Source organism: Cottoperca gobio, chromosome 16 (genome assembly GCF_900634415.1).
Source record: "Cottoperca gobio chromosome 16, fCotGob3.1, whole genome shotgun sequence".
Taxonomy (NCBI): domain Eukaryota; kingdom Metazoa; phylum Chordata; class Actinopteri; order Perciformes; family Bovichtidae; genus Cottoperca; species Cottoperca gobio.
In genome coordinates, this window is record NC_041370.1 from 8096693 (window position 1) to 8240871 (window position 144179).

The following is a 144179-nucleotide window of genomic DNA, read 5'->3' on the forward strand; positions in this document are numbered from 1 at the left end:
GTCATTTGCTATAAGACACCCTATCTGTCTCTCGAAATGTGTCAGGAATTACCGCCAATTCCAAAAACATGCATTAGCCCCCACCTAAGGTGCAATAGTTCTTTTTACAGCGGGCAAATATCGCAGCGAAACACGGCTGTGCGAGGCTGCTAACCTGGCAGCTGGCGGAGAATAACCCTGCACAGGAAGAAAGCAACCATGTTATCATGCACACACATGTGGCCTGGGTAAAGATTAAGCTGTATTCATCCCTGGCTGCTTCGCTCTCTCCTGCCTCAGTCCATCACAAGATATGGCAGCCGTTCAGCCAGGAAGCCAGGAGAGGTGCCATGGATTTCACGGCGTTCCCAAATCAGGCCGTCTGGAGACTCGGGCGAGGTGCTCCACTCCGCAACTCGCCTCGGCTTTCCCACAGATCATAAGCTCTGTACTGATGCCGGGGGTTTGGAATTTTGTTGGATGGGAACGTTGGAGCTAACAGAGGCTCCCCTTCACCCACCCTAACACACACACACACACACACACACACACGCACACACTCACAGCCTCAATACAATCCCCTGTTGTGTGCATGGAATTGTGAATCATTTGCTGATTCATGCTTTCTGAGGACTATTGTTCGACGGCATGTTAATATTTTCTGGGAGGTTTTTTTTAGGGGAGTGGATTTACTTGAATGAAAGACAGAGTGTAAGAAAGAAAATGATCATTTAGCATGGAGAAGTGAGGGATCATTGCATGTCCCTGCTGACATGTACATTATCACTGAATGGGGCCGGGGCTCAGAGTGCTGTTGGCCTTGACTTGGGAGAGGGGCTTACACCCCGAGAGCTACTTAGGGGCCTCTCGGTGCTAAGCCGCTAATAATTCCTGCTGTTCCCTTAAAAAAGAAGAAACACAAAGGGGAAACAAAGTGATGAATGTAGGGTGTATGGTAATACATCAGGCCGTGTTCGCCATGAACTGGAGCCTTTCACAGTGGAGGTGCGAGTGCTGGAGCAGCGAGACGGGTCAACATTAATATTAATGAAAAACATATTCAGCAGCGATTTGCTGAACAAGGTACAAGTACTGCCAAACAGGACGGGACGCAAACAAGCAAAAGTAAGACTTCCATCAACAGTTTAGGAATATTTTCATTATCAGCTAACCTGCTGATTGTTGTGCGTTACTCGCTGGTTATATAAAGGTCAGAAAATCATTTCCCAGATTCTTAGATGATGTTTTCTAATCATTAGTATTGTCCGACCAACGTTTCAAAACCCAAAAATGATCAGTTAACCTTCATATGTGACAAAGACAATTAGAATTCTTACTTTTGAGAGACTGAAACCCAAGAATATTTCACTGAAACAATTATTGGATTAGAACGATAATTGCTGATAAATGTTATGTTGATGAGAAATTCAACAAATCAACAAATGAGTTGAGCCCTAATGAACATTAGAGCCTGTATTAACTACTTTAAATCATCTGGGTTTTTTTTGTTAAAAGTATTTGTATTACTTTGTTAGTATACATTCTCAAAATTGACATAAGGATGAGCATAGCAGAGATGAAACTATGTCTATAAAAACATTAAAAAAAAAGGCCAAAAGGATATGATGAAGATGTATGTATGTATATTTTGACTAAGATGTTTTATGTGTTGTGTAGGACAGAAATCAAAGAGCCCTGTACTCATAGTAACAAGCACAAAGTGACAGCGTTGGTGTAAAAGCCATTGCAATTTTGCTCATTTGCACCAGCTGTTAGGTGTTAAAATCATCTTTCTCTTTTGTCATTCGAGACGCACTTCTCATTGAAGGCGTTTGCGTTTGCACAGTATTCATAGGTTGTTAAAGCAAAAATAAATAACATTTATCGGTCTAAAATGTATGTTGTGAACTTCAGTGGTAGAGTCTCTCAATGTGTGGTCTAAACTTTTTAATGGAACTACATGAAAACAAAAGGCACTCTGCATCGCCTTGAGAGAACTCACAAGTGATGTCAAAGGAGCCAGGTAATCACAATGGTGTATCCAGGCATAAACGATTAGCTTACCCATCTGAATATTCAAGGTGATGCCCGAGCCATTTGTGTTGTGCTTCCTACATCCTCGCTTCAGCACACACAGATGAGGAGGGCCGCGTCGCTGCGGCGGCGGATCCAAAGTGGTTTCCCTGTGTCAGTGATTTTTTATTTTCGAAAAAGCCACTGGTGCAGTGTATTAATCATAATTTATGTTTATCATCGCTTGTACCTCGACTGACTTCAACAAACCGTTTAACGCTCCGAGCATATGTGCATATGTGCATATGGCTGCTTTAATAGCTATTCTGCATGGAGGAGCACTTTAAAGACTCTAAATAATTTCTTTGGACAAACACTAATGAATTATGTCACCACAAGTGCAATTCAAAAGTACAGGGGAAACAGTTGTAATTATTGGGAGGCTTGGAGGTTTTAATTATGAGGAGGGGGCTCCTTTAAAGTGTAACTAACAGGATTCAGAGGGCGGGCGACGGTGGGACACGTCAGTCATCAGATCCTCAGATGGGGAGAAAGAATAGGACGAGACAAGGACGAGGTTAAAAAAAGAATACAGAGTTTATGGTAAATTGTTTCTTTTCATCAATTAATCAAATGTTTTGTTTGATTCTTGCATGCGTCAAGGCCTTGTGTCTCAGGGTGAACAATAGTTTAAGCTTCCTCTTGTATGTCGTCTTTTAATAAAACATTGCCTTTGCTCACACTGCCCTCCGTTACAAAAACTTTTTGGATTTACTTTTAAAATGTGAGAAAAAACCTCCACAGCATAGAAATGTTAAGAGTTCTGTTAATGCATGTGGACACATTTTAAGCACTTTTCGCTTGACTGTCTGGAAATAGTAACTTGTCGGGAGCAGCGCCTGATTCTTTTGTTTAATGCATTACATTTTGCAATAATTTCTTCCGCTCATTTTTTTAAATCATATTTACAGACATTTCATGAAGTTTTGTTTATGAAGCCGGTGACAGCTCTGAAGGCTCTTCTCGCCACACGATCTGTATTTATGTCTGAATATGGAAGCAGGACCATTATGGATGTCCTGAAATAAGATTTATTCAAGTAAAAATATTCTCATTCCAAATCATTAAAAAATGGCAACAAGCTGTGTTTTTTTTTTTTTTTGTGTCTGAAATATGGCATGTGAGAAATGTGCAAGGTGGCCGTCTTACAGAAGGTGTAGAGGTGGGATAAATTTAATTACAGCTTCAAATATTCATTTGGCAAATATATCAAGGTTGGAAACACAGGCCCAGAAATGGAAAGCCAGTCTGGCAGGCGCTCACAATAGCGGATGGCAAATGACAGTAATCCATGAAAAGAGACCAGACATTTATAGAATTTATAGAGCAGGACTCGCCATCCCAGATCTCTGATGTTTGTGGGATTTGCTCATTTAAATGTCGGGAAATGTATACAATAATCCCAACCTGTTTTTCTTTCCACTACTTTAGCTGCAAAATTTCCAAATTCATTTAATTCATTGAGCCACATGTGTGAACAACTTACCTGACTTTTTTACCCACACATTCACAGTGTTTGAATGTTACTTAGCTCTTTCGAGGTGTTGTTTGAGAAGGATATTCTAAGTAAGGCAGCATGTAAATTACAGTTTTAGATTCACTACTGTAAGTGTTATTTCGCAGTAGTGAACAAAGAATCAGACTCATAAAGAGCGGTTAGTGATTTCAGCTGAGACAGAAATGAGCCACCCTCTCTGTGTCTCTTTTGTTCTGAGGCCTCAGACGGTCACTCGTCGCAGTAGCAGGAAACGCAACACGTGAGCCTCGCTGCTCTCTGATCTAACACGCTCGCTGTCTCGTCTCCAGCTGTGCAACGGGGTGTAGCGGCAGCACCAGCGAGGCACCCGGCACAGGTGAAGGTACACCAGGGCACTTCCTCTTCCTGTGACAGCGAGTGAAGGCGGCCTACTTTGCCTCTCTTATCGCGCTTTGCCCTGAGTGGGGTTGATTTAATCAGCAGGCTTGGAGGGGGGGGAGGGGGGTTAAGGAGGGAGAGAGCCTGCATCACCTTTCTCCGAGCCTGGAACTGGAGGAGAGCACGGGGGCGGTAAGTGGTTCTCCGAAGACCACACAGTCACAGAGAGTCCCGGTACCGATGCCAAACAACTCCCCAACATCCCCTCCTCCCACCTACAATCAGATTAGAGTAAATCAAACCTCACCCACCTCACTTCCACCTCCAGGGGGCTCCCTCTCCGATGCTGTTGTGGCTCCGAGCAGGAATCACTCTCAGGAGAACACTGGGCGTCAGCCGGTGATCAGCTGCTGCTTTGGATGAGCTCTAATAACAAGCGGGCGCAAAACAGTTAAGTCAAAGGTGGAAACCGACACTGACCTACATTGCCAAAGCCACAAGCCATCTTCAGTTTGCGTCTTTCCTGCATGCATGATTGTAATTTCATATTTTGGGCACACAGTGACTGTTGAGTACAGCAGTGTGAAGTCTGATTAAAGTAAACTGAAGCATGTTTGATTTTAAAGTTACAAACAGACTTCTTCATACAGAAAACGGTTTGTTTTGTTGCTCTTCTTCACTGACCAATGTGGGACGATGGCAAGCAAACCTTCATGTTGTGTAAAAACTCAACATATGCTCGAGGTGGATGAATGGGGTCAACAAAACATCAGACTTTAACACTTTAACCATGCGTTTATTAATGGAACCATGACAACACAACTCCCCTAACCTTAACAAAGTCATAATTCTGTCGTTCTAGAGAGCCAAACAACGGAGGCCTTCTTTATCTATTAATGGGAGGCCTTGCTGCGTGACACTCCCCTAGCAACTTAAAAACATTGAGGAATCAACTTGCGGGTGGTGAAACTGCTGCTTTACTCGAGCTTTATGGCGAACATCTATCTGTACGTCACCTCTGCGTACACATCTGCTCACCATAATTCTAAATCAAAGACACGTAAGAACTGAACAACAAAAAATGTCCGCAAACAGGAGCCAAAACATCAAACGGCCCTCCACCCTCCTGCTGAATGAGAAGGGTCCGTGTGGAGGTATGGGAGACGCTGGCGGCAGGAGCGAGACGGGCGGGGTAGAGGTGGTGGGGTACTAATCGGGGAGGGAAGGAGGGATGGATGGATGGATGTAGGAGGAGGAGGAAGGGAGGGTTGATAAAGCCTGATCTGTGCCACGGGGCATTTATGGCTGTTGGGGAGGCAGGGGGACGGGGATAGGGGGGGAAACGGGTGGGAGGAGGCATTGTCTGCTGTGTCCGTGCATTTATAGGATTGAGCTCAAGTTTCCTTTGTGTTTCCATTTTGTTGAGGGATTATGTTCTTTGAGAGAGTTGTGCAAGCAGGCAGGCATACAGAGTGGAGGCGGAGAGAGAGAGAGAGAGAGAGAGAGAGAGAGAGAGAGAGAGAGAGAGAGAGAGAGAGAGAGAGAGAGAGAGAGAGAGAGAAGATGGGTGAGGGGGGCACGAGGAGGGAGGGAGGATGTCTTTGTTCAGAGCGTTGATCATGAACAAGACAGATAGCAGAGGTTGTGTATATGTGTACAAGTGAGTGTATCTGTGTGTGTGTGTTTTTAATGCCAGGCAGTGTGTCTGTATGTGTGTGTGTGTGTGTGTGTGTGTGTGTGTGTGTGTGTGTGTGTGTGAGTGTGTGCAGTGTGTGTGTGTGTGTGAGAGCAAAGCAAGATGTCAGGACATGTAACCAGCCATGTAACAATTTAAAATCAATTTGCCTCCCAAGAAGGAATTGCTCTGCAAGACATATTTTCCCTCCGAGCGCTTACAGGACTTTCATTCTATCTAAATAGATATCAATTACATAATCGCTTTTCTTCTCTCCGCCCGGCCGCAGACTGCAAAGTTTGTCACGCCGAGCTGAGGCGTAATTGTCCCCCGCGCATAATGTTTTGTGATTGCTTGTGACATTTGCAGTGCCATTGATCAAACAGAGCACAGTTGTAATGAAGACACAAAAAGCCCTGACTGACTCGAGGAGGGGCGGAGGTGGAGGTGGTCTGATACTTCCTGTGAATTGTGTCAACTGAAGCAACAGTTTCATGTTGGAAAACGCCCACCCCAAGTCACATCCAAAACAGTTTTCTCTCATTAATTGATTGGTGATGGATGAAAGTCTGTGCCTCTCCACAGAAATTCAAAAAGAAAAAAAGGAACTGGAAGTGTTCACTGGAGATAATCTGAGCGCTGAAAGTTTTCCAACTCCACTCATTTAAAAAAAAAAAAAAAAAAAAAATACACCATGGTGTCTTTACCTTGTTCCAACCCCACTGGGTAACCACGCACCCATTGTGTTTTCATCAACTTGTTAAAACACCACATGGTACATTTGCATAGGATAACCAACATATAGCGAATCATTTGCATGCCTGAAAGTGCACTTGAGTAACCGTAATTACACGTGACACCAATTACTCTGTTACTTTGTATTAAATTATAATGGGAAATTCCACTAGAGAATTGGAGCCTAATTGCATCTTAATTTGCATAATTTAGCATATTAATCACATCTCAGTTGAATAATAAATTTCAGCAGATTTTTTAATTTATGCATAGATCCAAAAACAAGTTGAAAAATAATTTGTGAGTGAAAAAAATCAGGAACTATTACTTAGAGCATTTGTGCTAATTTCTCTCATTACTCCACGCTCAAGTCAAAGATATCTGTACTCTTGATCTTGAAGCGTTGCATTTTGAAGTCGAGAGTTAGAAAAAGCTTCAGCAGAAGAAAAAAAAAAAGATTTGTGGAGAAACATACATTTTGTAAATATCCATGCATCAATTTGACATAAAACTTTGTGGCTTTATTTAAAGCTCTTTTCATTGCAGAGATGCCAAATGCATTCTACAATGATAATTCAAATCACTTTCTGCCTTTTCTCTATTCTTTTTTTTTTTTTTGGTCAACACCTGTGCCTGCTTTTGTGTGTGGCTCTCTGCCAGCAGACACAGAAATCCAATACCTGTAGCCCAGATTAAATTCAAATTTACAAAAACAACATATTTTCAGATTTAACATTCCATCCTTTCCAGCGGAAAGTTATTTTTATAAACCTGATGATGAAGAAAGACAAAAGCTAAAACTAAAATCTGCTTTTCTTTTGAGTCTATTATCGCGTCACTTTGGAACATTTAAAAAACAAATATGTAAAGTTGGAATCAAAACAAACAAACAAAAAGACATAAAATACATGAATTAGTTGTATATTATGTATATTCAACAAGACATACTATGTTACCACAATGTTTCCCAATACAATAATGACTACTTGTGACCTTGTGACACAGGTTGCCCATGTCTTCGTTGCACAAGATTATATTTCCAGAGACAACCTTTCCAATAATGTACGTGAAAAAACAAAGATTAGGCACAAATTAAAAAACAACAACATTACATTCACTAATTGAGACTCAAATGGTTACTTTAAAGAGAGCAGCAAATTGAGATTTCGTACACTTTGACATGTGTAGTGTCACATAACTGTTAATTAAATGCATTGATTTCTCGCCCATAATTCACACTCAAATAGAATAATGGACAGTAAACATTTTAGATTACTTTGTGTTTCATTCTTTTCCTGTTAATTGTCTTGAGACCCTTCAGATTTAATTTGCAACCCCCTTTTGAAGTGTCCCAAGCCCCCACCATGTTAACATGTGAGAAGTTTCATGCGATATTCCCCCCTGAACACAAAAGCTAGAATGTGACATGTGTGTATATATATATATATATATATATATATTAAATCTCCGTACATCCAAATCGCGTTTTCAGAATTTCTTTATAATCTGTGATTTTTATCCAGAAAACATAAAAAGCAGCTATTTCAGAGCAACATATCTTATTGATGAAGTTGTCTCATCAATGTTGATAAACCCGTCTCCATATTTAACCTACGCTCCTGCCAGTGACCTGCCTTCGAACACTCGGGAGATTTGTTTCGACACGACATCTTCATCATGTTACGCAGGAGTTCAGATGTGGGCAACAGTGCCTTTCAGTGGCACAACAGAGGAAAGAGCTAATTGAAGACACAGGCTGCGATGTTCCAGCTCACACACCATCTCCATGACAGTGAATCACATCTATAAGACACTCTCAGCAGGGGTCTCCTGCAGTGGGTGCAGCAGGTAAAGCTTCACAGCCTGAGGGCGTCTACATTACAAGCTTAAGAAATCCATTTCAGAAAGTGGAGAAATAACACTGACATTCAAGGCCATATTTATGAATCCAATTTTTGTATTTATAAAATTAAGTGTTCAGTTGTATTTTCAGTAACCTTTATCTCTAGATAACTGCTGGTCTGACTGCTAGGCCTATACTTCAAGGCCTTGTCCACACTGCTTGGAATATAATTGGGATAATTGGCATTTTATCTAATTTTAAGTCATTTAAGTGTTTTGCCTCCATAAAGTCACATTAAAGATATTAACACAAAGGAATACCAGAATCAGTCCCAAAAGGTTTGTACTTGTCGAATGTAAACTCCTCCTCAGGTTGGTAAAATGTCCAATTTCCCAGGAACAGTACAGAGCACATGACCTCAGTGTCCTGTAGCTGCAGCCCTACTGGAAGTAATTGACCTGGCAAGCTGGTTCTGAACTGGTTAAGCGGTTTAACTGGTGTTTGTGGTATATATTTAATTCCAGATTCAAACTTGAGGGCACAAATATTTTTTCTGTCTTGCTTGCTTCTTCTTTTTCTGAATTGCAGAAATCTAGACGAATGCAGATATGTCTCTTTTCTGACAGTTGGTATGTGACAATCTAATTTCATGAAACAGATCACATGTTAATTATTCACATCATGTGAATGCATTTGGAAGTTTTAAGAGAATAAAGCCCATTTTGTTACTTTTCTTTCGCTGTCTCTTTTCCTCGCTCTATCTTGCTTTGTGTGTCTTTCCTTCTCTCTATCTTCTCCCCTCCAACCTTTCGTCCTTCTTTAATTATTTCCCTTAAGTCCTCCTCCTCACTCTATCCTGGGTAAATGTATTGATTATGGTGTAATAAACAGCAGCCTGGACTCTGACTCTTCTTTATCTGCAGATTCCACAACAATTAATCTCATCCAGTGTGGAAGTCGTTAATATTCTGCTCCATTCCACTCGCAGATGTAAAAAGCATTCTCAACTGACACACATAATTACTATGATACATCCCGGAAAGGTTCCCGTGTCTGAGCGCAATTTCAAATAACCAAGTGCTGCGCTGCTAATTATTGATAAATAAAATTAGTTTGGAGAACTTCAGGTGGGCGGCGCCGCGCGCAGGTGTCTGCCTCGTGCGTGCGAGCGCGCGCTGAAAAGGGAGAGAGCGACGAGGAAACGGCGCTGACCTGTAATCACCGAGAACAGCGGGGACTTAATGATGTTTTGGTCTGCTGATCAAATTTCACATTTTTGCACAATCATTTTGGGCACCTGCGCAGAAAACAAAGACTAGTTAAAAAACTGCAAAAACTGCTGGCCCGTAGGAACAACTGGTGTGTGTGTGTGTGTGTGTGTGTGTGTGTGTGTGTGTGTGTGTAGACACTTTCTTTGGCTTTTTTTCCCCTTATTTCTTTGTGTTAATAATACTTGCACGCTCAGACACACTTAGTTTTTTTTCTAGTTTCCTCATACTTTGCAACACACACACACACACACACACACACACACACACACACACACACACACACACACACACACACACACACACACGACTTGAGACAGATAAATGGACATGTATCTCCCTCTACTGGATTCTGTCAGTAAAGGCACTTTGCTGCCTTTAAGTGCTCCTTGTAAGTTTTGACTTACTCGATCATAAAGAGAGAAAAAACTTAATCAGTACAAATATTGTCCTTTGAAAGCTTTTGTTTGATTTCAGTATATGCAGCAGCGGAATGAATGGGAGACAACACATGAAGCATGTAACTGATTTAACTGCAAACGAGTGAGCACATAAAATAAAGTATGAATATGTACGTGTTCTAGAAAATATTTTGCATGGCTTTGCTGCCCATGGTAAATCATATGTTGAAGAATGCGAGTCATCCTGTCGGAGCTGACAGCCCCAACATACTGAACACAATCTGTGTGTGCTTAAATATGATGTCAAATACCCAATGTACATTTTAACATTTGACCTCCATACTTCCACTTCCTGCCATCATCTAATTTTGACCGGTTCCAGCAACAACTTTTTTACTATCCCGAAGGAAATAACTGTTGGTGATGATTGTCGGCTTAACATTGTTTTGTAATAATTGCCTGCTTTTTTTTTTACATGTCCTACTTTGCTTGATGCTTGGCTTACTCCTCTGAGCTTTTTATCCTGTTCAGCTGTTCATGTTTAGATTTCTCTGGTTCTAATCTTATATGTTGTGTATTTTATTTGTTGTTTTATTGGCCAATTTAGCATCAGGCTGAGGGACAACAGTTGAAAATTAGCCTGCTGGCTAACACTGGCATATTTACGGCGATGTTGATCAATGTGCATTGTCCCTGAGAATAAATGAATAAAATACAAATAAATGGTTGATTGGTTGGTATGACAACAGGGCACACAATTAGCACCATTTACCAGCCAAATGCTGGTAAAATATTCAAGTGGCTAATAGATTTGTATCAATCACGAGCCAAAAAAACAAGAGTAATCTATTGTGTGGCTGGTAAAATTTGAACATTCACTAGCCATTTGGCCGGTCGACAAAAAAGGTAATTTTGCACCCTACATGATAATGAGCAGCAGCAATATATTAGTAAAAATAACATAAAATATGTATTAAACGTATTAATATTTTAAAAATAAACCATCCTGAGAAGTGGAAAAACTAAAAGAATGCAATTTCTGCATTTCCAACAGTACCTGAAGGCAGCAGTCATGTGTGTTAAAGTCATGTACACGATAAGGATTATGGGTAAAGCATGGGGTGAGTTGCGTAAGGTGACCAAAGGCAACTGTTACAATGGAGGCCCCGGTCCGCGGTTCGAACGCCGCCGGTAACGCTGCGAACTCCTCGCTCTGATGCAGCGGATCACCGGCCTCGCTGCATGCCGGGAGCTCGGTGGCCTCGCAGTGTGCTCACCCGGGATCTGCGCCTGGAAGAGGGTCCCGATCTGCTGCAAGAAGCCGGCCGTGCACCGGCAGTGGGCGGGGATGTGTGAGCATCCTGCGCGTCCTTTCACAGCTCAAGGCCGGAGCCTGTGCTGGCGGAGGTTCGTGTTCGCGGGTCAGAAACACAGACTGTTCAGTTCCCAGCGGGGAGCCGACGGGCAGCCCGCTATCTCGGTAGTCGGCATCCCGGACACGATCACATGGATCCGGTGCAAAATCATCACGTATTTCATCTATCTGCAATTTGACTTAGACATAAACTCTGTGGAGTTTGAAAGAGGAGTAAAGCAGGTAACTTCTGACCGAAGTAGGCCACCAACAGGTATTCTGACCGCTACTGCATCAGTAATAAACAGCTGCGGAACTTTTCTGCATTATTGGCCTCGCAACTCCAAAAACATTAGGCTACTGTTTGTTTTCACAGTTTATGTGGCAAATAGTTTGAAAGTTTTCCGCAATCATTCGGATTTAAATTAAACATAAAAACTGAGGAATGTAATTTGAAACCTCTACAAGTGCATGGCAACTGAGCAAACGATCTGCTGATAAATATTCAGCAATATGATTGTAAGATCCAGAACAATCTACTAAATGGATCTATGTCTGACTGTCAGGCATATTTTATTTTGTCAGACTATTACTATTACTATTCTTAAGACATAGACAAGCGTTATCTGTCTGGTCTGTGCAGAATCACATAAGACACAACACATTTGTGTTGGTATAAATACGAGGAATGACATAAGCCACTAACACCATGAACCATAAAGCATGTGGATAAATCACCTTGTTGTTCCTCATCCGTCCCAGGCTTTGGTCCACGTCTCCGACATGATGTCCAGTGGCAAATACCACAAGCTAGTGGGAATGGTGTCCAATGAGGTAACAAATCATGAATATTGTACCTATAAAACCTACTACTAAGACTTTTGTTCATCCTTTTTGGGCATTGTGGTCATTACAGAGTACAGTATAATGCAATAAATCCTCCAAAAATGTTGGTCCAAATTCATCGCAAAGGGTCTAACGATCAAAAGCAGTCGATTTGTGGGGATAAGGATTAATTATCCCTGTCAGTTTTTTTGTTTTGATGATCTCCTTTGTCATTTCAGATGATAGATTATGTTAAAACAAGGTGCAGGTCTCTCACCGATGCTCAGAGACAGAAGCTCGCCGTCTCAATGGATGATATCATTTTTATGCTGCCGGAAGACGTGTCTGTCGTCTTTGATCAATATGGTGAGTTTGGTGCAATCGGTCTTCCTACGTTACGCGCACAGGTTGAGAACACTGAATGACTAAAGTGACTTCAGGACACTTGAGTTGCACGAGTATTCCATCAGGCTCCCCTTGAACTGCTCTACTGCCAAGTCAGACTGTGCTTCTTGAAATAGATGCTATTCGTCAAAAGGTCATAAAACTGTCTATGCTTTCCTGTCAAGGACTCGTAATCTCAGTTCCCGAGCGGGAGCCTCATTCTCTATTCATTTCAACTTCTTTTTGCTTCTTTCGTTTTCACTTTCAACAGTGTTATTTATTTAGTTTGCTCTTTGATCACAATGTAACAGTAGTAGATCAGGTCAGAGGATTGTCGATATAGCTGCCAGCTGTCAGGTGTGATTGTGAAGTATGGTGCTTTAAAGACTTGATATGTCTTTTAAGAAGTGTTTATTAACATCTCTATTGCTAACTCATCTGTTTGATGGTCGCTGTCTTTTTCATTGCAGATAGAACGTTCTGCTTCATCGTCATGAGGTTTTGGTTCCTGTCAACACACGAAGGCCCCGATGACCCCGAGGGTACAAAGATCTTCAACGTGGCCTCTAGTGAAGATGGCGGCCCACAGAAGAGAATAGTGACAGCAGTATATGAGTAAGCGCTCCGCTTGTCCTCTGCACATATATGCCATGCGTCAAAAAGTATTACTTAAAATCAAATCTTCTGTCATTCAGCTTTCTCATGTTTGAATCCTTTTCATGCAGTGTGTGCAGACTATTTGATCATTATTTTGCACAATGTTATGTGCCAAAATCTCTTGTTTGCTTCACAAAAAAACTAGAACAAAAAAAAGTACCAATATTTACTTAGAGACTTAATTATATGTTGGCAAAAGCTCAAAGTTACCTGCAAGCCTTCCATATGGCTGCTCTGTTTTTGTTGGGCGGGTAACAGAGCCGCAGAGCTGATGGTTGCGAGTCAAATGTTTTTCAAATATATATTGAAAGGATCATTTTTGGAGAAATGTTCCAAAGTGTCATGTGTGGTTGGATGAGAGTTCATCTAATATTTAAGGCCACACTTGGGGAAACGCGGTGAAAGTGACATTTATTTCACTGGAGGAATGCCACCGATACACTTTAAAAGTAGGAAGAAAAATATTAAAAGAAGCACAAAGTAAATAAAAGCCAGGCCAGAGACAATCCTATGATCCCATCTGTATTTACTGTAATACTTCTGTAAGTTCACAGTGAGGCATAGTGGCACACTTTCCAAATATTAACAGACACACAGGCCGTCTGTGAAACTCAACTGAGGAAAAGATGATCTCTTACAAGCACAATAATAATCAGACAAGCTGTCTCCCTCTTTATTTTTTACATTTTTCAATCGCTCCAACTGGATGAATAAAATTCGGAGTATCCAGCAAAACGCTTTACATACAGCATGTGAGCAAAGACGAGTCCCATAATAACGTCTCGTCTTTCTCCGTGCTTGATCGCTGTCTGACATTGGGAAACAGGCTCTCAGCCTGCGAGAGAACTAAAACACTCGTGCACCAGGTGCCAAATATGGAGCATTATTGTGGCTCTTCACTGCAATGTCCTGTCATGTCTGAAGGAAGCGGCGAGGAAACTTAACGTAATTGCTCGTCTAAAATGTACTATTCTGTTAGTGCGTCACTTTAGTTGTTCTTAAGAACCACTGATATGATTTGCCACTGTAGCAGAAAGGGGAAATAATTTCACTCCCAGTATAACAGTCAAAGCCTCTTTCCATTTCCAATCAGTAATCCGGTTAGTTGCTGGAGCACATGGTGTGGCTATTCTACCTAATGCCCACCTATCTAGTTAGCCAGATTCTCTTTCCTATTGTTTCAGGTCTTGAAATCCCCTCTGAGAAAGCCTGTTACACTTCAAATGTTATCCCAAAGGCTAGCAAACAGACAGTTTGGCAGGATAAGGAAGCTATTTTCAGAATCCTGACCTCATTGTTTTTCAAGGTGAGACAAGAACTTAGTTGGAGTTGAGAGAGGTCGTTTTAAGACCTACATTTGGTTTGCTTCTCCGTTAAGGAGCACCAGCAGCGTGTATTACTGATTGTTTTCATTGTGTTTGTGGTTAATATATCAGTGTTCATTAAGTGAACAAAATATCCAGCTCCAGCGAACATCTAGATTGCGACTACAAAACAAAAAGGTCCCTGATGCATCCGATTAGTTTGCCGTCGAAGATTAGCTCTTATGGGTGCATACCGCCACACACTCGCAAGACAGATGTTCTTCAGCCGGCACATGAGGTAAAGTTGATTAGATTATAAGCCTAGTTGTTTCGGATGGTAGGGTCGATTGCGTTCTGACTGCAAACAAACCGCTCCAGAGTTCAAGTAGAGGCGATATACACTTCTACTAATGAGAAGAGCTTTAGATGCTCTTCTGAATGTTCATCAGTCTGGGGAGCTGTTCATACTTAGAGAGTAAAGCGTGTCTGTCCCTTTCCTTCCAGGTTCAAACGAGAGCTGACAAGTGGAGCCTATCCTGACTGGAGTGTCACGACTGTTTGGCACTGGCACTGGAAAGTGGACGAGTGATTTGATTGACCATTTGGCCATTTGTCAGTAACCAGGACACAACAGGGGAGTGAATGGCTGAATGTACCTCTCCATAAAGACAACTTTAAACTGGACAACTGCGAGCAGCAGATTGAAGAACTGTGTATCAGGATCACATGAAACAGGACCCAGAGCCATTACACTGAAGCTGTGCAGACACATGAATACCTCAGAACTGTCTAAATCAGGGGTCGGCAACCTTTACTATCCAAAGAGCCATTTTGCCCCTCTTCCACCAAATAAGATTTGTCTGGAGCCGCAAACACAGCTTATAGATTTAATATATAGTTATACTACATTTGTTGCATTTATGAAATTGCAGAATGACAATAAAATAAACACACACTGGTAAGCCAGCATTGTATCTGTCCACGCAGAATTAAACCATTTTCATCCGAAACTTATCTTTCTTTGGTTTTATCCATGGTTAGCACACCGAGTTAGGCGGGGGTCTGCAACTCAAGATAAGCCACCTGCAGGGAAAAGCACTGCGCCCGTAGACGCAGTAGAATGTGACACATTTTTTAGTTGACGAAATATTTAAACAAATATTATATTTCAGTGTCACAATATCACCTCGAACTCCAAGATAAGAGGCGTTCCCTTTGAAAGATTGTCCACTGTGCAACAAAAAATACATGTTCCATGTTTTCTTTTGTCAAAGCTACAGGGCGCCACTACAGAGGGGTTAAAGAGCCGCATGTGGCTCCTGAGCCGCAGGTTGCCGACCCCTGGTCTAAATGAATACACCTCACTACTTGAAAGTTGTCCTTAGACCCTCAAATGCTTTAAATGCCTTAAATGCCCCCCCTCCAGTGGTTTTATATATTAAGAAACATTTGCGAGCAGTCTATTCTAGTAGGTCACAGTCCTGGACCTACTGTACAACTCTTCTAAATCACCTGTAGATAGTTTTTAGCTTTGATACAGTATATGCACAGAGTAAGGAATACAATCTTCTTTTTAAATGTGTCTTGCTAAAACAATAGCTGCTGAATGTATTGCCAAAGAAATGAAAACCTCACTCCAGGTCCATGTACCAGTTTTCAACCACATTGCTAAGTCTTCCTCCATCAATGGGGTTTGCTCCATTATCATCACAAGACCTAAACCGAGTGTGAGCCATCTCCATGACAATACGAGAAAAGTATCCACTGAGGAAGACCATGAAATGCAGCTAAAAAGCTCCAGAAAAAAGTGATCTCTGTAGTTTGTTAAACCAATATGTTGGATAAATAAATTGCTTGATAACAACCTCAAACTACCCATGACCCTTTATTTTACACATGAAATCCGCCCCACCATCTACTCACGATCACTATGTATGAGATAAAGTAAAGGACTGTACAACAATGATTGGGGTGGTGAGGCGGGCTCAACCTTATGTTTCACTTTGTGTAAAAGCAAGACCCCCAGCGTTCTGAATGTTTTCTTCAATCCCTCCCTTGAAAAGCTACAACATCCTCTCCACAATATTTCAGAATTACACTAGAACAAGGTGTTTGATCATGTGCAGAGACACAACTGTTGTTCCCTGCATAGGGCAAAGTGCACCTTTTGGGAACTTTGGCACAAATGAAAGTTCTCTTTTTGATGTAACCATTTAAATAACTCAACCATATTAGCAGGAACTAAATAAACAATTCAGTGTGAGAGAAGAAATACGATCCTGTGCGCTCCCCTGATAAGTTACAGACGGTCCATAACTTTGTATTATAAAACGGGGAGGCTCAAATCAAGCAATCTGATTGATTCCATAGCCGTGTTATAATAACCACAAACCACGGCTATGAAGGCGTATGAAGATAATGTTAGACTAACAAACTGATAATGTAGAATAGCAGTGAAATGCTTTGAAGACTAATGGATTTTCATTACATATTATTATTATTATTATTATTATTATTATTATTATTATTATTATGCTAGTGCTATTGTAAATTCTATAGCAACCGCCTCAGTATGGGCAGCCAGCCCAGGAGGGCTCATTTCATTGTGAGCATTATTATTTATTAATAAAGAAACTATCATTTGTGTATAACTCTCATATTGCCATACTTGATTACAGTTTTATAAAAGCAATAGCTCGCATCAGGCCGTTATATATTGCAATTATATGACAGCTAATTGTTGTTATAATTAATGTATAATGTAGTTGTAGCACACAGCACACTCAACAGTTTCTGACCTCAGCAGGCGGATTTAACAGTTGACTCTGCATTAGCATTAAAAGGTTATTCTCCACATGTGATATATAAAACATAAGGTACCAAACAGATTAGTGTTGTGGTACCAATAAGCAACCGGCAACAAGATTATCCCTTTTCCATAGTAAGCAGGGGGGGGGGGGGGGGGCGTATTTTGTGGTACGAGGTTTTTGGCGACGCAGTCAACTGTTCAAGCAAGTACTTTATGGGTCGACAAGAGATCGCAACACAAGTCTTATACCAAGTCAAATTGTTGTATTGCGGTGCTGCAAGCAAGAGTGACAAATTCTAGCAGAAAATCCCCCCCCCCCCCGTTTAACTAACTCAAACGCAGCCTTGTGTCTGAGCACACGGCCATTGCCAGAAACGTGTCAATTGTCAAAAACATCACGTCTGACAGGCTCGTGAATACTGCGTGTCATCCCATTCTGTTAAAGCTTGCTGCAATATTATTAATGTTGACAACATATCTGACAAACAGAGAGGATTCTGTCATTAGCGACCCTTAATTCATGCATAATGAAACACGCTGAGGATTATTCTAATTTTCCCGCATCGTAATATGTGGTCTGTGGAAGTTTGCGTGGGGGTTTTTTGGTTCCAGTGGAGCATCTCTCAGAGTCATAATGAGATTAAATGAGTGGGGTTAGTTTAGCACATGTCAATATGCTCATGGATATGGTGAGAGCACATTAAACAATTTACCTTGCATGTGCATCAATCAGTTTAATGGAAATTAAGAAAACAAAAACAAGTGATTAATATACAAAAAGCTAATGGTTTTTTTATTAGTTATTTTACCGTTTTGTAATCTTCAGACGTGTGCATCAGTCGAGGCTGCGTGCCAACCCGTTTCATTAATCTGGTTAGCGAAACAGATTGCAAACAATTCCTCGCACCTCTTTGAAAGTCTGTGTGTCTGTTTGTATTACTGCACGCGTCTCAGCTCCAAGACGCTTAAATGATGGTGTTATCTCTATGAGACTCACATTTCAAGGTTGATTAATAGAATTACAAAATAAATATGCTTGGGAAATCAAATCTAATACTCCGACAGAACAAGTGATAAGGTGCAGAGGTCCTATATCCCAGTATGTACTGTTATTGTTAAGTGCAGAGCAATTAATAAAGATTCAACACTGTTTCACAGAAGCTTAGGTGAATGAACAAAAGACGACATGTTACTTCCAACAAAAGAAAGATGATAAGTTGACAAAGGAGCGGTTTCTGTGCATGAAATGATATTTTTATTAGGAGTCATTGATTCTCAATAAAAAATACATATAATAGGGAAAACATTTATTTTGTTTGCTGACATGTTTACGTCTGAATTTGTTGCGGTATTAAATATTTGTCTGGTGACTTATGAATAGTTGGACAGCAACACAGAGGCCTCGTCGCTTTGTGTATATTGTTCCTTGTGCAGGGAGATACAATTAAACCAAAATTCAAAAAAGCCCTTTAACTGCCCTCTAAGGGCTAAGTATTTTTGATTAGCTTTAGTCCATTTGCTTATTTATTACGTTGTATTCTATTCAGTGTCATGTGTGTTCATAGTTTTTTTATTTGTTATTTGGAAACTGGTGTAAATATTCAGGCCAGAACAAAAGATAGCTTAATAAATCAAAACAAGTCAAGACTGAGATTACTTTAACACAATCTGTGATTTCAAAAACTAAGACTCAACCTTGATTCAATCACAATGAATATTAATGATACACACATTCTGCTTTGTTCCACCAATATGTGTGTTTTTGTCATTTCCCTACATGCTGCTGGGCCCCCTCCTGAGGCAGAAGATATGAACCGTATCAGTATCAGAAGAAGGTTGGTTTGTATTCAAGATGAAAACCCACCCATACACCTGAATTAAAGTTTATTTATTGGTAGAAAAGTTGCTCCATGATGCATTAATGCCTACTTTGAATACTGCATCAAACAAGTTGTTGTGATGAGGAAACACTGTGCTGGTAAAAACCTCTGGAGTATTACATTGCTTTTATTTCCTTGAGTACGTTACGGAACACCTCGACACAAACCTCCCCGGCCGGATGCTTCATGGACGCCAGCTTCCAGGCCTCGTCGAACGTCTCCTCAGAAACATTAACGCCCACATTCTTGAAGATCTCTGCAATCTGTGAAGAGGAGGACGAGAGTGTTGCTTTCAAAAAACTATTTAACTAAAATAGAAAAAGCGATTTTCATGACCGTACGAACCCTGGATAACAATTGCCATGGTGGCCTCTCCTTTGGGTCCATCCCCTTTACTAAAGCTTATTTTGTTATTTAGTTGCACTGATCTTGTGCATGATGCCTACCTCCTTCCTGGTGCGAGGACAGAAGAAGTGCTCCTCATGAACACCCCGAAGGACATGAACTGATGGATACAGAAGATCTGCGGCAGTCGATGTATCACCATAGTTGTTCATGTCGCTGACTCTCTTTATGCGTGGAGCTGGAAGGTCGGAGCGCACAGACGGGACCCCATAGGTGCGGCTGTCTATGTAACGAGAGACCACAGGATGAGTAAGGATTGAGAGTATATGGAAGTGGATGAAATATAAAATACATTATATTTGCATTTCAGTAAAATGTCCTTAAAACAGGCCTGTGCACCAGGAGACATTTAAGGAGGTTTAAGTTAATATGAGTACGAAGAATTAATGGTTGTAATAAGTTCACTTTTTCCAGGTCTTCTAAAATGTGAGTTCAAACGTGTATGTAAGGGAGAGTGCCTGCATATTGCAGTTCTTGGTTACTTCAGCCTTGACCTCCCCCGTTACTGTACTATACACAGTCTGGCTCCCAACATACATCAACAGGCAAACAAAAAGTAAAATTGTGACACTACAATAAGTTTGTCTTCTATTTTCTTCAGTCTACACTCCACACGTAGCACTGTGGGATCATGTGTCTTTTTAGCTACCTATCATGCACTATACATGTCATTTCTGACTTACTTGATGAGGCCTGATCCCTGACAGACCCAATGAGGGTGGAGGAGGTCATGAAGTGGTCTGGGGCCTCCCTGGGTCGCCTCAGGGTCCTGACGGTCTTCAGTGAGCTGCCGGGCTTAATGGGCTCCAGGTCCTCTGGCTTAATTAAGGCCTGAGAGGCAGGAAGCTGTGCAGATTCTGACAAAGGCTCCGTCTCTATGTTGGCTGGAGGGGTGCTGGTCTGACACTCTGCACGAGACAAAAATAAACAGAAAATATTCCAGAAAATGAGCCTCCAAATGTAACCTCTGCATTATCCATCAATCCATTATCTGTAAACTCTCATCCTATTCAAGGTTGCGGGGGGGGGGGGGGCTATCCCAGCTGACATTGGGCTAAAGCAGGGGGAGACAGATAACCATTCCCGCTCACACCTGCAGGAAATTTAGAGTGCACAATTAATCTAAGCTGCATGTATTTGGACTGTAGGAGGAAACCGGAGAGCCCAGAGGAAACCCACGCTGACATGGAGAGAGCATGAAAGCTCCACACAGAAGGGCCCAAGCCAGCTAGCGGGTTTGAATCTAGAACCCTCTTTCTGTAGGACGACAATGCTAATCAATGCGCATCTGCATCATCCTGATACAAAATCATTAAATCTTAACTGAGTCGTTTTTACTGTCATGCTTTAAGGTTACCATAATTGCTTAGCATCTTAGTAAAAAAATTGATACATTACAATGCACTGACCATTCGTCATAATGCACTGATCACGACTGTTGATAGGCATCTTGTCTTTCCAGTTGAGGAAGTTGGAGAACTCCAGGAAGTTGATTAGTCCGTCCTTGTCTGTGTCACAGTAGTCCATCAGGTCATCCAGAACCGGTTTGCTCACATCCAGCTGGAACTGACGGCACACGGCCTGCAGGTCCTCTTTGTCAATCAATCCCTTGCCTGCCTAGGGATTTACATAAACCGATACACATGAACAGGCTCACGATTACAGTAGGTTTTTACTGTAGAGGTTAGTGTAAGACGAAGATAAGATCCATAGTAGCAGTTGTTACTTTATCACATTTCTTAACACCAGGGTCACATCCCGGACCTTACCTCAAACCAGAGACAACACAGATATAACCAATGACATCAATAATCACTGCCAAAGCCTAAATGGAAAATGTTTATTAATGTTACTCATTATTACACCTGTGCTTTTCCTGCTATGACAAGTAAAAAAGGTCCATTTTGAGAAAGGACTGTGCTCTGATGTCATTGATTATTCTTTGATATTGAAAGAATGTGTTTGGGAAATGATGGTACTTTGACTTTGTACACCTCATGAAGTGGAACAGTATTTGTTCAGGTTACTTTTAATGTGATGAGGAGAATGGTCAGCAGATTGAAAGTATTGGTCAACAACGTACCTTGTCATAATGTCTGAACGCCTGCAGCAGGGACGGGAAGTTGTGGAAATTGACCTTCTTCAGGTGGTGCTGCACTGCGTTGACCAGGCTGCGCTGTGTTTCTCGGCCTCTCACGTACTGACCTGGCTCTGTGGAGTGGATTATAGCTCCAACACCTGTGCAGGAAGCAGGCAAAATGTGATAGTATAATGACTTGAACAAAAAAGCTTCAGTGTACAGTATGTATTTCTTCAGGACACAACACATCTGCTGATGTTCAAAAAATGTAACCCAGGACAAAAGATATTTGAACATAAACTTTACCAAATTCATCCGACGGCAAGAGATTTCCAAAGGTGTGATCTGGTGGAAGATTCAAGGCATTTCCTCTTCTGAAAAGATGGGTTTATTGAGAGAATGACGTAAAGAATTGTTAAAATAAAGTATAACCAGAGGTCACAGACAAGGTTGGTTAAAAGAAGTGTGACAGAAACGTACACATTGTTCTTTTTTCCAATTTGTGGCGCCATCTTTTCCGTGTTCTCAGATCTCTTCCAAACAGGCTTTGGATTGTAAAACCTATGGCACAATAATATGAGCGCAAGGTCAGGTACAATTTATTGTTCCTATAAGTTAGGTATACACTGAATAAACACATAGTGTCATGGAAGTGTAAAACAAAACACTTGTACCCACTTATTTCAGCACTTACTTCCGTGTCTCCCCCAGCCAGTGGAGAGTTTTGCCAAGATTACATCCGTCGTTGAAATGAGGCGTGAGGATCCCAAACCTGCTGTCTTTACTGTAGTGACTCCAGTCGTACTTCCTATCAATCCTCTCACCTGCAGTAGGGCAAGGTGATTGTATTGTGAAAGATAGACATCCCCTTTAAAGATCAACAAAGGTTTTTGGTAGTGACAGTATAGATGAATTGTATTATTTTTTCATTCTTCTTACCAACAAAATAAGCGTTGTGGCTACGAATGTAAGACTCGTGTCCCTCCTGAGCTTCCCTCTCCACATCCGCTGCTGTTTTTGAAGGGTTAATAATCTCACGCACATCTAACCCTGGGAAAAAAGTAACACGAGACATCCAAAAGACTGGACACATCATTCCTACTCTCATTAGAATTATTTATAAACCTAAAACATAACATTTCAATATCTGAACATTTTGGGGGAATAGTGACACAAGTAGTGGTGGTGGTAGTCTAGTGGTACGGCTACCAAATACAACACCAGATGGTTGTGAGTTCAATACCAGGGCTGCCACTATTGTGCCCCTGAGCAAGGTTTGCATATTCAGTTTCATGTTTTTTATTTATTTAAATGTATCAGTTATGACCTTATTTGATCATTCACATACCTCTTACTGTTTTTACACCATGCAGAGTTTGGTCGGTATTGCAGGTGGGAAGTCCAACATGCTGATGATGCTGACCTGCCCACCTGTGCCTTTTTACTGGAGGTGTACACTGCTTCATTGAGCTCTTGTAACTTCTGCTGGAACAAGGTCTTTTGAGGAGGATTTAGTAAGTCTCTGCCCTGTTGGAATCATGTAACAAATGTAGAAGTTACATCAATGTTCTGCTTAAAAACTGTATACTGTATGTAAAGTTAGCATGTACCAAAACAAATACTGAACACACAAAAGTAAAACTGCAACTAATCTTCTTTTTCTTAAATTGAACAATTAGCTACCCCAACAATTACACATTTTGAATGAGGCAAAAAGTAATTACCAAGGGGCATCTTAAAATGCCAACAAGCAAAGAAGTTTTGGTCCTACATTTTTGTAAGACATAGTGTTTAAAGCCATACATCTCCTCTCCAAGCAGGACAAAAACATTAATTGGTATTGCTCTAAACAGCCCACCAAATGTGGGGTATTTAGTTAAAACCCTCCCTTTTGTCCATTTAACCCACAAGGAGGTGGGTGTGCTTATGTGTGGTACTTACAGTCAGGGAAGATTTGGTGCTGATTCCATGAACAAGGGTTGTGGCAACATCTGGATCACTTGCCTTCCCTCTGTGCACTCTGATAGCTCCTGGTTCTGGTTGGGTACTGTTGCGGAATTTTCTCACGACAGGTGGAGTGGGGGGCTGGAAAGTAAAAATGTTGATATGGCATATCAAATAAAGTAAACAATTCTATTGTACCAAAGCACCAAGAGGCACAACTGAGATGGATGCAAATGGTTTTACCCTTGTCGCTTCTTGTAAGCAGGATTTAGTCCTGTCTCCTTCAGGTATAAGTTTCCCAGCCTGGTTTAAAAAAATATTTTATAGTATTCAATGTACAGTAGGCCTATTTGCGAAAACAGAGGTTACGTTTAGCTAATTAAAACGCTACACTTTTATATTCAGCATAGGAGTAAGCAAACGCAAAATTAGCTAGCAAGATCACTTACCCTCGGTATGTTTGGAAATGTATCTGTAACGTTATATTTCAATTGGTAAGAGGTATTTCCGTCCGTCATGTTCAACTTTAATTCACACGTAGCAACAACCGAGTCATTTGTATTTGTCGTCCTCTCTACAGGGAAAACTTTAAACTACTTTTAAGCTAAGCTAGCTAACAGTCTGTTTGAGACCCTGAGTAACAGCGCACCTGTTTTGCGTTTCGTTACCTAGCAACATCAGGCCGTTCAATTCAAAATACTATTACAGGGTAACGTCATTTCGAAATACTTTTTATGTGAATATAAAATATGTAAACATTTGACATTTATACGACTCAACGCTTGTTATGTAAATTGATAGTCAATCAATCACACATATGATGATTGATCCTTATGGTATTTCTGGAAAGATTGCTTCTTCTTTTTTTTTTAAACCCAGGAGTATTTTTCTCTTTTTGGCCAAGTATCCTACTGCAATTCTTAATAGTCTTTTATTTGTTTGTGTCTTGTAGTTTTCTGGAAAGGAACATACCAGTAAATTGGGAATAAATCCTAACATATGATTGGTCCGTAGCACCAGTACGTAGGCGGCTTGTCAATTCCAGTCATACGATCTGTCATCATCCTTCATACAATGCGAAAAGGGAAGTTGAAAGAAGTGGGAGAGGGACATCGCCGAGCCTTATGAGATCTAACGTTACGGTAGCTGTCTGGGTAATCGACACACTGAACAGATACTGAAGTGACACGAAGATTGTCCTGAAGACACCATTCACAATAGCTAGCCTCTTCTTTTTGGTAAGTGAGTAGCTAATATTAGCGTTAGCTCGCTAATGGCTATCCGGAGGGCTCCTCCCGATGCGGCCAGAGCTAAACAACGTTCGCTTACTGTGTTAGCCAGCCCAGTGTCTATTATCTGGCTAGCTAACTTTAGCTAGACGACACTGGAAGGGCCAAGCTAGTTAGCATAGTAACATAACGTTGATAGTCATGTTTAGATTACTTACGTTTAATATAACAAACATGTGAAACTATATTTAGTCCTCTGATTAATGAGGGAGTTCACTAAATTAACGTCATGCAGCTAAGGCTAGCTAGCTGTCACTAGCTGTACACACCCAAAACTGCATCATCTGTGTTTTGGCATTATCAAACGCTATGTTGGGTTAAATGTCAGATCTAGTGTGTATGAGCTTGGTGTGTATGATACTACCCAGATTGAAACTAACGTTACACTGGCACAAATATCCTTTCTTACAGCTAATAATTGTTTTTGACATTTAGAATTTACTAACGCTAGGTAGCTATGTTGCTAACGCTAGCAGTCGTTACAATGCTAACACGAGCCAGTCAACAACAACAACATAACAGGTTATTTGTGGTTAACTGTGTGTCGTAATGCGATTTCGATGAGTTGACAGTCATTTATTTTGGTCTGATACTCTGTATTTACTTGGTTGCTGGTAATGAGAAATGTCTAAGCTACAGAGAGAATCTGTTGTTGCCTGGTTAACATGGTTGCTGTTGTTATTCACCTTAAATCTACAGACCGCTGGATAGAAAACTGCCTGTAACTTAACCTTGAAACATTTCTCCACATATGTGCCCAGACCCGTGTGATACTAATCCCCTTTGTGACAGTCTGCCTCACATAGTTAAAGCTACAAGCAGGAGTTGCCAGCTGTTTGTTGTTGCTGTTACAACAGTCGGTCAACTTAAAAAAAAAATTGGTATAGGTGAGAATCTTTGGCAACTTTGGTAGCAGAAGTTCAGATGCCAAAATATTGGGGTTACTGTCAGGCGGAAATGTGACACTCACTACAGCACCAAACCCTAGCAAGTTTTAGCTATACCTGTTACACTTATTTGCAACCAACTTTTGTTTGGCAAAGAAAAAAACAGTGCCTGGTAATATGAAACTCTTGTTGACTCAGTGTGAAGTAAACTTCAGTAAGTTTCCCTCTAAATACAACGAGGCCTCCGGGTTTAGAATGCTTGTTCTAAAAGATATTGGAGCAGCAGCGTAAAACTATGACATTGAAATTCCTGAATATGTCCACCATTTCTACAAAATGTGCATACACAATTTAATTTCTAGCAGACAACTTGGCTTTTTAGTCTACAATTTCAGAATGTATTCAATAGTACAAATAGTATGGTATAATATATTTTGAATTCTCTATTTTACCAAGAATGGTCCTGAGTTAACATGTTACATGTATGAGAAATGACAGCTACAACACTGGTATGCTGCTTAACTAAATATATATATTTTTTAGCTTTTTTGTAGTTGCTTATATCAAGTTTTGGGAAGTGGTATAAGTTATTAATGAGCTGCACACTTGGACAAGATTTTCTTTGGAAGAAACATACAAAGTTAGGCAGCAGCATTTCTAAATCAGGCCATGTGCATATATTATTATTATTATGTTGTTTACATTAAACCTAGTTGTTAATATAGCGTTTGTTTGTACAGTTTTATTCTTCTGTACTTTAGCCCCTATGTTTTAGGCTCATTCAACTACAGAGAAAATAATTGTCTTATGATTTAGGGCTAAATAAGGCAACTATGTACCCATTGCTGTAATATACCAAAATCTAGACAAGAAAATAATTAATTAGTGCTTTGCTTGTCATAATCATAATACATGGTGGTAGACAATAAAATGTTCCTTAATTTTCTAATAAACACAGAAAACCTGTATATTTTAAATTCAAACAAAAGTTATCTCTTGACATTGATATATTTGAATCAGAGATTTTTTTTATGTGACACTTTGCTTTCTTTTCTCTCTCCTGCTCAGGTATTTTCTACAGTTTTTCACAGTGCGTTAGCGTCCAGAGGAAGAGACCGGGCAGTGTGACATGGCAAGTAGAGGCGGAGCTACACGACCCAATGGGCCAAATGCCGGCAACAAGATCTGCCAGTTCAAACTTGTGCTTTTAGGAGAGTCAGCAGTGGGGAAGTCGAGTCTCGTACTTCGTTTCGTCAAGGGACAGTTTCACGAATTCCAAGAGAGCACAATCGGAGGTATGCATCTTCTTAAGCCATGTTGTGCCTTTTTTTCTGTGAAAAGGCCACAAATTGACAAACTTTTATTTACCTTCTTGTCACGGGGAGACTTGCAATAAGTCACACAGTGAAATCAGCAATGAATATCTAGGTCATCTTTATAAGGGTACAAAGATATCAGTAAATGTATTTGTGGTGTCAGTGTATAGGAACTATAACTGAGAAGAAAAGTAAAAAATACATTCCAAAAATACCATATTGGCAAACAATATGGGAATAAATAGAGAAGAAGGGGAAATAAAGAGGAGATGGAGAATTGTGAGTGTAGCTGGTGCAGTGGCTAATGAGAACAGAGAACTGTAGCAATAATTAATGGGACCTCCATATCTAGTTCCTGGTAAGTCCAGCAGTTTACGTGAGATTAAAGCAGCCAGTTATCATCCACATAATCTTACATTTATTGTCCTTTGGCAAACATGCTGCTTACTGGATATCGTATGGTAAAACCAAATTCCAGGATTTGTGACCCGAAGGTCACTGGTGCGATTCCTAGAACAGCAAAAGTGAAGTTGTACCGGGTAGTTTCCGGGTGTTAGTGTGTGTAACTGAATGAATGTGATCAGGGTGTTTCGCTGCCAATTTTAAATATTTTTTTTTAACAATGTTAAGAGTGAATCCCACCCTAATTATTGCTTCAGCACCCATCCATATTTTGGATTATCAGTATAAAACATGTTTGAAATCACTGGTGCCCTGTTTTCCAAATATGGGCTAAATCAACCAGATAATCCGCCTTTGTATGCCTCCAGCATTGGTCTTTAAATTTTTACTTTCACAGAAACACATTTTGCATAACTCAGTAGCTGCATACCCATTTGTCATTGGTTGCTCCGCTTTGTGCCCTTGCAGCTGCCTTCCTGACTCAGACGGTATGTTTGGACGACACAACAGTCAAATTTGAAATCTGGGACACAGCTGGTCAGGAGCGCTACCACAGTCTGGCTCCCATGTACTACAGAGGTGCCCAGGCAGCCATTGTGGTGTATGATATCACAAATGAGGTGAGTCAGGTGCCAGGTTTTCTGTCACGTGGTTGTTGTTGTTGTTACCAGTGCTGTTTTCACCAACCATAGCTGGAACAACATTGTCGTGAATGATGAAGAGATGAAGGCGGTCTCCATGTAAAAATCCATTCAAGCCAAAACAAAGAACCTTATTTTCCAGTGTTTTGTAGATAATCTTTATAGACATAGTATGTACAGCAGTCACTTGACTCCAAAAAGGTTACACACAAGGATGCGCTGATTTAGTTCTATTCTATTTGTAAATTTAAACTTGAAAAGAGAGTCACAAAAATAGGATGAGGAGACTTAAATGTCAACGTGACTGCCGGCTATGAATTTTTACAAAGCCAGCCGTAATTTTGTTCAACTTCCCTTTTATAAAAGAAGGAAAGCACAGTATGAAGTACCTTCTGACACTTCTTATCAACTTGCTGAAATAATTGTTTACAGTAGGGGATCTTTTAAAGTAAAAAGGTTTTGAACAAAGATTCATTTTCCTTTCAGATCAGATGTAGCTCACGTTTTCCTTCTCGTGTGCATTACATAACTTCTGCATAGCAGTATAGAATCCTGACCCCCCCCCCCCCTCACCATGCTGTGTAAAATGCTGCTTTTACTATACCTGAGGACAATTTCATTTGATTCATATTTCATCAAAAGCATCTTTCAGGGGCCTTGATCGAAAGATTAGTAAAAGCATCGGCAGACATCAGGGGGAGGCTCCTGTTCTCCTCGTCTCTCCATCACATGGGTCGTATTGTTATTTCCACTAACTGAGTCACCCCCCCACCCCTCCCTGTTTTTCTTGCCAGGAGTCATTTGTACGGGCGAAGAACTGGGTTAAAGAGCTTCAGAGACAAGCCAGTCCAAATATTGTAATAGCTCTGGCTGGGAACAAGGCTGATCTCGCAAACAAGAGAGCACTGGACTTCCAGGTTTGTGTTTCTTTAAATCCTAATGACTAAATAATGTAAACAGAAAAAGTAAACATTTCAGATATGTCTGTTGAACGTAAAAAAATATTTAGACGAATTGTCATTTATGAAAAATGTGAGGCCGTTCTAATAAATGATTTCCTGATGTTGGTTTCACTTTCACAGGATGCACAGTCATACGCAGATGATAACAGCTTGCTTTTTATGGAAACATCAGCAAAGACCAGTATGAACGTGAATGAGATATTCATGGCCATCGGTAAGTCTCTCTTATATCTTAAACTTCCTAATCTTTTCTATATGAAGATTTTTAATAAATGTACCTTTTTATAAAAAAATTAAATTAACAGAACTACTTATCACCTGCCCTACTGTTAGTGTTAAGCTTAATTTAAATTAAGCTGATACATCGTTTCACTTGGGTGAACACTCTTTTTTTGTAACCTCCCGGTGGTTGTGGTTAACATAATGGTCCGAAATCCTTTATTAGTCCCACAATGGGGACATTTACATTTACATAAATGGTGCATTTGGTCAGACCTTTTTCTTTGGTTGTCGGCAAGGTGAGACCATCTGTGAGACGTAAGCTTAGCCGGGCCTTCAGGTTCTCTAAAGGACACTGTGTCCTTTGAAGAATGCATCTGAAAGCTGTAGCTCCATTTGTATTTGAAGAACACACGGTTTTCTAGCATAAAGCTGAAAGAGTTTTCTTGCAAGTAAGACCTGTCGGCTCACAATGTAAAGTAGTTTGAGGTATAGAAACGGTGTTGCTGTCCACGATCCACGCAAACAGGTGTTTTCACTTAGTTGCCTGATTAGCCTTCTTCTGAAGCACAGACTGTTCCTGATTGACGGCCGCTCGCTCTCCTGTTAGGCTAGGACACACAACAGTTATTATTGTTATTACAGTGGGTTCGGTGGCATCACGTAATTCCTGAGGAATTAAAAAAAAGCCTGTGTGGGTGTGGCCCATATTTCATTCATTCATCAGATTAAAAAGAAACTCAAATATTGATATTGGTTATAAGCCTGAAAAATCCAGCATTGTTCAGGTTTTATGGTTTTATTTTTTTTGTCATAAACCGTACAAATATCTGATTATCTGATTATTGACATTGAGAACATAGAGTTGTCACAGATTCTTTCTAGAGCAGTGGTTCTCAAACTTTCTGCGGCCAAGGCACACCAAACACCAAGCCAAAATCTCAAGGCACACCTGTGTACATATCCGGGCAAAATCCCCTCTCTAACACAAAGTATCACTGTTATCACTCTGCACATTTATTTAGCCGAGTCCTTGTAAGAAGCTATTCTCCTTCACACGAGCAGAGAGCCTTTGATGTGTCACACTCTAATATTTCCCACTGGCTAAAACGGGTTCGCTTTGACAGATTTTTTTTTTTTTTATTGGTTTATTTATATTTAGGCCAAAGCATATAAGACCTATTGTTTCTATATTGTGAAATAAGTGTGTAGGACACAGTACCGATAAAGTACAGTGTTCCCCTGCGCTGCGCCCCCCCCCTCCCCCTGAAATTCAAGATGTTTTTCTTTATATATATATATATTCACAACTCACTTTTCACATTGAACAGGTGCTCTTTTATTAAATAAACTACACTCTTATGTCATTTATCTCATTTATGTGCACGTTTCAGTTGCTTTGCGTATTTACATTCTCTCCTCTGCTTCGCAAAGGGCAGAGCTCCGCTTCCGAACCCCCACACACGCGCACGTGCGCACACACTTACAGTCAGAGACAGAGTAAGGAGAGAAGTTAGCAAATCTGCGCCACGCACGGACCAGATCCAGCCCAGGCAGCACCCCACAGAGCAGTATACCTAGGGGAAACACTGAAGTAAATAAAAAATGATTCATAACCTTGTGTAAAGTTAAATGCAATAGGCCTAATTGTTTCAAAATCCCACGGCACACCGGGATTTGTCTCGCACCATTTGGGAACCACTGTTCTAGAGGACAGAAATACCAGATACTCTCTGAATAAACCGCCCAAAACTTCTGTTGTAATGAACACTGCAGATATAAAAGTGTGAAGGTGCACTCAGAGTGCAGATCTCAGCCAGGCGTCCCGAAAAACTATCCTGTAGTTTCAGCTGAGAGATCAGCTGTTCAAGCGGTAGATCCGCTAGGTTCCACAACCTCTCTTAGCTTCATTAGTATAATAAATAATCAAAATAAACCCACAAAATGTCAAGAAAGGAAATAGTCTTACACCTATTATCCTTACTAAACACACAAATACAACCCTACACCTTCTGAAATCTCCTCCTCTCTGCTTGGGTGTCTGTCTGCCCGCTTAGCAACGGCGATGTACAGAGCAGCCACTGGGCCTCTGTGCTAAACACACAAACAAAGCTAAGAAGCTTCTTTGCAGCTGTGAGAAGCCCGACGGCTGAGCATCACATATTGATATGGGTCTGTATGTGGACTGGTATCATCAGTGTGATTGCCGATAAGTGAATATCTGTTAGCCAAACAAACCAAAATAAAACTCACCAACCGAGACAAACGCACCATCCAAAAACAGACCACACTGTAGCAGTTGTTGGTGCCCCTACCGTGAGGAGTCGGCAGTCAACCAGGAAATAAAGCAGGAAATAAAATGTGTTTTTAGAGAAGGTGTGAGTCACTGCAAGGGCGAGAGGTCCTTGAGCATACAGTCATAAATGAGCACACATAATATTAGGCTGATGGGTGCGGCAGTATTAAAGATAAGCAAGAGATGAGACGCACACTCTCTCTCTCTCTCTCTCACTCACACACACACACACACACACACACACACACTACCGTTCTCATGATCCCCTGCCACAATAATAAAGTGACTGTAAATGTCATTTACTAACTCGTACAGAGAGGATTTAGTGTCAAGCTACTCTTAAGATTTAATTTGGTGTCTGCACAGGCTGTTATATGATTATCTGTGGTGATGTCATTACTCCTTGCTATGTCATTGCAGCAAAAAAGCTGCCCAAGAATGAGCCTCAAGCAGCCGGAGCCAGCAGCGGGCGGAACCGGGGAGTGGACCTGACGGAGACGGCTCAGCCTACCAGCCGTTCCTGCTGCAGTAACTAACCCTGTTCATCCTTCCCACACACATCCCCCCTCCTCTGCCTCCCCCCCCCACCCCTCCCCACCTCCTAACTGAACATCTGGACATCGGGCTCCTTGGCTTCCTGACGTCAGACCTGACTGTCCTCCTCACTCCCCTGGAATAGCTAAAAGACTCTGTATAGCTGCATTTCTAATACCTTTTTTTTTTTTTTGATGTTCTTTTTTTTTTTTTTATCTTTTTTTTTTTAAGAAGTGTATATCAGTATAATGGATGCATGTATCACTACAACGCCTAAACACATTTTTATCTTTTATTCAGTTGGAAGAATAACCCCCATTTAGGAAAGATGAGTGAGCGAGAAACCTGTGAATGTCTGATTGTGTCGAAGTGTGATTTGCTGATGAGAAGGTGTAGCCTCATTTGTCACTTCACAGGGTTGACTGGGTGCGAATGATGTTGCCTGTGTGCTCACAATCAAAAGAAAACCAAATTGTTCCCATCTTGAGACGCCCGGCTTCTCAGACTGTCTGTCTGTTGTGAGGCATCAATGTATTGAGACAGTGCCAGGAAATGACTGTTGTGCAAATCAAGAATAACTCCCTCCTCACAAGAAGAAATCTTCATTCAAGGCAGAAAATACATTTGGTACTGTCCAGTTTTTGAAAAATGTTGGAAAAACTACACACAAAAAAAAAGTCTTTGAGTGTATAGAAAAGAAAAACTGCCCTGAGCCATATCTGGCTGCCTATTGTGCGTCGCCATCTGTAGAGCAATACGGGCTTGTCACATTGCCGTACATTATGACAACAAAGTCTTTGTAGTGTGAAAATACACAGAGCTTTGAAAAGTGCAGGAACCAACACCAACATGAACATGAGGCCGGTATATGGCAGGATTCTTTTTTTTCATTTCGGCTTTGCTATTTAACAAATGTTTTCATGTTGCGGCATCATGGAGTCCATCACAGGAGTTACATTTTGACACTGTTATGGCTTCACATGGAGCTGTTGAACACCCTGCTATGTGAGTTGCAAAGACTTGAACATACGACTAGTTCTATGTTAAACTCTCGTCTTTGTTAATCCGCCCTGTTTCTGTCCAGGTCAGTATCATTTTGGGTGATCTCAATCAAAGGAGGGGGGGAGGGGGATTGATTTTAGAGTAGAGTTCAGACGGCACACAAACAGAAAATTGGACTACTACCCATTGTCTGAAAAAAAATATACTCTAATGTTGTCCTAGGGTGCAATGTTGTCTTCTTCCTCCTTTTTAGCACAGCTTGCAGAGCTCGTAAGCTCACAAGGAAATTACCTAGAGATTCCGAACAATTGTACAGTTCAATATAGGTCTGCTTTTTTTGTTTTGTTTGTTTTCATCCTCGACCATGTCACAAAATGGTCAAATGTTAAGCAGTGGTGGTCTTTTTAGGTATATGTAGTGTTTTTAACAAAATCCCTCTCTGGTGTCTTGTTACTTTTCTCTGAAATGGTTCATGGTCATGTTTGAAAGGAACTTATATTTGCATTGCACACTGTTGATCATGTTTTAATTAATGACTGCCCTTCGATTTTATACGACGGACTGTATTGGACTTGCTAACCTACAGCTATAAGCAGGTGGCATAATTAACCTTACTGGTGGTCTCTCTCACAGCTTAATGAATTTTAATGATGTAAAACAGCATTACTAGTGATGGGCTGATCAGTTTTGAGTGTCTGAATACAACTTAATAAATTCAATAAAGAGCTCTCTTGTATGGCTTTTTGCTCTGAATATGATGTTGAAGTGAAGATTCTGCTTTTGTTGAAACCAATTCTGTTACTCAATGAAAGTCCAAACCTTTGAGTAGTATGACCTCAACAGATGTTTTTTTTTTATTTGATTACAAAACAACTCTCTCCACAATCTGTACAGATCTGATCTTTGAAACTAGATTGTGAGGGTTTCTAACCAGAGCTGCAATAATGAGTAGATTTAATTCCACAGAGTCCACAGCCATGCTAGCTGCTCTGAAGCTGTGTTTAATCGCAGCGCACGCTTTCAGCTAAACGCTAAAATGCTTGAAGTTTATCTGTTAATTTGACCGCGTTCATTTTTAATTTAGCATGTCAACATACTACATTTGCACACATTTTTGGTTGAGGCTGATAGAAATATCATTAGTTTTGCAGTTATTTTGTCAGAAACAAATGACATGGTGATGGTGCTAGATGAGAAGTTAAGGGAATATGAAAGTTTGTACTAAATGTCATTGCAATTTATCCAATACTTCTATTATTGCATATATTAAACGGGGATTTTTAAATAACTTGTCAAAGTCAATGCTGGAGAGACGGAGATAATCCCACTTTTAGTCCCTAGGATTTAAAAAGACTCACATCTTTCAAAGTCTACACCCCCAGTTATTCAAAGGTTGAGTAGCAGCTCTTGCCATGATGATTAAACTGATCTTTATGTGTAAAATCGTTGAGTTTGGCAATTAATCGATCATTAAAAAAAAAAGCGTTACAGCCCTACTATTAAACACATTTTCCACTTTCTCGGTCGAACTCTGTTGTCAGTCCAAGTCCCATGTTTCTCATGTATTTCCACCATCTGCCTCCTCTCTCAGGTCTTGGCTGTGTTCCATGCTGACACTTCACACACTCCACATCCTCAGACTAGACCTCACTAGCTGAGTGCTCTGAACTCTCAACCAGACTCATCACATGTTTGGCCAAGACTCAAATCTCTGTGCAGAAAAGACCTCCTGCTCCTGTCAATTATAGTTCTTACAAGCTCATTAACAGCCTCTTCATCCAGCACCACTGGAGCCATGAGTCAGGAGTCAGAAAGAGGAGTTGTGAGGCTGAGTGGCACAGGGATCAATAACTGATTAAACTCATGGTCTCCCTCTCCTCGTGGCAGCCTTTATGATGTCCCTCGTGAACAGACGGACAGTGCTGTGTATTAAAGGGTCAGTTCACCATAATTATAAAAAAAAAGATGTTCTTATCTCTAGTGGTGTATAGTCATGGAGGTTCGTCCAGGTTTTGAGATGGTTGACATCACCCCAATATGATGGAGAATGAGATTTTGTTTTAGGTGCTCATTGCATTGAAAACAAAGGTAGCTGCCTGGTTAGTGTTTCATCATGTTGTTTGGCCCTATTAGGAGGAGCTCTGTACGCACTGCTGTTTTGTCCTTTAGTTAATTTCCTTACTTAATTGTATTCATTTCTTTGTTTACTTCTTGTATTTTGGTTATTGTGTTGATTAAGAGTTCTTGTTATTGTTGCTTTACTTCTGTGTAAGTGGCGGACTAAACCCCAGCCTACGCCACTTATTCACTTGTTTAAATCTCCCTATTGCGTTTGTTCTTAATGTTTTATTTATACACCCTTAACAAACATGAATTACTTCAAAATTCAGTAGACACACACACACACACAAAAGAACAAACACACAAAGAGAAAGAGGCCTTAACTTTTGATGTCCGTTAATATAACATCTCACTTAAAAAGCACCAGTACAAGAGAAATTAGGAAGAAAAATCCCATACACACCTAAAATCAACCCACCTCATTCAATCGTCTACACACACACACACCTTCACTCGCACATTCCCACATCCGCCCACCCAACCCAACCCTTTACAAAACACACAAAAAGCATTACCGTTACCTACATGCACAGACAGCAAACCAGTTCACTTGCCAGCCAAACACAAATACACAAAACCATACCAACCAGTTTCTGACAAAGCATTAACTTGTACCAGTTTACATACATGTTGTCAAGCCCCCCTCTCCAACAGTACACACTGCCCCTTCTAAACCTCACACATTCTGAAACCCGTCAATGTCACTGACCAGCGTATTGTACGCATATTCTGCCCGAAGGTGTGCAGGGACAGACAAACCCCCTGAACATCAACACTCTGTCGACAGGCCCACATCCCAACACCTGGTTTCTCCTCGGCAGCCATGTGGCCAGATTGTCCTGACTAAACAGAAATGTAGCATCTCACACATGAACACATCGGCCACAGAATGTACAGACCCACAGAAAATCTCCCTAAACTTTCCACAGAGCAAATTCAGGAAGTGTATAAAGCTCCCTCCACCTGTACCCTGCCATACTCTGGCCCCGCAGAACTCCCTGCCACTGATGTTCTCTTACATCCTTCAGAGCCCTGAGGTTCCTGATCTCTACCAGAGCAGCATAAAGCAGCTCCCCTTTATCTCCCCAAACCTACCCAGGCTGGAGTGGCAAAGGTCAGCACCTTCCCCCTCTTTTCCTGCCAGTCACACGTCAGAGAGTGTGTGTGTGTGTGTGTGTGTGTGTGTGTGTGTGTGTGTGTGTGTGTGTGTGTGTGTGTGTGTGTGCGCGCATGTGCGCGTGTGTGTGTGCATGTGTGTGTGCGCGTGCGAGAGAGAGAGATTGTCTGTGTGTGTGTGTTTGAGAGTGTGTGTGTGTGTGAGAGAGAGAGAGAGAGAGAGAGAGAGAGAGAGAGAGAGAGAGTGTGTGTGCGCGTGTGCGTGTGTGCATGTGTGTGTGCACGTGCGAGAGAGAGAGATTGTCTGTGTGTGTGTGTTTGAGAGTGTGTGTATGTGTGTGAGAGAGAGAGAGAGAGAGAGAGAGAGAGAGAGAGAGAGAGAGAGTGTGTGTGTGTGTGTGTGTGTGTGTGTGTGTGTGTGAGAGAGAGTGTGAGAGACAGAGAGAGAGCGAGAGAGTGTGTGTGTGTGTGTGTGAGAGAGAGAGAAAGAGAGAGTGTGTGTGTGTGTGTGAGAGAGAGTGTGAGAGACAGAGAGAGAGAGAGAGCGAGAGAGTGTGTGTGTGTGTGTGAGAGAGAGAAAGAGAGAGTGTGTGTGAGAGAGAGAAAGAGAGAGAGAGAGAGAGTGTGTGTGTGTGTGTGTGTGTGTGTGTGTGTGTGTGTGTGTGTGTGTGTGTGTGTGTGTGTGTGTGTGTGTGTGAGAGAGAGAGTGAGAGAGAGTGTGTATGTGTGTGAGAGAGAGAGCGAAAGAGCGAACGATCACAAAGATTACAAATAAATAACTAATGACATTTACAGACATTGTTTCTACATTGCATAAGTAATGTAGTACTCTACTTTCCCACAATGTGCCCTTTATTCATGTTGACAAGCATCATTAACCACAGAGATGCAAACTTTTCGAATGGCATTTTACTTTCATCACAGCGGACCTTCGTGTTGCCAGAGAAGCTTAAAACAAATGTTGGACCGTATGAGTCACGATGTCCCATGCTGCTTTGTGGGAAGAGCTGCCCATCTCACTTTGTCCAGAGAGTCAACATAACAACCCTTTGATGAAAAGTTCAGACATAAAATGAATACCGACCACAGTTTTCGATTACAATCTTTCCAGAGGGAAACTCTAACCCCTGATCTTTCCCACTGTCAAGGGCTCTGTGCTACCACTCAAACAGATCCTGGAAATGTGCATTTTGCCCAGTGAAAGAATGTGGTTCATCCTTTGGAAGGCAGTAGCAAAGACTTCCCCCCCATTTCCCTGAATTGTCATGGAGAAGTTGAGTATAAGCCCTCTTCTTTTGAAAAGACCCATTTAAAAGTGCAGTCAGCGAGTCAAATTCAGCTAATATCTCCTCACAGTCAGCTCGCTGTCCCTTCTGTGTGTGTGTGGGCTGAAAATAGAAATAAAAACAAACAAAGGGGCTTGGACGCTACACTATTCCAGCCAATCAGCAACAGGAGAGCGTTTGTGCTCATGCACAGGACAGGACAAGAGAGAGGCCATGGACAAACAGAAAGAACCTCATTGTTAGTCGAATGTTAAAGCTGATGGATATATCATGGACACGTTCACTCCTCAGACTCTGCACCAGCCCAAACATCGTCCATCTCTGTTTGTCTGAAGATATCAAAGTCTTCTAACCAAATGCAGCTGTTACCCGACCTTTCAACATATTTCCTGGCAACAAAATCCATTTTTCAACCGGGGAAGCATATAACTATCTGCAGCCGGCCTAAGGAGAGATCAAAGTGGCAACAACTTTTCTTGTGCGTGTTTTGACATTTTTGGTCATTAGCCTGTAAACAAGTTGTACCAAAGTTCACATGTAACATATCTCCACCTCTGTGGTTAATACTGATCACATTTGTACTCAGTGCTGTCTGTCACAGCTAGAATTGTTTGTGATTGTTTCACTTCCAAATCTGGCCCTTCTCATTTTTTGGCAGAGCTTCTTACGTGGAAGTCAAAAACACTGCTTAAATGTGCCACTGAGAATAAATGCTCACTTATAGCAAACACTTTTCCTTCAACGGTATATTAGAGGGTGTCAACACGTTTAAACTCTGAATATCTGGTCTTACTTTTGTCTAAATTGAATTTGAAACTCCAGAGTGAAACAGCGAGGCGTTGGACAGAAATGCATTTGACACTTTCACTCTCAGAATTAAATATTTGTTTACATTTCAGGGAACGTGCGTTATCATATCCATCCACTGTACATTTGACGTCAAGAAATCCCCAAATAGAGTATTCAATGGATTTTTAATGGTTTCTTTCATAGCTAAAATATACATAAAATGTATTCAGGACACCATGTATCCATGTACATTTGTTTATAAATGTCGTGTAGTTCATGTAGCCTTTTTTAATGGAAGACATTTTTGACACGTCGCAGTAGGAAATGCACAGGTGTACATAATAAATAATTACTTAAATGGATTTAGCTGCTTTAGTTTGCATGTTGGCTGATTCTCGTGGTATACTAGTACACTTGAATAGTGATGTCGTTAATGTTATCAGAAGCACCTGTGCTTTTTCTAAATTAACACACCTGGTTTAATCAATTAACTGAGACACTCACAAAACACTGTTTGGCCAGTTTTCCTGCAGGCCTGACAAATACTCCACAAATATAAGGAAACTACACTACACTATTTGAACCATGTATGCTTTACTCCTTATTACTGGCTTAAAAATACATGTACGGTTCAATACTTGTAACTGCATTTCACTCTGACTGCCACGTGGGGGCAGCAGTGCACTGTATACGATATTCCCATTAGTTCAACCATCTCTGGCAAAGAAATGTCTGTTTGCAAAAATAGCCCAGAAAATAACATCCCTCATTCACACTCGTACAAAACTGATGCCATTGCAATTACAATGTTGACCTGTTGGATTGATCTCCACTTTTCACAGCAATTATATTTCATCACCAGCTACGTAGAATGTCAAATCTTGAGTTGGGCGAATTGCAAGAGTGACAATGCAGCATTAGTTAAGAGATACCTGCAACAATAATTATAAATAGTTCACAGTTTAGTTCTTGCTTATAGTTTGTATAAGGTTGTTTAAATTGAAAGAAACTTAATATATCAAAGAACAGGATTAGGATCATAAGCACTCAAGATGACCTGCTGATTGGTATTTGCATGTATTTCTTGCACTGATTGAAACAACATTGACAGGGAAAAAGAAAATTATGGAGAGAAATGGACCCGGTACCATGTCCTGGGGAATCAGTCATCAAATGAACCATTGACCATGTTTATGACAGCTGTGGTTCTAAGTGAATCATTGCTGTGGCGTGTTTACTGCACTTACCACATATTACTTATTCCAAACACAGTGCTGTTGGTGCTGCCAGACATATAAAATGCATGATTTCCTGTGCTGTGCACCAGACAACTTTTGCTTTGTGTTTAGAAATATAAAAGATTTTGTGAGCTGCTAAGTCAATAATTTCACCGCTCATTATAGAGAATAGCAAAACAGAAATGTGAAAATTATATGAATTATTACTCATTTAAGATAGATGACAACCTTTTCCACCTTTACCTGTCATCTAAAAGAGATGCCAGCAGACAGGAAACATCAAAGTGCTGTTTGCCTGCATGCATTTAATTAATTAATGTCGAGGCAAAACCCAAGGTTAGACCTCCTGAAAGTCACGGCCCTCTGTGATCTCCATAGCCGGCGGCATGCGTCACCTGTCCTGGCTGTCACCGTGACGGCCCAGGGTTACCAGTGACAGCCTCATTACAGGATGGATAACTCGGCCGGCTGAAAACATTTCCATTATGTTCCTCGTGATGTTATGTTGAGCAATGTTCCAGTGATGAGGAGAGGGTCACTTCTGCAAACTTTTCACTCCTGAGCTTCAGGCTGTGAGATATTTCGTCCACGTACGACCTGCAGGCTAAAGAAGGGGCAAAAGGAGCGGTTACCACAGCGACAAAACCACAGCAGCCCTGGCTCATAAGCGTCTGTGGTTTATCACTATGTGAAAGATGTTTATCTAATCCACCCAGCTCTCCGGTGGCTCACATCTTGACATCTTGAAACAGGTCATGTGGTGTTGTAGTGCATATAAATATAACATTTTGAAACAAGGCATTGATATGGTGGGCTACTCTAAAATATTGTGCTTTGATATTTGATATGCTACGACAGCAATGTCCGGGACACCCACTGAAAGGGAGTCTTATCCTGCCCCATGGACACTACACTTTACATTAACGTTAATACTCCACATCTTACTCAATACCTTACATTAATGCACATTGCACATATTTATAGCATACTGGGAACTTTTACATACTCCTTGGTCAACGTTTTGCACATTCTCTTAATTTCAAACACTGCACACGTATTTTCATTTTATTTGACATATTTTAATATATTTTTCATATTTCTTAATGTGAATTATTCTATTTGCCCTGTTTATTAAAGTAATAGGGCAGGGGGGTAGTGTTGAATGAGGGACCTAAGGGCCAAATGAATAAAAGATAAAGAAACATACCAATGTAGATCAACAACTTTCTTGGTGCTAAATGTCTGCAATGAAGTTGTAGGTGTCTTTAAATCATATTCATTATTTTTGGTCAAATATTTAGCTCTGGACAGATGACTGTATGTACAGGATATATGTAGAGTTTTCTAAGTTCTTGAAAATGCTTTGACAGTTCATGTTTAGACATGGAAATAAAAAGAAATCCAAAAAATGTAAAAGCTCACATTTGGTGTTTTACAACTGCAAGTTTAATTGTATCGTACTTCACTATTTAATATCCAATAACAAATGTGTCAAATGTAAAAACTCACAAGCAAAGAGAGAGAAGAAAGCAACAATGCATTGCCTCCTTGCCTGCAGGTGGTGCAAGTGTTAAAATTGCAGCAACTGTACATTTACTTTCCTATAGAGCAGTCTTTCTCAAAGAGTGGTCCGCGGACCACTGGTGGTCCGTGAGCGACCGCTAGTGGTCCGTGAGTATATTGGATAAAATGTCACATTTGAAATGAATATATTATAAGTTTAAAGTGTTTCTCAAACTGTAAACATGACTAATATAGACTAGAGTGTAGCATATATGTAGAGTAGCTACGTAGGTTCGTTTTACGTTCTTACGTCATAAATGATCTGCGCGGTCAATGTGAGCCGCGGTCAAGATGGATCGATGGCTGTAGACCGGGTCAGTTAAACGAACATTAAATCAAAAATCTGACGCGACAGTGAAGGTTCATCGTCCTGGTGCAGGTGATTCAGCAGCTACAAGTGGTTTTGTGTGCGTTACTGAGTCCCAGGAGAGCGGTTCGCCGTGTAACCACCACCCGGCTGAAAGCTTTGAAACTCGGCTTGAACGTGGAAAGTCCAGCGCTAAAGTGAAAAGTAAATATCACAGCGACTACATAAGATTTGGATCTTTTTGGACTGGAGATGAAGAGGATCCCAATCCACACTGTATTTTGTGCTACGAGTCGTTGGCAAACGAGGCTATGAAACCTGCAAAAACGGGAGTAAAACAAAGGATGTTCTGCCTAAATTAAAAGCAGTTGGACTCGAAATTTGCATTTGCTTTTCTTTTCTCCAGCTTTCGGGAGTTTGTAAAAAGAATTGCTCGGAATTCTTGAATCTATTTGTGCAGCTCTTTCCCATTTAAAATGTGTCTTTTGTGTTTTCCGTCATTCAAGCTAAGCGCTAACACTGTCAGGTGCTTATAGGTGGTGCAGATTGTCAGGTGATACGACTGAACAGCTCCTCTTTGTGGAGAATCTTTCCGCCTGCTAAATATAAATGAGTGAGTGTGTGCTTGAACAGAGTTTTGTCCATCTGTAATTGCAGATACCATGGAAACTAGTCTCTAGTCTGACAGTCTAGTCTCTGGTTGGAAGTGGATAAAAAAAAACTAGCAGAATGTACAAAAAAAAATCTATTCATCCTATTTCATCTATTCCATGCGATGTTTCAGCTTTCTGATTATATTTTTTAGCAGCTCCTCCACACTGCTAACATTATGAGCCTTCTGGATGACTGTGAATCTTCACACACAATATGATGAGAAGAAACTCTTTTGGAAGCGAAATACTGAATATTTCATTTGGTTTTTATATAGTTTTGGTCGAATTTCAAACAAAATACAAGCCGCTAAAAGACTAGTTTTAGTTTCTAGCAAACTTTACTCAAAAAGGAGTGAATTGTATAGGGACTACTTTTAGCTGTGGATTGATACACATTTGGTGGCTTAGTGAGTATTTCTGGCAGCAGGACGGTCTATGTGAGATTTCAGTCCCCATGTTCATGGTATTGAAAGATGTCACCCAGCGCAGCGTATCTAGGTGGTTCATTGATGTGTTTGCCGAAGTACAAACACATTTTCTGCTTTGCACGTTGTTTGCAATTCTGTAACACCCTTTTAAATACTGTACCAACTCTGTATATAGTGTGTTCAGTAATTCAGTTCTGACAAATGTCAATATTTGTTTGTCTGTATGGACTGTTGTGCCAAAGACGAAGAATATCTTATCTCTCTCCACTTTCATTATCAAATAGAGGCATAAAATGCACCTCCAACCCCCCAAAAAATGTCATTTTCAAAAAGGATTGTTAGGTTTTGATTGCAAAGTTTCATTTTGACACTGAGATGTTTATCTCCGAGTATTGTGTATTTACTTTGTGTGCAGAGATGTGACACAACGAGCAAAATTCTGTGACAATTGTGTAAGCAATTCAAAAAACTGTAATAATGTTTGGACACAATAGAGCTATCACAGAGGAACACAGTCCATCAGGCTTTGGATACGCACGCACGCACGCACGCACGCACGCACGCACGCACGCACGCACGCACGCACGCACACACACACACACACACACACACACACACACACACACACACACACACACACACACACACACACACACACTACTTGTTAGTATTCATTGCTTATTTAGATATTTTTCTGGAGTTTGTTGACAATAAGAAAATAGAGAATATCATCAGACTTGCATTAACATAATTTTACCTGGATTTATTGAACAGTAAATGTAACGCCAATTAATTCAGCATATCTAGTTTACGTAAGTACAACACTTTTATCCAAAGCACCACGAGTATGATAAATGAGCATACACAGTCAGCATCGGTGGCCCCAGAGGGAATAAAAGCCTGAACTCTGAGAGCTTTAGTGCAGCTCTCTACCAACTGAACTGACTGAAATAAGCTCAATAAGCCTGAGCAGAAGATAAAATCACTCTCTAAGCTGAGCTTTCACTCTGAAGGGCTCCAGGAAGGTTGTATTAAGAGATAGTGATCTTCCAGCCACCACCACCTTGCATAGTATCAGTGAATCTTTTACCCGGTATCTCCAACCCTTTTACAGAGACTTTCCCTCCATATGACCCAAATTAAAGGTGCTAATGTCTTTTACTGGGATGCTTATTCGGTTCCTTGAAGTGAACTGGAACAGTGTAAGTATTTACACCATCATACAGGTTGATATATGAGCCAGTCATTGTCATAGAAGCTCTCCATTTACTATTTCCCTGTCCTTGAAATTTATAACACCTGTGTTCACACATGAATGCTCATGGCCGGACGGTCAGACACACTGTGTGTTTATAGCTCTGTGTTATTCATCAGGGTCGAAGTGTCCGTCTCACTTGACTGACATCTGTTTGAGCCAATAATTAATGGCTCAATAATTGATGTGCTCGTCATATGGTCAAGGAGATTACGGTAGCACATGCTAATGAGAGGTCACCAAATAACCTCTGCAGTATTGGATACTGTACATTGACTCAGGCGACCATGAATTGAATATTTCTCTATTAATCATTTTAGTTTCTGTTACCTTTGATACAGTAAACACTTTATTTAGCTGTTTTCACCACAGCACTGGATTAACCTGTAAAAAACTTCATTTTGAATGTTTAGATCTTGACAGCTAAACAAAAAGTTGTGTTGGAGGAGACAAGTTAAATCCCTACTACGGTTTATTATAAGGCTGCAATAACAGATATTAAACAGTTAATCTGCCAATTATTTTCTCCATTAATGGATTAATGTGTACAATATCTTGCGGTGTTGGTCTGTCCACCACATTTGATCCAGACTGAAATGTCTCAACTGTTGGATAGATCGCAATGACATTTGATACAGATATCCATCGTGATCCCTTAACTTTTTTAGTGATACGCAAGTATATGAATAGCTTAAGTAGACCTTATTTTAGTTTGGGTTAAAGTAATATGAAACACTGGGTCAAAACAATTATCAAACATTGTATGAGTTTGATTGACAACCTAATGGTTTTAAACCCATGGGTACTGTCATGATCCTGGCTTTTAGTTTGTCTGTTTCCTGTTTTACTTTGTAAAGAACACTCACCTTGTGTCATGTCTCGCTTTACTTCCTGTCTTTGTGTGCTTTCCCGCCTTTTGTGATTTGATTGCCCTGCCCTGATTTGTCTAATCACCCTGCTGCCCTTGAGTCTCTGCCTGCCTCCTCCAGCTGTGTCCTGTTCTTGTGATTAGTTGTCTGTGTACCTGTGTGTCACATTGTTCCTTGTTGGTTCGTTGTCTATGTTTTGTGGTGCGGTTGTTCCTTCTGTGTTTATCCCTGCGTTGAGCTCGGTGTTCCCTCGTGCCATCCTGGTTTGTCCTACTTTCCTTAGCCTGCCCCCTCATCTTTGTTTTATACCAGTGTGTAGTATTCACCTTTGTTTATTCAAACTCACTTTGTTTGAAACCTCCCAGTTTTTACACTTCTGTTTCCATACAGATAAAACAAACAAAATATGAAACTTTAAAGCAAGGACTTTCTGTTTGTGGGTATGTCCTTCGCATATCCCGAGAACCATTCATCTGATCTACTTCATACTTTGTGATTGTATTGCAGGGGACCCAAGGAGACGTGGTGTTGTTTTTAGTGCAATTTGGACGCGCGTCGCGTTCAATATCAAACTTTGAATAAACAAGCGATGGCCTCAGTACAGGAGCAGGGGCGACGCTTCAGGGCTCCGCAGACTGAGTCGGGCATATCGGCCGCAGCTAACCGGCTGCTTCCTCTAACATGGGAGTGGTATCAGTCTTCTTTCCTCGTGTAAATCTCTGGCAGAAAGCAAATAAGTGTATTTTCCAAAATGTTTAACTATCCCTTTAACTGTCTGGTTTTTGGGACTTAACTTGAAGACTTGAAGACTTGAGGATGACTTGTGACTTGCTGTCCAACGTGCTCAGTGGACTACAAACAACATCAGAATCTAAGGGAAATGAACAGTTAACTGGTAAGAATGATTTTCCGTGTCAGCTGCTTAGTGCGAGTCACAATAACAGGAGAAGGCAATGCTGTCTATATTCATGAGCACTGTGATAACACAACTGTCAGACAAGTCCTTGAAATGTTTTGGATTGCACTCATACTGTTCATGTACACCTGTTCTTAGAGTCCCAGAGTTTTTAAGAGCCAGATGCAAGCCAGCGTCTGACACTGAGACTCTTCTCAAGATGTGCTAATAAATTCAATCGCGCTGAGGTACACCATGTTCTTAGTCTTACCACAGCTGTTTGCAGCATCAATTCACGTTGGATTGATGGCAAATCATAACTGTGAAGTCCACTGGTTCCACTTTCTGACTGTATGTAATGGAATTGTATTAATATTGAGCAGTATTTGTAACATATTTTTTCTGTGTTACTTTTTTTTGACAGCCCAGCTCACATATGATAATATTTGAAGCTCTATTCCAGGCAATGTGTATTTTATTTTACGAAAGGGGGAAAAAAACAATCATAATTGAGACATCAGGATCTCATTATTATGAGAAAAGCCTTTTAATTGCCACTAACCTAGGCTCAGGATGAGACGCTGGGAAATGTGTTACAGAAATCCTGATCTTGTAATTACGAGATCTTTTCTTTTCTTCCTTTTATGATTGCAATGTGCAATGAAACCCTTTTTTCCCCACTTTGTCTGACATGCAAAGTCAAGTTCACAATGTTTTTAGCGTGGTGGAAGTCGTGGGAAGACTGTTGCTAGGTGACTGACAATTAAAAAAAAAAAAGGATTTTGTTTCTTCTGCATTTACATAGACATTTTAAAAGTAACTTTTATCAACTCTGACATTTTTAGAAATATCAACATATGTTGCAACTTGTGAACTTTTAACTTTTGCAAAATTTCATTTTGAGTATTTTTGTGGCCCATGTGGACAAAAGAGGTAGTGTTTCCATGAGTTTATTCTTCCTCTAATTTGTTCTTCTTCTTCGCTGATCCTGCCCCAGTATCAGCCATAACCACAAAATATACATAACAAATGTAATTCTCTCAAGAAAAGTGCTCACTAATGTACTTCTTGACGACGGTCTCGTTGGTTAATGAAGGTGGTATAGAGGCCTCGGTATTAAATTGAAACGGTATGGTAAACACAACCCCAGTTCAAGGCAGCATCAGCATTTTATATTGTTTACTGCATATTACAGATGTTTTGTCTACAATTTTCTGTCCTGGAAACGAGCAACAGTTTTGTTTTTGTGATCTTGAGGAGTCAACAATTATGCAGTATATTGAAAACCCCTTGAGCGTGGGTGGACTGTCACAAGTTGCTCTAAAAAGGAAACTAGGAAAAGAAGGACCAGTATTGGCAACTTGATGTTTAATCTGATTCAGGGTTTATTAAACAACATGATTCTTTGAGTCTTCACCACAAATCTACCACAGACACTGCTGCTTAATAAATCTACTGACAATGATCCTACTGTTCGTGTGGATAGGCAGATTTGTGAGTGTATGATTATGCATATGTGTGTGAGTGTGTATGTGCATACGTGTGTCTGTGTGTCCTTTAAAGTAGCCCTAAACCTTTTTGCTCTTGACCTATTTTGAGCTTCAGTGAGTCACTTGAAAACATTGGCAAGGTGCTCACAGAGCTACCGGTGAGTAAACCTTTCAGTGACTCCTCTGCAAACCTCCCCTCTCGTTAAATCTTTATCTTTCGTTACTGGAGCCTAAAAGCACTCCGTAAAAACACACAGGACACTAAAACCAGGGCGCTTTTAATGCAGGTGTTCTGTCAAATTCACAAGCGAGACAATGTTTCAAAAAAGATCGCTGCCCGCGAGCGAGGCTTTTTGTAAATGTCCGGATAAAGTAAAAACGTCAAAGCCTTAATGGACTGGAATGTTAATTGAGGCATTTATCACAGCGTTGAATCAAAGCTTTTACACGGACATGGAAACAGGCTGCCCGGACCTGCACGGCCCTGCCAGGAGTCTCGAGGGCATTGTCAGTGCAGCTTATGTCGAGTATCTGTTTCAACATCCTGCCTGAGTGCTGCGGCCTTTAGGGGTTTCTCTTCTCATCCATTTGTAAATGAAAAATGAATAACAACTCAACATAACTAATGAAATGCAATGTACTTATTTCCTGTTACAGTGACAGAGAAGCACAAATGTATGAATTTGACTGAAATTTGGCCAACACAAGCAGTTAGCCTTGTTATAAATCACCTTCCTGCACAGTGCAATGAACAAGGGGTGTTGCAGAAATGAAGACCATGTGGATGTGAAGCTTTACGAGGCTGTAAGTGTCTCTTAATTGATTAAAATAACAAAATGAGTGTAATTCTGTTTAACAATTCGCTCACTTTCTACTGAGTTTTGTGTAAATATCCCGTTTTAAATTTAGAAGGATATCTGTTGGCCAGTATCTCGAAAACAGATGTTGACACGCTCTTTAAGGTTACTGTGGGCTCGTAAGTACAGGGCTCTTCCAATAACAGTCACAAATAACCTGGTTAGTGTTGGGGTTTTCTACAGGTAGAACTGTTGCTTGTTGGAATTCAGTAATGGCCGAGGACATAATAAGTGGAAAAATATGATGCTTTTATCCAATTGTTCTATTGTTCTCTTTGTATGTCGCAGTGTATAAGGAAATGTATCTAAGACGGGACTTTTGTGATCACAGGAGCTGAAAATGTCATATAATTATGACTCAAGATCCGTGACAACACATTTGCTGGAAAAGAATCCTTTTTATATTTTAGAATCATAACGAGCTGCACGGGCTTCATCAGGCCTGGTGATAACGTCACACAAAAGTATTTTTTGCACCAGTTCAGTTCTCCTGGTTCTTAAGAAAAATGGTTTAATGGGACTGTTTTTCTTTCACTTCCTCCTACAGTTTTCTTTCCAGCACTTCTTGACTGGCACACTCATTATGTTAATACCTGCAGAGAATCATACTTTTCAAAAGAAATGTTGCCAGTCGTGCTTTTATCCATGTTTTTTGAAAACCCCTATAATTTTAGCCTGATAATCAGAATGAATTTCCATTTAACTTCATGTCATCGTTCAGGCTGACGTCCTGTTCATGTTAGCCGTGTTCTGTCTGGGAAGGCTTGTGTTTCTTTTGCTCGTACCTAACAGTTATTATTTTCACAGATGCTGGGTTTTTTTTATACGTATATTGTTTTTAAATCAATATGTTTTAATTGTATTACTTTATGCCAAATAAATGCTTTATTCCTGGCAATGTATTTAGACCTTCATGTTCGGAAATAAGAAATGACTAAATTAGGATTTATTTGTTTTGCCATGTAATGTGTGGGTCCTTAAAAACTACATTTTAACAATCTAAGTGAATAAATCCAATATGAAAAATCCAACTAATTCAGAGTTCTGGGACCAGGCTAATATTATTTATAGTAGCATTGTATTAGATATTTAAGGGAGTAAAACTCTAAATCCCCTGTGAACAAAACTAAGAAAACACATGTTTGTGGCTATTGTGTTTATAACTTGCTAAGGTTTATCTTTCTCTGTAAATTGTATTTATTAATCTTTCATTCTTTTATCTAAACCCTTGCTTGGCCTATTAAGGAACTGTTAATTGAACTTTTCTTCCTCTTTATTATTATTATCATTATTATTTTCTATTATCTTGTTTTAAATTTGTGCCATTCAATGGAAAATAAATAAATAAATGCTAAAATACTGACTGTATTTGTTAATTATATCAACTGTTGGTGGAATCCTTTCCATCGCCTGATGATCATGAATATGAATAAATAATATTTTTATATAATGTACTTTTCTGTTTCATGGAAAACATTCTATTTACTTGGTTTATTACATTTTTAAAATGACTGGCTGACAAACACTTCATGTCAGTTTCTTTTCATCACCTTGAAACACGCTTCAGCTGAGGTTCACTCGTTTTTGTTTCAGTCTGGTCATCGACTGGAGCCAAGAACTTTAGATTTTCTCTTTTCTCAGTCACACTTGGGCATACTCTACATTCCAGTGCTCGCATGGTTGAAGGTCCAGCTGTTCACAGCATTGTCCCTGCTGATGGTGAAAGAGTCAGGCACTGTTTTTCTCCTGATAGCTCTCCTGAACAGCAGATAGAGAGTCTCCCACTTACAGATGTTTGTGATCATTGCTCCAGTGAGATTAAATAGAAGCGAGATGGAGGCCACAGAGTCTGTATTGGTTTTGGAGAACGAGCAGGGGCTTCGATGGAAAGAAGCTCCCTCATCTGGCCGGACGGCCATCTTTCATGCGTCGGGGAGTTCGGGGGTTGATGTGCTACAAACGAGGGATGGATGAATCAGCTTCAGGGTTCATGGAAAAGTTCACAGACTGAACAACAGAGTTTAATATGTACCATATGAGTTATGATGTTGTGGTGAATTGGGGTCCCTCCAAAATGTCAGAGTTAAGGCTCTCAGAAATGCTTTTGTCAGCGATGTTATTTCCTGGGGGGGGGGGAAGAAAGCCATCTGGGCTTTAAGATGTCAAACATCATGGATGTATTTATGGTGTGTGCGTGAGCATGCGTGCATCAGTGTCTGTGTTTTATTCATTTTTTTGGTACTGTATGGGATGGTTTTTGTCTGCCACGTGCACGTCTTTTATTAAAAGCTCTGCCTGTTTGACAAATTCATTTTGATAGAAACACATTAATGGCTGCAGCTGAATGTATCCATCATGGTTATGTCAATCAGCTTCAGATGTGCTGCTAACTCTGTGATTATTCTGTTTGTGCCCAATAGATCAATGTGGTGGACAATGATAAAGAGTGACTTACAGAACAAAGACAGAGAAGTCTTCCATACAGAAGCAAACACACAAACTATTGACGTCTGTCTTCGTATGACATTCCTGACTCTGACGCTGTGCCAAGAATAAATTCCACTAACCCGGATCATTGATGGATAAGGGTTAGGATTATTGTCAACAAATCCCATGAGAATTTCAAAACCGACAATGAATTTTTCTAGCAACAAATAGTGTCTGTGTTGCTCTGGGTAAAAGAACTCTATTGTCCAAAAACTAATTAAAAAGACAAATGAGCCACACTGTCGCACTGGGTGAAATGCTCCTTCATTACCACGAACACACACACTGTAATTTATTTTGGCTCAATCCCACATCCTGCTGCTGTAAATATTCAATAGAGGCCGGAATGTGCATTAATTCACAGCTGAAAATGGTCCCCAACAAATGCACAATTTGCACCAGTTTGAGTAACAAACTACAATGTCCAGCTGTTTTAGGTAATTACTTTAAAACATTTACAATAAAAACATATTTTTTTGACTTGGGATTTAGAAACAAATAGGCACAGTCACATACAAAGTAGGGAAATGTACAATATGTACAATGAGTTACTCAAAACTCACCTTTTTAGAGCTGTTTGATGAAATGTATTGTGCTTTTAGTAATCTAGAATATTATTAAACTTGTAGTGTAAAGCGTCTGTCTTGAAATACGCTATAAATAAAATGTATTATTATAATATCAGCATGAATCAGAAAGTATTGATATATGTTAGTACATATATCAATACTTTCTGATTCAGATTTCTGGTTTGTTGACAGTAAAAATACAATAATCCTTTGAAGTAGAGCGGATGCAGTACAGATGCTGAAAACAGACTCACAGTGAATGTGATGCTGCTCGGCATCAGCTGCTGCTCAAGTAAAAATGACTACATGCAGGTAACAATCTGCTGCATTATTATTCCAATATGTCATCTGTCATTGAATTTACCCAAATATAATAACTGTAACATTACTTTTGGACACGACTGCTCTGCTTGCTCATTCTAGTTAAATACAATACAATACTGTAAATAATTTAATAGAATCCAGCAGGAATATTTACATCAGGATTATAGATCCGCCTCTGTCTTACACACACATTGTGATACAAACACAGAGTGCACATCCTTCACAAACATATTGTGTTCTGAATCTGGTGCTCTGACTGTGTATGTGCGTCCGAGAAACACAATGTTGTGATAAGTGAAACAAACACTAGGGGAGTTAACATCCTTCAATTCAGAGTAGGAGACACATTTTGTTTTTTGTACTGTATTATTATAATAATCAATTGATATTGTTCGACCCAGATTAATTTGAAGTACTGTATGCAAAACTACACAGGATCACCAGCATTAACAAATAAGGACTCTTTTTATTTGAAATTGTTCACCTTTTACACACTGACAGTTAATATACACAAGCCTTTGTGGTCCCTCTGGCCCGAGGCGTGGTCAGTAACAATGGGCCTCATTCATTATGTGCGGAGAAAATGTTCTTACTTTGTGCACAGATAAGCGTGTCGTCGGATTCATGACATCTGCACACGGGTCAATTTTGTTTTCTTACCACGTGTGCGTTTGTTAGAGAATCAGAATCATTCTAAATTGACAGGCGCCCGCCCGCTATTTGCAGTTAGCACACTGCCAACGCCCCCATTTCTCTATATAAAGGAAATACTTTTTTTCCCGTAGGTGAATCATGGAGAAAGCGGTGAAGATATTGTAAAAGAGGAGCATGGTCCCTAAAGCAAAACCTCAAAAGAATTTCACAGACTGAAGAAATTGAAACGATAGTGTCCAAGCTGGAAGCCAGGAATACACACTTCTCCATGGTAAATGGCACTAGAATTTGGTGGGAGTCAATAAAAACAATGAAAACCAAAACTGTTACATTTCAATATCTACATTCTCTTATACTCTCTTGTAAATTAGGCAAGTGTCGTGTAAAATGTACAGTTTATGCACAGGTTTGTGAATGAGGCCCAATGTGTGCTGGATATCAACTAGAATGGCTTATGGTAGATGGGAAGCATACACGCACACACAGACACACACACATACACACACACACACACACTCACACACGCACAGACACATCCAAATACACACACTCATATACACATGCAGAAGCACACACTTGCACACACATACAGATATGCAAGGACAGATACAAAAGCACACACTTCACGACACATACTCTAACAATCTAACACAGTCTAGCCATCTAATGTAGACATCAACAGAGGAGGGGCTTAAAGTGCATACAGGAACAGAGGAGGGCCTTGCTCGCTCTTTTTATCAGTAACAGCCTTTTAAATTATGAGCGTCAGTAATCCTCCACTAAAGCAATGATCTTAGTGCCACGCTGTATCTTTACAAAAAGCTTATCCCTACTGTATTTTTAGCTCACACTGTGCCTTGCATCATGAAATAACGACACTGCATAGATCACGGGGTTAGTCTTATACATTATTGCGGTACAATGTAGGTCCTGGTCCGGGGTCCGGGTATAAGCCATTGGCTGCAGGATGGCACAGAAAACATGTATACTGTAGCTCGGGTTTTTCAGTAAGATTAGAGAAATTAATCCATCATAAGAAGCGCCCAATGCTTCGCTGCCGTCCGGTTTAGCTTTACATTTGGGATAATCCATACGAGGAGAGGTGAGAAGATGTTCCTGGATGCATAGAAGGAGTGCAGATGCTGACACGACTCCTTGGACAGGTCTGGGTGAAGCACATGTTTTGGTCCTTGACAGGAGGCGGTGCAGAACTTCCTGGATTAAACAAGTCAATAAGGGGCAAAAAGGAGTTGTGGGTGGGAGGTCCTGACAGGGCCTGGGGCCGGGCGGAGCAGTGCAGGGAGGGACTGTGTCTGAAAGAGGTTAGTGGTCGAGATGTGGTTAGTAATGTGATTTGTGCGATGTGTGAAAGAGTTGCTGATGGCGGCTGCCACTGCCGCCAGGTGAGCAGGGATGATTTGCGTGGTCAGAGGCGGACAGAGGCGCTCCTTACCCAGGGAAAACTTTAACTGGTAGAAGAAAACAAGGTACAGTCAGTACAGTCTATATGTACACATGGTGGACACACTTACTTAAACACATCATGAAAAAGATCTAAATGAACACTGCAAATTCTGTTACAATCATAATTCAACCTGGGCATTGTTTTATACTTTCAACACTAAAGATAACAAAGCCAAATTCTGCAAATGTTAAATGTCTTCTTAACACAAGCTGGAAGGAACGTTTCCTAAACTAAAACCAGATCAAGAACTATTTGATCAAAGAACAAGTAAATAAGATTGCAAATCTGACCGGACATTCAAAGCTAATCTTTGGCACTTTTTTATATTTGGAGCAAAAAATACTAAAATGAAAAGCTAAAATTGTAGTAGTCTACTAAAATGATTTGCCAATTAATCAATTGTATTAACACAAAAGTTAATCCACAACTATATTGATGATCAAGTAACAACTGAAGTTGTTTATTCCTGTTTCCAGCAACACAATGTCAATTAAATATTCTGGGTTTTGGACCGTTAGTCGGACAAAAGCATGAAATCTGAAGACATTTTTCTTTTTTTTTACTACTTTGACATTATAAAGTCTGCTCTTTATTCATGCAGTTTATCTGTTTTGCTGTCATGATTTTCCAGACTGTTTCGCTGTTACTATCCTGGATCAACAGAGACAACATGGTGGTGTTACAAACATTAGATTTATTAGAAGAAACAGGAATAAACAGCAGACACAGTGGACACTTGTTGCTGTAGTGCAGTCTGCAGGCACAGAGAGAGTTGGGGGCAGGAGATCAAACAGGTGCCAGAAATGAGCTGCTAATTGCTGAAAGTGTTGATCTGTGAGACACTACATCTTACATTAGAAACAGCAATAGACGCGTTACATTACAAATCATTTTTTAATCGCTTAACCAACGTACTGCATTTTAGACATGAGGCATTTTGGAAACATTTGTTGAATCCAGATTTATTTTATTTTCTGACAAATGCTGCTATTTGTGTGTGTTTGCAGTGGTAATTTAGTTATTCCAAAGTCAAAGTCCTTTTTTCTTTTTGCACATAAAAATTTGAAGACCGGCTTTAAGAGTGCATATAAATTATGTATTTTTTTATTGAGAAAGAATAAGAGAGAAGGAATGAAAGAAAAGGCAAACGGAAAAAGAAGCGCTCAACCTCCAAAACTAGCCTAATAGGGTGAAAAGGTCAGCCAAAGTTATCTGGCTTAATCTTCTGTATCAGTAATGGAAAATCTACGGTCTCACAGCACCGTGATGGCAGCCGCTGTCATGGGTTATCAATCACTGGCTCAGGCATCGTAACCCTATGGGAGGTATTCTTTGCTCTCCACTCATCAAAGAAGCTTCTCGCCGTTAACTCAGTCAATGATGGGTTTCAGAAAAAGTCATTTCCCTCACACTGGTAACCTCCGCGCATTGTCTCGGCAAACAGTGGGTGTGATTAATGCCTTCCCTTGAGAGCTTCTGTAAAACGGAAAATCGAGGCTCTCCTTTATCTTTTCCACATTTAATCCACATGGCTCCTTCATGCATCCTACCGATCCTGCGTCATGTGGCACTCAAAAACAAATTTTTGGAGTGCGCTATAGCCGGGGGTTTGCCACCTTAGGACAGTGAGTACCAGAAAGTTTACCTCGAGAAAGAATTTGAAAGTCCTTTGAGTTCACTCCTCTTATTTTGTGATTCGTAAACTTGCCTGACACTTATTTGGCCTTGAAGCCGAGGACCACACGCTGAGCTACTCCAAATAAGTTAAAACCGACATTTACAATTACTTATAAATAGTATTCAACCCCAGTCTGCATTCTGCCTCCAGCGTGCTGGCTCAGAGGAGCCTTGATACACGCCATTTTTGTCAATAAAATATCAAGTTTTCAAATTAAATCCTGCAGTGTCCTGCCAGGGATCTTTAATAACAGCCGGTTAACGGGTGAACCGTTTATGAAAGTTGACATTTTATTGAATTACGTGACCTGGATTGAATATGCCTTATCAAAGAACAAGCACATTAGAGGGGATTCTTTGCTGATAAAAAAACTAAACTGCCAAATGTTTGGATGCAGTTCTGTCCAACGTTCTCTCCCATGCAAACAGAGCAAGAAAGAAGGGCACAGATTAGGGTTGGGCACAGACCTATGGTTTTTATTTCATTGCAAACTGCAGAAACAGGAATGGACTAGAACAGGAGAGTAACAATGAACACAGTCTCAGATTGTAAACAATAGCTGTTACTCATGCATTTATATGTCTATCTTTTAGTCAATGTGATTGCTGTGTGGACACCAGGACTTTTGTCTCTGATAAGATGACTGAAGTATGCAGTGACTCACCGGCTGCTTGGTCTGGCCTTTCTGCGGTTTGCTGTACGGGCTGTATTTAGGTTTGGCCGGTTTACCTGCTGCTCGGTCTTTATGACGCCGGCTGCTGATGTGCTGTAAGGAGACAGAAGAACGAGGCAAACAGGTCACAATAGACAGATTCACAATATACAGGCAGGCAGGTTTCAGTACATTACTGTGGTAGAAAGCATCAATAATAATGAATAATTGAATGTATGAACAGGATAGAAAAGATCAACCATCTGTAACTAAAATCCATGTTAGCCTGAGTGAAAACATTCACCGACCTTTAGCACTAATACATTTTGCTGCTGTTGGTGTTTAGCTAGAGGTTACCGAGGCAAGCCAGGAAAGTCGAGGCAGAAAAAGTGAATCCCTATCAAACGTTTGCACTGCTGCCTCCGTTGTTTCCTCCGAGGAGAACGAGGACGGCCGCCGCTCTTAAGCTCATGCATTTCCATTCATATCAAAACGGTCTCGGAGTAGCATCAGCTTCCAAGTTTGATTATCTAGTCCAGGGGGTGAAACATGCGGCCCGCGGGCCAAAACCGGCCCGCCAGACGGTCCAATCCGGCCCGCTGGATGATTTTGCAAAGTTGTTGTTATTTATAGGTTAATATGTTTTTATGGTTATTTAGATTTTACTGGTCCGGCCCACTTGAGATCAAATTGTGCTGTATGTGCCCCCTGAACTAAAATGAGTTTAATTCCCCTGATCTAGTCTGAGACAATAAACAATGTTTACAATATTAGTTAGATAAATGACTATATTCATCATGTGATATTGCTACATTTCCTTTCATTTATGATACAACCCAGTCTTTTTGGCTTCGCTATGAGATTAGATAAGATAGAAGCAACCTGTAGTGTACAGGTTGTTAGAAGGATTGAATGTAGCCACGACGGCAGAGTTGCCCACCCCCCCGGCTGCCACGCCTTCAAAATACAGAGCCTGTCCTGAAATCCAAAACGCTCATCCTCCGGGGGGCATCTTTTGGCAATCTGATCATTTTGATATTTCTTGTGTGCAAGAGGAAAGAACAGGGGGGAGTCACCAAACCCAATACCGTGGCAAGGTTTAAACCTTTTTTCATGGCAATCTGCTGAAATACCCGCTTTAGACGTGATATGCCATAAAGAAAACTGAAAATCGTCATTATCCTTTTAATACATAGGTGTTGTGACGCTTCACAGATTCCTGTTACCTCAGCCTCGGGCTGGATGCCATTTCAGGGTAGATAGCTTATCATGCGTTGAGGTGGGAACCTGACCAATAGAGAAGGAGGGGGCACGACTAAAAATACACCTCCTGTCTCAAGGCGGAAAATATTACAGCTTTTAAAGGTTTCATTGCGACTGGAGCCACCCATGGTGAAAATGACTGCAGTTATGGCACTGCAAAGTACAGTGCAGAAAGCATTTACCAGATGACATGTTAAATACAGTGTTTCATGTTGAGAATGCAAGTAATATAAAGCTTTTCTTTTATGTTGAAAGACTAGAGACAACCAGTGGATCTGAGTTAACAGGTAAAATACAAGATTCAGGAATGAGAAACACAAAGATATCCTCGTAGCCTCGGTACGTACACGTTGACAGCGAAAGGCAGATTTCTGGCTTGCGCCTAAATTTCACAAGTCCTTGCAGTGGATTTAACAATCGCACCGTTCTACTGGTTTCAAGCTGTAACCGACGTTCGTCACGCTGGATTCTTTTCACAGAGAATTGGTGATTTGCACTCAGTAAAAGCCCCTGCATGAAACATTCAAACAAAGCCTGTCTATTTTCAGTGAGAAATCTCAAGGTTAGCTCAAAACACAGTCGTTTTCAAGTATTGCAGATTAAATTCCCTCCGTGACAGAATGACCAGCAGCTACAAGAAAAGAAGATTTGTGGGCTGCCCCGAAGCAACAACCAGAACATGCATTCCTAGGAAGAGTTTACAGCCAAGGTAAAATATCACTAAGAGATCAGATTATTATCTGCTTTCTATAGTAACCGGATTTCCTGAACATGATGCAAACTAGAAACTCTTGTCCTTATTTGAGAAGAGGGATTTGGAGAAATTTAGTTCAGTAAGCTTTTACTTCTGCTGGAGCAACCTAATTTATTGGTTATGTGTGCTAGAGCAGACTTCCTACGAGTTATTACACGACAGGGAAAGCTTTGCTGGGACAGCAGCGCAGCAGGATGAAAGAACATATCATTAATAGTGGCGGTGCGTCTTTGAATCCCAAAATATTTGTAATCTTGAATCAAACAAAAAGTGAAATCTGAAGCTGAAGTAAGTAGGTTGAACATCAAACGTACTAAATTAAATTAAGACACATGCACACAGTAAATGTGGTGCTTGAGAATCTAAGTGGATCAAAAGAGATAAAGATAAAGAACACACTGAGACACTCGAGTAGGAAGGACCCAACGTTTTCCTACTATTTCAAGTCATAATGTTAACTGTGGAAAAGGACTATTAGTGTGTACTTGCTGAGCAATGCCCACATTTAAGTGATCAAATATTAAGAATGTGATTTAATTCTTCCCATGAATTCTGTTTCACTGTGACTTTAAAAGAAAAGTTTCAACATTTACGGGGATTATGTGCTGAACTATTTCTTGGCCTGACACGAAAGATAAGAAGGTGGTACCAAACTATTCAACTAACTCAATGGCAATAATTCAAAATAAATTTATTTTGCAAAATGTTGTTTATTTCTTGAAATAATGATAAAATAACCCAGTAAAAACCATTACAATGCCGTGACCTTGTGATTAGTATTATGATTAAATCTGTGTCTTTACTTCGCTGAATCTCTCTTTTGCATTCATTTTTTTTCTTGTGCAGGAACGTTGGGAAGAAGTTTATCAGTGTTTGAGCATTTCAGAGTTTTCAAAGTGTTCGTCTGTCCCTCTCACCTGTTTTAGCTGAGTCTCTGAGTTGACATGCACATCACACGTCTCACAGAAAAACGTTTTGTTTTGCAGGCCCGTTACTGATTTGGTGACTGGAGGCAGTTTGCTTTTGACTCCCGACCGAGGGAAAGACTTGATGGAGCCCACGCCGGTCCTGGCCTCGAGCATCGTCTTGTGCTTCGTACCTGCAGGTCCAAACAGGAAGCGGTACGGTCAGAACATTAACTTAACACACAATAGATCTATGCTTGCCTGAAGGAAAGGTGAGATCAGAGGTCAAGTGTCATGTCTGTTATGAGATATGAGAAAATATGAAATATGAGGGTCAGTGTGAAAGGACGGACTTGTAAAATATCCTTCAACATCCCTGATCAAAGCACAGAACCTTGTTAAACTCATTCATGGCAAAATGTCATGTTTGCACACATCTCTCGTTTTTTGAATGTCCCTATAGGGCACTGTTTATCATTAAGGTTTAGCTCAGCCCTTAAGTGACTGTGTTTTTAAGTGCAAACACCATTTTTATGTCCAGTTCGATTCACTGGCGACGCAGCCTGTGTCATCTCGCGCTCCTAAAACAGCACTCACACGCATTTACTTCAGGAAATGCAATTCTAGATAATGATGATAAATGCTGATAAAATTAAAAGTATATATAGAATTCACTCCAGCACTTTAGGGTTGGCATAGTAATAACCAACAAGTATATATATATATATATATATATATATATATATATATAATATGTGCTAGAGAAGCAGTTCTCTGCAAAACATTATGAAAGTCATTCTAAACAGCTAAAAAAAGATAATGCTGAGACACTGGAGGAAAAGCAGCCTAGTCTCCTACAAATGACGCTCCCATACAACTATACGTTTTACATTTAATTGTATTTTTTATAACTTATTACAGATACATTTCTAATGAGTTTGCGGTAGTTTCCGCGTAGGAAGGAGGACGGGGTGGATGGGTCAAACATCAGACTCTCTCACAGGAGACCGGTGTTTGTGTCCTGTGTGAAATCAATGTCGACGTCTGGAACGTAATTATTAACAAAATCACTTATATTAACACAAATCATGATATTTTTTTTAATTGACTATGCAGTTTAGTTGTATGGGAACATCATTTTGTAGGAGATATGTCCACACACTTATCAAGACTGTCTTGCAGCAATGGCTCCAACTGGCTGACAATGAAAGGGTCAAGTACTCTCTGTTGAGAGGCTTGATCAATACGAGTTCACATTGGACCCTTTCAGTGTTTGGCAATCGGTAACTTTGAGGTCACTTATGTAATCAATTGTGGACAGCTGAGTTTCCATCTAGGAGAAGGTGTGTGTGTGTGTGTGTGTGTGTGTGTGTGTGTGTGTGTGTGTGTGTGTGTGTGTGTGTGTGTGTGTGCGAGTGTGTGAGTGTGTTTTAAGGCCTGACAATTATTTTTGAAGACAGCCAATATAACTCATTAAACATGACGAAGAACACTTTAACCCTGACGTTGTGTGACTGTAGAAATCCAGCACATAACAGCCTCCTTCAAAAAAAGCCATCGACTGAACAACAAAACTCTTTGAACCCTGACGCTGGTGTGTATTTGGTATGGAAATTGCATCACATGGAAAGGAATAATATTGTTAAAGTCGTAACATTTGATGAGAAAAACTCCTTTGTCTTCTGTACATGAGTACTAAAAATGCTCATGTGATGCATCTACATTTGCACACATGTCTCTCACCGCTATTGTGAGCGTCCAGCTGCGACGCCGAGTTGACCGCCACCTTGCAGAGCGAGCAGTAGAGAAGACGTCGAGCTTTCTCCTCCTCTGTTTCTGCGTCCGTCCCCACCTTGGGTTCGGCATCAGGCGCCAGCTCCTGTTCTGAGGGTGAGTTGAGAGTTGAGTCCCCTGCAGCAGCTGAGGTAGTCTCTGGGGCCGTGGTGTTACTCGGGACTATTGGTGAAGCCGACGTTGGCATTGTGAGGGTCGTCAAGGACGCCAAGGGTAGTGCCGGTCTGAGCACAAGGGAAAGCGGTAGGGGCATTGCTCCAAGAACGCCATCTGCAGAGAGGAAATTGATTGTTTGTTTTGAATCATATGATTTCAATCATCACTTAGATGCAAATAATCCTTTTACTGTTCAACCAACAGGTGGCTGAACATGCTGCGTTTAGACTTTGAGTCGTGGACGTAGAAGGAAAGATAGGCAGGAAAATTCAGTCAAGACCAAAAACAAGCAAAACAAGAAGCAGAACAGTCCGATCTAGGATCAGATTTGATTTTCCAGACCAGAGATTTATATTTATGGTGGTAAAAATAAAAATAAATGAAATGTTTCCAAGCTCACAACATGAGTGATGAGTTATTCAGAAGATATTTGATGACATGACATGATGACATGGTATGTATGTGCATATCAAACAAATGCAATCTATATTATTGAGAATTATCGACAACATAATCAGACCTTTAATCCGCTGTCAGCGCGTGTGTTCACATTAACATGTTACACAAATAGCTGCTGGCTTCTGAAAGAAATGTCTGATATTTTTAGGCATGAAGTCAGCCGTGGATCAATATATTTGACTCACAAAATAACACAACATGTCAGTGTATGGAATACAGAGGACTTGCTGTATACGAAAATTACATTTTGCCTTGGGAGCACCACCTGATCGATGCCAATGCCTTCGAGTTCTCCGCACTCCAGCTTCACAAAATGAAGATCAGCCAGCCGGGGGAGCAAATCAATAATGAATTATGTCATGCTATTTTTGTGAGCCATTATATACGGTTTTTATTTATCCTAGTGGAGGTGTTGGCGGTTGGCGGAAAACTGGTAACATTGTCACTTCTGCCAAAGGTTGGAAAAATAAATCAGAGGTTTGGGGCAGCAGGTAAAAAGTCCTTTTGCATAGGAAGAATCATAAAAAGCTTTCTGGTGAATGTTTTTGAGGTGAGTTATTGAACGGCATCCAAGGATTGCAGCTCAGTGCACCAATACTGGATAAAAGCTTCAGCTAAATGCTTTAAATGTATGTAAATGTATTCTTTGTTGTTCTTTTATTTTAGCACTTCAGTGTTTGTGAGCATCCAATCCATTAGCCTATGAAATGGGTGTGAGGCACATTTATACTCAGTGTAATACTCTCCTCGTGCAGTTGACTGACTCCAACTGTGAAATTTGCTGCACTTTCATGAAACTCGCTGACTTCTCTGAATGCAGATTTTGTAAAAGTAATAAACATGAGCATGTTTACAACAAATAGGACATTTTCATTGAAATGAAGGGGACAGCTATAAGAAGGTTTGCTCCAGCAATATGTAACCAAATCATAAAACATATGTTAACAAATGCCTTTTTATATGTGCAGGGTTGGGGAGCAACAAAGTAGAGCCTTTCACAACAAAAGTGCAAGAGCGTGACTAATATTTCCAACAGGCTTTCTCTACGCTGATTTTCCACCATGTTGTGCAGCCAAAAATCAACTCAACTCTTACCTTCACAACATGGATCTAATGGGATGTAAGCGTTGCCGGGAGGAGGGAGTTATGATGGTGATTATTTTACCGAAGAGAGGAATTGTGGAAAAGTTCATTCGTGATTCTCCTACTGGGACTTCTGCAAAATATCTTGAGGAAATATCAGAGAGGAAGGGGATCAAAGTAATACTGAGAGTGTTTGCATTCTAATGTAATGTGTACCATCCAGTCCAGAAATCTATTTGTTAATTTGTGTTTGCTCTGAAGTGCAAACACAAGGGAAGCCCAAGCACCCTATGAAGGAAAATCATTTTGGCCGCTTGTATCCGCGATCCATTCTTTTCTTCATTACCCAAAGCTCATGTCCATAGCTGAGGGTTGAAACGTCAACATCAGCAGTTAAATCAAGAGCTTTGTCACAAAATCAGCTCCCTCTTCACCATGACAGTCCAGACAGCATCAATCCGCCTGTCCATCTCCCCAAGGTACTTGAACTTCTCTTCTCGGGGGACTTAGGATACTGTTTTACAAAAAGCCATGCAAAAATTTGAGACTGAAGTTTTCATGTGCTCAAAGTCAATTAGGCCTTTAGATTTTAAATGATGCACTGGATTACATTTAGTCATCAATGAAACTACATTCAGCAGCTTCTGTTAGGCTGTTTGGACTGCTCCTGATAGGATCTGTCTCTCACATGAACGAGACGACCTTCATCAAGGGCGTCTATAGATTAATGTCGCCAGCAGAGGATTGAGCGTTGGTGATGCAATGTGGTGCAGCTATGACTAATTGACCTCTAGCCGTATATCTGTGTGTGTTTTCAGTAGAACCTGCCTGTGGACTGATCTTTAGAAGAACATCTGGCATGAAACGGCCATTATTCCAGGCTGTTACACTCAATACCATGACCGGAACATTTATTTAAAGTCTCTGGACTCTGAAAAGGGATCAGTGACTTCAGTTATTAGTTGTGCCTAATTTATGTTCTGTTTAATTTAAGTTGAAGCTGAATACGCTACAGCCAAGAGCCAGAGAATCCAACCAGTTCTTCCAATCCACACACTATAAAAACTGCCATTCTTAGTTTTAACAAGACCACAGTTAAACTATAAACTATAAAACAGAAGACTTCAGCTAAAGCAATACACCTTGTATGTTGACAATCATCCGTTATGATCAAACCAGACATTAACGACCTAAGTGTAACTTTACATTACCATGTCCCATCAAGCCCAAGCCATTACCACAAGAATAATAATTAATATGTGAACTATTTATGATGTGGCTGACCTTGTCATTCTTGATGAATAATGTTTATGCCACGAGCAGAACGGCAGTGACCTCCTTGCCCCCTTCAATTAGCAACTGCCTACTCCCAGTCGTCTCCGGTGTGCCAGGCATCAAAACAACCTGAAATCACAGCGATTAACTCACTCAATCTCGCCATGCTCACCAGCGAGCGAAAAGCTGCCATCACACCTGCTTCTCTGGGCAGCTTGTCAATGGCACGGTCACCGAGTGTGTTTCCAGAAAAGAAAATGCAAGTAAAGTTTTGGGGTTTATGTGAGCTAGCAGGGTTTTGCCTGTGAATTGTGCTTTAACTGCTTTTGGCAGATTATCTGGTCATTGTTAGGGATTCTCTTTGTGGTGCCACGTTGTCTTTGCCGTAACGTTTTTCCTACTGAGCGTCACACAATGCTTTTGTGTTGCGTTTCTTTTTGAAGATGGCCCTCATTTTCCTCTTTTGCTTTTATTAAAAAAGTATAATCTGCATAATTTTCTCACCAAGAGAATCTGTCTCTGGCAAACACTGACCCTGCATCGACAAGTGTTGTGAACAGCAAAACCCAGGTGGGGAGAGTAAATTGTTCGGGTGCATTTATTAAGAAATGCTTCAACGTTTTGACAATCCGCTTGTTTGCTCTGACACGTGGAGTGTGAAGATCAATATCAATTTCATTTTTTGGAATTCAGTAGAGAGATGGCTCCATGATTTGTTTATCCTAACTCAGCACAGAGACAGACGAGGAAATAGTCTCCAAAAGTGGAAAAATACACCTTTCAACACTTCTAATATTGAGCGTGAAAGTTCATTCTTCAACCTTGAAACAACGATTTGGCATTTAATGATAATCTTATCTCAACGTCCACGCTCTAGCTTTTCACTGAGCTTTATAACTGCATCTCACAGTCTTCATCAGTGGATGGTGTCTGCTAAGCTTGTTCAGTGTGAGTTTGCGAAAACCACTCATCAATACATCAAATAATCCCGTAGCTGTCAAAACTTTGCAAAACGACAACTGGCTATCTTTGCTCCGTCAGAATTGTCTTCTAAAAACCCCAAAGTTCAACATTTTGAGCATAAAAACACTAGGAAAGTTAAATAATATGCCCATACACACATAACTCCTCGTTAAACCCAATCGTGTCACTTTCACGTTTCTGTTTTTGTTCAAACAGATCAAACAGACAAGATAAAACTAGTCAGTTCCAGAGATGTTGTCAGGCATATACCGTATGTTTACCTTTTACACAACCGAAGTAAATCGTTGTATTTCCTAAAATGTAAAACTTTTCCTTTGGATGACGTGTAAATACAGCTCTGGAGTTAGAAGACACTTTAGACACAGCAGAGATGGCTATCTTCTTGTTGCTAAGATACTCTAAACATGTCAAGATCCTACCTCTGTAATAAATGTAGAGAGATGAAATTGATAGGGCCTTCATGCGCATGCATTTTCTCCACCATGGCAGAGTCGTCCTTTAATTCTAGCGACAGTAAGGACTACACGATTCAGAGCTGCTAGCTGTGTAATCTCTGTATGATAAAGTGAAGAAAATTAAAAAAGAATCAACAAGAACGAGAAAGGTTATGTCTTTATCTGCCTACTAATTACAAAGCCTGGTTGGTGGGGCCATTCCATGTTAAGACATGCATGTCTTCGCCCTTGTGTTGGGGTGAACCCATCTACCATGGTGTCATTAAAGAGCCATTTGCTGTTGGAAGAGCAGGTGATTAAAGTGTTCTTTGGCTGGCCTAGGACGCCACGCACTCTGGGAAGCCTCCAGTAATCCATATCCCCAGTCTGTGTGACCTAACTGGCTCTGCTAGGCCCAGTTAAGAACTCAATCCCCTCTCATTAATGGAGGTAATGACTGTGATCAATCTAAAGTTGGTATGGGCGAGCGGGACCCGACAGCAGAGTAGGAGGAGAAAGAAAAAGATAGAGCGGCCAGGTAAAAGAAAGGATAAGAAACGAGAGCAAAAGAGGATAGATTTGGAAGGATGGAGCTGGAAAAAGAGAAAAGTTAAATGAAAGTGAAAGTGGAAAATGAAGTAAGCTTTGAAGCAAACAACATTGGAAAATCCTGTGTGTAAAATAAGGTGAAAGAAAAAGGGGAGGTATACAAGGGACATGAGAAGGTGAGGGGAGAGAGATAGCATTGAAAGAGAGTAATCGAGTAGGGGACACAATTAAAGAGCGAGAAATTGAGAGGGTAGGAGTGGTGAAGGCAACAAAGATGGAGAGAATCAAGAGAGAAACGGATCAGGACAGGTGCTGCAACCCTTGGAGACAAGACACCGCCTCTTTTCTTTCCTCCATTTGTACCTCAGCCTCTCACGACTCTCCCTTGAGACTCGGAGATAGAAAAGAAACGCCACTCTGAAATCTTTTCACTCTACTTAGGCTTTCAGGCAATCAAAGGACTCCCCAGAGATCTGATTACCGTCCTCAATGAAGTTGGATTAAGCTCTTTAATTAAAATGATTGGGCCTTATTATATCCTGTCACAACTTAAAGGACAGAAATCCCTCATGGCTCTTGAGTTCTGTCAAATTTCATTTGACATCTTTGGTTCCCCCCCCCCCCCCCCCCCCCTCCCCCCTCTTGTCAGTATTCAAAGTGAGTAAATGAGAAAAGAGTCACAGTTGAATATTCCTAGAATAAAAGATTGATATGGTGAGAATTTGCATTCACAAATAAGTGTGCATCGATGCTTGGCATCATGTTTTTTGTTGAAGGGGAAAAAGGAAAATTATCTCAGATATTTAACAGCGGCAGGAGTCACTGAATTGAATTCACACTGATTTATCTCTTTCCAATTTCATCCGAAAGCAAATGATCTTCAACTCATTTCTGGTGGGAAGTTTCTGCGGTTGCACATCGCCATCCAAATTTCTCCACAAATGAGAACATTTGTCGCACGGCACAGGTATAGAGCCAATCTAATCACACACTCATCAGGTTTGCTGCTGTCTCTGACGTCTGTCTGTAAGCGCTTTTTCCAACCCAGCGCGCATCTACGAAGACTTAGACAGAAAGGCAGTTTTTGTTTTGGGTGGGGTGGCGGCGGGCATCGGCAGACGATGGGGACCTGAGGAAGAAGGCTGTGGAGGGAAAAAGGCTCAACTAGCCTCCTGCCTCCCTGCAGCCTGCTCCATTGTACAGCTGCTGTCAGTGCTGGCATGGCTCCCCTGACAATCTGCTCTTTAATAGCTAATATCAGGGTACATTTCCTCAGGCACTGGACTGGAACTGAGAGATGGCGGGCTGTGCTGTGGGCATTTCTCTCTCTCCTTCTTTGCCTTTCTTGCTCTATCTCTACTGTCTCTGGCACTGGCGTAAGGACACGCACACACACAAACACACACACACAAACTTGACAGGCGTCCGCTGAGTCACCCGGCTAATCTATACTATCTCGCTGTGTCCAGATGTCCATCAATTTCAGAACAAACACAAGTTGAACAATGAAGTAAAAGACGCGGCTGCTCGGTGCACTTTATGAAACCTACCCTGTGATTACCCACTTTCAGGCAGACTCATTACACCTTGACGATGCACTTCTGTTCTTCTCTCATAAACCTAAACTGCCCTGAGCAGATGGACTGAAAAACGAATTTCCTCCCTTACGTTGTGAAAGAAGTTTTCTGTGTTTAAGCATTACACCCAAGCAATTCCTTTTTTATTTTCTTGCATCTGTTGTTACAGAGGCTTTCCTGAGATAATATACTAACAACCTGGAAAGTATTGTACCTACACCATTAAATATCAAACAGGAATCAACTAAGCTTCAGCTTAATGTAAACAAAGTTGTATTAATTCCAATTTTATTCAACAGCCTCAATAGTTTTCATTTTCAGACCCTTTCAGAAGTTATAAACATCAGCTCCTCCGAGTCCTTTGTCTTGAGATGATGAGTTAAACGAACGTACTGCTGAGAGTCCACTCTACTCATTTAATCAAAGGGGGAACTCCACAGATTGTACACATTAGAGTCTGTTTACAGGTCTTGGGGATTACTACTACATCTGTTTTGTAGCTCCAGACGGACCTGTGTCTGATAAATTGCCTCAAGTGATGTCACTTAAGTCAACATTGGCTGGGTCTGAAAACTACAAGTTTGAAATTGTAAAAGAATCTGCGTACGTGGAGTTAAAAGGAAGTTCGCTGGCCGGACCTCTGTAGCCCGCTCCTCATCCTTTACACACCCGAATCTACAAACAAACTGTCGGCGGTTGTGGTGTATTGTGGGTAATGTAGGCACCAGGGTTTGACAAGGAAGAAGAATATGTGGAATAAAAAAAGACTATCTCTGGATCCTTTCTTTAAAACTGTTCACTGTGAGTCCAACAATGTTATACTTTTAAGTTTGAAAGAAAGACATTAAGCATAATAGCAGACTTCCCAAAATGAACAAGGCCAGTGTTGTCCACAACTATAAGGTCTTTGTTGTAAAAAAATATATAGATAGTATAAACAAATCTGACATGGGTGTCACATGTGCAACTAATCTTCTGTTATCTATGTTCATTTTTAAAACTCATGAGACAACTAATTTAATGACTTATTTCAGTTGACTAACAAAATAACAGCTGCCACAACAAAAACAAACTCACTATTAATACAAAATTAAACCTCTGGTTGTGTCATTCAGGAGCTGTTTTGTAATGAACAAGACATAAGCAATCACCTTACATAGTTCCCAGCATGGTTATGTTGTGCTGAAATAAAATGATTATAGACCAAAGATGTTTTTGGCTGGCAATTTTTGAGCAAACAAAATTGAAAGCCCATTCTGCAAAAGATAATAGAGCACTCCCTCCCTGTTTGTTTCTGCCTACTCTCACTACGGCCATTACTCTTCTGATTTTCATTAGAGCCAGTTTGGTGCAACTGATATACCCTCAAATACTTCAGCTTTACAGATAATGCAACATTTACAGGCATAGACAATTAATTCTTCTGACATCCGAGCACATTAATATTCATTACTCAGTGCCATTTGTGACAAACCGCCGCCCCCGTGCACTGTAGATACGATAATGAAATGGTGCTGGATATTTTTAAGGGCACTGAAATGATTAATAGCCGTTTGTGTGTTTGGTTATGGAGGCTTGTTGTTAAAGGTCTCTTGAGTTCTCTTCCTGTGTATAATGTGTTTACAATTTGGTATTTTTTTGTAAGTGCATGTTTAATGTCAGGGCTGTGTGGAGTCAATCACAGATGGGTATCTCAGTGCAGGTACAGCGGAGGAGGAATGTCTGAGTCCCATCTTTACTGTTCAGAACTTTAGTTAGAAATGCGTATCGTGTTGGGAGGGACTACGTACGGTATAAAGAAGGTTACAAATGTTCACCTGATATGGATGCAAATACCAAAATTAAACAAATAAAGCATTTTCTTTAAAGCCTTAATGCATTATTCAATTTCACCTTTAAGGAGCTTTAAAATGTGAAAAATCTTCTCATTCCTCCCTTTCAGAAATGTATCAAACTACTTTCTAACTGCTGTTATTCATTTGAACATTGACACACACACACACACACACACACACACACACACACACACACACACACACACACACACACACACACACACACACACACACACACACACTTCTCTACATGTTTTTTTTAGTAATCTAATATTGAACACTTTCCGTCCCCATACCTGGATTGTGGAAGCTAGATATCCAAGTAAGATAATTTATTTAGATACTATTAGCTCCTAGTAGATATATTGATGACATAATGTGCAAATTAAATGTAAAAGCTGACATTTAAAAATGAAAGCTCTGTAAGGAAAACACAGTAGTTCTGAAACAATGTTTTGCAGATGTGTTTGTCACATTTCCTTTTTAAACTGATTAAAGAACATATTGGGGTGGATTGAACACGTGGGCCGTATTATATTTCTTTCCAAAAATATTTGCTGCACATCGATTAGTACCACGCTTCTTTCCTTGAAACTTCTTTCATTGAAAAGCTTCACGGTTAGTGATTGAGTCTTGAGTACTCAAGGTTCCCAAAGCACATGAACACCTCACAGTTCAAGGCCTTTACGTTTTTGTAAAACAAAGTTGAGAATGAAAACACTCAACAAAATGTGAGTCTTTTGAAAAGAGCCATGTTGCCAATTACTGGAGTTATGCATCTAAGATTTCATAACTTTTTATATTTAATATATTTATTTCAAACATGTAACAAATAAATAAAAGAAACATATTCATAATTCTCATAAACAACATAAGTATGAAGAAGTATGCACTTATTGACATACCTCTTCATCGTTACTCAATCAATTAACTCAGTATTTATCATTTATATATCAAATGTATAAATATTAAATAATCAACACAATGTTTTTTAAATGAAATGTTCCTTTTGAATGATAACCCCTCTCTCTGTCTGACACTATTTTTTAGATTGTAATAATGTTGCTTTATACATTATTCGGTCAGTCTTAAGTTCTATCAGATCCATGAGCTTCAAAGCATTCCTCTTTAAAAACAGCGTGTTCGTTATATCCTACATTGTTACTTTAACTATCCTCACGCGTCTGTCTTGTGGTGTGCATAAAGAGTGTAATGTGCTTTTGTGGCCACACCTCCACACAGTATTTCAGATACAGTGAACAATACAGGATGTGTAACGCTTTACGATCCAGAATGCGACTTGTTTTTCCTAGAACTTCAACACTACTTGCCAACTTTGCTCAAACATATGTTACATGAGGTTTCCAGCTCATTTTATGGTCTAATATTACCACTGTTGCTTGAGACTTGAGCCGTTTCCTCGTATGAACTCTGGAGAATCATAGATCATAATCCAGAGTTTACCTTTCACAACAGGAGGCAGGACATGAAGGGGATTAGTCTACACCACAGTCACATCGTCGGTATTTGATCATAAACAACCAAGACGATTTCTGCGTCTGCCCTTACACACCGAAGTTCCAAAATGTTGTTGTCTCTCCAGTTAGACATTTTTATTGCCGTCGTTGTGTAAATTACCCTTCTTCTTCTTCACCCTCGGTTGTTTGTTTTCTTCCAGTTTCACGCCGGCCGCATGGAAACATTATCAACACGTCCAATCGAGAGTTCTCTGGAGAACGAGCGGCTTTATTCACACATGGGGTCAATTGGACATCACACGGACTTAGTACTAAGTATCTGGCAGGGTAAAGGCCGTTTGATGTCCAGTCCGAATGATTGGGACATTTGCCTTCTCACATACAACTCCTCCGGGTAATTTTTAGATCATTTCAGGGTTGCAGTGCATGTGGGAAAAGGTCTCCAAGATGGCAGCCAAAGGGGGCATAACATAGGCTGAAAAGCTCTCTTACGGTAAATGTCGACTAACTGCAGTGCGGATAAGCTCAGGGGTTGCTTGAGTGCAAATTGCTCCACTTAACGGTTTGACAGTATAGCAGCTTAGTAACTCTGGGATGCGAATCTGAATGTTGCCAGGTATAAAGCTCTTAAAATAACAGAAAGACTAGCGTGTGACCTACGTGAGGTTAAATATGTAGAATGAAGTACTTGTTTTCTCTTTGAACTCAAGACAAGAACATTATTAATATGTGTAACATTTATGAGCCAAAATCACCCGAACATTCGCTGTGAGACATGATACAAATACCTGGTTGGAGCTTCTGCGCCGTTTAATGGTTCGGTTTTCACCTCAAGCAACCTTTAAGCGTCAAGCATGAATAGGTCAGACTTGACAAATAGGTCACGCTACGCGATGAGCTCCAGAAATGTGCTCCTGATTTAAATACTTGTGGAACATTGGAAGAAGACATGGGCAAGAGTTACAATTAATCCCAGAGTGCGACGGCTCAATGTGTTTCCAATTTCTTTAAAAAACGTCTATTGTTACAGTTAAAGGGGAAGATTTTCATTGGGCCAATTCCATGACATAATAACAGGCAGCTTAAAGAATAGTACAGTGGAGGAGGCCGAGAGAGCAGGGCTCCTCAGCAGATGTTATCCCCTACAGAACCAATATTAAACAAAACAGATATAATCATTTAAAATAATCTGCATCTGGTTTCCTGTCAGGTGCTGGAAGTTGCAGTTCTTGTTTGTTTACTTTTTCAATATGTTTTAAAGTAGGAGTTCCACCGAGAATAAGAATGGTTTTTCGGTGGACACCTGGCCGAGATAACCGGATTTAAACAGCCACCTGGATGCGACGTGATGAATATTGAGACACACACACACACACACAGTCAGCACACACCAGCAAAAATGTAATTAAAAAATGGGATAACAGGCAAACGCAAAGTACAAATCCAATATAGGAGGCATAAGTTCAGGAGCATGCAGTTATGTAAATTGCAACGTTTTCGCAAAGAATGTGAGCAAATTGAAGAATTCAGTTTGCTTCAAACAAAGTAATTTGTGCAACATGTCTTCCAACAACATCTAGAAAATGTGAATGGCGAAACTTAAAGGCTGCCACCCTGATCTCTCTCCAAGGAATCTGTGGCTTGTTTGTGTCTTTGCAGTGTCGACGCAATGAATTGTACAGACTGTCGATAATGTCGACACCCTCTAAGAAAGTCTCTTGTACTTGGTTTTATAAAAAGAAAAGTGACAATAGTTTGTGTAAAGATTGAAAAAAGAGAGCTTGAGAGAAAAATAAACTTCTCTCTTCGTGTGTGTGTGTGTGTGTGTGTGTGTGTGTGTGTGTGTGTGTGTGTGTGTGTGTGTGTGTGTGTGTGGCTTTAGTTGCATTCAGACTGAATGCAACTAGTTTGTCGATGCAACAACATAGTGTCGCTGCATCGACAAACTGGTCCCATTCAGCTACGTTTTTTCATACGGTGCTGTCTGTCTTAACGTGGCCTCAGATGACTCGACAAGCATTTAGTTTGAAGCATACTGAGGCCCTACCTCACTCTTCGTATAACTGTCCGGTGTGTCCTGCAGAGATCTCTAAACAAATTCAATATATGAGCACTGAGTCAGTAGCCAGCCATTGGCAGAGCAGCCAACACAGGGTTGATTTGATCAACAGTGAGTCCATCCAGCTACTAAAGTGATTGCATGTTGTGTGCAGCAAATGTAAAATGCCAAAAAGGTGGGTTTTCAGGGTCCAACATTCATTATCAACAAGGGCAGCAGCTCCAAATGGAAAACAACAAAGAACCTGTGTTGGGGAATGTGCAGCAAGCAGGAAAACACAAACCTTTCCTGTCAGTGCCGTTGGGGACCTGCGAGGTGTTGATGCCCTTGGTGGTTTCCTTGGTGACCACTGAGCCTTTGAGCTTACTCTTCGGAGCGTCCAGGGCTTTTAGCTTCTTGGCATGTTTTGTCCCCTTGTAGTGGGCCAAGGCCTGGTTCTGTGAGGAGAACAAATAACAGGCTCGATTTAACGCTGGGAAAGCAGCTAAGCACAGAGCCAGGATGAAATGGAATATGAAAATTAGAGGAACACAGTGAGAGTCAATGAAGCAGACTAAACATAATTAGCAGGGGACAGTTAATATGTCTTGCAGTCCAGCAAACAGTGTTAACATTTAAAAAAACCTTCTCTTACAAAATGATTAATACGCCCAGGTAAATGGTTGCTAAGTGCTGTCATTGTTCTACAGCAATGATTTGCTTTAAAATGCCTAATGCCCATTATTTTTTAATATTGTTTTTGCAAAATCTTCCTGGCTTTCACATTTATCTGGCTGTTAATATATTAGGGATGTTGATAAAATGTCAATTCAGTGTGAATATGAAGTTCATTTCTTTATTAATGTGTCAGTGATTCAGAAATGTGTGTGACCCGTGATGTATAATTTATAGAGTGGCTGTTTGCTTTAAAGTCCAAACACGTAGCGCCACTAAGATTCACCTTCACAAAATACTAACCCAGGCACACAGAAGTGGGACATATGCAGAGACTTTGAGCTGTCCTTGTTTACCTTTGCACACGACCCCGCAAACTTTGCCTGTGGCAGGAAGCAAGGTATCAGGAGAGATGCAATTGCCTCTTGGAATAAATAAGTGCGGCAACCACGCATCCCCAGAAGACATTTGTAAGCATCTTTATTTATGGGCCACAGTGGGATACACTAAAGGCTGCTGTGATTCTCTCTGCATTACTATTCAAGCAAAAACATTGTTCCTGTTTTCTTTTGTTCCTCTTCAGTAAATAAAGTCAATTGTTTTAGCCAGCGGTGGAAGAAGTACTCAGATTATTTAATTAACAGATGAATGCAATCACAAATCTCTGACTCCACCCAGCATGGAACTCGCCCATGTACGCCATTAAATCAACAATTTAAAAAAATACAAGTAAAAGCACTGAATTCAAAATGTCTCTAAAGTAAAAGTACAAAGTATTATCAGCAAAGTGTATTTAAAATCATTATGCAGAATGGCTACTTTTAAAGTATAATATTATTATATCATATTATTCCATCTTCTTTTTATTATATTCTAATTATTTGAGTTCCTCAATGAGGAGCTAATTTCAGATACTTAGTAGATTATTACTGATATCATATAAGCATGTGTTTTTTTATGTAAAACATGTTAGCTGTATTATGTGGAAGTATAAAATAAAATAAAAATGGAAATACACAAGTATGTTAAAATTGTACCTAAGCACAATACTTAAAGTAATGTACGTAGTTACAGTCCACCACTGGTTTTTAACAGGGGTCAGTTCATGATCTTGTGACAAAGCTTTTATTTTGTTTTGGAGTTTTTACCACTGGACTCATTTACTTCCATATTGATTGTGAACTTACACGTGTATGTTAATAGAAAAAGGTTTCATTATATCGGGGGAATAAAGTTAGTTAAATCATTTTGTTGGCAAAGGTTGTGAAATTGCTGAGGTGCCCTCAACGTTTTTACTTCATTCCAGAAACCATTTTTTGGATGAGGCGTCACTTTTTCAAACTGAGTGCACATCTTGTTCTGGCATGAAACTATTCATTCTGACCCACATTCATCACTCTCCAGGTACCGAAGACATAATTATTTTTTTTGTCATGAGACTCAGGTGATATGGATGGGTGTTTAATGCGACTGCGCCAATAATTCATCTTTCATTTGAGCAATGAAGTGAAAGAATGACATGAATTCCAAGGCTGACACATGCATGATTAAAACTGGGAAGGAAATCATTTGTTTTCCTTCCAGGTGCTCTGTGAGGGGGGAAAAGACATCAAACAAATCATAGTCGGAGGGTTCTTAGATTAAGAGAGGCTGTCTGAAAACCAAAAGGTCACCGTTTAAATCCCCATGTATCCATGAACAGACATGCCAGCAAGATGACCCGTCTTGGCACTGTAAGTAAACCTGAATGAGTGTCGGCTAAATGTAGATTTAGCATCGTTCTTCCATTAAAGGTCTTGAAAACATTTTTGATAAATTGGCTTCTTACTATGAGCGATGGGGTCCTACCTGAACACAAAATGTTCTGGCAAAGATAAAGAAAAGTTACTTTAGATGAGAGATTTCTGCATGGTGTGCTTCTGTGTGCTCCCGCTTTAAAAGAATAACGGCTTAATTAGCTCTAATCATTTCTTATTTAGTCCTAAATATTTACCGTTACAGAGAAATACATGAGAGTTGAGATTATGTTTTGATGGGTTTAAAACAATGATAAAAAGCAACATTTTATTTTATACAGAAAGAACACTTGAACAGTTTCAGACTTAGATAGTGTGTGTGTGTGTGTGTGTGTGTGTGTGTGTGTGTGTGTGTGTGTGTGTGTGTGTGTGTGTGTGTGTGTGTGTGTGTGTGTGTGTGTTGTGGACATGGATTTCAATCTGTATTGGTTTCACAGGTGTGTGTGTGTGTGTAGGTGTGTGTGTGTGTGTGTGTGTGTGTGTGTGTGTATGTGTGTGTGTATGTGTGCGTGTAGGTGTGTGTGTGCGTGTGCGTGTGTGTGTTGTGGACATGGATTTCAATCTGTATTGGTTTCATAGGCCCCCAAAATCACATTTCCGTAAAGGTCCTGACAGTAATCTGACTCGGGTGAACCTAAAAACATTTCTCAATGAAATGTGGTCGTATTAGCAGGAAGTCCACGACAGCGCAAGGGTTAATGCACGAAGACAACTGAATGTGTGTCTCGTTCCGCCACCTCTGAAGCTGCACTAACAAACTTGTCTGTGTTAACAATGGATTAAATGACATCCCACAGAAAATGATCACAAATGCTGCAGTTCCCCGAAGCTCTACGGACCGTTTTGGTTTAATGGCCCTCAACTTTATTGTTTTTTGGTTCATTCTCACCACTCTCATCAGTTTTGCTTGTTCCTGTTTTTAACGGGAAAGCTCTACTTAGTTGAGCGTTTAGAGCCTAAAGAGCCTAAAGAGCCAGATATTTCCCTCCGGTGTAAGAAGAGTCCAAAAGGAGAGTAAAAATTGGACTTACTATCATCAGGTGACCAGAAATCCGACACTGAATGAGTGTGAATGTTGCTCTGTGTCTGCTGAAGTGTAAGCAACAGTTTGCAAACACATTAACAACGTTAGTCGACGATAATAGAAAAGTGTTCCCTTAACTGCCAAGTGGGGCAACAGGGGGAAATTGCAATTTATACAGCTTTAAGAAAGCGCTGTAATTAAATGTTAAACAGTTAAATGTTTGACATTTTGTGTCCATGTACCAATATTATTATTCTTTTGTCAGTGAGGACTTTTCCTCAGAAATCATCAACCTAAATATCAACTTTCATCCGTGCTTTCGAGACAGACGAAGCGATGCTAATGTTTGTGGAGGGAAAGCTTCAAATGTTTGCTGTTACATCACAGTGGCTCAGTCTTTATCAGATCATTGCACCAGTGCAGTTTATAGTTTCATAATCTGTGCAAAAGTTGGCTGTCTTTATATAGAATTGCATGGTTCATTAAACACCTTTTTGTTTTGAGGAAATGATAAGAAGCCGGTATCTGGATACAGGATTTTAAAAACAACACATTCAATTAAAGCAACTTTAAATACGATATGTAATCTGCGGTTTGTGTCACTGCAATCATTCAAGGATCTGAGTAAGAGGCGGGGACGTAGCATAAAACAAGAAAAACTTGAAATGTTTAGTTTAAATAAAAGAAAGCTTTGTCCAGAAAATCTGGAAATTCTGAGAGGAATACAAAAAACGTTTGACAATTTAATTACAACATCAATCTGCTCATTGTTTTGCTTAACAAAGAGGGAAGACAGGGGGGACATATTGTTCTGGTTTCATAATTCAATTAACTCAATGTGATTTAAATAAGACTATGAACAATTTCTTCCATAAACAACAGAACATTCTCGTGGTCAGGGTTATTAAGAACAGACCAAAAGCTCAACACGGAGGAAAGTTTACAAATGTAACAGCTGTGTGTTTTCCAGTTGCTCAGATTCATTGACTCCTTGCTCTCTTCAGCCATCCAACAAATGCTCATAAAGTTAATGTTTGAATAAAAGTATCTCCAAAGCCCAACATCGATGTAATGGAAGTGAAACCGGTTAAATCACTTTTTATTTGTGGAATAGTTTACTCAACTCTTTGAGTATCTAAGTAAGTATGGATTTTACCAGGAGGTTTTCTTTTTTGGAGTTGTCTCCCACTTTAATTTGTGACCGGGTTTATGCACTTCTTTCAGCCAGTCATAAATCTCTATGACCTAGATTCACAGAGTATATGCTTAGAGGTGTAGCCAGTACTGTATTATCCCTAGGATGAAAGGACAGGTTATTTAAGGGCAACAGAGAATGTAAATTGAAGCCTATAGTGATGCAGATTGTGGGGGATTTTCATCTTTAAGGTCCTCCTAGTTACTCACCTACCCACATTCCTGGGAATAATTTAAGACCTGATTGAACTTCTCACCTCACAACCAAGAAGCATTTGTCATTGTTTTAACCCTTAACACCTGGTGTGAGAGCCTCAGTGCACTGTGGGGGAGCGAGATCGGGTGTCGGGACCGCCGAGGTTGATCCATTGTGAGTCAAATGTGAATGTGACTGGTGTCCAAACAAAACAGGGGGAAAAACACATTTTTAAGATTTGTTTCCCTCTGGCACCAGGCTGCAAGCAGCACCTGGTTATTTCTGAGAATATTTATATTTTCCACTCAATAAAATAAGTTAAGAAGAATAAAATGTGTGATGCTAGCTCTGTAGGGTTGCCACAGCGCTCTAAGCAAATGGTTGCGTTAGCCTACATACATGTATCTCATAACACATAACATTTTAAGCCCTCCGGCCTTCACTGTGTACAAGTGCTAGAACTATCCATTTCCATTTAATCAGCAATCTAAAAATAAAATATTTCTGGGTTTAAAATCATACAGCAAAATGTACTTAGCATTTTCGCAGCTGCGAGTGATATATTGTTATGTATTGCAACGTTAATGCTGATGCGTCAATGTGTAAACAACACTTTACTGTTGGAGCTGCTTGAGGTGGAGCTAGTTTTAATCTATTATATATACGGTACTCAAAATTCATTAATGGGAGAGGAAATAAAGAAAAGTTCTTCTACACAAATACATATGAATTCTTTGGACTAAATCAATTTCAGATGAAGTTTTTTCATTAAAAAAATGTTTATATGCAAAATAGTTGCAATCTACAAAAACAGGTACAAAAGAGTAGAAACAGTCATAACATGTACAATGGAAGCAAAGCCCAGTAGAGATGCAATTGACACCAACATGATGATCCGTCCTTCAATCAACACATGTGAACCTCAGGCTTTGGGATGAGCCTTTCAAATGATGCTACTCTTCTCAGACTTAATCTGATAGACCAGGATTAATGAGAGAATCATGCCCAGAATCATCAAGATGCCTAATCCAAATGCAGTCCCTGTGACTGAGTCTGACACTCTGTCCAACCACGTCATAATGTACATCATGCACGGTGTCGAGTATATCTCACGATCATCCAAAACCATACAGTTTCTGGAGCGGTCTTTGCAGACACAAGAGTCGGGAACCCTTGCCGAGTTGCCCCAATCAAGATGTCCAACAAAGAAACCGCAGCAGAACCCGGACCTTTCCACTTTCTGAAACGTATCCTGAACTTCCTGCGGCTGTTCGCTCAGCGGAAGCAGCTCCTTGAAGTGTTCCCTCACCAACTCCTGAGCAGATGCCGTTCTTGATATGGCTCCCAACACTCCCACAGTCACCAGCATGAGGAACATTATCAGCAGGCCATTGAAGAAAATGCCCAACACGCAGCGGTTCTCTCGGATTGCTCCACAGAAACCCAGGAAGCCAAAAGTCAGAGTAATGGCACCGATAGTTATTAGGAGGTCTATGGCCGGGAGAAGTTCATCAGTGATGTGGTACTCTGCTTGGTTGGTCCTCACGTCTGTGGAGAAACTAATAATAAAGATTCCACCCAAAAAAAACAAAAAGTTGAAAGTGAAGAGAAGGTATTTGATGAGCTTGCTGACCGCCATTGTTCAAAGACTTCTAACTCCACCATCAAGCAAAATAAGAATGTGTCTTGTCACTGGGTGTTACTGCTTAAATGTGGGTGGGAACTTTGTTGGGGGCGTGTTCAGTCCATGAGGCATCACTTTGTTCAAAGCAGAGCACAATGAAAACTGACCTGAGGGAGTTAAGAAAAAGTGTCCCCCCATTTGTTCAAGTTATTATATATATATAATGGCAGCACCTGTAATGGTACATTTCATAATATACTTTTCTTATACTCATAATATGACTTGCTTGTACTATATGCATACATTGTAGATGTGTTCGTGTTAGTGGTTTCCCACAGTACCAGTTAGATACATTCCACTGTTTACTCAGGAGGGCTTTCAAGTCTCTTATCACTCGGGGAGTAGAGGACTAGGGGTGATGGTGATTTATTGGGGTTATATACTTTATGGCACCCAACCAAAATGGGGCGCAGGCTCTGGTCAATGTCATGTGTTGATAAGCTTTACGACTCTTCCAAACCCTTCGACCCTTCCTTACCTTTAAAATGTATGAACACATCGATACATGTGTTCATTCCTCCTCACCCAGACTGCTTATACTCTGTGTGATGATTGAACCTTCTTTTGCAAAGAATAAAACGCCTTAAGACTATTTCCTCGGCATCTTTATTTCAGTATAATAGTTTATATATATAACGCATTAGATTAGTTGGTATCGGCTGAGTTTCACGACACACCTCCGGATGACTCAAATGTTAAAATCCTATAAGTATTGAAGTGGTAACCCGCAGCATTTGATGAAGGTAAAGAAAAAGAAAATAAATAAAATAATATATGTATGACCAAATATAAATTTTACCCTGACATAAATGCATTTAACGTTATTGTTTCATACAGTAAGTTTGGGTTTCGAATAGACCCCAGAGAGGTCTAACTGATTTGTTATAAGTATTACAAACTGTTTTAAAGCTTCAATAACTTATTTGGTAATGCTGTCAACACCTTTCAGAGGTATAGAGCAGGTAATGTCATGTCATGTATTTATGTTATAGTTTAGTTCATGTTCAGTGTGTAATACCTCTCAGGTCAGGTTATGTTAAGTTACAGTCACGCGTGTCTAGTGTCGTCTTGCACTTCCTGTTTTGTTTTGAAACTCACCTTTCCCTCTCGTTCCAGGTCACTTAACTTCCTGTCTTGTGCGTTTTCCCGCTTCTGTAATCGTCTGCCCCGCCCCTGATTGTTGTCACCTGTGTCCCCTTACCTCATGTATAAATAGTCCTGTCTCCCTTTGTCTTGTGCCAGTTCGTCTTGTAAACGTAATCAAGTGTATGTTTCTTGTTAATGGGATTTTGGATTAAAAGATCTTTTTGTTTCAACGTCGCTGTTTGAGTCGCGTATTTAGGATCCTGTGTTTTTTTGTTCCGTCATTCGTGACAGATAAACATCCATGTTTCACATCTGAAACAGAAGTGATGTCTCGTCTTCAGCTGTTCAAAATGTTTATGAACAATTCTCATACAATTAGGAAATGTCAGCTGTTAAAGAGAAACCAGGATCTCCTGGAGCTCAAACATAAACAGAGGATGCAATTTTCCTTCACAGACAAACAGTCATTGTGTTCTCTGTTTATTTCTGCTTCAGTAAATCGCTTTAAAGAAACAATGTGATCATCAGCGTTATCTGTTTTGTGATTAATTTTGCATTCATTTATTTTAAAGATGTTTTTATACCCATTATTATAGATCTGTGGCTGTTATTCTGTTGCTTTTTAATTATCTTTCTGTTGATATCTTGTTTCATCTAATTTTCAGTGAGGCCCTTTCCTGGTTAGATAAAGGTTTAAATTAAGTTTTGTCTCTTGGTATTTTTTGGTTAGACTTCTCAGGAAGTCAAACTACACGTAAGGTTGTTTCTAATGTCAGTTAACATTACAAGAAATGTCCGCTCCTAATCAAATTATTGATATAAGTGGCACCGGGAGCTTGTTTAAGCTGCCAGGATGGTTCTACAGAGCTGCTTGTCTAATGGTTGAATAGCTTTGGACCCCTCCCCCTCCCCTTCCCCTGTTCCAATGTCAGATTAGGGGGAGGGAGTCTCGTTTGATCATTTCATTAACTTTAGAAAAAACAACATTCGTACCCAAATCACGCCCTGATTGGAGGCAGGGTTTCAACTTCTCCCTTATCTCTTGTTTTTCATTCTTGAAACAACTATTCATGTCACTTTTTGAGTGCACTTAAGTGCAACACAATGAATGTATTGTGCCAATATCTCCATATTTAAACGATATTGTGTCTCCCCCTCTATGATGTCCAGCCTTTTAATGCGGCTTCCAGTGTGACCGAACAACTATGTACACTGACGTCATGTTGTATGAAACCTAATGTCTGACTGACAGTCTCTAATACCCCTTTTCCTAGCAAATTTAGCCGGATATGCAAGTTTTTTAAATGCGGGAAATCAATCTAAAAATAGGCAATACACCTTTTTCCCATTGCCTACAAGTAATACATGTCAGTTTTTCTGGTGTGTCACTTTCAATGTCACAAATGCTCCGGAAAGCAGGGTTAGTAAACAATGTTTTTATTTGGAAAATAAATCTCCTTTAGATTATTATCTTGTAAAAACTGCAGGTCTGCAAAGTAAATTAATTACATTTACAAAAACATGAGTCAAGTAAGAGACAGAGGCAGTGCAGTAAATGCATCAAATGTAAGCAGATAATAAAGCGTTCCCTGTTAAGGGAGCAGATCAGACTATCTGGTGACTCACTCGCTGTCAACAAATTACAGAATTGAGTCCAGTTAATGACCTTGACTCATGCGTGCATCTTGTAAAGAAGAAACATCTTTAAATCTTTGGAAAGAGAGAACCTTTTCTGTTTAGGATCTCAGGTAATCAACTAACAAACAGACTTTCTGCTTTCCATCAGAGCAGATTGGATCCAAATTTAGCAGAACCCCACAGGCTTCCTGCTCTGCATCATCCAAGCTGCAGCTTCCCTTTATGATAAACTGTTGCCGGAGTAAATTAAGATACTCCACTGCTGTAGCTGCGGTTTAAATACAAAGAAATAAAAAACCCAGGGTATTTAAGGGCTCCCAGCTCTACACAGCACTACCTGTTGATTGACAGGCAAACACAGTATATCTCTCTAATGAAGTGTTGAAATAAACAGCTGATGGACAGTAAATATATACTAATATAGATATCCCCATGTTAAACATAATAACCGCATCCTGAGTAATCAGGAACATTCAGTGTAAGAAATAGATTGATTACTCTTTTAATGAAAGAGTGATGACATTGCTATTTAGGGATGCTACTGATTTAACAACATGCAGCAGCAGCAGTGATTTTCCTTTCAAATATTTTGATTACTTTCGAAACGGTATGGAGATTAGGTGCGAGGGAAATCGAAACCCATCTGCTGGTCCATCGGCAAGCTTGTATTAATGCAATGCATTTCATTATTGTATTGTAGATTGCACATATGAGCTAATGACTGTGGCAATACTTTGTGATGAACTCCCAAGTTTGTAATAGGATCTCCTTCCTGTAATCTATTCTGCTCATGTGATGCATTATATTGAAACCAACGATAAAGACTAGAGATCTAGTCATAATCAAGCTACCATGGTTTAGGATGAATGCAAAGAAAGCTGCATATGTGGCATGCAAAAAAAGAGGATTTCCCATCAAAAGCACCTCCTCAATCACTTCTGTTGTTGTATCATCGTGAAGCTAACTGCACATTAATTCAATGTGAATGGGTTTCTCCAGGCAGGTCACTGATGGCTTCTATTAACATTATAAAATGTTTTGTTTTGTAAATGGTGTAATTGGTCATCTAACACATCAGTATGACTACGGTTGGGTGTAACCGCTAGAAGCTATAACTTATATAAGCAAAACTCAGGAATTGATTGTGTAAACTTAACAGTTTTGGGTTCAAACTAATATATCAATTTATATGAACTACTTGCAGATATATTTGCATAATTAAATTGCAGTACAAAAATGTTGAAGATATGTTTGTCTGACTGACAGTCAGTCAGTGGGCAAGAATACGCAAAACTCGACCAAACTGCAGAGAGCCAAAAAAACAGAACTATTTTATAACCTTCATGTGGGGCTTATCTATAACGTTAACCGGGGACTGTAGTCCATGTAACACTACGTCAGTTTGTTTTGTTATCAAGATGGCACCACGGACGGCTGCCTCGTGTATTGGTGCGCATTGTTTTGTTTTGTTTTGGTCGTAAACTCAGTTTTTTGTGGTACCCTGAGCTCTTTCACTCATGAAGAGCTCATGAAGATCAGAGGAACAACTCTAGTGGATTTATTTCCCACGTTTCTCATCAGTGGAATTATTGGACATTCTGGTCAAAGGTGCGCTCACCTTTGCTCATGCAGTTAAAATCCGGAGGAGGGGAAAACGTGCTGGAGTGCTTGTGCGTCTCCGCAGGCGCGGTCACCGTACCCCACTACCAGGCATATTTTTCTCCAACGTGCGTTCACTGTGCAATAAACTGGACAAACTTCAGCTACTTGTGGCAAAAAACAGAGACTTTTCTTCATCCTCCGCTGAGACAAATGTATAATTTGTGATATTGGGCTATATAAATACATTTGATTTGATTTGTTTCACTGAGACGTGGCTGTGTGAATCGATCACGGACGATGGGCTGAAGCTACCATGCTTCCAACTCTTCAGAGCGGATCGTAACACAGAACTGTCAGGCAAAGCAAAGGGTGGGAGAATCTGTTTTTATATCAACAGTGGCTGGTGCAACGATGTGACAGTGATCCTACAGCACTGTTGTCCTGTTCTGGAACTATTTTTCATTAACTGCAAACCCTTCTACTCCCCCCGTGAGTTCGCTTCATTCATTCCACCGCAGGCCAACGTGCAGGATGCGCAGCGAGTGCTCGCCGATCAGATCCTGAATGTGGAGCGGACATACCCGGACTCCTTAGTTATTGTCCTCGGGGGCTTTAACAAAGGAAAACTCAACCACGAACTCCCCAAATATAAACAGTTTATTAAATGCCCGACCAGAGAGGGGAATATTTTGGACCACTGTTACATCACAGTCAGCGGTGCTTATCACGCCGTCCCCGTGCTGCAGTTGGTCACTCTGACCACGTCGTCATCCACCTGATTCCTGCATACAGGCAGAAACTAAAGCTCTGCAAACCTGGACCAGTGAGGCTGTGGAGGATCTCCAGGCATGTTTGGACTGTACTAACTGGGATGTTTGTAGGTTGGATGAGTACACAAAGGCTGTGACGTCATACATCAGCTTCTGTGAGGACAGCTGTGTACCATCACGCACCAGGGTGAGTTACAACAATGACAAACCCTGGTTCACAACCAAACTCAGGCAGTTACGGTTGGAAAAGGAGGACGCATTCAAGAGGGGACAGCGAAAGGTTTATAGAGTCAAAGTACAAGTTCAGCAAGGCGGTGAGAGAAGCTAAGCGACTGTACTCTGAGAAACTACAACAGCAGTTCTCAGCCAATCACCAACTATAAGCCTAGAGCCCCCGACTCCATGAGTGATTTGCGCCTCGTCAATGAACTGAATGAGTTCTACTGTCACTTTGAAAGTCAATGGGACAGACCTGACACCATCCCCGCGACACTCTTCATCAGCTCCACCCCAGGTGCCCCATCTCCCCACCTCAGCAGAGGCCTTAGCCTCCCCTCTACTGCCCACCTCAGCGACCCCCCTCCCCCCCTACTTCCACAGTGACACCTCTCTCCTTTCTTGAGAGGGACGTCAACACCCTATTCAAGAGGCAGAAACCCCGCAAAGCAGCCGGACCTGACTGTCTTTCCTTCCGCTTTGAAGCATTGTGCTGATCAGCTGTCTCCAGTGTTCACAGACATTTTTAACACCTCACTGGAGACATGCCACGTGCCAGCATGCTTCAAGGCCTCCACCGTCATCCCCGTCCCCAAAAAAACAAGGATCACAGGACTAAATGACTACAGACCCATCGCCCTGACCTCTGTGGTAATGAAGTGCTTTGAGCGCCTTGTCCTGTCCCACCTCAAATCCATCACAAACCCACTCATGGACCCCCTGCAGTTTGCCTACAGAGCCAACAGGTCTGTAGACGATACTGTCAACATGGCACTTCACTACATTCTCCAGCACCAGGACTCCGCAGGAACCTACGCCAGGATCCTGTTTGTGGACTTCAGCTCTGCCTTCAATACCATCATCCCAGCTCTGCTACAAGACAAGCTCTCCCAGCTGAGTGTGCCTGACGCCACCTGCATGTGGATCACAGACTTCCTGTCTGACAGGAGACAGCACGTGAAGCTGGGGAAACATGTCTCTAACTTCCGGACCATCAGCACCGGATCCCCCCAAGGCTGCGTTCTTTCTCCTCTACTCTTCTCCCTGTACACCAACAGCTGCATCTCCAGTCACCGGTCCGTCAAGCTCCTGAAGTTCGCGGACGACACCACCCTCATCGGACTCATCTCTGGCGGGGATGAGTCGGCCTACAGGTGGGAGATTGACCAACTGGTGACCTGGTGCAGTGTGAACTACTTGGAGCTCAATGCTATAAAGACAGTGGAGATGATAGTGGACTTCAGGAAGAGCCCAGCCACACCTTCCCAATCACCCTGTGTGACTCCACTGTGGACACAGCTCCCACTTCAGATCTTGGGTGATGATGGTGCCCAGGAAGCGTAAGGACTCCACTGTGGACACAGTGGAGTCCTTACACTTCCTGGGCACCATCATCGCCCAAGATCTGAAGTGGGAGCTGAACACCACCTCCCTCATCAAAAAAGCATAGCAGAGGATGTATTTCCTGCAGCAGCTGAGGAAATTCAGCCTGCCAAAGACGATGATGGTGCACTTCTACACTGCCATCATCGAGTCCATCCTCACCTCCTCCATCACCATCTGGTACGCTGCTGCCACTGACCGAGACAAGGTCAGACTGCAGCGTGTCATTCGCTCTGCGGAGAAGGTTATCAGCTGCAATCTGCCATCCTCCAGGACCTGCACGCCTCCGGGATCCGGAAGCGTGCAGGTAAGATTGCAGCAGATCCCTCCTACCCTGGACACAGACTTTTTGAGTCACTTCCATCTGGCAGGAGGCCGGGGTCTCGCCATAAAAACAGTTTCTTCCCCTCTGCAGTCGATTCTGATTCTGATTCTGATTCTATTGGACTAAAGTGGCAGAAACAAGAAAAACGAGCCAGATATTCGTCTCATCTTCCCGGCGGCGGGAGGTGTACACTCAGCGAAACAGCATCCTGGCAGCTGTGAGGACGAAGCGAGGTGGTGCGGGTGGTTTTCTCCGATCCAATAAACAAACTACTAAAACAGACACGGAATATGGCTGTAATATTTACAAGCGAGTCAGGCAGCTGTACTTCTCCCTCTGTACTGAGGGCAGACTGGGGCTACAGTGACTCACTATCACCTCTAGAGGAACAAGTGGCATTACAAGAGTGGACGGAGAGGAACTGTCAGTTAGATGCTAATCTCAGTAGATATATCTGCAACACATAGACGTCTTTGACACAACGTCAACACTGTTACCTCTTCACATTCTGTTGATAATGTTAGTTTATTGTTTTAAGTTTAAATTAATTCTGGCATATCTTACATATCAAACCTTTAAACAACAGTCATGTAGCCAACTTCCTTCATAGTGTCTAGAGAAAGAGAGGGGGGGAAGTGAGAAGACATTGTGTTGAGCACCTTAGACCAAGTGGTTACAGCGTGTCACATGTCATACCCTCTTCATGCCTATCTCGTCACTGTCAAACTGTTCAATAAAGGTACAAAGAAATGCTAAAAAGAAGACATCTGTGTTGAAGAAAAATAATGAGAACAATCTCTTTTACCATCTCTGCACATGTCCTTTCTTGCCTCACAGTTGGACAACAGTAATTTACAAACGAAAACTGCATGCCGATTCAAACAAAACAAATCTTCTTTTGCATTATTCTGATGGATCTTGAGATATAATTAAAACTTTAAAAGATCACACAAATGGTACATTCAGCCCATCATTTATTTAGATGCTGAGGTTTAAGAGATCAAAAAGTGCTATTGCTGATATCACTGAATGTCTTGTATAAGATGTTGTAATGGATGAGACTCATCCGGACCTCCACATTATGTCTGCATAATGGATCCAACTCTACAGAGTCAATAATGCTCTTATACTTACTGCTACTTTGATATTCAAGCAGTAATGCGTCTTTGTCGCTGTTACACTGCGACACAAACTCAGAGACGCTATGATTTATCTTCTCACATATGTTACAGTAACAGCAAAATAGCAGCGACGTGTTATTTTCTATCAACCTTTTGTCTGATTCACTCTCAACACCTACAGAAGAGCGAATACATGGACTGTATTTCAGCTCTTTACTGGAGTTTTTTCTATCAGTGACTCACTTATTTTATGTCCTGTCTGTTGTCAATGAGGAAAATATTTTCCAGTCATAAACCTCTATCTCAACTCATATTCCTCATACATTGTATTTTCATTATTGCAGTACTCATGTATTACTATAATAGTATACAGCATGTTAATGACAGATGTTCTGTATTAGGGGTGTATACCAGTATTGACAATAACCGTGATGTTAAAAAAATTAAAGATTGGTTTTATGTTAATAATACACTTATGATAATATTGTGTAAATAAGTCAGCACCTATTAAATCATTTCCGTTCTTTTCCGTTCCCGCTTGGTCTCCCTTCCACTCGGATTATGAATATGAATAATTAATTTGCCAAAAAAAGAGGAAAGGTGAATTTTACTGATAATACTATTATCGGGAATTATTTTTGCAATGATCGTATAGTGAAAATCTGATATTGTGACAGCCTTAAAAAGGATTCTTGGAATTGCTTGTTTGTTATCATGCTTAAGTAGTTCTCTACTTTGTGACATGTTTGCTGCTGTCTACAAATCGGTTTCAATACTACTATTCATCTGACCTCAACAGTCGGCTTTGTCGCCACTAGTTCTTTGATGTCTGTTTGGAATGTCAGGGCCTTTAAAGTTCGGACGCAATTTAAGACGAGCTGAAATCTACAAAGACTGGAGAAAGCCAACATAAAGATTGTCTCCGACAACTGATTAAACGCACCAGACAACACCCTGAACGAGTGGCGCTCTGGTGCTAGACCACCCAGCAAATCCCACAAATTCGCACTGAACACAAAGTAGAGCTGAGGCTGAAGGGAATGTCTTCTGCAGGTTTTTTAGTGACAGATAAAAGACATAGACACACACACAATGTGTGACCTGATGATAGCAGCAAGATGAAGAGTTATTACAATTCATCCTGAGGGGGAGTAAATTGTGTCTTTACTAAATTTGTGTGCCAATCCACCCGAATGTTGTCAAGACATTTGACTGAATAATGAACTTTTGGATGAAAAGTCGAGAATGTATGCTCTAGGGATCTTGAATATCTTGAGTTGGTGATAGAGGAAAAGTCTTGGAACCACCAAAGTTCGGGGATTCATCCTTTGGGGGCCACACATTTCTGTACAAAAGTTCCATTCATTCATATGACAGTTTTTGAGATATTTTAGTCCGGACCGAAGTGGAGGACTGACAAACACAAAGCCACAGTGCTGGCATGGCTGAAAAGACACAACTACTAATGTTATTCACTGTTACTATTTTAACAAAATATGCCCTGCCCTAACCGAATGATATGTGAAGGACTACATGACCGACACCAAAACAGGTTAGGTCAAAAACTAAATTCTTTGGAGTTTGAAACGTGGTTGGGGGGGGCTGAGAAGGGGTATTTCCTGTCTCACCTGCGAGTTGAACCTCAGCTTGCAAACGGTGCAGGAGACGTGCCTTCTCTTTACGGGGGGAGGGAGGCGAACGGTGTGATGGAGGACGGCTTTTTGCACATGGTCCATCTGGAGGATGGAGGGAGACACACAGAGGGGCTAATTAAAACAGTTGTCAAATCTGAACTGTATATCTCGTTCACTCCTCCATCGATCACTTGGCTGTGAAGAAGAACGAGGCTGCCTGCAGCTTTTTAGAAAGCCGGCCATTCATCTTTTGCTTCAACAGGTGCAATCTGGCTCAGACATTAACACAGAGTTAATGCCCAATTTGGTTACTCGAGGCACACTCTATCAGTGTTGGACTATAGGGACCTTGCTGTAATTGCCATAGGCAAAATTCCTCAAGTGAGCACTTTAACGACACCACTGACAGTATTGAATCTCTTCATTATCAACAATTCCCCAGAGGAGACTAAAGCCATGCGTGAATTTAACCAACAAGTATTGTCTGTGTAGACAGTTTGTGTTGCCGTGGTGTTATAGTATTGGATTGTTAAAAAAGCCAAAAACACATAAAAGAGCTACACTATGCATTTGCTGGAATATTCCTTCATACACCCGATGAATGTATGGCCTACAGCTTATTACCAATAAATAAAAGTTGTGTAAAAACACAAACGTCAGTCAGCACAAGGCTGACTGACGTCTTCGGCAGAAGTTTTTGTCCAAAAGGACGTACAAATGAGGTAAAAATCCGAGCCACACTAGATCTCAGGAGAATCCATTGTAGAATAAGTGCCTCAACACTCTGTTCCACTTTACACCTGACACAAGTGCCGCAGGGTTTTTCTGGGCCTGGAAGTAACATGCCGAGCAAATGATTCATTTTGTTTGTTTTGAGAAAGATCTAGGGAAAGATCGAGAGAGAGATATCGAGAGTAACAAGCTGTAGTCGCTGAGTTGCTTTTGAATAAAAATCATTCATTGTTTGGATTGCAGTTAAGTGATGATGGGTCTAATGCTATGGCGTCGAGGAACAAGCAATATCAAGCTGTGGCTTCACAGATGATACCTGTTGGCAAGATAAATTAATTGGGCCTCATGCAAGCACAACTATTACAATATTTGTTGTTAAGTAAGTGATTCATAAGAGAAGATCACCAGTTATCCTGTATTTTCTGTTAGGTATGAATGTTCAAGTCATGAACAGTCTGACTTTACCTACAGGGGAAGAAAATCTGAATCTTTGGAAGTTACAAAAATTAACTAACTAAAGTGAAAAAACATATTGATGCAAAATGTATATTCTGTTCATCAGATTGTCATCACCTTAGCTTGGAAATGTTTTTTTTATTTGAAACTATTTTATTGGCATATTTTGGCAATTTATACAGTTCAATAGTTCTCATGTCTCAGCGACCGCCTCCCATTTACATCATGGACCTGTTTACTTCAGAAAGCCATTTTTCAGCACTCAAAGTTTACGTCAAATCATTCTCTTTTTATTTCTGCTACAATACAGCACCTCCCCACAAATTGTTGTCAGCTGTATTAATAATGTGTTTCTGGTCCCCTACTACGACCTCTGACACTACAAAATGTGTTGTATTTTTGTCGGCAGCAGGACAAGAAGCACATATTTTCATCTTTAGGACCAACTAGGAGTGGGCATGCTACTGCTTTGCTGCACGCTGCTTGTCTGCTCGGTGGTGACAGGGCTCTGGGGAATGAACAAACACATCGGCCATGCCGTAAAAGTGTCTCAATAGGCACAACTTGGCTGCAGAATGAGAAAAGGTGCCGGCAGTGTGTGGGAGGATTAATTCACCTTGACAATTGAGCTGCCAAAGGTAGGCACTATGGTGTTATTCTGTCGCTTTCGGTGTACGCCGTTTGGCTGAACTGAGGCCATTTTCATTATTTGGGGTTTCAAAAGTATTTGTGTGCAGAGGTGGAAAAAGCTTCCTGAAGTGTTAACCTTTGGAACAAAAGTGGAAAACTATTGGTACTTACTAGCAGTAGTCATATGTGAAGGTTTCATACACACACACGTGTCTTTTCCTATGCTCTATTGACACATATGATACATTAGTCTTGTTGATTTCTATTAAGCTCAAATGTTTAGATTTTGTTGACACTGCTATTCAACCCTTCGTCCTTGAGGTTGTTGGTACGGGTATTTACACTGTGTTGGGCTGAAAGAGGAGCAGCTGGGTAGGCAGGTGACGGGGTCAGGCGATCTAGAGGAGGTAAACCCATCGAGGGCAACTAGAAGGTACCTGACGAAAAACATGGAATGGAATATTCCATGAAAGACACATTTGGAGAAGAAGAAGAAAGAGGCTGAAGAGGCCGTGAAGACATCGCCATGACAGAAGCCCTGCTCTACAGGCCGGTCAGGGGGCCACCAAGAACTTGGACACAGTATGACTTTGCTCAGAGAGACTGAATAGTGGAGGATTGGGTCCAGAGCAGAAGAGGGAGTAGTAGACCCTCGGCGCCAACAGTATTGTTAATATTGCCATTACCTAGCAGCAGTTTTCTCACAGCTTAACCACTTGAACGCCAAGCATATCTTGTACAAGACTCTCCATGTCATAACCATAAGCTCACAAGCTCCATTTGAAAACAGAAGCAGAAGCGTGTTCTGGTAAAGAAACATGACATGGGTCTGAAGGGGGCGCAGACTTTTAAACAGGGATGGATACAGGTTTTGACTGACATTTTGACAAGTGCACAGGACTGAGAAGTGGGTATAGGGTTGGACTGAAAATAAGAACGAGACACTTAATGAAACACAAAAACTGGTTCTGACTGAGGAGACACATTCAGGTTCAGACAGAGGAGCAGAAACAGTCAGAGACCAATTGAGAAGACTCAACTGGAATAACTGTTCAAAAATATCCAAACAACTAATTCATTTCTATTCGGAAGCAACTCTGCAACTATATATTGGATGGCTAGAGAGTAGTTCCACATCCCCTTCTTCATAGACCTGCAAACCTTGTGGCACTAGGGTTAAATGTAATCCGGAGGGCGTCCGCCTCCATGTGTGTGTTTCGCATTAACACTGCTTTGATAGTTTAATGTGAGAGGTACGTTCAAAGACAGCTTGTCATTTGCTGAATGTTAGATTGTCGGTTTCGGAAAGTTATAGAAATTGTCCGATGCAGCCCCGCCAATCATGACATCAGTTTAACCAGCTGTCAAGCAGTTCTGATGAAGTATAGTGGTGCCTTTAGACTCAGAAACAAATTCAGGCTCAGACAAAGTATCAGTTTCAGACAGGGATATATTGTGTTTATTTAGCAGAGCTGTAATGGGTTGCTGGAGTTATGTGGTTCTGACTTTGACGTGAGATTTAATGCCAAAAAGCGCAATAACCTCTCATTTCTGATGCTCTTTGAGTGAGCAGTGAAGTCTAAATATGTAAGTGTCTATCACTGTACTGCACACTTTATTTTTCAAAAAAAGTAAGTAACTGTAACATTTTGAATGTTTCCACTTTCACAGATTGGATCCAGTCAATAATTTCTGGCAAAATGAATAAACTTGGTTTTACACTTGAAATCAAAATCATGCTACAATAAAATGTTCCTTTCACAGCAGAACAATTACAGCAATTGAGCTGTCAGCAAAGCGAAGGGAGTCTCACATGAATCACTCACAGCGCTTATGTTCACAGACAATACTCAGTGATACTCCATTGTGACATTCAACATAAAATATGTTCTGAGGAATGGCCTTGTGCTTCAGCACTGCGACAAATTTTATATTTTCTGATAAGGAAATGTCTCCACAGAGTGTATTTACTTCGACTATATGTAACCCTAAACAAGGTGCTGGCGTCCAGGGACTAAATCAAATTCATAAACTGCTAGAACCAGGTCAGATGCTACATGCTCGTGTTTTTAGCCGATTCATTCTTAATCAGCAAATTACATACAGGACGTTGTAGGAGAAAATATTTACTTTCAAGGTGATAGTTAAGCGGCAATAATCAATATTTTACTTTAACATTGGATCAAATTAGTTTTTTTTATGTTATATCCCAAGAATTAACCTCTGACTGCAGTTCTACATTTATCTACAGAGATTCATCTTTTAGCTCATTGTTGGGGTCTCACCATCTTAGTAAACCATCTAACTTTACTGTACTGTTACTGTTACTTTATGTAAATTGTCTCTCATAGGAAAAGTTACAGTTGTAGACAAATACAGTATGTTAATGAACACTTAAAAATTCTTATTAGAACTGCTTGTAAATGCAAAATTGTTGGGTTAAAGTAAATTGTCGCCCAAGAAAGCTTTAATAAACCCAATCCACCCCATCTGCTCAGCACCAAACGACAACAAACAGACACAGTTAGCGACGATAGCTGATGAACATAGTGCAGCTAAAGAGCCAGATATTTCCCTCAAGAGTTGTTGGAGACAAAAACAGAGCTAAAAGTAGAATGAATATTGGCCTTAACATTAATCAGATCACTAGAAACACAAATTCAAATGCTATTTAGGCTAGGGGATGTGTATATAGGCTATTTGTTGCCAATGCATGCATCATATCAGCTTTACAAGGTGATAATATGTTGAGTTTACAGCATCTTCCACTGACTGTGAGTGGCCAACAAACTCAATGAATGCAGCTTAAGGGCAGAAACAAGTCTGTTTTGCTCTTAAGGTGCATTCAATTATACTGGATAATGAACTTCAGAGACAGCATAAATGCATTTAAAGTCTACTTAAAGACGCAGGCAGAGCAAACTGTGGATAAGGTCATGTCCTCTTACCTTAAAACGTATTCTGAATTGATGGTCCCATGAATGTCCAGAGACGATAACAGCTTTTACAGCTTTAGCAGTCTCTAAAAGGTAGAATGATCTAGAACACCTACTTAACAGTTGGGGGTGAAAATGTGATGTGATGTACACTATTGGCTTTTAATGGAGAATACATTTACTGAAAATGTCACGGAAAATGAAACATTTAAAATATACAGCAGAGCATATAAAAGGTAGCTAATGTCAGGAAGGAACCTTGCTATGCTTTGCACAATCAGCATCATGAAACAAGCTGCACTAAACGTGTAGGCAATGTCAAAGAGGTAGAAGCAAATAACGCCCACTTGTTCAATTGAAATGCATATGATGATATTCAGTGAAATATGCAGCTTTTCACCCTACAAACACTAAAAACCCCTGCATTACGTTACCAGAGCAGGGACTCTCCTCTGCCTTTGACCTGACAAACTCTGTTGCTAAACTGGAGAGAAAGAAAGTGTTATGCAACAGTCTGCCTTTGTACTGTAAATCTCACCCAAGTTTTTGAGAAGGGAGAAGAGGATGACACATGGAGTTGGCGAGGCTCGCTGGCAAGGGGAAAACACTACAGCAGAGAACCAGACGCACTGCAGCCTGCTGGGAATGCTCTGGAAAGCTAACGCTAGTTAAAAACATCTGGGCCACAAGAGAATGGATGACCTCTTACTAGAAACACGCACTGGGCTAGAAACATGTTATTTCTCCTTCACGCTGGCGCAAATGCTGTGAAATAAATCTGTGGTGACGACGCCACAAGAAATGGCACAATCCTGCACAGTGATCAGGAAAGATTTAAGGACGTGGCGATATCATTAATCATTGGGTAAAAAATGGATCTGTCTGAATTTTTTATCCACTGTGCTATTCTTGGCGGTGTTGCTAATTTACCCACAATTGGGCGCCGACATTCCACCACCTCCTGTGCATCTTTTCCAAGTGTCTTTTTAAGAAATCCCGCTGTCATGTAGCATTTTATTCTATCCCTACACTGAAACATGATGTTCAGGCCTCGTCTGCAGAGAGCAGCTGCAGTGCCAGGGACATGAGCCCCTGCTCACATCACCCACCCACTGAGCCACACACTCCATATGGGCCACGCCTGCCAGAGACGGAAATGTCGCCAGAGCAAATGTACCGCGGCACACACATGTAATGCACGCGCAAACACACAGTACAAACACCCACACACACGCCAAAGCATATCACACATGCCCATTTTCAAGCCTGCAGCAGTGTACAGTGCACGGCAAATTCAGTGTCATCTTTCAAATCACTTCCTGAAGCTCTAATATGCAATTTTTTGTCAGTTGGTTGAGTTCCAGCACTAACACTTGTCAATCATCCTGATGAGCTGTCTGCCTTGAAACAGCCTCTCGCCTAAGGCTGAGGTAACCGTAAAGCCGACGCAGACGATCAGAGAGCAGATGGCGAACACAACCATTCTGCAATTAAAGAAAAAAGAAATGTTTGCAGTGCTTTGAACAGGTCTTGTACTCACGTAAACATCTTTAACATTGTCGAAAAAGCTATTTCAGGTAAACATGGAGGGTTTAGGATCTTACACACAGGGTCAAAGACAGCCAGTAATGTGTGCCTTAGCTTATTTATTTTAATGTAAATGTACAATCCAGCTTTAAATTGCTTTTTTTGTAATTCTTGTTGATATGTTTACTGTTCTTCTTAGAGTACATCTAGTTTCCTAAGATTTGTTTGTATCATTTACAAAGTTTTGGACACATTTTACCATTAAGTTAAATCCAAACGCACATTTTAAAGCTTGCAGATGAATAAAGTATTACATTTTCATTGTTCTTTTGATTTATTGGCCTTCTGAGAATTTGTATCAAGATTCAGGTACCGTAACAATGTAAGTAAATCGATTCTTTCTTTCTCCCTGATCTCTGTCTGTGGGTGTCTCCTTTCATTCATCTGTCTGTCTTTGATTCGCACTGATGTGTCTATGTCAGACGAAATGTCGGCAGCGTGTCGACACCGAGGGAGAATAAGCAGGTCATTTAGTGGATACTATCTGACAGCCCGCAGAAGGCCTGTCCGTCTCAAAGTTCAGCACAGCAGAGCCGCTGACGCCCTTCCCCACTCAGTGCTGCCAGATAATGTGACAGGACGAGACAGTGATCAGCTGAGATGGCGGTCGAGACCAGCTGACGACTGATAAAAAGGACGAAAACACACAGTGAGTTCTATCTGTTTTGGTCGCACAAGGCTTCGTGTGCCAACCGTCCCTGGTCTCAGTGTGTGTGTGTGGCAGAAGGAGTTGGTGTGATACAAACAAGCTGCCGTTAAAATACACAACAAAGGATCGAATAATCAATTACTTGACATTTTGGTTTAATTCATCTGTCTGAGCACTTTCCCCGGGAGATTACAATCTCTTTGAAGGAGCAGTATGTCACACTTTCCCTGCCCTACAGCATGAACGTGTTAATTATCCTGCGTCATGTATGAGGTGTGTTTTCTATTATGTGATGTGAGTTTGTAAAAGCACCATATGTGCTCTTTACAAAAAGTCTCAATCCACAGTAAACAGAATGTTTTCTACCAAAGAAGAGAAATATGACACAACCTGCTTTTCACCAAGCAATAACAATCTCTTAAGTTATTAATTATTGATGCTATTATGTTTGTTTGTCAGTAAAAAAAACAGTGTATTTGGTTAATCATCTAATAACCAACACACAAAATGGTGGTTTTCCATCAACAGTATAGCTCAAACCTTTTCATTATGCATGTGAATGTATATACATAATTTATTTGGTCAAACAAATAATACAACAGAATATCATGGAGGTGAACGTGCTCTCTGTGAACACAACTGAAAGCAATACTCGTCTTTTAGATATAAATAGAAACAAGTTCTCACATTTAAAAGGTCCATATTATTCCAAAAATGACTGGACAATGTTTTTGGATACATCACCTCCATGTTTAATACTATATTTCTTCTCAAAAAACAAACCCTGGTTGGTTTAACCCGGTTAGTGTGAAAGCTGTCGGTTTAGGGATTTTTAATCAATCAGTCAAACTCAGTCTGCTGTGTTTGCATCCTACTCCGTCTACTCCAGTTCATTAACTTCATTAAAAAAGTGCGTGACATAGCGATCCCGCAGTAATACCCTGCCGATTATTGCTGTACGAGACTCCTCGTTCATATTATTCACAGCGTGCGGTCAATTTGCAGTTTAATAATATTAATAATGTTTATAATCAGTTCTTTTTTCGTGAGCTCTTTGTGACACCAGCATAAATATACACATTAAAAGAATTTAATTGCAGCATGAACTGCAGTCAGTCCTGATGATATCCTGACGATGAACAATAACCAAAACTGCCAAGTCAGTGTGAACGCGAACTAGGATAGAATGAACCAAACTGCTGCCGTAAAAGCATTTTAAAATTAAAGATGGTCGTCGTGGTTAAAAGAAACAAATGTTGACTGCAGGTCGGAGACGGGACGTAAAACAACATCCTCTGGTATCGAATTCTCACACTTCATAGACCGACTACCCACCTACAGTATCTCAAAAGAGGTTGAATAAACAACACTCAGTACTTATACGACCGTAAGGGTATAAACACATGTCGTTTTAGGTGTTTTAAGAAGGGGGCAATGCTGTCCTTTTTGAAGTCTAGATTTTATGCACACACAAAGTTTCTTTCTGCTGCAGTAAAGCATTGCTCACATGATTTACAGTAAACGATGTCATCACGCAGGCTGTTCCCATACACTGTTCGTACTTATACCTACGAAGAGTAACGCACTATAATTATTTTATAACGCACGTAAACAAAACGCACGAGAAACAACAAAATAATAACGTCATGCAAACTGTATAAGAATACGTTCAACCACAACTCAGAATGTGCTTCAATTAACAGAGAGCGAGAAGAGTGAATCAGCTGCTAATTTAGCTTTCAAATCAATCTGTTGAAAACCAGAAAAGCCAAAACCAGAAAATAATGAGCCCAAACAAAAGCTAAAACGGGCTGCACATACACTATTTTAAAAATAATAGTGAATTTAATTGCAGCAGGGACACATTTGGAGACTTAATAATGATGTCTGGCAAAAGTGAATGCCACACCAATCATGGTAAATGTGGAACACCACTGGATAGCACATACCTGTCCAACAGATGCCTTTGTTTTGAACTATTATATACAATTTACAGTCTTTATTTGAAATAAGTGTATGACTGAGGCATGTAGTGTTTATACTGGGTGTTCTCTTCACATGCTCCACAGGTGCTGAGGAGTCTATTATGTAAAAGCAACACGGTATGTAAAATATACATTCTTATCTATTAAAATACATACTGTATAGAAGGAGAGAATGAGCGGTCAATGAGGGCTCCACTGGTGAGGTCTAAATGCTCTATTCACAGCAGTCAGCCTCGCTTACTATTAACTAAAGTGGGATGAATGACCTGTCAAATGTAATCCTCCTCCCTATGTGTCTCCCAATTACCTCCGCCGCCTGACCCAGTCCGTTAGTTCATTATCAGCCGATGTCGTAGATTGTCGCCGCACAGGGAAGGACTTCGGGAATTAGCAAGTCAAATCTGAGGGGGGGGGATTTCATTGGCTTATAATGAGCAAGAACAGACTTCCAGGTGTTTGCACAAAAAAACACTGAACACTACGATACAGGCGGAAGATGAGCGGGGAGCGGCCCACAAAATATTGAGCCGATGAATTTATCGGGTAGAAAGTGTAGCAATGAGTCCGGCTGTGAGGTTTCAAAAGTAAAAAACCAGAGTTAAAACATGAAAGCCAGTATTATATGGAGCCCTAAACCTGACAAAATGTAGTGAAAAGGTTATCAAACGAATTATAACATTAACAAATAATTGTGTTAGTGAAACAATTCAAATGCAGTGGAACATACTTTTCTTTTTACACTTTTCATCTCCATACTCAACGCTATATTTATCAGGAAAACATATTCTAAAGTGTGCAATTACGTGCAGTAATGGATGTAATGACTCTAACAGACACATAAGGACTGAAAGAGTGATAGACAGGAAGGCAAAGAGAGCGATTTCTTTGTTAGGCGCTTCACTGGATAGGAAAATCCACACTGTGCTTTGAATGAAATTCATAAAATCGTCTTTCTGTCTTCAAGCCCTCCTTTCATATCTTATCGGACTTAACTGAGTTACTAAAGATCCATTAGATCTTCCTCAAACTTTGGGGGGGAAAAAGTCTGTTTCCACTGGATTATTAAACTTGTTTATCTGCATTTCCTTCTGGTGGAGGCTACTCAGACTGAGAAATCTCTCTTGCGCGAGGTAAGTGCATTTACACTTTTGGTAAAATGTGTTGTTACTGTCCAATTAGTTAACACAGAATAATGAGGAGATAGGAACAATGTAAAATAGATCATATGAACACGTCTCATTATTTTTTTTAAAGTCAGATTGCTTAGTAAGGAATGAGATGAAGAGACACATAGAAAGAAAGGTGCTGCATGGACCAAATGAATGTTTTATTATGAGGAAGGTCGAACCGTGCACTCTATTTGCTTTCACTGTCTTTCTTTTTTGTTTGTACATCTCTATGAATATGTTCTCCACCCTCCAACACTCAGCCTTCTTCCCGCTCCAAACACCACTTCTTGTTTGTCTCCTCCTTTCGATGTCTTTCTCCAATCTTTCTGTAACCCTGACCCTTTTTGTTTGCGCTCCCTTCCCTTCTCCCTCTGCTCTCTTTGCACGAGTGCTCTCACAGACATGGTGTTTTTCACCAGGTATGAATGTTCCCTCTGGATTTTCCCATTGCTCTTCACCGCTGACCCCACTCACACTACCGGGCCCTATCAGGATGAAATATTGAACTAGTAGAGCTCCCTCAAGGCATTTAGCAGCCTCACAGTCTGTACCCGTCCAGCTGAGATGAAAGATAACAATGTAACACCCCCCTCTGCACCAGGCCCTCCTATAACCTTAAAGCATCACACTCCATTCAGCACCAGCATAGTGTTATAACTGTCAGCTGATGGTGCTAAAACTGGCTGCAATGCTTTCATGTAGACTGTTGTAAACATTCATTATACTGTGATCTAATTAAAGGACTATTAGGCTTATCTTTGTGGCCAATCAGTTTATTTTGTTGTTTTACAATTTGTTGTCAAACAGTGACCTTCATGAACACCAGTTTGGAAGCCAAACTAGTCATATTTTATACTGCAGTGGACTACATGCAGCCTGTTCTGCCTCAAAGCATATTGGACTAAGACCAAAGCACAAAATGCTTGACTTCACTTGAAGACGGGGCTTTTGAATACATTCGTCCTCCTCCATAAGAGGGAATACATTTTTTCAGACGATTTTTTCAGACGAACACCACTGAGTCATCTGCAAATGTGCGGATTTAGTAGTGATGACATGCGGACATCCATGTGAGGAGTAAAATATAACTTCAGTATGGATCTTTTAGATTGTAGCCGTACATAAAAAAGGAAAGAGCACCACCTACAGTAATCCAAACCTTAACAGGAAATCCCAGGAAGAAGCTGTTACAGCCCCGCCCACATTTTGATTGACAGGTGATCTCTCTGACATGCTTTGACAAAAACAGTAACAGCAGAGCATAAAAGTCGGCAGCAAAACAAAGATTGGAAAAATGATCTTCATGAAGACAAAGTACAGTCATTATGGGCCAGTAATATTTTTGTTTTTGATAAGGTACATTTGCTTAAAAATATGACAATCTTTTAGCATATTCCATAACAAACTTCTAAAAAAAGTGCAATGTAAATCAGGCTCTGTGCAGTTATACTCAAGCGGATGGAGTTCGATCGTGTTTTTGCTAAATTCCCTCACAGACTAATTTCTAATCTATCATTCTATCAAAGTGCTCCAGCTACACCCACAGGATGGAGGAGAGTGTCTCACTCATGACAGGGTTCAATAAAAACCAAGATTAAATGATTTATCTTCTCATAATATTCCACCATGAATATCAAACAAGGCTGATACTGTGGTAATGAGAGAGGAGCCCTGAGGAGTATGGCCATCTATTGGATTTCCAAAAATCAATGCCTTTGGATAGAAAAATGCATGAGCCACCTGCAGACACTGGATCTTAACAATACAACGTATCCCCTGTAACTTTCCTCACAGACCCTGCAGGGCATCAAGTTTCTAATCCTGCTTTCATTGATGTTGGTATTCTTTAGCTTCACATAATGCAGGAAAAGTTTGCTGAGTAAGCACGGTCCTTTTCAACACTCCCGGCTTCTCATTTATTCAGTTATACATATTTACGCATATTATCTGCTCCAGTGAAGCCTTGCACTATTACCTTTTAGAGGACTTGCACTCATGAGCTCCATTTAGGGGCCTTCCCTTCTGCTTGTGTGTGCTCTTTAAACTGCAACACAATGACAGTTTTGGCATTTTTCTCCACATAGATTTTCCCAGGCACTGCAAGGAATCCAAAACATTGACTTTAAGGCCAGTTTCTTCAACTCCAAGGCAGCTTCCACCTTCTCATGGGGGCTTTGCAGCAGAAATGATTTACGGTCGACCCTCGTTTGAGTTCTCTGAGCACACAGGGGGACGCATTTATACGAGATCAAAATGCTAAATGCTGCTCATGAGAAAAATACACATGAGAAAGATTTACAGAAGTATCGCTGAAAACACACAGGGTGTGTCCGAAGACCCCATACGACTGTGACTGTGATTTAGTCCTGACAGTATGTCACTCTCGTAAAGCCCCAGGTCAACCTTATTTCCGTACAAACAAAGACACCGTTGAATTCTCCTTCTGGGACCGGTGTGCTTTTCATTATGGGAACAATTGCGTTGCAGGTGGAAACTGCTTGCACTGCTTGGTTTTTGTTTTCACAGTGAAGCACGGCACAGCGCGAGGCCGACCCTGACACACGCACACAGGAGGAGGAGATTACTGAGGAACGGATGTCTGAGACGGATGTTGTTCAACTCTGGGAAACTCACACAGCTGTCTTTAAGGGTAATAGTAGTCGGTTGTCATGTGTTTGCAATATGCGCATTGTTATAGTTTCAATGATACAAACATTTCTCGGAGGCACAAACAATCTCTGGCTGAGTTGAGCCTCAATGGGCAAAGACAAACCACAACTTTTATGGCAGAGCATCATCAGACTCTGGCCTCCAGTGGGACCGGCTGTTCACATGAGAGAGAAGAAGAATGAAGCCACTACTCTTCTTATAAACATCTAAATTCAACCCAACTGTAATATCCTATAGCTCCCAACCTTTTAACCTATTGAACCTTTTAAGGAAAGCAATGTTGACTAACAGCCTTTTTATCACAGGTTGTATCAACCTTGTTCCTGTGATCTAAAGCAATTAGATGTGAACCATGCAAAACCTTCTGCAAAATCAAGGGCACTGCTTTCACTCTCATTTGAAGAGTTCGCCCGTTCTTTCTGCCTCTGCACTCTCACGCTTGTGAGTGTTTTGTTCGGTATGAATTAGTGTGCTAAGCTTGTGTGTGCCGAGCTCGTTTCGGTTTGTTTTTCTTTTATAACAAAACACAAATTGCATGATATACATCTGACCATAAAGTGTCCACTATGGCCTGGACTGCATAATGTAATCTAGAGGAATGTTATGTAATATAATCTATTTTAATTGCATCCTTACTGCAGGGAGGTTGGACATACTGAGATTGCACAATTGGCCCCAAAATGTGACCCTGAACCGGGCTTTGTCAGCATCGTGATAATGTGTTAAACATTTGTGGTCAGCTTTTTTATTTTTTAACAAACTCTTGCTTTTGTGTGGTGCTCATTTGCCAGCAGTTCAGTTTCAAATTAACTAGAGGTGACAGTTTCTATGAACCCCATACTGTGTACATGTCAGCCCCGTCCATTGCTTTAACGGTTGTTTACAGAAATCTACTGAAGTCCCTTTCTGTGACCACAAATATCTCACAAACTAAACTCTAAAGCTGCTGTTTTGACGGCTGCAGAAATTATTGCTTTTTCTTTTTAAATCACGTAGTTTCCCTGTTTTAAGATGACCAGATGGGCATTTAATGCTTGCATATTTTTGTTATCGCCTCAAAGAACCCCAAGCACATGGCAAATAAGCAAAAACAGATTGCTTCTGTCTTCCATTCCTCTTCTACATCCAAACCTCTGATGTGCACTAAAACACACGAGGGAAACAAATATACATCACTGTCTTTCAATTCAAACCCCTGTGTTCATCAGTTATCGCACTGTGCTTGACATTTCATGGAATTTAAACCCCCAGAGGAGCTTTGGGAGTTGTTAGCTTGACTGCGGTGTACCGTACCAGTAGGTCACTGAGACAAGGAGGAGACGCTGGACTGTAGCACCGGCTCGGCTTTGCCTGGGAAGCTGGCTCTAAGCTCTTCCATAAAAAATCATCTTGAGCTCCCCACTATTATCTTTGCATTCCACTGGAGAGAGAGCGGTGAGCTGGCAGCTATCCAGGGAGAGTGAAATATTATCGTGGGAGAACACATCAAGACGAGCTCCGTCAACATAAACCTTCCACTCGGTTCAGGGGGTTAAAAAGCCCCAGAGCACGAGCTAAATGATAAGGACTGCTGCGCTGAGCATTAGACAGATATGCACTCCACTCCACTCCAGCAGGTGTGACTCGCTGGAGGGAAGGCGGCTGGCACCATGGTGGTCCCGCTCGCTCTCTAGCTTTGATCAGTCCCCGCCGTTTTGTGGGCTTGCACGCTTCCCCCAGGAACACAATTTATTGAGTCCATTAGATGTTTATGGGACATCTGTAAATCAAATGAGTTTTCAAAACAGCCCTGACTCATCCTATGTTCTTTTCACTTTATCTTCATGCAGAGCACGATTTTTAGCGTTCATTCGTCATTTAAAAGTCAACAATAAAAAATGATAAAAAGGATAAATAAAAGGAGGAGCTGCTGGTTCTGGAAGTACCTTTAGCATCGTAAACCCCTTTTTGAAGATTTTCCTTTAATGATATCCAACAAAAGAGAATAGGATTATCCTCGATAATGTGATAATACACAGGGTGAGATTAGATTACAGAGATTTGTATGACTTTATTGTAAGACATATTAACATTGAAATTACATTATTGACTCAGTTTTAATTCATTCAAAATGGCTAATGTGTTAGCAACAACCTATTCACACATCCAGCTGAACAATAGCAACATTAGCCTTCAGTTGGAATGGGAATATTTGACTTTTTAGCTGCTATTAAAAAGGTCAAGTCATTAAACAAATTGTGTTAAAGACAACAGTGAGTAAACCCAAATAGAAAGGTTGAGGGCTGTAAAACCAAGACAATGAGCTGAAAGATGCTAAAATAGAGAATTAGCAGAGTCATCACTAGAGGAAACAATTATCACATGACACATTGTCATTACAATCATTGTTAATATAAATATATTGATGAGTGCATCTTACATGTGTGAGGAACACTTTTTCGTCAGTTTCTTCGTCAATTTGGTGTTGGTGCTATTTCTAAATACTACAATACAGAAGAGCCTCAGCTTGTTTGTAGTCTCACCTACAAACAGCCGTCGATGAGCCCGACACCCGACCTACAGTAAACACATCGGAGATGTGATTCTTGGAAGTGCTCCATCTTTCACCTAACATCAGCCATTGAAAAACAAATGGGATATTTACTTACACTTCCCTGAATTCCTCTGACTTCACTCTGTTATGTGCTTTGTCGAAGAGCACATTACAGCCATTGATGCTAACATTGACTTAGCGAGCGTGGGTACACATTGAAATGGACTGTGATGTTGTCGTGGGTGCAGACAGAGGCCTGTGTGTCATTGCTGCTGCAGGACTACAAAGCAATTTCCCAGTGTGCAGATCTGCGCGCAGAATCGATAAATCACATTCCTGATTACTCTGCAGGGGGAAATGGAGTTTGTATTGTTTCTCCAAGACAAATGTAGGCTCCGGGCAAGATAGATCTTATTTTCAGGGCCAGAGAAAGAGAACCCAGCCACACACACACACACACACACACACACACACACACACACACACTCTGTTACACTGAAAACTACTTTTCCCCCTTTCACTTTTCTGTTTCATTACACTCCAAAACTCACCCATTCCTGTTGAGTTCTCCCTCCTCCCCCCCCCCCCCCCCCCACTTTTTATTCTCTGGTTTGCTCCATTTCTTTCGAGATGGCAATTTCAATAACTCCTCCACGATTGAATCAATTGAAAGTTGCAGAGCAATCCCAAAAGTTCTTCAAAGCCCTCTTTCTGTTTCTTTTACCCTGAAATGGCCTCTTTGCTGTAAAGTAACTATGTGCCATCCTCAACACATTGAGTTTCAAAACAGGTCAACAGCAACACGTTGTGACACATGCAGTGTGTTTAGGGTGTTAGGCCCTGAGCAGACAGAGCAAGTCTCAGCAGTTTGATGTCGTTTTTTATAGTTGTTTTCAATGAGAGTAAAGAGTTGTGTTGGCCAAATATCATCTGTGCTTTTCCCTATTGTCATATCAGATGAATTGAGAGGTGGGCCTTCTGTGGTGATACCCGGAGCTATAAGACTTAACCAACCGTAGTTACCAAGATGAACAGAAAACAGCAGGCCTGGAGCTAAATTAGTGCGGTACTTTCGGGTAAGCTGTTAAATATTAGGATACCATACAGTTCATGGTTTGAGTCAAGATGACTCATTTTGGTTGTTACTGAGCCAAAAAAATAATAATTAAATGCAAAAAATGCTGTCTGAGGGCAGCCTTACTCTGTTACTTGTCACTCTGATTTTGAAGTTCCATGATTTCAGCTCAGCTGCAGGATTAAATTGCTCATCACAGGATGAGACACTGAACTGAAGTTGTTCAGTGTTGTTTTTCTGCTTCATTTTATCTGCTGTAAACCCAAAATCTGGCTCCAAAAAGAAACAAACCAAACACTGAATCTCTTCCTTGATGGTATGATAACAGATGAGGAATGTTATGTTGGATAAAGCCCGGAAATTCTAATTGTACCAGACATGTTTTGATTACTTCCATCCAGACGTTTCACTGAAATATTTCTCTACAGGAGCCAAGGAGCTGTTAAAAATTATAATAAGGCCACTGACTGCCAACTAGGTTGTAAATATAGATTCAATTCTCCACAATATAATTTTTTGATATACACCATAATATAGTTAGTTGTCCAGAAATGCAGCTGAGAGATTGATAATTGTCAGGTATTGGACAATCTAATTTGTAATATGATTGTTTTGATGGAGATATGTATGTGGACAGTGTGTTATCTTTGACACCTCACTTTGAGTGAAATAGCAAAGTGCTATATAAATGCAGTCCATTTACAATTTATGCCAAAATCTTAACAATACTACTTAATTCATGCACGTAAATTATTAATGTGTGCACACAACATAATATTTTCAAGAGCAACATCAGTCATTTGTGCACGTGATTATTTTGAGTGCACAAATTGTTGACCCACTTCACTTGATTCACAGCGAAAACAGGATTTTAGAAATGATTGCAAAATATAATTATTTTCTTTACAAAAATAACACATTGACACAAGTATTCAGACAATTTGCTCTGACATTTGAAGTTTAGCTTAGATGCCTCTCGATCAACTTTGAGATGTTTCTACACCTTGATTGGAGGACACCTGTGACTTGATTTGGAAAGGCACTTATACTTGTCTATAGAACGTCTCACAGGAGGCAATGCACATCACAGCAAAAACAAACCATGAGGTCAGAGGATCTGTCTGAATAGTTCAGAGACTTGTGTTGAGGCACAGATCTGAAGAAGGCTGCATTGAACGTTCCCATAAGCACAGAGGCCTCCATCATTCTTAAATGATGGAAGTTTGGTAGAATCAGGACTCCTGGTAGATCTGAGCTAACGCAGGAGAATGACTTCTGTAAGAGAGGGGACCAGACTCCCAAGCACCCAAAGGATTCAATCTTGCTGTGACAAACAAGATTGAATTGTTTGGTTGTTTGTCCTCAATTCTAAGCGTCATGGCTAGAGGAGACCAGGAACCGCAATACCATCCCAACGGTGAAGCATGGTGGTGGCAGCATCCTGCTGGGGAGGTATTTGTCAGGGTTGAGGGAAAGCCCAACGAAGCGCAGTGCAGAGATATCTTTCATGAAGACCTTGTCCAGAGCGCTCAGGAGACCAGCTGAGACTCGAGGCTACAATCGCTGCCTTAAATAAGGAAAGGGTCTGAAAACTTATGTCAATGTGATATTTCTGTTTTTTCTTTTTAATACATCTGTAGAAGAAAATCTATTGAGTGTAGATAAACAAGTTCAGCATAAGGCTACAACATAACAAAATGTGAAGATAGTGAAGGTGCCTGAATACTTTTTGAATTCAATCTAGCAAAATAAAAGACGTTCCCATACAACACAACTACACACACTTGTCAAATAGAGGGAAATGTTTTGTTCACAAATATGTATAAAGATGGAAGGGATCGACTTGTTTAATTTTACGTCCTTAACTTAAATCTTAGCAAACCATAATTGTACTTATTTTAACATTAAACCATGATGTTTTTCTAAATCTAACCAAGTACTTTTGTTGCCTCAACATATCCAAGTAGTTTTGTTGCGTTTTTGGTTTGTTTCGTTTCAAATTACAACATTAACCTCTTGTTTAAAACATTTCCCTCCGATACGTAATTGAGAATGCAGTTTAGTTGTATGGGGAAGAGACGGGTTTGCCTGCAGATGGATGGATACTTGATTCTAGTTTATATCATCAAAAAACAGGGCTCTTGTATTAGGCCTGAAGACAACAGAAGTGGATATAAAGAAGCTCATAAACTGCTCCACACCTGGTAATAAAAACATGACCACTACAAGACAGCACTGTAATCTTCTTCTCTTTTATGAACTACAACATCAACTTGTTTGTCTGAAAGCTCCTTTCTAACTGGAGCCTCCTGAAAGACCTTGTTACCCCTGTAGGTCTCTGAGCACATGTAGTTACATGCATGAAGGAGTCTTTTTATGTCTTGAAACCACATTTTTCTGTTACATTTCCTTGAATTAAGAGGCCCGCCGGGGCCGAGAGAGGGACAGAAGTTTCATAATATAACATCCTTTCTCTCCCTCCGGCAAAAGACTTCCTGAATGTGTCAGTCACTAAATCCAGGACAAGATTGCACAAAAGTTCAACAAGAGACTTTGGTATTAAGTCCATTTCATGCAGGTGAGGACACGCACACGCACACGCACACGCACACGCACACGCACACGCTTCCACTATTTTCTGTTTTCTTTTCTACCACATGTGAAAAATACATCCAATAATGCGAGTGTTCCCGGGATGAAGTGTGTTGTTACTGCGTTAATGGAAGAACTGTCATCATCTATAGGATTATTTCATGTTTTCTTTAATAAGAGAGTGTAAATGTTTATTGAGCCCAGGAGGCACATAAGCACATCTGACCTCATCTCAAGCAGATATGAAAAGTGTGCTGTCAGTGGGAGTTCAGATGGAAACTAGTTTCAGCTTCAGCTGTAAATCACAAAATCTGCTGCAGTCAATCGAACAGCTGTTTGGTTTCTGTACGCAGTTATAATCAGAGATAGGCATCTTCTAATAAACTGCTTGACTGAAGCCACATTGCCCATATGTTGTTGATATATGATATATAAAGATGTACTCCTCTTAAGTCAATACATGAAATAAACTCATAAAATATCATTTCTTTATCCTTTCTTTCATATTTTCTTCCCTCTCTTTCTATCCGTTTCGATTTCCTTTAACCTTCACTTTACTTTCTTTCTTTCTTGCCTTATTTTCTTCTATTTGTCCTCATTTCTTACCTTCTTCAACTGATCTGAAAGCAAAACACAAATCCCCGGAGATTTAAGGATTTCCCTTTACTCTAGCACTATACAGTACTATACTTCAGATTCCCTAAGTGCAATTTGCTGCCAGGTTTTGTTTACTTTTTCTCAACAATTTGAATCCAGGCCTTTCCCCCTGTGGCACTGATTTGTCAGCTCTTCCAGCTCTGTTTATAAAATGTGTAAAACATCTTTTCCCACCCAGGAATCCACCGTCAGTGTGACACGTAAAGAGAGCCGACCTACTAGCTGGCAAACAGGCTTCTTTTTTGCACCCTTGAAACCAAACTTACACTGGTGTTGAAAGTGCTGAAAAAAGGGGCAGTACGCAGAAAGCGTATGTACATTTTAATAATTAATAAATCAGGATCTTGGAGAAACGTTTGAGAAAATAAGCAACACGAAAGGAAACAGAGAAGCAGAGAGAGAAAAGCGAAGGGTTGAAGAATGATGTGTGTGTGTGTGTGTGTGTGTGTGTGTGTTTGTCTGTCTGTGCGACAGAGAGCGAGAGGTGATTACTTTGTGTTAATCTAGTATCAGCTTTCCACCTCTTGGAGGCTTCCCAGTGTATTACTCATTATCCGCAGACAAGTCTTTTAAAAACAGATTAGATGGGAAAAGGGACGCAGTATTCCTGAACTCTCTCATGAAACATCTGTTATCCCGTGGGTTATCTGGGATTTTCTCTGCGATGTCCCCACTTTTTCTTCTCGTTCCTTTTTATGTGGTTTTTTTTCTCACTCTCATCCAGCTGGGCTCCATACTTCAACCTCTCTTTCCAGCCGATTTCAAATTGAGCTAACCTCGTATCCTTGTAAGACACTGAAAAATAAACCTTTCAGACTTTTGTCAGAGTTTTTCTTTTGTTCCAGGAGTCACCGTATTGTTTTTGATGACCTCATGGATTCGAGCTGCACAAGGCCACATACTCCCTTATAATTACTTTCTGCTTTCAAAAAGAGGATCGATAGATCCATGCGAGTGTACACACGAGTCCTGGTACAGTAAGTGCACAGCGGGTGAGTGCTCCATTTAAAAGGTAGCGCCTCACCAATCGCAAATCCAATAAGGTCTGTGTAGCCACATGCTACCGTTGCATTTCAGATAGCTGTTAACAGCCGGCTCTCCATTTTGGAGAAATGGTCGATTAACGAGTTTGTTTTGTCTTGTGTTTAAAATCAAACAAACAATGGAGCTCTAAATGAATCATTTTAAATCTTAAAACCACATCAACATCACAACAGATAAATGATAGTAAACCTTTAATATATTAATCTGAACAATGAATCATTCTAAAAAACCATCGGAGTATAGAACGGGGAGGGATTGTTATTGTGATGGCTGCAACTTGTGATTATTTTCATTATCGAGTAATTTGATTCTTTTTTCAATTCATCAATTAACTGTTTGTAAAAAGGTCACTAAATACTGAAAAATGGCCGTCGTGATTTCATCTTTCATCTTGTTTTGTCCAAGTAACACAGTAATAATTAGTTTAATACCACACCATACAAAGAAATGTATGTTTTGCTTGAAAAATTACAATTAATCAATTATCAAAATAATCGCTGATTTCCAAACTGACATTAGTGCAACATGGAACATGTTTCTCACACACTAAACATGTGAAGCATCAGCACTTACTGAACATTTAAAATGACCGTTTTGAACCACTAGCTTGCCAACTGGCTTCCAGCTGTTCCTATGGTAAAATATGTTTCTGTGTTGAGTTTAGAATAATAACAGATGTATTTGTTAATAAGGAGATGAGATGTACTCGGCAGCCACATTCCTCAAAGAGAAATAACCTACTCTCAGTTAATGAGTTTGGGTCTTAGACCCTAAAGACAGAGCTGTCAATAAATCTCCAAGATAGAGTTGAATATGCAAAATATGCAATGTGTCTGGAGAGTCAGTTATATAATTATTGCACATTCCAGAAATGTGTCTCTGCTTTTTTCCTTTACTAAAAGAGAAAGTCTATGTTTTTAGTAATAGAAATACACAGCAAGGGTCAGAGATTTCTACACATTGAATAAATGTTTGCAGAACAAAGCATACATTTCTCCCACAGAAAGATGTACTTCTCTTAAGTCGTGTAAGCACCATTACAAATGTCTTGAATTAAAGCTTTAAAAGCATACTTTTAATGAAATGTTCCATAGGTTACTATATTTTATTTAATAGAAGACAGATGCATGAACGAGAGGAAGATCTGGCCTCGCTGCCTCAAAGCTGAAAGCTGCTTATCGTGTGTAACTCTGAGTCAGTGATCACAGCTTGTCTCCAAATATGAATATTTTAGAACCGAAGATATCTGCAGCAGATCATGTAACACACACAGGATAAAGAGGAGACTCACCGCATTGAATCTTGGGAAGAGGCTGACCGCTGTGGACGTATCCAATGGAAACGGGAGAAACTGCTTCATGCCCAGTGAGGTCCGGATGGCGGGCAGGGTGGGACGCATCAGGGTGGGCATGAAGCCATTTTGACATGAGTTACCTGCGGGAGGCAAAGCAAAGGCGACATATTGAACTACAGATGGCAACAGGGACAGAAGCCTGAGCCAAATTCTTCCAGTTTACATCTGAGTGAACCTTCAGTGTGTTTTCAGTCCGGATCAACAATGTGTCTCTGCACTGTGTAACGTCTTATCTGTGTAGTCATCTATTTAAGTATTTAACACCTGTGCCAACAAGGAGAGCAGACATCCCTTACTTTAGTTCCAAGGCTCAAAGTGTGAGTTGATTTGATATTAAATTAATGCCAGGAAGAAAATAACAACTTTCCTGATTTTCTACAGTGGGTTGCACCGCAGCTGGTAGCGTGGAAATCCCCAAAATCTCCAATTTGTATGGTTTTAACGCTTCAACCCTGGAAAAACCTTGAATCTCTTACCTTCTCGAGGGATCATTTAAAAGTGAGATTTTTCATCACTTTATAACAAGGTTTTTATTATTTCATCACAAACTCCTCATAACCTTATTTTCTAACTCTGGTTTTGGGAGTTTCCAAGCTTTTTATCCAATTTATAATGTTTGTGACAAAATAATCTCAACTGAAGATCTACTTACAAGCTTTCTCTTCATTTTAAAAAGCTTTAAAGAGAATAACTAGTTGTAATTTAATGGACATTGGGTTGAGATTAGACGATGTCAAGAATGAATTTCCATGCTCAAATAAATAAATAAGACAGTCATTCTTTTATTGCTATTTTTTGTATCATTTGATTACAAAATTATCATTATTTTGTTTTATTTATTTATTTATTTATTTTTACAAACTCTTAACTTTATTCTTAATAATTTATAGTTAAAATGAGTTAACACATGTTTATCAAATTTCCTTCAATATCTCTTCATTATCAATGCAACAAGACATTGACATGATTTGGATTGCAGAACCTTAACTTTTAGTTGTTTTTAATAGTTTATTATTTGTACACTCTAAGGTTAAGATAACGACCTTTTTCGGCTCAAAGACCGATCAGACCCAAATTATGCACTTAAGAATAAATTGTATGTGATGCTGTGATGACGTTAATTTCTCAGAAACAGATGTTCTCATTCAGAAATTGTCCCCACGAATAGCTGAGCACAGTGTGTCTTCTGAGATGAGTCAATGGCCAGGGAGGCTTGGCCCTCACATCTGAACAAAAGTAAATACTTCACTGTTATTGTCATGTGGGAGTGCCACGCCAGCAGTGCGCTGTATAAACCACCAGTTGGAAACAGCACAGGGCTGATTTTAACACTACAGGATCAACAAAAAAAGAAAGAAAATAAGGCTTCACAGCCCTCCAAAACATTAGGAATTAAAGAAGCCATTTCTCGAAGCTGTAATGAGAACCAGAGGGATGATTTTTTTTTATCGTTGCACATTTAACAACATTGGAACTCTGGGCCAGCATGGCTCTAAAGAGCTGGCAGATACAGTATCAAACCGCCGTCTTGAGACAAATAAAAACAAGGTTTGCCACGTTTCGGTCCCCAGGCAGTGGTATGGGGTAAATAAAAGTCATAAAGACGAGAAGAAAAGGGAAAAACCACAGACTGTCCCCCCTTCTCTCACTCTGTCTTCTCCCTCCAGTCGCCGGAGCGCTGCCATCTGTTGGAAAAAGAACACATGCCGTCTCTCATGTGGAGGCACGTCTTCGTCCCAACTTTAGCAAAGCATTTCGTTCTGTAGGGATCATCCAACCATGCCATCTCTCGACATGCCGGCCTGACGTCAACCCACAGGCACGCCTCACCTCGCACCCGGCCAAATCCACCACTCACAGCTCCGACAGTCAAAACAGGCCGCTCAAACGCACCAGGCCTGATGTGTGGGAATAGTCCGCAGCCAGAGGAAGACTGACAAACTGAAATGTGAATTTGTTTGATAGAGTTGTGTTTGGTTTGTTGAGTGATGAGATGAAATCACTCAGCAGGGGATCCAATCGGATGTGTCACTACGGCTAGAATCTGTAGGTGTCCTACTCTGTAGTTTCACAATGAAGTCTTAACATTGTTTCCATTTACACTATCGCTACTGGAACATGTATTCAGATCCTTTACCGAGGTCAAAATTAAATTGCGATAAAACACACTTTACATTTAAACAATAAAAAGTATTCAAAATCCTACCTCAGTAAAAGTACATACTGCATGTAGACGTACTGTATTTGTGCAGAATGGGACCTTTTGTGTATTCTAGTGTACAATACTAGTGTATTACCATTCATTTGTAGTGTTACAGCTGGGCAAAGAAGATCCATTCCAACTACTTTTCATATTGTGTGAGAATATATCTGATCTATGAAAATACATCCAATTTGAAATGCTTATCATACTTTTTGAATAAACAAGAATCTCTAACCATGCTGCATTTCACGCATGCTATACGCACTTAAACCCGACCCCAAGGGGGTTCTTATGATTCAAGTCTATTTTCTTCCATTTTAAATGTGCAAGTACAGTGACTGTGTGTTGGGCTCTGAGCGCTGCCAAAAAGTGGGTGACCGACTCTCAAAACTGCACCTGAACGCATCATGTGTAGACACTGAAGCTACTAATTAGCACTAAACACACTGTACAGCTGAGGCTGATGGGAATGTCATTAGTTTTGCAGGTATTTGTTCATATTGCCAACATAAGTATTGGACAAATTAAAACTTTGATGAAAAGGCATCAATGTACAGTATGTACCAGATTTCAGGACAATCCATCCAATAGTTGTTGGGACATTTCAGTCTAGACTAAAGCAGTGGACCCACCGATCCGCAGGCTCAAAAAAGGCTTTTTTTAAAAAGGCCCTGACTGTTTAAAGGATAACTTGTATAAACATTAGTGTTATTCTAAATTCTCACTTGCAGGCATCACTTTCTGACATTGCCATGCATAGAGACAAGCAGCTGCATGGCTAAACATCCACATTTTTAAAGGAACTAGTAACTATAGCTGTCAAATGAATATAGTGGAGTAAATATAGTGAGGGAAATAGAGTGTTGGAGTACCTTAACTTACTTTCCCTCACTGCACACAGTATCTAACCTCTTCTCACCCCACATACCTTCCTAAACCTCACCCTGTTTGAAGTATAATAAGGCAAATTGATTTTCTTTTGTCTCCCGTTGTGAAAGGTAATACGTAACAATTGCAATCTAGCAAACAAGCCCAAACTAAAAGTCACATTCCAGCCTGCAGCAGCAGATAATGTTTCACCTCTTTCAAGCCTGATCATCTGTCACCACCAGCAAACGTGCAAAATATAAGGCAGAGCAGAAAATGAGCCCTTGCTGTTAATCTGAACTTTAACCCCGAGTCTGACCTTTAAGCGCCACACCGACTCCATGATGCTCCAGCACTAAAGCAGCAAAAAGCCTGTTACAGCAGGCTCTGGCAGACAAATACAGATGGCAACTGTAATTATCACTTTGTTAGAAGTGTCCATATTTGACTTGAGTCTGTCGACTGCTTCTACATTTTGACTGCCACTGTCAGAGTGCAGGCCCCAGGTGGGTTGAATCTCTACAGCAGAAGCTGCCATCTACTTTGCATGGAGAGTCGCTCGGGAGAGAGAAAAGTCAGCAGGCGACAGTCATTAAATGAACTACAAGAAGACTGTCTGAGCAGTCTGAAAGTTAGGCCGAATAAAAAAAGAAGAATTCACAGTTTTGTCTTCAGTCTTATATTCTGTTTTTTTTCCTGTCAGGAGCATTTATTGATCAAAACCAAAGTAATCGGAAACAAGTTAGAGCCAAACAAATGAAATACAAAATTGGAATGAAAAGCCTGTTTTATGTCAGTGAAGCCCACCGTTTACGCAGTGAATGAAGTCTTGCAGCTGAGTGACGATTTCTCACTATGAGCTTCTCATGCAGCCAAAGACAGCAAGTACGTGCCGGTTAAAAGAACGATTTAAAGGTTGTATTTTAGGCCACGCAGAAAGCTGTAAAGAGGGATTACTTTCTGTCTTCAGCTCTCAAACAACAAATCTGAAACCGCCCAAACACCAGATATTCCAATAAAATATGAATCATGACATGGGATTTGATCACAGCATGATTTACCTGCAAGTATGCTTGAGAAAGAATCAGCTGCTGGATGCTTATTAACCACACATCCCACCTCCTCTGTGTGCAGCATGTATTCCTATGCTGGAATACTTGATTTGCTGCACGATCATTTAATTACATCTAAATTATCTTCAAAATATGCAACATAGAAGCAGAAATAATGTAAGAAGGAACGTCTTCAAACTAGCTTTTGCCCACAACTTTACTCTTTTGTTCACAGGCGGCTGTTTTCAGTAAAAGAATAATAAAAATGCACTCTATGCTCCCTGCCCAGCACCAAATGTCAGTGACTATCTAGTGAACATTTAGCAGCTAAAGCGCAAAATCAGAGCTAGAAGGAAAGTGAATTGCACGTACGTTCATCACATCACCAGAGACGTGACAACGGTATCGGTGCTCGATGTCTGCTGGATGAGTAAAACAGTTTTCTAACACATTATCCATATCAAATGTATTTATATAAAGGCACACGTTTATGTATTAAATGTGGGTTTTCCATCTTCTTTCAGAGTGGCCAAACTAAACTAAATAATGCAGCTTTAAAGCCCTTATCATGTCAGTGGATATCATGCTTTAGGGCTGCATATTCTTAAACACAATTTCAATTAAATTACCACAAACCAGTTGACACACACTGAACCGGGGGCTTTTGGAGATGCATTTTTTCCCTGCTTCCCCCAGAAGTGTAATGATGTAGAACTGAGATGAGATCTGACTTCTTCTGGAAATATTTGAATCAGATCAGAATTGATGAAAGTTATTTACCCACTGGCCTTTGTTTATCCATTCTCTTTGAGGCTGTGTTTAATGATGCAGCACATACAGTGTAAGATATTACGAGCAGCTCATTGGACAGGATGTGTATATATCGTATCAGGGCGTGTTTCAGACTCTGGCTATCCTCTGCATTGCCCTTCCTAAAAGATTCCCTTATCTGGGCTGAAGCGTTTTTACTCCTGCGGCATTATGTTGAGAGAGGGAGAGAGTAAAAATGATGTCTGGAGGACGCCGACTGGCATTAATAATTAATCATCTTGTTCCGCTCTCCTCCACCGTCCTCTTCCTTTTAGTGTCCTGAACCTGGCTGCTCCTCCGCCCGATAACATCTTTCCAGAGAGGCTGAGAGTCCACACCGTCAGAGAGCCTCAAAATAAAAAGCTTGCTCTTGCACATAATTCCTTTTCACTCAGCAAACATAAATCCAATTATTAGATAAATCTGAATTTCACTGAAAGTCATTTGTATGCTGATGACGTTTCAGATGTGATTAACACCTTTGTGTTTTCATGGAGTGTGCTGATTGTATTCGGCGGCCCTTAACATGCTCTGAGATCAGTACTTCCCTTTAAGCGAGGAGGATAAAATCATTTCACCCCTATTAAATTGAACAAAGTGAGCACAAAAGGTCAATTTAAAGCATTCTTTTTTCTTTTTCTTTAAAGCTACACTGATTTTCCAATTAACCTTTACAGGATAAACTCTGTCTTCTTCCCATAAATCTCACCAGCGTGTAACATACAGCATGCATTTGCCTCCGAGGTACATAACACACGCCGCCTCCGTCTCCTCCAGATTAGCATACTGTAGCTCTTGCTGCTGTCATCAGTGTAGCCCGCTAATAAACACAGCTGTCTCTGAATCAGATCCAAAAATCACTTCCCATGTGCTCTGTAATCTGAGGTTAACCAAAAAGACGTTTACGTGCTACTTAACACCGACCGCAAAGCCAGACACACCGGATAGATTTCCTACGGGCCCTCGACTCAACAACACTAATAGCTTGTATGATTGCAGCAGCAACTCAAGACCTATTATCCTGCTGGGTTACGTGTATTTTACTGCCTGCTTTTGATGCATGCAGCTTTTAATACAAGAGAAGCATTTCCTTCTGATCTATTTATTCTTGTGCAGTTTGGCGTCTTGTTTCTAAGAGGTCAAGAGTCTCATGATATATCGCCTGATATTAATCACTGTAACGGAAAAACATGTTTCAGTTAAGTAGCGGCGACGCAGTGTTGCTGAACCAGCAGAGTTATTAATCTTTTAAGAGATACCATCTATTTTCCCCGTGCAGTGCAATGACGTTGTGCACTAAGGATTCATAAATGTTAAAGAGATGCACATCCTGTACACAAACAGTGACCTTTACTCCTCTTGTTGTTTTGTTTTACACTGAGCGCTGGAGATAAGGGTTGTTCATGATACTTTTGTGTGACAAACACAAGCATCGGCAACCACAGAAACATGCCTGAACCGCTCTTTGGTTGAGGGACGGCAAGCCTCTCCTCTTTCACTTCTCGTGAATGTGGGTTAAAAGGGGGCAAATTCCAAACCCATCCATTCAACCGGACCCGCATCACCTCTTTGCCTTCCAGAAGCTGCACACCTGACTGACATCGACAGTCGATCTCAAAGAGCTAAAGCTGTCTCTGCACCTGACAGCTTATTCATTTATAAGCTCCCAGCCCCCCCCCCCCCCCCCCCCCCCCCCCTCTTCTCCTCTGTGTATGGCATAACAAGAGAAAATCCTTTTTGGTTTTACAAGCCACAGTCTGTAACTTCAGATCACTTTAATCCCCAGGATATAAAAAAAGAGTCTTTCATTTAACAAATCACCCCCTCAGAACTCTGGATCCCTGTGTAATTATTCCTCCTATGTGACTGTAAGCCAGCCGTGAGAAGAGCACTTGACGAGGAGCCACTCGCGTATTAAGTCTTCCTAAGCCTCCTCCACTCTCCTCCGTAAAAAAAACTAATGGACAGGGGCCTTCCTTCAATTTCAATTACAGTGTATCACGTTGATCTCGACACTTCCATCTCTGATCTGATTCAGCTTCCTACGGACAGTCAGCTGGTCAAACAACCACAATGAAATCCAAAGCTTGTATTCTCAGCAGCACAACCACCTGGGATTGAGTCCAATAAACGAGAACATGAACACGAGGACAGGACGAGGGGTTGGGGGGGAACGTGAGCAGGTTACCTGGTGAGCAGGTACATTCAACAGTTTTAGGAGCCCTCAGTGTGCAACTTCACTGTAACAGAAACCGGCTCTCTGGTCCATCTCTTTTAGTTTCCAGAACAAGTAACAGCTGGGCTGGAACTCATTTACATTTAGGAGACGGGGAGAATGCACTTAAACTTGGCATTTGACTGTATAAAGCACATGCAGTGAGCACATGCATGCATAAAGAAATGTAATGAAATAAAACACATCTCCTTGGTGTGTAACTTCACACTCTTGTTTTTTTCCTTTAATAGGAAACAGCGCTTCTTCTGCTCGTGCTCTCAATATCCAGAACAAGTAACACACACATTTAGATGAACCAATCTGCAGACACACACACAAGGATGTAATAATGCATGTAAACACATATAAATATAAACTCACCAAAAAACATGCTGCTCTCCACAGCTCCTCAGGCTCGGGGATGTGCTGTATTTCCTTTCTGGTGCCCTGCCAGTGTGTGTGTGTGTCCATGTAAAGCAGCCTGGGCATGTCTCATACACTCCTCAGGGGTGTGTGTGCCTGTGCATGTGTGTTCAATCCAACTGCAGCGTCAATGGCCAGTCTGCACGCCGTTGCTGTCTGTGGACCTCCGTATCTGCCTCTCTCTCTCCTCGTACTGGTCCTCCCTTGCCTCTCTCGTCCCCTCCCCTCCTCCCCTCCCCTCCTCTTTAGCTCCCCCTCCTCCTCTGTCTTCCCCCTCCTCCTCCTCTCTGGCCCCTCCGCACACTGGATCCCTTCACTTCTTTCTTTTCTCTCTCCGAGGTGTCTATCTACATTTTCCAGCAACAGCCTCTTCTCCACAAATGCCTCTCTCTCCCTCTCTCTCTCTGGGTGTCTCATCTTTGTTTTACGTGTCAACCAAGCCTCTCTCTCTTACTCTCACTCTCACTTTCCCCCGCTGTCTCTCCTTTATTTGATCTTATTCCCCTTTCCCTGCTTCTATCTCAGGCGCGCTCCGTTCCTTTTCTTTATTCTGACTGTTCCCTTGCTCTTCCCTGGTTCCTTCTCTTCCTTATCTCTCTCTCTCTCTCTCTCTCTCTGTTTCCACCTCAGTAAATGTCTTTGTAGTGTTTTTGTCTCTCTCCCGCTGCCTTTGCTCACTTACTCTTTGTGTGTCTTATCCTTTTCTCCCTTACACTCAGCACATTTACATGTAAACACAATAAAAAGCAGATTACTGGGTTGAAATGAGGTTACGTTGGAAATTAGAAGGGAATTATCACCCGACTCTGCTGTTCCCCTCAGTTCTACGGGGCATTTGAGTGTCTTTCAGCTATTTTGATTTAACAACCCACAACTTTACTGTTTTGGTTCACTCTTACCAATCAGCCTCATTTTCAGCCACCGAGCAGTCTAAAGCCCCACCGTGCACAACCTGCTCGCCATCAGACTGCCGACACACACAGTAAGCAACTAGCTGGTGAACATAGTGGAGCATCCTGCAAAAAAAGAGCCAGATCTCTCTCCCAGGAGTTGGTGGAGACCAAAAACAGAGCTAAAGGAAGAGTGAATATCATAATTACATTTGGCAGGTTTGCCTGAAACATGTCTCCAAATGTGACAGAGTAACAAAGAAACAACATTTTCTTATATGTAGACAGACCGAAGTAAGGTTCGTTAACATTAACCTATTCAAATAAAATGCGGTGAAGGATGTTTTTTCTCGTTTTCAACAACCCTGAATGGAAATGAGTTAACTTGATTTGCCATCTGGACTGAATCCACACTCCTGCTTCTGTATGGTGCATGCGCCGTTGTGCATAAGAGCCGTGTTAACTTCCGAGAGCCGCTGCTCCAGACTCTCGTTCAAACTCTCGTTCAGCGTGACAGTCATCTAGAGACCTGTGGCAGCACTGGCTCTCCGAATTGTTTTAATCACCAGCTGTAATATATCTTCTGGCCGTATTGCTGCTTAGAAGCACTCCAGTTAGAAAATGAGAAAAATCTCTGGCGCCTTTTGATTTGACATGATTTGTGTTGACGTTAATGGAAGAGCGCTTTTTCTTTCTTTTGTGTTGCCGTTTTTTTTTTTTTTTGCAGTTTGTATTCTCTCCTATTCCCAACCTTATTTTGGTACCACGGCTGATTAGTTTTAAGAGTTAACAGGTTCTGTAGAGAGAGAGAGAGAGAGAGAGAGAGGACACTGTTTTTTCCTACAGTGTGAGTTTTAGAACTAGACAACTGTTAAACCTGATGTATTTATACTTATGGAAGCTACTGCGTGTGACTTTTTAGTCAGACTTTGAATTAACTTATTGCTACATCTAACGATCTTTCCTTTGGTCACACTGCTCTGCTGTCAGACTGATATGTTACCGGTCTGAAGTCTTTTTCCAAGAGAAATATAGATAGCGGTGTAATCAGGATTCTTAAATCGCCTATACCCCAATTATGGAAACCAGGTTTCTTGTTTACATGACGTTAAAGTAATCCAATTTCTGCAGAAAGCTGACCGAAACGCAGATACTTAAGTGCATGTAAGTGCACTGATTGATTCTCTGTTTTTGTCTTTCCCTCCCTCCTCTTTGTTTTCTTTCTGATGCTCACACACTCATTCCCAGACTGTCTTTTTGTTGCATTTTAATCCCTCATTTTACTCTGTTTCTGTCTGTCTCTCTCTCTCTCTCTCTCTCTCTCTCTCTCTCTCTCTCTCTCTCTCTCTCTCTCTCTCTCTCTCTCTTCCCCCCCCTCTCTGGCTGGTTATAATCAGACTCAACAGGAGCTGATATCAGGCTGCTGCTGCTCTGCTTCTGCAACCATGAGACACTGCTGCTTCTCCCCTCTATCTGTGGTCTTCACGCTCACACACACACACACACACACACACACATACACACACACACACACACGCACACACACAAACGTCATTTTTTTAGAAACCTAGCACATGCACAAAGCATGCTCACACAGTGTATCTACTACACACACTCAAAGATACAGATGCACAGATGAAGACAAGCTCAGCAAGAGATAATGTACAGGCTGCTCTAAAGAACACACACACACCCAGACTTACAGAAACAGATAGACAACCACACTCTTGCATATTAAATTGTATGAACAAAACACATGAACATTGAACAAACACATAACCAAAAGATACCAACAACATATGAAGACTACACACACAGAGACACAGACAATATATAAACAAGCTAGAAATACCCACACAGGCTCTGGCAAACACACATGTACATATATGCACTCATGCATATGCAAAAACATATAAACAACCATAAATACATAAATATATAGACTCTGCTAAACACAGACGCAGCTGCAGAGCACAACCAATAATTCACGGACCCATTCACACATGCAATGCAAAGAAAATATTAATTATATGAAAAAGGAATGATATGATCCTCATTAAAATGGACTCCTAGCAGCAAGATGAACTAAGAAATACATTTCCAGCTGCCATCTTTGATTGGCTGAAAGAAATGAAATAATTGCACTTGGTGAATCTTCAAACCTTCTTTAAGGCCTTTACACAATTCAATAAAAGGTTTGAATAGATTTGCAAAGGTCAACTGTTGTGTAGCCGAAGCTACTGTTGGCTACATTATTGACTGAATTTGAGTTCCCCCTGGTAAACAGTGTATAGGTCTTTTGTTGTGAAAGGTAAGAACGGAAAGAGTGGCTCTGGTTTGCGCTTCCTTTGTCAAGGTTAAAAAACAAATATTGACGTGTAAATTAATCTGAGTAAGGGCCTTACTGAGATATTTGTCATGATAGCTGCACAAAAAGAAATATTTTAGGTGATGAGAAATGTCTTCTAATTGTGCTGTAAAACGACATGCCAGGTTTTTTCAAACGTGGCTTTGTATTTCTCTTGTAGCTTCTTTTGTGACTCAAATGTAATCCTCAATGCAAAAGGATGATTACATAACAGCCACAAACTGAGAGCTGATATGTCATCACTGCTTCCCACCTGATATGATGTTTACTGTGTGTAATTGTAAAGAATTGATTCATCTGCTTTGTCTGCTCAAACCATGGGGGAGTTTTGTCAGCAGCTCTTTGTATGAATCTTTTTTTTGTTGATATTGCTGGTGGAGTCGTGTCACGCACCAGAGGAGGCAGCAACACTGGATCTCCCTGTTCACACTTTTCGACTTTTACAGCTCAGATCTCAATATGCAAATTAGTTAGGCATGGTTGGGTTGGCAGACAGGTGAGGGGAAACAATACTGTGGACGGACGTCATTCATTAAATCACTTTTTGTGTGGTACGACTTGCTAGCTACTGCTAGCACCTGTAGCTTTTGCCATGCTTGCTTAAGCTAGCAGGTCAACGCATGCATTTACACTTTGTATAGACGTTTGTCTTCCCTCCTGCAGATCGCATGTTAATAAAGGTAAGGCTTGCTGGTGTGTTTAGCGATAAGCTAGTACATTTTCAGCTCTGGTAGCTTTTTATTTCATTTTATCCTGTTGCCAACTTACAGATACACAATGAAGCAATTCAATTCCCAAGCGATGTGTTTTTTATGCATAAACAAAAATAAAGTCCTGCTAGACTGTAAAAGTTGTATCATAAAGAATCAGGAAGACGTTGACGGGCTGAACTGGGCTTCTGTTTCCAGAGGGAATCGAGGCGATCACAAGTGGTTGTCTCCCAATTGTCAATCCTGCGTGTCAAAGGACATTTGCATTGAGCTGAATCTTTCTTAACTTCCCAGAGTCGTGCCGCTGTTCAGGAGCCGCTGTAGATGGTGCCAGGTTTTTGTTTTCAGGTTTAATTGACAGGAATGTCATCTGATCACACCTCCTTTGAGGTGTGAATATGATGCTTTAAAAACAAGAAGGAGCAGAACCATGTCCTTAACGTGATTACATCTTTCATCTCGCCCTAATTGATAGGCAAACCTATTTTAGATGTTTCTGTGATTTAAAAACATGCTGACAGAGACAATCAATGACTGTATGTGTGTACACATGTTGACATATGAATTATGTAAAAAAATAATCATATCTGTGCACACATCTGCACCTCGGTTTCCTTACAGATGTGTTGTATTTGTACAGAACTAATAACGGAAACAATCCCGAGGGTCCCTGTGTGTGTGTGTGTGTGTGTGTGTGTGTGTGTGTGTGTGTGTGTGTGTGTGTGTGTGTGTGTGTGTGTGTGTGTGTGTGTGTTTTAGATGTTATTCCTTCATGTATTTAACCTCTACACAGAATTTTGGCTCAATCTCTCACACACACACACACACATATACACACACTCTGTCTGATTGGCCCACTATAACGCTGCTGCTGAAGGTCAGACAGAATTGACCGCTCCTGAGCCCCGGCCGCCAGTATTGACTGCGAATGAGATGCTTCCTTGATCAAACTGATGTCTGCCTGCACGCACACACGCGCGCACACACACACACACACACACACACACACACACACACACACACACACACACACACACACACACACACCTAAACACACTCTGAGATATCCAGCCAGACAGTTTGTGACATCATCAGCTGTCTCTTCAGGAGTGAAAAAAATGCATATATACAGAATCAAATATAATATATGTTCTCAAGTGCCGTGTGTGATTCCTCTCTACTATCATCCCCTTCAGGCTCCTCTACTGCGGCCATTTTGCACAGCACAGATGTTTTCAATTAATCCTGAATTCCCATTCTCCCTGTCCACCCCCCACCCTCTTCCACGACTCCCCCACAGAGACCAGCTCCAGTAAATACGTTTATTCTATCTGAAATGGCAGCTCTCCCTTTTCTCTTCTCCTTTCGCTTTATCCTCCCAACCCCCTTCCATCTTCCATTCCTTGATCCACGTTCCCCCATCATGCCGTCCTCCACCGTGCACTGGCTGAGGCGAATATGTTTTTTAACCTTGACTCGCAGGTGCTGGTGGCAGAATGGGGCATTATTTGTCACCACAAATAGCGGTTAAACAGCGGCGGCAACCCTGCAGGAAAAAGCTCAGTGTGCCTCGTGCGAGTGCAGCCCGGGATACTTCATTAATCTTGCTGTCACTTCCATGACGCTTTTCATTAGTTATATGGCTATCTGATCAACAGGAAGACTCTCGACTTTTCAAAACAGTCCACCGGCAGCCTGAAAGAGGAGAGAGGGAAGAGAAGAAGAGAAGCTGGAGGTTTATACAGAGACAGAAAAAGGAAATGAATGAGAATCCAAACGAATCAAAGGAGGACTTCTGATTGTCTTGGCCTGTAACACATCTCTTGTGGGAGGTGGACCCATGTGGCGCCATTGAGAAACCAGCTGACCCTTTAACAGAAACAATATGTGATGTGCAAAGTTTGTTATCAGTTATAATTCCTTTGTTTGGACCCATCAATCTAAATCTCTCTTTTTAAGCGGTCCCCAATCAGATTCTTAAAAACAAGCAAAAACAATCTGTCAGTGTGTTGAAATAGTTACATCTACTTGTAATGAAAACAAACTAAATATAAATAAATAAAGTCACAGATATAATCTTTCATTTACATAAAATCAAACCTCATTATCATTTTCAGCAATAGCCATTCAATATATTTACATTCTGTGATTGCCTTGCCACATAGTAGTTATCATTGTTAGTGGCGGAGTCCGCCACCACTGGCCTGGATTCAAATTGCCTTCATACGCACACGATTCACAGGAAACAACACATGCTTGTAATCCATCGTAACTGTTTGCAATTCTCTCTCATTGATATCAGACTCACTGTTGCCCTTCTGTTGTTTTTCTGAAAAAGTAGCAGCTGAACGAGTGTGTACCAACGGGTGTAGCTAATTCAAGCTGGACTGAACTCTTAAGAATTACAACTTCGTGCTCGCGTCTTTCCTGCCTCATTTAGTTCTATTTAGATTCTCATTCCACAAAAAAAGGCCAAGAAAGGAAAGAAATACAAGAAAGGAAAGAAATACAAGAGAAGAAACATGTTTTGCGGTGTATTTAGTCTGGGTTCACTTCATATTCTCATGCAGCATTTGTTCAAATGAATATTTATGTCAGCTTGTCCTCACTGAGAAGTCGGTGTAATGCAATATGTTGTAATACTCTGTAACATCTATTACCGGCACACCTCTCTAGAGCACCAAACTGTAATGTCATGACAACAGAGAGAAATAAAAATACAATTTAATAAGCTGAAGCGTTGAAGTTTTATTTGCATGGGATCGAGGAGCGATTATGAGTCACTCATGGAGAGAAATGTAACTGCTCAAGTTGAAACTGGACACGAGATGAGAAAGCTCTGGCCCACGTTGGCTCGACCGCAAGCTTTTTCTAAGTAGACCGAGCATTACGCTGATGACTGATGACTCTGATGGAGGGTTTAGGAACTGCAACACAAAACTGTGCCATGTCAAATGCGGCTTGTGTGTAACCCACCTACACGTGTGCCGACGGCACTGCGGCCTGCTTCCCTCCCACTAAGCCTTCTGGGATTGAATCTGGTTTCCCACCATTTCCTCTCCATGTGTTTGACATCATTGGGTGAATAGCGAACAGAGTGGAGATAACCGCTCATACCTGTAGGGCAGAACACTGGCTAAACAAAGTAGTTGGAAGAACTTTTATTCTGAAATTTGATATACACCAGCTGAAACAAGTGGCAGTATTTTGAAACCAAGCTGGCATGCGAGTAAAGCTCATAGCTGTTTCCAGTTACAGCGATGAGTCATCCAAAGACCTCTGTATGGAGAATAGTTTTTAAAAGGATGCCACCCTGTTATTGAGATATTGACTGAAGGATTTCTTCTCTATGTGAGTTTCAGGCCAGGTTAGATGGCATCCTGCAGCAGTTAAGAAATAATATGACACATAACACCACTGCAGTTACACTTCCAGTTGCTGTTAGATTGAAAATGGAATAGAAATGGAGTTTCAGGTAATCAGCTTCAAAATGCTGCGGCTGCATACTCTGCAACGCTCGGCCACTCACCAAACTGTTGATCCGCCTGTTTTTTTTCTAATGTACTTTTTCCTCAGAGTTTCTCAGCAGAGAGGATCAAAGCGTCCTCGTAGCACTTTTCAACATCCTTCACTACCGCAAACCCCCCTGTTTTTACCCAATGAGGTAATTGGAAACAGATAGTGAGCGGCACCCTGGATGGGTACTGTGATCGTTAGCAGGAACAAGAAACCAAAAGAACAACGATTGCGAAGCAGTTTAAAAGAGTTTGACTGCTGAATAGTTTGTCTGTGATACTTGATTTAAACGTCCTGAACATCCTAGTCAGAGTAGAACGTTTACTCTGAGGTTTGTACGACTGGTACTTCACATTTAGGTATCAGCATTTGGGGATTTTCTACTTCTATCGTTTTCCATCATCATTTTTTTCAGAGAGTGGGAGACACAAGTTAGTTTTCAGATTAAGATTTTAACCTTTAACATGAGATAAATATCATTGTTGTCTGATAAAAATATTGTATCTCCGAAATGTGGACGGCCTTCATCCCGATGACATTCTCCTTTCCTTCACTTTCTCCTGGCGTGTTTCCCTCCTCCTTCTTTCTTTCTTCCCTCTTTGCAAAAAGAAAAAGAAAAAAATGTTAAAGAAATCGTTAAAAATATGTTAACCCAAGACCAGCGATGTGTATTCCACGTGTGGTTAGGGTTAGGCTGTGAAAACACTTTGGGTAATGTTCAGGAAAGATGGTGGTTTTGGTTTAAGTGAACACATTCTGACACCATTGACTTTTTTTTCTTTTTTATTATATAAAAATATTTCCCTTACCTTGCCAAGTGCTTTGAGGTGCCTTAAAATAACCTTAAAAACTGTCCTTTTGTTCCCACAAGGAGATGAAAAATGTTAGCTTTCCTTTTTATATTGATGAAAACATCATTTTGGAGGCGTTATATTTATCTCCAAATGTATCAAATGTTGAAAATGAGTACAATATAAACATGATTCTTAAGAGACTATCTGGAGATACGACATTTTCTAGTAAACTCATTTTTCCGAAAAGTCATTTTCTTTTGAATGCAGGACCTGCACTTGTAATGAAGTATACAACGAGTAAAAAAAATGTTTATATACATGCTAAACATCAATGTTGTAGGAATGGATTGTGTTGCAGGAGTAATTTAAGAATACAACTTCAACACATTCATGTATTTCCAGTTGCTCTGTCTGATCTCTGTCAGCCCATCTCATGTCACGAACAGCATCCTGTACAACGTGTCAGTATCAGCCTTTCATGTCATCTACCTTTCATATCAATGGAGGTTCCACCCACGAACTCTCTAATGAAATCCCATTTTCTGCACCCATTTCATTTGTTCATTTAATTGTTCAATTATATCAGGAAGAATGACACAGTGTCCGCAGCGATGAAACGGCGCTTAAATGGAGTAAAAAAAAAAGTTGAGAAGCTGCTCTGAATACATAAATGAAGAAGGAGGAACTGAGACAATCTTCCCTTCGTTTAAGCTGGATGCTTTTATCAGGCTGTGGGAGACTTCAATTACACTGAATGTTTTGTAAGTGAATCCTTAATTTAAACGCCTAATCTGTTCCAGAGACTCCTTACCATATAATATATGGGTCGCCCTGCCTTGACAAGCTGCTAATCTTTAAAGAATTCGATTAGTCTGACTTTCAAAGGAGAGTTGTCGAGTCTCAGTGATGTTTTCTGACCCAAAACATTGAACATTTCTAGTGTTTTAGAATGAAGCAAGTATTAGGCTTCAGAAATCCCTACGAGTCAGAAACATTTGCTAGTAATTTTTATTTCATGGAATTACAATTGTGCAAAAATCCTGGTAACCTTGATCTGAAAACATCACACTGGCCAAGCAGAAAACATCAGGGAAGTCATGCTCTAGCAATAAAACCAATTCCAGATTTACTCTGCAGCTTGGCTGTTGTGATTCCCTCCACCTCTATTTCCCACTCTCTTTTCAATCTCCCTCTTTCTTTCCACTTTATCTGTCTTTACAGCTTGTAAAGCCGAACAGGCAGAAAGAGACGAGCCGAGGTATTGATCTCAGGGGGGAGGGAGAATTGCTGCAGTCTAACGAACACAAATTGGTGTCAAAAGCTCATCACTCCACTAAAAGACAAGTTTGCCTCAGATAAATGTTAACCGCCGCTCAAAGAGACCTGACGGGAAAAAAAGACGAGATTAACCAAAGTGCTTAGACAAAAGAGGCATCCAAGTATAAAGATTATTAAAAGGGAAAAGCTTTCTGAGCTCAACAGCGCTGAGATCTAAATGTCAGCTCTGGTGTTTTCATCTAATCTCGAACCATTTTACTCCAATATGTTTAGACATAATACGGACATGCAAGACTGTAATAAAGAGCCGGCTCGGCGATGGCCTTTGGCGATGAAGTCACTCTGTGTCAAGAAGGAAAAGTCAAAACAAGACTTCTGCAATTTCTGTAAAAACATTAAGAAGTCTGGTGGACGCTAGAATGATGTGATCTAAGACAGGCGTCTAGAATTAATTTTGTCCGCCTGCACTTCGACCGCCAGCGGCTGTCACTCCCCAAATCTACAGACTCGCCACTCCCCCTTTAAACACGAGAGCAATGGTTGAAACCTCTAGCTCTGCCAAACCCTACACGCTGAGGTTCCCAATTTTAACAGTGTCTAAGTGGATACTGATGTGTTCCTCACGACCTCCTCCAACTCCATACGGTCTCCTTTAAAAGCCATCGCCGGTACTAAATCAGGAAAAGCAGCAACATGTGCAAGAGATGGCCACTATCTAAACATCTGTTTTTACAAGGAACAGAAAGAATAAACTGTTGTTGTTGCAGCACGGTCTGCATTTCGTAACAGACGAGGTTATTGACACATCACCGTTACATTAACTGCAAACAAAGTGGGGACGTAAAGAATTGTGGAATGGGATGAGAGATCTGCTGCAGCTAAACATGATGAAATATCACTGGCGGGCGGCGTGGCCAATCATCTGACTCTTGTTATCTTGAAAGCCGAGGAGGCATTAGCAGTGGAATGTCATTAGCTTACGCACCGGAGACGGCTTTACGAGCGCTCGAGACAAACTTTGTCGTTGTGGTGACATTGTCAAGTGAAGCCTGATGACTAAAACTTCAAAGTGTTGTCCGAGAGGCTGCTCTTTATCCTGGTTGATCTCTGACTGGGACTCTTTCCATTGTTGTCGTTGGCCGTCTCAGGCCTTAATTAAACCTGCCAGGAACGGGGCGTTTCTTTGGGAATAAATCAGAGAGCTTGCTGAGTAACACAGACCCGTGGCCCTAAAGCCGATCTGGTGCGGTCATATCGATTGCAGCCCGAGGGGCTCGACCGAGCCTTCAGGATGTCGGGTCAATGCGAATGTGATTTGCATCACCGTCTCACAAAACTGAGTTGGAAGTTTCCCCCTGAAATCTCCAGATGCATGCTCAGTGCAGCTGCTCAGTGTGTATCGAGGTCATTATGGAGGCTAGAGGAAATGACAGCTGAGACAAACCAAGCCTTATCTTTACTGCACTTACTGTTTGATTGTGTTTCCATCCAAATCGAAACGTTGTGCGGAAGCAGCAGCCAGAAATCTTGAAGTTTTAGCTTGTTTGGTTTCTTGGTTGGTTGCGTTGTCAGTAGGCGTCTCGCCAAACAACAGTTAATCCTTATTTTATGTTTTATTGGGAAAAGTTGTTCATAACAACCTACCCAATGAACTTGACGTAATCTTTTACACTCCTATAAACTGCATTGCTATATATATATATATTTGTCATTTGTGTTAATCATTCATTCATTTCAATACTCTTTTTCAGTTGTTTAATATGAATAATAATCACCCCAAACTTTTACGTACTGAAGAGACATAGCTGCTCATAGTTAGCAGGGAAGTATTAGAAGGTAATTATAAGAACATCCTCTACACTATTAATAATATGTGAGTGAAGGTCTTAAATGTTGCCTATAAATCAATATTGGACACAGACTTTTCTTTCAGACCCATTTTTTAAAACTGTGGAAATCTACGTTGCCGAACAAAACCCAGTGGATATGTTCCTCACAAGTAGTGCAGAACCCCGGGCTTTAAAAGATCAATTTTCCTATCAAATCTGTCTTCATTCAATAACCAAGAATTTCCCTGACATCAGGAATGCACGGGCCTGAGTAAGCACTTCTCTGCCTACACAAGCAAGTCATACATTCACTCGACGTGCTTAAAATGCATTTTGTGATCCGATCCAAAGTTTTCTTGGCCGGTCAACAAAGGCTGCTTTTGTAAACCATCTGAGAAAATGTTTGCTGTATTTTCCAGCATCACTGGATTAGCGAGCTGAGAGGAGAGAAGAGGAGCTGCAGGAAATTAATGCAGCAGGTCGGCACTACGGCTAACGTGTCGACGAGACCTCTGCTTAATGAGTCGCTCATTTCACAACAAAAGAACGCGTGTAACAGATCTCATCATTGCATTGTATTGAAAGGACCCAGATCTCATTGTCGAGTGTGTTTATTGTATTTACAGCCTGCGGGAATGTGTATTAACTCTTGTTCAGTGTTTCATTTCTATTTTTCTGATGATTCCAAGACGTGTTTGATTATTTAGGCACGGAAATGATGTGCTCAAATGATTAATATCTTGAATTGCAAGTTAGTAATCAATATAGAAATTACTTATCGTAGTGGAAACAATCTGAGAAAATGGATATGCTTTCTTTTTATGGGGGGAATATTTCACATCCCTTGATTATTTTTCTATTGAACAGCCCATATGTTTATGCTCTGCTGATGGGATCTAATTTATTCAGAAATATACAACTTGAATACATTGTTGTGTAGGATTATGAAAGGATTACTGATACCTGCCAGTGTCTGTACTTTTGTGTTCTGTTGTTGGTGTCTAACATTTGCTGTGGCATCTTTTCTTTTCACATTACCACCTTTAAAGCATAGCGAATGTATTTCCTCCACTTCTGTTCACGCTCCACTAGGAATTCGACTCATATATTCTTTTATATTTTCTTCCATAGGGCTTCAATCATAAATTCAACACAATGTATAACTCAATAAAAGACATAACCTCGAGGTTATTTACAGGGAGCTTCCAACTACTATCATCTGGTCCCATAATGCACGGAAAGAATGTGCACCTTGTCACGGGATGACACCCAAAGCCCAATAAATCCCACCGCTGCCACTTCACCACATGACAAATGGAAACCTCCTTCACACGAACTACCGGCACCCTCACCGTCCACCAGAAGTCACGGTCAAGGTTACCCAGAGCGATGCACTTTGTGAGGGATCAGCACTCTTTATTTTCCATCATCGCAGTCCTGAACCCCACACGGCAGAAGTGGAAGATGTCCTGGGTGAAGAAGTGGGGAATTAACGCGTGATGTCTGACTGGCAGCTGAGAGAACCAACTCTGCTGCCCTGAAGGAATCTCAGACGAAGGCAAAGCGTTTATTTATTCATGTTCCAGTTTAATTAATATCATGCCAGAGGTTAAACACAGGCAGTTTTTTTAGAAAAAAACAATGAAATAATTTTTCATGTCTCCCACCTCCCTCTGCAGTCAAATCCATGTTAATGCCATTATGTGACCAAACTTCCCCGTTCATTTAATCTCTACCCTTTCCATTGATTAATTATATTGTGAACTAAATATTTAAAATCAGGGAGGGGATGACAAAATCAGCCTTCTTTCTTTCATTCATTTGTTTTTCATTCCCTCGTCACGCACAATATCTCAGAAACAGATTGGAGTTTTCGTAATACAAACACAGCTGCATTGGGAGCAGAAATAATCATATTGGTTGGTTAAACCTCCACAGGCAGAGTCAACAAACCAATCTTTCTTCAAAGCCCAAAAAGCTAATTTGTCAACTGATGGAAAAAGGAACATTGATTAGAGTTTAAATAAAAATGCGAATAGTAAACACTAAGTTTGTGCAACGATATGAGATGATAGACATTAAATCCCTTTTTTTTTTCACACACGTATGTCAGTGCATACGCTCAACATTTCCAGTTCCTCGTGGCCACATAGATGCAGAAAGTATAATTTAGGATTTTTTTAGGTTTTCATCCATCGCAAATGTCCTGAAATCCGGAAATCTGCGAAAGAAAACGTGAATGAATGCTTGTTTCCATCCACTACTGGATTATTAGGAATTGATTCATTGAGATAAGCAGTATGTGGCGCTTTTTCTCCAGTCAGAAAACATTGAAGAGGAAGAGGGAATGCAACAAGATGACGCAATTAAAAGAGCTCCAGTCTAAACCTCATTTGCATTTGTGTCCGGCCAGCCAGTGACCGAACCAATCAGGGTGCTTCCTGTGAGGAGCTACTTGTAGCTACGGGCCTGGTTTAGGTGTGTGTGAAATGCCACAGAGAGGCGACTGTAGCGGCTATCAAAGAGGTTTCGAAGATGCTGTAATAGCATCAGTTATATCATAACTGGAGAGTATTTCGTCATTGAAAGAAGAGCAAAGAACTCTACTGAAGGCTTTTGGTAAAGATGTTTTCACTCTTCTCCTGACTGGCCTTTGGCAAGAGTTTGATTGGCAGATAGTTCATCCAATCACCTGCAAACTGCACCGACCCGCACCACTAGTGAAAGTGAAACGGGCGCAGTTTTAAACACGTGGTTGACGTTGTGAATTGAAACAACTTGTTTAGGTTTAGGCAACAAAATGAGTCAGTTAAGTTTAGTAAAAGATCATGGTTTGGGTTAAAATAAGCGTGTTTTTTTTCGTAAAATAAGCTCCGTACACAAGTAAAAATATGTTTGTTTGATGCATCCAGCCAAACATTCTCCCTACGCCGACTTTGTCGCTCTTTGTACTACCTCACCTCACTTACTCCTTTGCTTTGCTGTCATAACTACTACTGCCACTTGAGTTTCTGGTATTCGTATCGCTGATCAACCATGTGAATAGATGATAACTGCCTTCTGAACATACTAGTAGGTGTAGCAACCCATATCTTACGAGGCTGATAACATGCAATGAAGAAATTAGTAAAACAAAGCGCCGTAGTTGCCAAATGAATAAAAAATGCACACTTTTTTTTACGCAAAGTGTAACATCTATGGAGAAAAGAATCCTTGCTGCTGCCATCAACCAAACTTACCAGACTTTGCTGTGAATTTCTTGTTGTTTGATAATCCTGAAACTGGAGGTGCAGGTATGTTCTTCATTTTCTTTCCTTGTTGCCCGTAGCACGACACCCACAGCTTGTTTTATTTCTCTGCCATGCTTTGTTTCCCTCGAACATGTCAAAACAAGTTTGTGTATTTGTTACTAGATGTTTGTGAGGGTGGCTGTATAATTCATGGTAGAATATGTTTACACATTTTAAGAGTTTTTATTAAAAACATAAAGCAAAGTCTAAGGAATTAAAATACAACAAAGGACAGTGCTGCCACGTGAGCGTAAGGTTTCATCACTTGTTACATACGATGTATAGCGTAGGGATTTACAGAAAAGAGCAAAAGAAGAACAAGAGGGTTTAAGTCAAATATTAGCAAAGATTGGTGCCATGTGGATCTTGTTAAGTGAACAAAGTCGACCTTGTGCATTCAGCAGAGATTTTAAGCTCTGAATAGTATGATGTGAGGCTGGAAGATTATAATAATAACATAATGATGATTAGATATTTCATTATTGTTAACTAAGAGGAACATTACAAAGCTTTCACCACAATCAGCTTCAGTGAAGGAAAGTTGTTCACCGCTGGCTCCATCAACACCACAAGCTGCCAATGCAGAAAAAACCACGGCAGCCTCCAGAGGCAAATCACCAATGAAGCCGCAACTTAATGAAGGTGAGAAGAAATTAGCACCAAGTTCATTAAAATGTTCAGTTATTCAATGAAGGGGGAGCACGTGTGCACACATCCAGGCAAAGATTCTGTTCAACTGTTGCATTTTCTCTATCTAAAGAAATCAGTTACATATTATAACATGCTATAGCTTTATAATACACCATTCACATTTCAATCACTTTTAGGATGGAGCAAAAGGCAAGTACAATCTGAAAATAATCTTTTGAAGCTGTACTGGAAATACTGTCCTCATCTTTCCATTGCAAATAAATCCACAGGAGTAAGAAGAACACTCTCCAAAACAAATGAATAGACTCATACATACAAAGCAGCTGTTGCATGCAGTGCTTTAGGGTGTTTTGGAGAATATTCTTCCATTAATGTGGTTATCTTTCCATCATGTATGCATTCATGTGGTTCCCCACAAACAGATGTTTGCACATCTCTGATAAAGAAATAAATCTAAACAGCTTTCGCATTCCAACCACACATTTTCCCGTTTTCAGCCTCGAGGCTTTGACTCCTTTTTACCTAAAACACATCAAAACAGTTTTCACTTGGTTTTGCAGCTGCAGGTAACGAGAGAGAGAGAGAGAGAGAGAGAGAGAGAGAGAGAGAGAGAGAGAGAGAGAGAGAGAGAGAGAGAGAGAGAGAGAGAGAATACAATCAAATTTAACAGGACAAAATAGCATGCAGACTCTAGACAGCCTGGGAACAAGGCCACTAAAGGAAGTATGCAAAAGACAAAGACTTTTTTGTTGTGAAGCTGCAGTGTCTGACTTATCAACGAGACCTCGAGTCTGTGGTGTATCATTAGTACAGAATACTGGGCTGAAGAGAGGATGTCTGCTGCTTCATGCTCATCGTCAGAACAACTGTGGAATGAAAGAATAAGAGAGGCAAAAAAACTCAGAGAAGGACAAAACACCGAGTTGAATTCACAGACAGCTTGAACGAGGCTGCCACCAGCGTCGAGGTGAGACAAAAAGAAGAGGTGACACCAGAAGGCCCTTTTTTCTTTGCTTTGAATGAGATCTGCGCTTGCCGGCAGGGCGACAGTGAGACACCATCTTATTTCACTCTTCCTGTAAAGTGATGAGCAACAGCATTTCCCTGAAGCCTTATCTGCAGAAACACGGTAACACGCAGCGCACCGCTCCACTTGGATATCTGCAAACGTATAAGCGGAGGAATGTGACAGGGCTGTGTCGTTATCACACAAACAGGAGCTAATGTGTTTAAACACTGTCGCTGCTTTTCTGTTAAATCCTTCCCGCTCGATCAGATGAATATGTCACCAGAAACCTAATAGATGAGTTCAAATCTTATATGAATCACGCAACATGCTCCAGTTTTACATACAGGAGGCCTGGTAACCCCCTCACCTGACAAATAGGAGGTGACAAGAGAGAGGCTCGTTCATTTATCAACTGAGGAAAGATATTCTTTTGCATACAGATTTTAAAGCCTTGTGGGAAAGTCACTCACCAATAAGTCACATCTGCGATAATCTAAATTAAAACTTAGTGGTGCTGTCAATTCATTTTTTTACATCAAAGCAAGCAGATGTACAACTTTCAGCTTTTAACAGATTTGAAATTCTTTCTATCTTTAAAAGACAATGTGACAAGCCGCCGTGGGGCATGGACTGACAGGAGGAAAGATCTGGTCTGTTTCACATCAGCACTATTTTTTGGTAAAATGCTACTCTATAGACAGCTTCCACCGCGGGAGCTGTATCACATTTTCCCGATAGGTGTAACGTAATCTCAGAGAACATCTCTCTGAGTTTGTTTGGAGCGTTAGTTTACCGGGTTGAATGTCAGCCGAGCACAGCGTCGGCCCTCTTTACTCATTCAACCCACTTCCACTGTTCCCCAGCACGGCCACAGTCTGCTTGTTGCTGCTCACTGAGCAGCTCTGATGGAGCTCTTATGAGGACGCCGCTTGTTGAAGGAGCGGGAAGTATTATTCATTTATTTTCCCCTGACCACATTTTCCCAGTCAGTCCGGGAACTGGTGTCTCTCTAATCACAAACTTGATCTCTAAACCTCTGCAGACGGTTCTTAGTTCTTATACGTGCACTGAGTCGCATTTAGCATAAAAGAGCTCATGAATATATTTGCATTTGTAAAAAAAAATCATGTTTTGCTTTGTGCAAACCTCAAGTTATATAATTATTTAGACTTTTTTGTAAAAATATTTTTTAAGTTACAGCTTAATTAGCAAAAGCCAGGATGCAGTTAGAAATTAAACATTACATTAATTTGTGATTATAAATATCAGATGATGATGGTTTCATTATAAATGAGAACTGCTGTGTTAATGGAGGATGTTGTTTAACATCGGCGACACTGCAGACATAAAGTGTTTTATCTATGTACAGCTTCAGAGCCCTACAGCTACAGTTTGCTGCCTTTTTGGCCTAGATTTTAAGAAGGTACAAAAGGGGTCAACAACAGGCTCATTTCACCGGATTGCTTCAGAGACTCGTGGTGTAGACACGCTGTATTGCCTGCTGAGGTGGATGTTGAAAAGACAATACAAAAGAGTAGACAGCCCAATCCATTACAAGGCCTCTAGAATTACATTTTCCTCATTTACAGAGGAGCCCTGTGAGACCCAATTCCCTGTGCTCCAGGAGATGGAAACAATTTGGCCCAGGTTAGCTAATGCTCTGAGACTATGTACTGACAGCAAGGATGGTGTGACATAAAACAAATGTGTGACTTACTGAATGGCGCAATTGAAAACATCGTAACCTCTACCACGGACGATAAGTGAACCCTAACCTCAAGCTTTTTTCTTAATTTTTCAGACATAGTGCTGCAATTTGTGTGTCAGCGGATTGAGCAACTAAAGGAAGACGGCTTTTGTTCGGCTTTTCAGTTACACCGAGTAAACTGAGGAGAGAGAATACAAATGAATTTGGGAACAGATGGCTCCCCCTTGAGAATGACTGAAGGGTGGGATACAAATTAAAGGAAAATGAATTATATGAGCGTTTTTAGTTTTGTTGATTGAATTGTGCCCTAGCGACTATCACCGAGGGACAGAAGTGAAAGAAGAATATGTGTTGTGAAATGAAAAGCTGTGTCTTTAGACATGTGGATATGTTTTTATTTTTTATTTATGATGCTCTGGGATTTGGGGTCCCATATCCTGCTCAGCGCTTCAGACGTAAAGACATTACAGAGAGCACACTCGGGCCGCCGCAACAGCTGTCTTGTTTTGACGACATCAGCGTAAAGAATTCATGCGGTCCGGATCCGTGGCGTCATCCATCCACATATCACAACACGCTCGCAGGATAACCACAAATCTGCATCTCTGCATTCCAGATAATCCAAATGCATTACTTATGTTATCCACAAGAACCGAATAAGCATTGAGCAAGAAAGCTCGGGGGCCACGTTCAAAAGAAACGCTAGGGTGTCCTTCCAGTGAAAGAAAACATGATGTTGTGCCGTATAGGCTACCCTACATGCTAGAAAACCTTCTGCGTGCTGGTGCCCTTTTTATTGTTTTCGCCCCTGCCCCTCATACAGCCTGAGTCTGCCACTGGTAGTATGTAATGCGAATTCCTTTCCTGTTCAAGATTAGGTTATAAGCATACACTTCAAAGCCCCACAGGGACACCATATAAAAACCTATTAACTCAACTGTGCCATCTTGTCAAACAGAAAAATAACACATTTTAGTGTGGCTTTATAGTTGCTGCATAAACTACCTGCTGGTTGCACTACAGGAAAGGTCAGGGGATCACCACAGTTATTAGGATACATTGTCTGGCGTACATGAATGTCGCACCAAATTGTGTGTCAATCCATCAAGTAAATGTTGAGATGTTGCTGTTCCTGATGCACCATGAATGCCAAAGTTTTGTAACAATCCATGTAGTTGAAGTAGAGATATTTTACTGGATTTCTGACAACTTTGAACTGCTGCTGTTGCTTGATAAATTCTCTGGAGAACATGTATATCTGCACCAACTTTCATGGCATTCATGTATTCAACAGTTGTTGAGATATTTCAGTCTGGACCAAAGTGGTGAATTAACATCCTTAGAGCTTTTACATGAAGTCCATCTCCTTCTCCTGAACACATTGAAATAGTTCACTGAGCTTGTAACAGGACTTCAGCACAGTTCTGACTCTAAATCCACACATCATTTCACCCAGCAAAACCCCTGGCATCTTTCGTCCCAGCCATCGTTTGTTGGGGATGTTTTACAGTTTTTAATTGGTCACTGCTGTTTCTGGTTTCTTTAATGGTTTTTGGTAACATAACCGCAGGTGCCCCCGACTTTCATGCAGTGTTTAACTCAAGAAACAACAAGAAACAGCAGCAGGGATTTACAGATTAGGAGCATAACAAATAAACATGGTGCCTAAAAAATGTATTAAAGGTTTTCCCCCACCAGGGGAGGATTATGTGGCAGAGACAAGGAGTTGAGATGGGGTTTCCCATTCCTCCTGGCAGTTTTCAGTGTTTGGCTGGTTCCATATTTTGTTCCACATTGATTTTTGATCACAAGAGGATATACAGGGGCTTCGAAAACAAATGTATTGGGTTTTTCTGGCCAAACAATTTCATACTTAGACGAGAAGCCAACTCAGAGCAACATGAGCATCCCACTGGACTCTTGTTTCTTGACACCTGTTGAATGCTCACTGTGGTTCAGTCCAACAACTTCATTATTTTAGCCTCTGATAAAAAAAAAACTTAGACATACCACAACAAAATTACAGACACAAGACATCCTGTATGTTATTGTGTTGTGGTATGTCACTGCTGCACTTCTTGACCAAGACTCCCTCGCAGAACAGATGTTGTATCTCAATGAATTCCATCAATGGTTTTACAAAACAATCAATGTGTTTGAAACAAAGGATAAAACAATGAGCTAGGAGCTAAAAGCTGCAGACTGTTAATTCTAGCACAGTAGCTTTAGTAGCTGTTGCCTAAAATAAGCTATTAGCTAATAAACAAAAGAAAACTTCACTCTCAATTCATGTAATTATCACATCCTGTCAAGTTCACAGAAGAATCCAATGTTTGGGTTATCCCATCTGTGTTGAGACTTTATATTCATTTCACATTCATTTTATTAGAATGTTTTGCAGATTTGTATACAAAGCCTGCACATGCTAATTGTATTTATACTAATATTAATGTGTCTTCAGTCACTTCTGTATCTCCCTCAACAACCTCATGACTGAGAAGGGGAAAAAAAAGTGATGAATGAATTCAATTTCCTGTCAACCTCGTGAAAGCGGCGTGACTCCAGTTTAGCATTCCTTCTAAAATAGGAGATTCCAACCACTTAACCCAGTCAGACGCATGAAGCCACTCAGCAAGACAAATACACTGTTTGATCCTGATAATTCAATCGTCTTATACTCTCCTTCCAAAGTATGAAAAAGTGGCCTGATCAGGTAGAAATGAAGGTGGAATTAAATCTTGTGTCTCTTCGCTTTAGAAGACACCGTGACGAGTCGTTGAAACAGGATGAAAGATTTCCATCGCTTGTCACAGCGCTGGCAGTTTCTTTGATTTAGCTCAGATGTTCTTTTTTTTTTTGTTTCACAGTCTGCAAACGAAGAGCTTTGATCCGCATTTTGAGATATCTGAGAGACCTGAGATGTAACAAGGGGTAACATAAAACCCTATAACAGATCTCTCTGCAAAGGATGTGAATTCAATACTTTTTCAAAATGTATTCCACTTATACAGTTTGTACAGTCTTTATTCTTGATTCTTTGCGGCTTTGCAGATTCTTTTTAAAATGAAGACAAACAGATAACCAACTGTGCTTTTGATTAGAAGTGTGTAAATGCTCTGGACATCATGCTGGGTCTGGCTTCCCAAAGCCAGCAGAGATCTCATGTTCGGAAATGAAGTCGGTGGTGGTGAGCGGAGGGGGGGTGTGGGAGACACTATTTCCTTGTGTTTCTAACCAGCACTCTATTCACTAAAGCCCTGAGCTTGTCAAAGTGACAGCTCCATTGACAGCACACTAGTGACACATTGAACCGGGGCGAATAATAACACCGACTCAAACTGAAAAATAGGCAGCCCCAGTTGTCCTTTGTCAGCGAAGCCATTAAAATTCAGAGGAAAATAGCTGGATGAGAGACTTGCGAGCAATTACTTCTGTGGATGCTGTAACTGCAAGAGAAATGCCCTGATCTAAATCAGTTCAACAGTTCTATTCATTTATTGTCATTTTTTTAAATAAAAAGTTTATCTTTCTTAATGTCAGGGTGCTGATGTGGAATAAAACCAACATAATGTGTTTTGAATAAATCTCCCTGTCCATTTATCTTTCCAGTTTATGTTATATATATATATATATATATATATATATATATATATATATATTTGTTTCCCTCTCTCACCGGTCCTATCAATCCACTACTTGAATTCTAGCAGGTTATTTGTCATCCCTCATTTCTTCTTTGATCCCACTGCTTTCCGAGGCTCAGGCGATTCAAGCCATCCCATCGCCCTTTTGTTATTAATAACAGGCTTCTTTCTGGGGAATTCTGCTCATTTGTTTTCTTTTTTTCTCCCCTCAGAACCATCCAGCTGTGTCTGTGCGCGTCCCACAATAATCGTTTTTTGGCCATTGTCGGTGCAGACTAGCAAGGAAATTTCAGTTTGAGAGAGAAAGAGGGGGATAGAGTGGCTGTTGCATATGCGTGCCAGCGGGCAGAGGAGGATTGTGCTGTTGCTTTACTGGCCCACCTTGGACCCCAAATGATGTCATTTCCTATTAAAATAATTGGTCTTGATAGGAAACAGGAGGGCTTTGATATTCACTTCATCCAAAAATATGAAACTAATTATTATTTAGGATCAAGTTGTTGCTTTTCGTAAAAAGGCAAAAGAACATTGCTTTCTTCAGGGATAGAATATCTGTTATTGTTCACTTATCTCCTCTGCTTCTTAATAAGGAACAATGTTTTAATCAGGAAAGACCGAATTAATTGGAAAATAAACAGAGCTCAAAGAACACCGGGAGAAAAGAAAACATTAGCAGCAAAAATGCTGTGTTTTGCCTGGGAAGCCTGCCAGAGTGTGTAAACTAGGACTTTGGTTTTCTGCTCAGCATGTGGTGTTTAGTTGGGTCCAATTCAGCTTCTCCTTCACACAAGAAGAAAACAAGAAAGGCAGGAACATTTAATTGTAGCATACTTGAGTTAATCACTTAAGGCTATCAGTTGATGAAGACAAGGTCACGGTAAATGATTTATGCACCAAGTTTCAGCCGACCTGGACTGTGTCGAGAGGATCATAACGCGTGAACGGGGTTAAACACTGGAGACCTCAAATCACACGGGGCTGCAAAAGGCCTGACTGAAAATGTCAGTCTCAGATTTGGATCTGAATCTGGTGACTACTGTATGTCCCGGGACTGTAATGGGAAAATACTGCATTGCTCCCTTTTGTTCTCTGTTGTTTACATGTTATGTTTCTTACTATCTCACATATGTTACGGGGTGACGGTTTGACCTTTTATTATCCTAGGTGTTTATGGTTGGGGGAGGCAGTAAATAGATAAGGAGACGGGGGGGGGGGTTTGTACTGTATGCTCTGATCCTTTCTGCAGAAAGCCTTCTTTATAATAAAATACTCAGAGACTAACTTTGGACCTTTTGAGCATCTTTGTTAACAGAATTTCGACCACAGTACTCCCAACTGTTGGAGTTTACACATTTAATGAATATAAATTGTTATAACATCCAGGTTTTAATCACTACCTGTCTAGTCTGGTGTTGTATTGAGGAGGTAACAGCTAAAGTGACTTGTCTAGGAGCTGTACGACAGGAAAGGATTGAGCAGTGTTGACCAATTGAGAGCATGAGGTGGATGTCTAAAGAGGGATTTATAGGGTTACAGTACAGCTTTGTAGAAGTTGTTTTCATTGCAACGATGACATTTAGCAACTATTTACTTCTACTAGCAAAGCTCAGTAGTCTCCTTTGATCTAGCAAAGCCATCTCCACTGCAAACCTTCTGCTCGTCATGAACTTCTCTCTTTGTCGAGTAACGAGCGCACATGAAACAGAAGTTACCTGGACGTAGCTCCAGTTCTACATCAGGTTACTTTACTTGTACCCGTAGGCAGATTTGGTTTGAAGTAGACGGACGAGGCATCCTTCTTGACATACATTTTACAAACAACACAGACAATAGACAAACAAGACTCCAATAATCTGACGCTGAACTGTCTATAAATCTAAAACTTGTCATTATCTCCAGCGGGACGGCTTTGAACCTTGCGTTAAGTATAAATCCATCTTTAAGGTTCGGTCGCATTATACTTCCACCCTGTGAGTCTTTGCTCCATCTCCCATTCCTAATCACCAGGCTTCTGTGAATTTGCAGAAATAGTGATGCACTGATGCAATCATTATTTTAGTAGTGCGTCATGTGCCTCGAGCAGCAATTGTAAGATTCCATTCTGTAAAACATATTTTGCTCAGACAACTTTCTCCTGTGAAACAAAGTCTTGAAACTCTGCTACCTGATCACTTGAAATCTGCTGCAAACTTCACCACTTTTAAGACAGCCACCAAATCCTGGTTTATTCAGCAACAAACCTGCAGCCGACTCATCTTTAGTTTTTAAATGTTACGTTTTGAACTTGTGTTTTATTGTATTTTTTTATCTTTTTACCTCACTGTTCTAATCTCATAGTTTCATATAAGCCCTTCTAGGGACGGGTGTTGCAAATTAGCATCCGCTATAAACAATGTGATAGTCGCATTGGATAGCTGTTTGCAGTTTGTCTACGTATATTGTATATATCAAATAATCCATGAATAAATACATAAATGTGCAATATCACACTACCAGACTACAAACTACAACACCGCCCTCATATACTGTTTGTGTTCAGTATGCTCAGTGTCTGTTCGTTAGTGAAACTGTGGCAACACATCCTTAGGGCTAAAGGCCGGGGTATGCTTAAAACAAACTAAGTACGAAGTGTCGGTACGACCACATCTAAAATAAAGAATGTATCAGGTACGAATGGTCCGCCACTTCTCACCTTCCCCAGGCCCATGCAATGCCACTCTCCATATAGCCACCAGATGCCCTCAGACTTTCCACCTGCTCACCTGTTCCCCATTCTCCAATTAACCCCCGCAGTATTTATACCGGCGCATCTCCACCTGCTCATGGCCCAGATTGTCCATATTGCTCATAGCCTTTGCGTCCAGCCACCTGTCTTTTTTTCAGTATGTTTGACCTCTTGTCTGTCCCTGACCCACTACACAGACATGTCCTTTTGAATGTGTTTGGATTGCCATCCTGTTGCCAACGCATAAGCCCGTTCCCGACTATTTCCTCTAGTACGTTTCCTTTCCTGCTTGCCTCGTGTGTGTTTGTCTGCATTTGAGTCCTCCTCCCTCTGTTGTTTGAATTTACCCACTGCCGTCAGTGAGAAGAGCGAGATGTGTAGGATTATACAAATGGGATTTACGGCAGCACGCTTTCAGACAATCTTCTTTAAACACAAAAAAGTGTCAGAAGTTGTTGCGTGAAGTATGAAAAATGAGAGCCCTGCCTATCTTCTTACATCCGCACATTTAGCAATTTGCAGCAGGAAGTGGACATTCTTGTTGCATTGTTGGTTTTGGAAAATGACTAAATTTGTTGGATGCAGCACCCCCCCCACCCACCCCCACAATTCTGACGTTAAAGACAAGTGTAGGAGCAGTCGGTCCAAGAAGCAGTTTAATAATCTGACAAGCACTTCATATGAAGCATACTGACGTCTTAAATTTGATGAAATTTAATTAAAAAGATGGCTGATGCGTCTGCCCTTGAGCTCAAATTAAAGATTGATACAGAAGGAGTCAATTTACTGGTGGAAACATGAGTGTTGGGAGCACACAGACGGACAGAAGGATGTGAGTTATGCTGCTGAGTTAAGTAGGTTTTCACATACAAGGAATTTGCTTTGGTGTTTTGGTGCATAACAGACACAGTAGGAGAAATTAAAATAAAAAGATACGGGCAAATAACTGAAGCTAAACACTGTTTTCCATTCATTGCATCATATTCAAAAGATAGATTTTGGGTTGAGTATCAGTTAGTTTTGGCCGCTAAACCCAATTTACAAGCTTTGATATAAAATCAAGCCCAGAAGTCAAACAATAACTAAACAATATGAAAAGGATTAATTCAGTCCTCTCTTCCAATAAAATAGGCTGCTGATCATCAGTGTCAAGAGGTTGGAGGTTCCCACAGCTCTGAACGCACCACAGCACAAAAACAAATGTCAGCAGCTCCACAATCAGAGCAGCCTGCAGCAGACTTTTCAAATCAAATAACGAGCGAAAGCTTGGGGAAAAACCCTGTTAGGGTTCTTGAACGTCATTATAAAAGATGCATAATTGAAGTATGGGGAAACTGTGATGTCTTCATTCTTCAGCGTGGATAATTAGCAGTAGAGGACTTGGATACAAAAATAAGACAAATGTGATGTGGCAAATGTTCAATCCAGCTTAACCAAGCGTTTCTCAAACTGCAATATTGGCTTATAATATTTGGACTGCAGTAA

At 40.7% G+C, this 144179-nt stretch overlaps 4 protein-coding genes, 1 long non-coding RNA gene and 1 pseudogene across 7 annotated transcripts; 3 read left to right on the top strand and 3 right to left on the bottom strand.

Annotated features, from left to right (window-relative positions):
- Positions 1-10942: 10942 nt before the first annotated feature.
- On the top strand, positions 10943-15492 carry LOC115021437 (m-AAA protease-interacting protein 1, mitochondrial). Its single transcript, XM_029451896.1, has 5 exons — positions 10943-11426; positions 11946-12017; positions 12248-12374; positions 12863-13007; positions 14858-15492. Exons 1-5 carry the CDS (start codon positions 11046-11048, stop codon positions 14940-14942), a joined length of 810 nt encoding a protein of 269 aa, XP_029307756.1. The 5' UTR covers positions 10943-11045; the 3' UTR covers positions 14943-15492.
- A 2937-nt stretch (positions 15493-18429) lies between these two features.
- efhb (EF-hand domain family, member B) lies at positions 18430-24187 on the bottom strand. Its single transcript, XM_029451903.1, is given in 14 exon segments — positions 18430-19305; positions 19489-19670; positions 20131-20355; positions 20857-21064; positions 21531-21685; positions 21834-21901; positions 22008-22088; positions 22222-22351; positions 22467-22577; positions 22876-22945; positions 22947-23054; positions 23469-23612; positions 23715-23774; positions 23921-24187. Coding segments are annotated over 14 exon segments (1758 nt in total). The 5' UTR covers positions 23990-24187; the 3' UTR covers positions 18430-19158.
- A 324-nt stretch (positions 24188-24511) lies between these two features.
- rab5ab (RAB5A, member RAS oncogene family, b) lies at positions 24512-33772 on the top strand. Its single transcript, XM_029451770.1, has 6 exons — positions 24512-24709; positions 26716-26942; positions 27834-27985; positions 28801-28923; positions 29089-29182; positions 31904-33772. The coding sequence occupies exons 2-6, from the start codon at positions 26777-26779 to the stop codon at positions 32017-32019; spliced, it is 651 nt and encodes a 216-aa protein (XP_029307630.1). The 5' UTR covers positions 24512-24709; positions 26716-26776; the 3' UTR covers positions 32020-33772.
- An 11004-nt stretch (positions 33773-44776) lies between these two features.
- Positions 44777-50964, top strand: LOC115021518 (uncharacterized). 2 transcript variants are annotated; one of them, XR_003833732.1, is made up of 3 exons: positions 44777-44907; positions 45152-45539; positions 50307-50964. It is a non-coding gene; the product is annotated as an uncharacterized LOC115021518 (long non-coding RNA). The 2 variants fall into 2 exon arrangements; XR_003833731.1 differs by lacking the exon at positions 50307-50964 and having other exon boundaries at positions 45152-46390.
- A 483-nt stretch (positions 50965-51447) lies between these two features.
- Positions 51448-118484, bottom strand: znf385d (zinc finger protein 385D). Of its 2 annotated transcripts, XM_029450636.1 has the most exons (7): positions 118241-118484; positions 110650-110792; positions 72604-72757; positions 60381-60701; positions 58650-58831; positions 55728-55829; positions 51448-53389 (listed from the first exon to the last, which is right to left on the bottom strand). In XM_029450636.1, the coding sequence occupies exons 1-7, from the start codon at positions 118248-118250 to the stop codon at positions 53150-53152; spliced, it is 1152 nt and encodes a 383-aa protein (XP_029306496.1). In that variant the 5' UTR covers positions 118251-118484; the 3' UTR covers positions 51448-53149. The 2 variants fall into 2 exon arrangements, with proteins under 2 accessions (XP_029306496.1, XP_029306497.1); XM_029450637.1 differs by lacking the exons at positions 110650-110792; positions 118241-118484 and adding an exon at positions 88638-88745.
- On the bottom strand, positions 78010-78823 carry LOC115020714 (tetraspanin-8 pseudogene; annotated as a pseudogene).
- Positions 118485-144179: the final 25695 nt, after the last annotated feature.

Coding starts and splice junctions, on each gene's coding strand:
- znf385d (XM_029450636.1), bottom strand. Junction 58,832..60,380: donor GCTGGACGCTCACAATAGCG/GTGAGAGACATG, acceptor TTGGACCTGCAG/GTACGAAGCACAAGACGATG. Junction 55,830..58,649: donor CAGAGACTCAGCTAAAACAG/GTGAGAGGGACA, acceptor GTCTCCTTACAG/CACATCAGCAGCCGGCGTCA.
- LOC115021437 (XM_029451896.1), top strand. CDS start 11,046: ATGCAGCGGATCACCGGCCTCGCTGCATGCCGGGAGCTCGGTGGCCTC. Junction 11,427..11,945: donor TTGAAAGAGGAGTAAAGCAG/GTAACTTCTGAC, acceptor CATCCGTCCCAG/GCTTTGGTCCACGTCTCCGA. Junction 12,018..12,247: donor TGGGAATGGTGTCCAATGAG/GTAACAAATCAT, acceptor TTGTCATTTCAG/ATGATAGATTATGTTAAAAC.
- rab5ab (XM_029451770.1), top strand. CDS start 26,777: ATGGCAAGTAGAGGCGGAGCTACACGACCCAATGGGCCAAATGCCGGC. Junction 26,943..27,833: donor CCAAGAGAGCACAATCGGAG/GTATGCATCTTC, acceptor GTGCCCTTGCAG/CTGCCTTCCTGACTCAGACG. Junction 29,183..31,903: donor TGAGATATTCATGGCCATCG/GTAAGTCTCTCT, acceptor ATGTCATTGCAG/CAAAAAAGCTGCCCAAGAAT.